The sequence below is a fragment of the Perna viridis genome, chromosome 8 (genome assembly GCF_037379345.1).
Source record: "Perna viridis isolate PV_CMFRI_1.1 ecotype Kerala chromosome 8, ASM3737934v1, whole genome shotgun sequence".
Lineage (NCBI taxonomy): Eukaryota > Metazoa > Mollusca > Bivalvia > Mytilida > Mytilidae > Perna > Perna viridis.
In genome coordinates this window covers 9,154,465-9,284,828 of record NC_142452.1, presented here as the reverse complement: position 1 = coordinate 9,284,828, position 130,364 = coordinate 9,154,465, and the positions used below count along the sequence as shown (strand labels likewise).

The 130,364-nt window shown below is 34.4% G+C and overlaps 8 protein-coding genes, 1 long non-coding RNA gene and 2 pseudogenes across 13 annotated transcripts; 3 read left to right on the top strand and 8 right to left on the bottom strand.

The window, feature by feature from the left end:
* Nucleotides 1-9,089: 9,089 nt before the first annotated feature.
* LOC148609226 (tetraspanin-7-like) lies at nt 9,090-16,258 on the bottom strand. Its single transcript, XM_088542007.1, has 7 exons — nt 15,978-16,258; nt 14,288-14,479; nt 13,500-13,574; nt 12,981-13,079; nt 11,974-12,156; nt 10,460-10,543; nt 9,090-9,721 (listed from the first exon to the last, which is right to left on the bottom strand). The coding sequence occupies exons 1-7, from the start codon at nt 16,041-16,043 to the stop codon at nt 9,656-9,658; spliced, it is 765 nt and encodes a 254-aa protein (XP_088398133.1). The 5' UTR covers nt 16,044-16,258; the 3' UTR covers nt 9,090-9,655.
* Nucleotides 16,259-17,908: 1,650 nt separating this feature from the next.
* Nucleotides 17,909-24,998, bottom strand: LOC148609225 (CD151 antigen-like). The gene is made up of 8 exons (XM_088542005.1): nt 24,915-24,998; nt 22,156-22,227; nt 21,200-21,391; nt 20,699-20,773; nt 20,262-20,366; nt 19,488-19,628; nt 19,078-19,161; nt 17,909-18,075 (listed from the first exon to the last, which is right to left on the bottom strand). Exons 1-8 carry the CDS (start codon nt 24,963-24,965, stop codon nt 18,013-18,015), a joined length of 783 nt encoding a protein of 260 aa, XP_088398131.1. The 5' UTR covers nt 24,966-24,998; the 3' UTR covers nt 17,909-18,012.
* An 8,324-nt stretch (nt 24,999-33,322) lies between these two features.
* Nucleotides 33,323-39,473, bottom strand: LOC148609224 (perlucin-like protein). 2 transcript variants are annotated; one of them, XM_088540815.1, is made up of 6 exons: nt 39,317-39,473; nt 36,950-37,044; nt 34,484-34,589; nt 34,038-34,133; nt 33,709-33,820; nt 33,323-33,386 (listed from the first exon to the last, which is right to left on the bottom strand). In XM_088540815.1, the coding sequence occupies exons 1-6, from the start codon at nt 39,366-39,368 to the stop codon at nt 33,347-33,349; spliced, it is 501 nt and encodes a 166-aa protein (XP_088396941.1). In that variant the 5' UTR covers nt 39,369-39,473; the 3' UTR covers nt 33,323-33,346. The 2 variants fall into 2 exon arrangements, with proteins under 2 accessions (XP_088396941.1, XP_088396940.1); XM_088540814.1 differs by lacking the exons at nt 36,950-37,044; nt 39,317-39,473 and adding exons at nt 36,171-36,264; nt 36,829-36,943 and having other exon boundaries at nt 34,484-34,569.
* Nucleotides 39,474-42,939: 3,466 nt separating this feature from the next.
* LOC148609223 (perlucin-like protein) lies at nt 42,940-46,914 on the bottom strand. Its single transcript, XM_088540816.1, has 5 exons — nt 46,145-46,914; nt 45,778-45,872; nt 44,395-44,491; nt 43,829-44,030; nt 42,940-43,001 (listed from the first exon to the last, which is right to left on the bottom strand). The coding sequence occupies exons 1-5, from the start codon at nt 46,173-46,175 to the stop codon at nt 42,989-42,991; spliced, it is 438 nt and encodes a 145-aa protein (XP_088396942.1). The 5' UTR covers nt 46,176-46,914; the 3' UTR covers nt 42,940-42,988.
* Nucleotides 46,915-47,375: 461 nt separating this feature from the next.
* LOC148609222 (uncharacterized) lies at nt 47,376-50,796 on the bottom strand. The gene is made up of 3 exons (XR_015914487.1): nt 50,604-50,796; nt 48,290-48,338; nt 47,376-47,481 (listed from the first exon to the last, which is right to left on the bottom strand). It is a non-coding gene; the product is annotated as an uncharacterized LOC148609222 (long non-coding RNA).
* A 9,048-nt stretch (nt 50,797-59,844) lies between these two features.
* LOC148609221 (uncharacterized) lies at nt 59,845-61,624 on the top strand. The gene is made up of 3 exons (XM_088541266.1): nt 59,845-59,964; nt 60,865-60,949; nt 61,101-61,624. The coding sequence occupies exons 1-3, from the start codon at nt 59,845-59,847 to the stop codon at nt 61,622-61,624; spliced, it is 729 nt and encodes a 242-aa protein (XP_088397392.1).
* Nucleotides 61,625-64,908: 3,284 nt separating this feature from the next.
* On the bottom strand, nt 64,909-65,835 carry LOC148609220 (uncharacterized protein F54H12.2-like). Its single transcript, XM_088541265.1, has one exon. The coding sequence runs from the start codon at nt 65,833-65,835 to the stop codon at nt 64,909-64,911; it is 927 nt and encodes a 308-aa protein (XP_088397391.1).
* A 22,467-nt stretch (nt 65,836-88,302) lies between these two features.
* LOC148609219 (uncharacterized) lies at nt 88,303-97,035 on the bottom strand. 4 transcript variants are annotated; one of them, XM_088541018.1, is made up of 3 exons: nt 96,874-97,027; nt 95,441-95,545; nt 88,303-92,309 (listed from the first exon to the last, which is right to left on the bottom strand). In XM_088541018.1, the coding sequence occupies exons 2-3, from the start codon at nt 95,489-95,491 to the stop codon at nt 91,539-91,541; spliced, it is 822 nt and encodes a 273-aa protein (XP_088397144.1). In that variant the 5' UTR covers nt 95,492-95,545; nt 96,874-97,027; the 3' UTR covers nt 88,303-91,538. The 4 variants fall into 4 exon arrangements, with proteins under 4 accessions (XP_088397144.1, XP_088397147.1, XP_088397145.1 ...); XM_088541021.1 differs by lacking the exon at nt 96,874-97,027 and adding an exon at nt 96,833-96,854; XM_088541019.1 differs by lacking the exon at nt 96,874-97,027 and adding an exon at nt 96,392-96,657.
* Nucleotides 97,036-101,449: 4,414 nt separating this feature from the next.
* On the bottom strand, nt 101,450-103,021 carry LOC148609218 (uncharacterized; annotated as a pseudogene).
* A 2,153-nt stretch (nt 103,022-105,174) lies between these two features.
* On the top strand, nt 105,175-106,544 carry LOC148609217 (uncharacterized; annotated as a pseudogene).
* A 6,974-nt stretch (nt 106,545-113,518) lies between these two features.
* Nucleotides 113,519-115,968, top strand: LOC148609216 (lewis-type alpha-(1,3)-fucosyltransferase-like). Its single transcript, XM_088540868.1, has 2 exons — nt 113,519-113,887; nt 114,540-115,968. The coding sequence occupies exons 1-2, from the start codon at nt 113,866-113,868 to the stop codon at nt 115,622-115,624; spliced, it is 1,107 nt and encodes a 368-aa protein (XP_088396994.1). The 5' UTR covers nt 113,519-113,865; the 3' UTR covers nt 115,625-115,968.
* The last annotated feature ends 14,396 nt before the right edge of the window (nt 115,969-130,364 follow it).

The window sequence follows — 130,364 nt, the reverse complement described above, 5'->3', positions numbered from 1 at the left end:
TCTTGACAATTATTTTAGCTATAAGATATAATAAGCTGTACAAATATTGCAAAAAATATATTTTTGATTTTTTTTTCAAACTGGACAAAAGCAAAAAAAAATGATTATTCTGGTGTGGCCCTTATAATTCGAAAACCGTAAGAGATATCCGAAATCTGATTGAAAAATGGAGGTAGGATTATTAATGAGGAATCCACTAAAGAATCCAAAGACAAAAAATTCGAAAACGGACTTTTTTGCTTGTAGATTTGTTGGCTTTCTGTTTTAGTGAGGATGTTTTACTTTTTTTAACGCATCACGAAATTTGTTTTCATAATCCCTAACATTTTTCTCATAGGATAAAATTTCCTTCAAATAGTTTTTAAATGATTGATGCCAAACTATTTACCATATCGGGATGTAATCTGATCATTTCAATTGACCAAAACGTACGAAAATTAATCGAATCGGATAATTAAATAATTAAACAATGTCGTGTGTTTTATTTTATGTCAAAAAATAAATAAAGCATGCTTCTTTTTACATGTAACAATTATATAACGATGTACGTCGCAATACAAAAAAGACACCAACACCGTACGTTACGTTAGTCCAAATTTTAATGTAATTCCTTTAAGATCATTCGATACATCTTTTATAACCTGTAAATAGTTTCTGGCGATTATTCAGCTCAATTATATTCTATTATTTCTGCAAATAATCTAACATCTAGTCTTCAATGAACTGAAGATTTGAAGGACTCCTTTTTGGATGATTAATAATAAATTAGCATAAAGGGAATGAAATTCTTGCAGTAATGTGTCAAGTAGCATTAAATGTGTTAAGCATGTTCCACTTAATACAATTATCAGTTAAAATCAATATGTTATTATAATTAATAAACAAGAAGTGATGAGAAATAATTTTAACCGAGTAAAATTGGCGGGAAAATTCAAAATGATAAAAAGTGTCTAGTTGTGAAAATCTTATATTCACCAAGAAAATTATTTTCTGAAGCTGAAATCAGTTTACTTTGCGTTAAATTACAGTGTAAGATAATACTCTAATGAGAACTTTTGAATGTGATTGCAAATTAAGTTTAGGACAGGTTTAAAAAATGGGTAAAAAACGTGAAACAGAACAAAATTTGTAAATATGTGTGAAGTTGGATACTGTTTTATCATCGATTACAGTTTTAAATTTAGAAATCAGTTGTACTAAATAAGTTTATACATGATAGAAAAAAAATACTTAAAAATGATATGGAAAATGCAAATGGATGATTATAGTTTTATTTTACGTCATGTGTAATCTTTCAAATTTTGTTCGTGCTACAACTTTCACAAGAATAAAAAATACCCAGTGCTAACAGCACCTTGATTATACGAACGCAAACAAAGTGTTGTCGTATATTGCCATGGTAAGGCGCTGTCGTTGTTCGTTGACACCTGGGTTTTGTGTCAAAACTTTATTTGTGGTTGATAGATTGTTATGAAAGTTAATAGGTTTTACTAACCACTAAAGGAAGGTTCTTATTTGATTTGGAGTTTGTGGTACCTACCTTTTTTAGACTAAAGGGCTAAAAAGTGTAAAATCCCTTTTTTGATCGTGTACCTCATTTAATTCTGGTAAACAAAAGTATCAGCAGATTTGATACGTTTTCACCGGTTTCGAGTTATAAGGGATCAAAGGGACCACACCTGAAAAAGCCGACTTTTTATTTTTTGGTCCGATTTGAAAAAAAAATATTAATATTATTAGATTCCTTATGAAAATCCTTGCCTGCATTTTCCAATTAGATCTCAGAGATTCGCTTTTAAACTCACCTGGACTAATGGTTCCAGTGAGCTTTTGCAATTACTTTGCGTCCGTCGTCTATGGTCCGTCAACTTTTCACATTTTGCTCAATTACATGAAAACCCTTTTATCAATTTTAACCATTGTTAGCAGAAATTATGTTCGCAAGCACGTTCACAAAGATCCACTTTTGGTTCCGCTTGATTAAACAAGACGGTCGCCAGAGCTTCTGATTCGCCAAATTTCAAAAGCTCACCTTCTCTATAACTACAGGTGCCAATGTTTTGAAACTTGGTGGGGTTAATATGGAAGGGGATATCCGCCATAATTATGTTCACGCGTTTCTTTTAACTTTGTTACTTGCTCATTTATTCTCTGTATTTTCTCTCTTTGTTAATCGAAGATTGTTTAAATTTTAATTCGTGAAATGTATTTTTAGCGCTGTAACTTGCAGTTTGTACGTATCTTTCTTTGCTTAATGTCGTTTCGTTTTCTGTAACATCTTTCTTTTACATTTCTACATTATTATTAATTTGTAAAATACTTCTTGTAACCCTGAAAGTCGTAGTTTTCCAATATATTTCTTTGTTGAAAGTCTTAAATCAGTGATTTATACAGGTTATATAGAAATTAAGATACGTTTCTTTTAAAATCGACACGATCGACACGTTTACAAAGAATGCACTAACATTTGACGGATGAAAAATACACACGTTGCTCATGAGTGATTTTAACCGGAAGATCGGGGGGGTTGGTATAAAAACCGGACGGGCATTTTCCGATACGTTTTTGTATATAACTTTTGTTTTATTTAATAACATTAAAAAATTAAAAGGATTTCTAAAGAAGAATAAAAGTGCTTTTAAATGATTTAAAGTTTTTTTTTTGAATTTTGGAAAATATCGAAAAATAAAGCGAAAATCTTGATAGAACGAACTTTTGCTGACAAAAAAATCGCGATGAAAAGGGGGACATGTTGATGAATAAAGTTAATTATTCATAAAATGTGTCATTTAAGTCAAATAATGTTTTCTTTTTCTTGAAGCTTATACTAATAGGTACATTTTGATGTATCAATTATTTCATTTTAGCCAGTTAAAGTGGAAAAATAGGACAGACTTGTTCTGACACATGATTTGTGTTGTTTTTTTTACGGGGATACGGTAAGAAAACATCAAATAATTAGATTTTAACTCATGTCTGTCACAAATCCTTAACATATTCTTAAAGCTTAAACTTTTTGGTATATTTTGTTGTACGGAGTATATGTTTTTGAAACATGTTCAGAAATCAATTCAAAATCTCACAGGACGAACTTTTTTAACAGGAAATTTTCAATTTGGTATCGGATGTGGGAACAAACAATGTTATTTTTCTCTAAGTGATAAATGTCTGTCAAAAAAGTTTTATATATTCGTAAAGCCTGCATTAAACGGTATATTTTGATATAAAAATATTTAATTTTGAGAAAGTTAAAGGAAAAATATCTTGGCAGAACCAACTTTTTTCAGGGTGAAACATCTTCATTTATCGACATAATTAGACCTATAACATTAATATACAGATAGGCATTCCTTTCTGTTATGGAGCTAATTTGTGTTACCAGTTAATCAAAGTGACATCATGTTATAAAAGATTAACCGAACATAAACAGTGTCTGTTAATGTATTTTGACGTATTTGTTACTTAGGTATCCCACACAACATGACTGTTGGTGCTTTTAATCCGTGAAAAAAAATGGCCGCCGTTACTATAAATAGAACATAGGAGTCAGAAGGCAGTTTTTGCAAATAACTTAAAATTTGTAGGGGTTATATTGTTCAGCATCATAAGACAGACCAATTCCAAAATTTTCGAAATGATTCGCATACTAATATAAGAGTTATGGTTTCTGAAACAATTTTTTTTTCAAATGTATATATACAATCTTCTTCCCTAAAACCATTTAAGATCATTTAATGGAAATAAAGCATATTAGTTCTTTCGTGTATTTGTGATCGAAATGGCTTGCGATTTTTAATCCTTAAATATTTATAGCTGCTTATACTAAAAAAGAACGGAACATAGGGGTCGGAAGGCAGTTTTTTTTTTAAATAATTCGAAAACTTGCCTTCAGCAAAATTCTGGTTCAGGTCATAAAAAGCTACTAAAAGCATTTCCTGCATTTGAATATTCAGTTGATTTTAACTTAGCCTGTCTCATTGTCAATATTTTCTAATAAGCAAATTAAAAGCAGATAAGCGATTCAGTCTCTCTTGGGCCGATAGTTATCCATTTATAATATTTCTGTAACATAGTTTTAAATATTGAATTTCCAATTGTTCTTATCTAAATTTCTGCCACCAAATGCCATGTTGAGTAAGTCACAGTATTGTGACATTATGTTTAAACAACACAATTATAAAACATTTTGAAATGTTCTATACAAAAAGAATCTACATGTCCATATTTTTCTCAGGAATCAAGGGAACCAAGATTCTAGCGGAAATCAAAAGAATGTAATCCTGGGACATTTTGGTAAGGAGATGTGCATTTCAGTAAAACATGGGCTCAAAAAATGGAAATGGGATATCATGTCAAGAGAAGATCAACAAAAACAAGAAATATTATCCTGGGGTCTAATTGAATTATCTCAACATACAGAAATTAATAAAAAAAATAGTATCGATCATGTGACATTCGTCCTCATTAACACTAAGTCAAAATTTGGTATGTTCTTGGTCCATGAGGTCAAAGGTTAAGTTCAAATGTCAACCACTCTAGTACATGACGCCTCGCCTTAATGAAATATAGCCCCACACCAAATATCAGATGTCTAAGTAAAAAGACAAAATAATTATGGCCCAGACAAAATTTTGTATGGTATTTGGCCAAACTTTTGTATGTCATTTGACCTTGGAGTCAGAGGTCAAGGTCAAAGGTCTTCCTATCTAGAACATTACACTCTACCTCAATAAGATTTACTTACATACTAAATATCATATATCTGGGTAAAAAGACAAAAAAACGTTATTGCCAAGACAAACTTTTGTATGGTATTTTGCCATAATTTTTATGTTATTTGACCTTTGGGTCAGATGTCAAGGTCGAAGGTCATCTACCTAAAACATTACTCTCTGCCTTGGTGTGATATACTTAAATGCCGAAGATCAGATATCAAAGTAAAAGACCAAAAAATTATTGGCACAGAGAAAATTATGTATTGTATTTTGCCAAAATTTGTATGTGATTTGACCTTGAGGATTGTAAAAAGAGGTAACCGAGAACAAGCATGTTAACAGGAAAGTTCCTGCCATTCATTCTCTTGTTTCAGAACAACATTATAGATCTCTGATAATTTTTTGTTATACCATAGCATGGATCATAGAGTCCATCAAATTGGTCCAAAATCCATTTACCTGCATGATTAATTATGAAACAAGGTGTGAAAGTTGTAAGAGCCAGTTAATCCAATTCAGGCAGATTACAAAGAACATTTATATGTAGTTCGACCTGACAAGATTTCTGCTCATAAAACTACTGTTGTGAGACTGATTAAGATTCTATATAGAAAAATACCTCCAAATTCTATTTTATCTACATTAATTTTCATAAAATATATATATTAAAGTTCTAAGCCTAATTATGTCGATAAATGAAGATTTAGTCCTGTCAAGATTTTGGATTTAACTCTAAATCAATTTATAATACCAAAAAGCACTTTTATTCTTCTTTAGAGATCATTTCAAATTTTTGAATGCCATGAAATAAAACAAAAGTTATAGCCAAAAATGTATCGGAAAATGCCCGTCCTGTTTTTATACCAACCCCCTCGACCTTCCGGTGAAAAATCACTCATGAGTAACATGTTTCTTCGTCAAATGTTAGTGCGTTCTTTGTAACTGTGTCGACCGTGTCGATTTTATATGAAACTTGTTTTAATTTCTGTATAACCTGTATAAATCACTGATTTAAGACTTTTAACAAAGAAAGATAGTGAAAAACTACGACTTTCAGGGTTAGAAGAAGTATTTTACAAATAAATAATTGTTGAAATGTACAAGAAAGACGTGACAGAAAATGAAACGACATTAAGCAAAGAAAGATACGTACAAACTGCAAGTTACAGTTTAAAAAAATGCATTTCACGAATTAACATTTAAACAATCTTCGATTATCAAAAAAAAAAAAAGAAAATACAAAGAACGAATAAGCTAGTAACATTGTTAAAAGAAACGCGTGAACATATTTATGGCGGATTTCCCCTTCCATAGGTTAATGACCTCAATGCCCTCAACAGTCCATTTTTGGGTGGCATAGCGGATGGCTGCTCACACTCAAAGTTGCCATTTAAATCCTATAGGGAAACACATTTCAGCCTATATATCTTTGCATTTACTGAGCCAATGGTGATCAAATTTGACAGAAATAATAAAGGGACAGCTTAAACATCGGTACAAAATTTGGTTTTGCTTGATTAAACTAGATGGTCGCCAGAGACCAATTAAGCTTCTGATAGGCCAATTTTCAAAGATCAACACTGCAGAAACCACACGTAAAATGTTTTGAAACTTGACGGGATTAATAACCTCAATGCCTTTTACAAACGATCCACTTCTCGTGTTGCTCAAGTGGCCCAGCGGATGGCTGTGAATACTCAGTTTTCATTGAAACTTTATGTACTAGTATCTTGCTTTTTTCTGTAGCCAATGGTGAAAAAATTGGCAGAAATAATAATACCGTAGTCATCTTTAACATCTGATACAATATCGATCCCGCTTGATTAAATAAAATGGCCGGCAGAGGCTATTTAAGTTGTAAATGATCAAATGATATTACCACATTATTTCAAGTTCAGACTCTCTAGGGCCTCTAGTTTACTTTTTGTCTTAAATTGTATCTCATATTTTTATTGCATCTCTTATTAAAATTCCTGCCTGCATTTTTGCAATCAGATTTCAGGTATCTTTTATTATGTCTTCTTTAGTTATAAGGGGTAAAAGGGACCACAACCCCTAAAATCGATATAGCTCACCTGGCCGGTGGCCATGTGAGTTATTGCCATCAATTGGCGTCTGTCGTCAACAATTTTTTCAAAATTCCTCCTCTGACACTACTTTACCAATGGGATTAAACTTGGTATGAATGTTCCATGTTTTTTTTGCTATTTTTCATGTTATTTCTTTCAAAATTCTTCTCCCCGGACACTATACCAGACCAATTGGAACCAAATTTGGTATGAATGATCCATAGGGTATTTTTCTTAGAACTGATGTAGGAGGTTTTGAGCCATGGAAAACATGGCTGCTGTTACTAAAAATAGAACTAAGGGGTCGTTCAGAAGTTTTTCTCATACATCTCCAAAACCATTAGATTTAGCCAAATTCTTTCAATTGCTGAAAGGATCCTTACAAGGCCCACAAAAGTCTCCAAGGGATCAAAATTGTCAGACGACTTCACATAAGCGTTATTGCCCTTGAAAGGTGGAAAATCGTGTTTTTTAGTTTTTAGCCAATATCTTGAGAACTATGATAGATAGAATGAAACTTTCAATTGCTGGAATGATCCTTAGGATAAGGCCTACAGAAGTTAGTGGGGATCAAAGTTTTTGGACGACTCCTTGTTAGAGTTATTGCTATTGAAAGGCAAACATTATTTTTATTAAGCAGTTTTCAGCCAATATCTTGAAAACTTTAATAGAAAGAAGAAAATTTTCAGTAGATAAAATGATCCTTATGACAAGTCTTACCAGAGTCTTGTAAGTCCCTATACATGAATGTTTCAAAAACTAATATTGTGTCCACACTTGCCCTTGTTCAGGGTTCGACCACTGCAGTCGTATCATACTAAGCTCTGCGAAGCTTTTTATTTATGATTCAGATTTAAATGTGTTCCTTTTGATATTTTTACAGGGTAGATTTATCTTTAACTGGTTTGGAGTTTTTTCACATTTAATTGAATCTCAAATGTTGTGATATATTGTGTCCAAATCAAGTTGCTGTGTCCATAATGAACAAGTCCATATGCTTAATTTAAGCGTGTCAAAAATTAATATTGTGTACACACTTTCTTATAGTGAACAGAGTTCATCATGCCGTGTTCATATCATACTGCCATCCGCGAAGCTCTTTATTATTGCTTTCGACCGTAGAGAATCCAGATCAAATCGAGGGAAACTTACAAACGCTGTAGAATATAAATTTGGGTCATGTACGATGAGAAATGTTCAACATCGATTCCGAGTCTTTCTCGGCATCTTAAACGACCATCATACCGGTTAAGCGTGATCGGCCTCACAGTATATCATTTTCATATTTAAAAAAAATCCAAATCAGACAAGGTCAGGCATAAAATATGCGTAGGAATTGAACTAGTTTAATAGTGTCCAAATCTTGCCCTGGTTGCTCTAGCAAATGCAGACATTAGAACACAATGAAACACGATAAAGCTCAAGAAGCAAATGTCCAATGTTAAAGCGGGGAACACAAGAAACAAAAAAAAACAATCAGTTTCCAACATGCCAGCTATATACCTCGATTCCACTGATCGAGTGATCATGCCTTACCAGTTAGCACATCAATAACATTTTCTTATATTGTATCAAATCCGATATCATTGTATAAGATCAAAGCAGCATGCTCAGTTTCGATGTTAGTGACATGCAGAAAAAAATATCTCACCACGACGAGTTACCTATCTCGCGGCGAGTTGTTATATTTAGCCATATATGATGTCATGTTGACTTTGAAAGTCTATTCATGTATCTCTGATCACTTAATTTCAAAAATAAACAGATGAATCAAGGGATTCTGGAAGAATTTGTTACCTTTGGTTTCCTATAGAAAATGAATACTGGAGTATAATAAAACAGGATATGCCACATGAGCGACATAATTGAAGATAAAATCAAAACACCGAAATCTATATTTAAAGGTGATCAAGCTTTTCTGGTAAATTTACACCTTCATTGTAATAGTACTGATTCAAGTTAGGGAAGGACTTTATTTAATATCTTGTTGATTTCAATGGCTAACAATACTAACACGACTGCGCAATGAATAAGATTATTTTGGTAAGCAACTATTTCAGGAATAACTTTGCCAAAACAGCTAAAAACAGAATATTAACACGTCATAGGCTTTCTAAGTTCACAGTACCTCTTCATATGCGAAGTATCAACTCGCTGTGGCAAGACATTTTTTTCTGTATGTCTCTAATGCATTTCCGTACGGTACAAAGCCCATAGGTGGGAATTTGTATGCATTATATATCACCAAGCCCTCTTTAATGGCTCGATTGCGATAACTGTGGTTACTATAACCCTCGTGTATATGCCAATTACTGTTTTTACACCCGTTTGCATTGTCAGAAAGACGTGAACTTCAGGTAATATTACCGAACAAGTTCCAGACTTCGTTGTAACGCAGGAGTAGTACACATTCTACTCCAGTGACATAACAGGTAAAAATATGAAAAATGGTTTAATTCATCATAAAGAGTGTTGATTTTTCAACTTCTACGTAAAGTTCAACAAACAAGCCACAAAATATTTTACTTGGTACACAACGGTGTATCATACTACATGTATACATAAAGGTCCCTCTAAAACATTGTACAATTGAGTCACTTATTATTTGCGAAAAAATCACAATAGTTTTCAGCATGCACAAACATGACTTTTTTTTTAATCCTTACATAATTGATTTGTGAAGCTAGTTTTAGCACTTTTTTTCTAGTATTCTATGGTATTATCAATGAAACACATAGAACAAAACGATGAGATCAAGAAATGATAAAGGAAAGTTTATATTCGCCAGACAATACGTCTAAGACCAATTTGTACGACCTTCTGTCTGATGCCAGTTTGTGATAGCACTCTAATGGTCGTACCAATGTACATCTATACTATCTCATTAGATTCCTTCATTGCCCGACAGAAACAGCAACATAGCACTAATCCAATAATCTGAAATAAGAAAATAATAAACTCTTCCACATGCGTATTTAGATATGATCAAAGCTTTTAATTTTTTAATTGACAATATTTATACTATTTATATTACTATATACAGACAGATTGCTGGTATTCCAATGGGACTTTATATAAGTGTGCTCATTAGCCGATTAAAGATTCTCCAAAACACGTTCTGCTGCAAGAATTTAGGAATACTTTGAAACATCTTGATATTTTGGCCGTAAATAATTCTAACTTCGTAAAGTATGTTCAAGATGTCTAGTTACCAAAGAAAGAACTTAAGAATAATTATAGTACTCGTACAACTTTTTTTTAATTTATACTTCACTAGAAAACTGCAACCTTCAGACTTAAATATATGACAAAAGAGATGATTCTCTGATTTTCCTATTGTTATAATTTTCCATTCCTTGATAGTGATATTCATGAAGCACCCTCATGGTAAGTACATTCCCCACTTGTCCGTTTTGCTCGTATTTGTAATAATGTGTCCGATTTTAAAGAACGTAATATAATCCTAATAAAAAGAAGTTTTTGCGCCTGGGTTGTCGATGTCACAAACTTTTAACAAGTTTTTTCGTCTTGTCAACACGCCTAAGTCCTCAAAACACATACTAATTATTAGTTTCTTATTAGCCTCCATGACTTTAAATTACATTTTCTCCTAATTCAAAAAATACTCATGATCCGAAATTTTCTCAAAGCAATTATCCTGACTTTTTATTATACCTGTAATACTGCCATTGCGAAACACGTCCAACCAAATATTTTCATATTCTTCTTCACCCAGTTGGATAACATGTCATTGCATCCCTGTAATATTTTGTGACTGACTTTATAATTAGTAGAGCAATGCGTTATAGTGTTTCAAAAAGAGAGAGCTAACTTAAATGTTAATGTAGGCAACCCGGCCCAGCACCCCCAAACTTGAATAAAATGCTTTGCAGGGCACAGCTTGATAAGAGCGTCATTTAAATGTACCATTTAAGCTTAATACAGCCTTTAATTTTGATTGCAATTAGATAACAATTAGACCAGAATCAAATACGTTCCTTTTTGGTCCTTAATTTCCAAATAGTTCCAATTACAACCTCTTGCGATTATAATCTTCCTTTCGGGGTATGGCACTTTGTGATACAATTTCAAAGAGTTCCATTCCCTTTTACTCGTTACCATAAAAACATTAAGAAATTGCTTGTTTCTGCTCCCTTTTGACATCTACTTTCTAAATGGCTCAAGTCACAACTCCCAAAATTAATCCCAGCCTACATTTGATAAGTGACACCTCGTGATATAATTTCATATCCATTTACTTTTAGTCATGTCTCCCATATGGTCCATATGATAGTATGGAACAATACCATAAAAATCCATATTATGCTCTTAGGGAGAAATCATTTGATTTCTATGTGGGGCTACGATCAAATTTGATTTCCTGGATATTGTTTTTGAGATAATTTCTGGCCTCACTTTTTAATTCTTACTTTAGCCCGTCTTGGATTTTTCTAAAACCAGATCCTGATTTTTTTCTACAACTTCCATCCTGCTGTTTTATTTTTTTCCAAATTGTTCATCCAAGATTCTTTAAACTATACATCATCGGTCTGCCTTTTTTGCATATTTTTGCGGTCGTATAGGTAGAACGGTACTATTTATTTCCCATAGGCGACCATAGTGAAACTTTTGAAAAAATTACACCTTTAAAACAATGACGGAGCTATAAACTGACCTTTTTCCAGTGATCTTCATTTCCCTAACTAAAATTGCGATCAAAGTCATAGCAAAACCGTCTCGATTCTTTGGTATTTTAAGCAGATGATGTTTGGGGGGTCAAATTCCCCCCTTTTCTGCGAATGGCACATCAATTTTAAAAATTCATAATATTTATATAAAATGATTTTTAAAAAAATATAAGCCAATTTTTAAAAGTATAATAATGTTAGAGCCCGGAATTAATAAAACATTTTGGGTATCAGCACAATTTGTCCAATCACAGTGTCCGGGAGTATTTACTTAAGTAGGATACACAAAAGGCCAACCTAAAATAATGAGAAATAATACCGTCACAAGAACTATGAAAATTTGATTCGATCAAGGATTTATATACAGCATGTATATTTACATGTAACTCCTTGATTCGATGTACAAGCAGAGTTAAGCATATTCTCAGACTGTTTTTTATATATAGTAAACTACTTGTTATGTGACACCAAAAAGTCTGCGTGCTTTAGCCGACACTTTACCTTATTGAATATTTTAGATGTATTACGTGGCACTTTGGTTCCATGGTTACAGAGCGTGTCACCATTATCTATACAACAGGTATGTGGTACAGTTTCCCGCCCTCTGGTCTCCGCCTGGCTGAGGTCATTATAGTATCTATAATGTTGCCAGTCAGTGTAGTTATTTCTTCCACAACATTGTAGCTGTAAATAATATATAATATTAGGGATTACATACTGCAGACATAAAGAACGTGTTGTATTTTCAAATAGACAGGAAAAAATAAGGTCGGAAACAAATAAAATGATGAAACTAGAAAAAAAAATTGAGCAATGCTCATAAACACCACACCCACGCTTTTTGGCGTCCAAATTGATTTGAATCAAAATCGAAAACAGATCCAGATGCACAATTGGAATATGTAATAACGATTCTGTAAAGTTTCATTGAATTCCATTCAGTGGTGTTGGGAGAGTTACGGATAAGCGATATCCCTTTGCATGACACTGACGGACTCCCCCATCGACCTACACATGTATGTCCCCGTTATCACTACAGTGAATGTAAAATTACGCCGTCAACACGAGAGACACTTCAGACACTTTTAAAGTAATGTCTAAACATCGGGTAATTAGCTCTAAAGAATGAGAACAAGTTGTATACACATTGCAATTTAGTATTCATCCACATTCCATTGATTTCTGGAAGTATCAGGCAGGCATGGAAGCTGTCTCTATACAGTTTGGGTAATAGTAATTGTATCATGAAATTGGGTTGGTTTCGGGGGTTGATATATCCCCATTTTGTAAGAAAAATGGACAATGGTAGCCTGAATCCTCATATAAATTTCAAAATTGAAAACCCCCTTTAGACTTCTGGACCCCCATTTGCATCACTGTATGCATGACAGTTACATAAATTAGTGTGTCACAATTTTTTTGACACATTGAATTCAAGTCCTAATGCTACATTTTTTCTCCTGTCCGTTAATAACCCCTCGTTTTCTGTAGTATGTGTTTTAACTTACCTCTTCCTGTATAGAGTTAATGACCTCTGTATCCACTGTTGTGTAGTGGTAGGAATACTTCATACTTTTCTCTAATCTCATTGCAATGGACGGTGATACCTATTAAGTACAAAGTTTTCAGTACTTTTCCCTGTATTGAGAAGGCTTTTTGTTGGTTCTGATCTTGCAGGGCAAAAATGAATTCAGATTTTCCCTTTCACAAACAAGAAAGAATTTTTACGGATGCATTTGGTAAGAGTAAAGGTATTTTGATTTTGATCCATCTAAATCTCATTTGTAAACGCATTAAAGTGTAGTATATAATGGTTGTATTTTCCCAATGATAGATAAATATCCTAATCAATGCAGTATCAGGAAGCTTTATAAGGTTACACCCTCTTACGAAATTGACTTTTTAATTGTGTTTTACTGTGACTTGCGTACATGCGGTTGACTAAGTTAATTTCTCTGAAATGATTCGGATGTTTGCCTGCGTAATGATGCTCTGTAAGCTAGATGTATATCCGGTACTAAACTAACCGTTTCATAAACCAGAAATGATTTGACGGTAGCAAATACTTCACACCCAAACGCTAGCAGTACACAGGTAAAGAACTGAAATAATAAAAAAAACTTCTATATTACATAGAATTGTCAGTTTTGATAATGAACAAATTTAATTTCTTATTAAAATGAGGCATATGATAGTTTAAATTCATTCTCTGCATGTAGGATCTGACAACAAGTACTCCATTCTACTTTCTGTCCAGATGATATTTTACAAACTATGATTATCTCCACCAATTTATGCTTTTACTATCACGAAAATTTACATCTGAAGTAGGTCTCAATGAAATTACACTGTACTTGTCTACATAGTTGCTGAGTATCATTTTCTTGCTTTGGTGATATATTTAATGTGTTATTTCTTCGGTAATTTTATATGGTGTCTTTGTTTTCTTTGCCCGTTGAATTGGACATTTGAAGAACACTCCATTTTTTAAGTGTTAATAAAATTATTCAAATTTTGTATAGAAACTTTGTAGTTTCACAAGAAGGTGTGCCAGGTTTGAAATTCATCATTACCTTTCAACAAATAGGGCCTCAATTTCACCACTAACTTCCCTCTGACTACAGACAAACCTGTGTATGTAGAAAGAATTTAAGGCATTGAATCCCCTAGATATGAGAAATTATTTGCATTTATTTTATGTAAAATTTTATATAAACTTGATGTAACTTTTTCATATCTAGGGGATGATATGCCTTAAAATTCTTCAAGAAAGGTAATGAGGAATTTTAATGCAATTAATGTCATATGTACTTACAAAAGACATGTAGCATTTATTATCGTTCATAGCTCCCATACAACCAACGATACCAAAGATAGTTATTGCTATGCCACCGGCCATTATAGTGTATGCCGGAAAGATGAGACTGTTCTGATCCACAATTGGAGAGTATAACTGGATATTAACCATATACCATGTACCCAGACTGAATATGCTTGGTCCGGTGAACTGTAACGAATTTGAAATTAAAACCATGTGGCTCATACTATGACTTCTATCTAACTGTCACAATGCTACTAATATTAATTTCTTAGAACAAAACATACAAATAGATATATCAAAAGAACTAATAATGTGGACAATTTTAGAGAAAAAAATACATAATCCACCATGATAATAGTCCCTATTTCACTGATTTTTTAAGGATACCAAAAACAAACAAAAGTATTTTGTTAATATTTTGATTTAATTCTTCCCAAGAAGCATAGACAGTGCTGAATTACCAATTACGTACTTGATAAATAGCTAAAATAAACTGGCAAATTTAATTTGAAAGGGACAGTTCAGTACGTATTAGTGAGATAACTAGTTAATGTAATATTGAACCTTCTCAAAAACAGATGATATCATACTTTATGCATTATATCCAACAAATTAGTATAATGTTAACTGAAATTTTTATTACTATATAATAAAAGGATTATTGCATGAATACTGGTGAATATTGTCCCGAGCAGAATATTCACCAGTATTCATGCAATAACCAAGCTCGTGCAATATAATATTCTGCTCGGGACAATATTCACCAGTATTCATGCAATAACCCTATAATACTAACTTTGAAAAGGTAAAATAAAATGATATTGAAGAAAAAAATCTTCGCGTCAACTTCAGGGATTGTTTAGCGACTGTTAGCCCTTAACTTTACTGTTATTGATTTGACTTTAAACTGTTTGACTTGCAGTAATAAAGATATCAAGTAGTCCCGTGTCTTTTCCACTGAAAGGTAGAGAATTTGTCTGCTCATCAAGTATAAATCATGTCCGTATATTAAATGACCTAATTTAGTATATATAAATATATACGTCCGGAGTTGTCATGATGGAAGATTGTTTTAATACGGCTTTGTCTATATCTAAAACCTTAGTTTATGATCACCTCTATCAAACCGGTGGATAAATATTTTGACATGTTTGTAGCCCTTTCATCTAAGTTAGGATGTAAACATCTGTATGTTACCCGTTTAAGTTAACTCTATTCATGTTGTCGGGCGTATTCACGAAGCTGTTTTGTAATTTGACAATTGTAACAACTAAAACTAACTAACATAATTTCTCCCTGTCCATGTTTTCACGACGTATATATTCGCAAATCTAACTTTGGTGTGGACAGAGGGTTGCTGAACTATCAAATGATGTATTTGTATCAAATTCAATGAAAACCTTCAGAAATTGAAATGCTCTTATTTTTTATGTTGTTCTTGGGTGAAAAATATCAACCGATCAAATATCTATTTTTACTGGTTTATTGGTTGATTATTGGTTGTAGTTGTGTCGGCTAATAATAAAAGTTAATTCAAAATAAGGACTGTATGGAATGCATGACCTATAGAAGTTAACTGCAGATGATGTTATACTACTGAAAACAGAAAGCTTAAAAATCAATTTTTATTTGCATAAACGTGCTAGTTTCCTATATAATTTAACAGGATAAAAAAATCACTTACCCAGAAAAAGACATTGAATACAACTACAGCTCTTTTTATGCACAGATAGTCACATGAAGACTCCATGGTATTACATTGCGGACTTATTGTACACTGAGAAAATCGATTACAATATTCCTTGTCAAAACAAAGGAAAAAATAACATCACAAAGATCTCAAAATCGGCGACACTATCTGGAAATACATTATGATTGTTGGTAATGTTGTAATGAATTTGCAGCCCTGTCGATGAGGACTACTTTAAAAATAACTATAGATGAATCAGTCCTAATCAACTCTTACGTTATCTACAACGACAGAAAGTGAAAGATTTGATAAAATGGACTATAGGCCAATCAAATTAGTATCAAGATGATGGATCATTGACAGTAGCCTTGTTACATTGAAGTCACAAGCGCTTTAATACAAAATAAAAACATAAAGAATTATTGGATATTTCTTAAGTTTGACGTCTAATATAAGCTGTTTCACTTGCAGCATATGGGATAACAACTTAGTCTTAGCAAATTATGGAAAATGTATGTGTCCTAGCATGATTCAGCATTTTCTGACGTGAACAACTTTGCCGAAACAAAATCTCGTCTGTAAAACTGTAATATTTCGAATAGTTTTTTCCTGATGTTTTCTCTCACAAGAATCGACACGACAATACGTTATTTTTTTAATGAAAATATATTTTTAATAAAAACTAATTTCTTTGGCCTGACAGACGTTAAATTCAACTTTTAAGTGATTGTTAATGAATTGTTTGCATCAATTATTGAAAGAGAGGGCTTAGTATGACTTAAGTCAGATAAAGTCAGGATTTATAGAGATAGCGATTCACTGTATTTGTTATGATTGACCGTTGTAAATATTGATAGTGACATCATCGGATGGGAGGAGTGAAGGATAGGAAATTTGTAGTTGGTCTTGGCTGTAGTAAGGTACATAGTACATACATGTATATGCACGAAGAATTGAAATAATCATATGGCAATGATGTATGTCTCATCGTAAATTGTCATAAATCTCATGAAAAAATTGATATCACGCAAATATTCTCTAGCCTAAATTTGAATGCACTTCAAGGCAGACGAAGATTTTACCCTTCCGCATTTCATCGCTTTCAAAAAAGTACGGAAAGCTGTAGGCATTCGGTTGTGATCTTGTCCATGAAGGTTGTCAACTTTTTTTTTGGGGGGGTGGTTAATATCAAGTTTTTTTGTTTTTGTTTTTGTTTGTTTGTTTGTTTGTTTTTTTTTTTTTTTGGGGGGGGGGGCACATACTCAACTATAATAGCATGGAAGCCCTCTCCACAATAGGTTTTTTCGGGGGGTTAATACCATTTGGATATCGGGCCCAATAGAACGACTAATGATTATAATACACTTCAAGATTCATTATGCCTTGAAGGCAGGAAGATGATATCCCTACTGCAAAGCGAGTATCGTTTTGTACATTTAAAGGCGTTTTTGACTCTCAAAATATTAGGAGAAATATTTGGCCTTTGTGAGCGATTGAGCTTAACCTAATGAAATATTACTGTTACAGCCGGATTTTCACGGACTATACGTATGTATACGATATTAAATCGGTCAAGAACTCAATATGCAATAATGTTATTGTTTGTTTCTTGTGAGGAGTGAAACTTTCCGAAGCATTTTAGATACTATATATAAGCAAGCTAATGATTTAATGACTTGAAATACGACAATTTCAAATATATTACCATATAATATCAGCACTGTATCTTTGTGACTGTGTACATACATGTCATTATATCTGTAATGATATTTATTTACTTGATTGTTTGAAAGTAAAATGCAATTAACATTATATTTTTAAGTCCGGTTGAATAGCCTGTCCATAATACATGTAGATCGGCTATTCGACCGGATCCGTTTTTTATTTTATCTCAATGCAAGTAATACAAGAATATAAAAAATACAAAAAATGAATACATTTTATTACTGTTGCACTTCGTATTTTATTTATACAAATTACAATTTCAGATTTATAAAAAAAAGACTGTTCATGTATCGCTCTTCATTTCTCACACAAAACTGTCATCTCCTGCCTGTTTACACAAGCAAATGGATAATATCATACCAAGTAACTAAAAAAAAAATACAGGTATTTAGTTATTTACTTTTGAGTGTAGTTTAATGAATGTATATTCATATACAAGTATTATTATTTGACGTTTGAATTAATTTTACAGATGGGGTGGACACCATTACCAAATTAGTAGGGTGGATGCATGGCTACAGTAAATTTAAGGTAGATTTGTGGTTGGGGTAAGTAACTATTAACTTCGCCAGACGACTTTCTCAGTCACAGCTTGCAATCAACTTACAGAGAAGTTTTTATTAAATTTGCTGCAATGTCCTTAACTTACTTATTGTTCACCAGAACTCCACCAGAATGTTTACTAGCAAATTGAACATGTTTATCATAGAATATTTTTTTAAACATTACAGTGTATTTTATTCTAGTATTACTACTGCGTGTACGTCATAGTAAGGATTACATGTATGCATGTCTTGAAATACAACTTAAGATAAAAGATTTATACTACTTCAGTTTTGTTATTTTTATACATGATTTTAAATATATGCATACATGCATATACTGCTGAACACATACTAACATCTAAAATTTTCAGCAAATAGAAAGTCTCTAATTTTTTACAGTAACAAATCATAATGCATGATAAATTTTAATTTATAAATATTTTAAGTTATAATCTGTTGGATGCAAGTTTAAAGCAAAAATATGTAGCCAGTTTATTACAAAGGCCCCCGAAGTTCATTTGAACATTATATTTGAAAGTTTGCTTTAGGCCAAATAAAATTATTCGCGTTTCCTGTCACATGTCAGAAAAAAAGTGGGTCGGTAGGTCAGGATTTAAAAAAAAATATTTACTTATTTTTCCCAAATTCATAATAAACAACTTCGAAAACATCTTATTAACCACCGTACTTTGTGGAAACCGAAAATGTTGGGTCGTTTGGTGGTACTTTTTTGTTGTACGTTAACTTGAAAATATTAAGCCAAGGCACGAGTCGGTCATGTAGCAGGAAACAGAGGTATAATTTTACGCTGCAATGTGCATCACCTGTGATAATGCAACTGCTATAGCTACTGCTAAGAGATAAATCAAGTTAGCACTAATCCAATTCACCATACCCTCCATACAACCCTGAAACAGATAAAACACTTTCATTACTCAGTACCCATTTACCTTAAGGACGGTCTCAAGCTCGTTTAAATAGGGAAGTTTATGCATAGGACTAGCAACTCAATCAGTGAAAAGACCTAGGCTTTGAAAACTGAAGTGATAAATACTCACAAAATATGACTCACTCAGTCTAGACTGTAAATAACATTTATTTTTATTTAGTGTGTTGAAAATAATTCATATTATATCGAGGCTAAGATCCATTGCATTCCCCTGCGAACAGTAAGTAGGCTTAGGAAAATGGAAAGTTTGTTTTGTCTATAGAAAAATATCTGGATACCACTTACATCATCATAAATAAAGGTGGAATTAAAGGCACTATTACAGTTTGGCTGATTCTGTTCTCTACAGCAGGATATTGGAACTGTAGCCACAGAGAAAGTAGCATTCTCCCAGTCATGTGGGTCATCAAATCCACAACACTCAAACTGTTAAATGACATAAAACTGTACATTAAGAACTTAAGCAGTGATTTTGTTCATTATGCATCAGTATAATTTATAAATACATATCTGGAATCCTTTAAATACTAGTACATCAAGTTTTCATATGCAATCAATCAATCAATCATCTTACAGTTGAATGATTTTACAAATGACACATAGATTTTTTTTCATACATGAAAACTCAGTTTCCCCCCTAACTTTTTCATTCGCTTTTCAAGTAGCACTCCAGATTAGAATCATGCAAAATGTGATTCATGGTTGGAATGACAACATATTTTTATTTTTGACATTTTGTTTGAAATTTTATAGTAAAGTAAATTAACATGTGGCTTTACATATAACCTTCGCTCTTGGGATATTATAAAGAATGTACTGTATAATTCAAATAATGTGAAATAGCTCTGTAAATGACAATAAAATACAATAGAAACTTTTGGATTTACAATGTAGGTGATCTCCTAAGAGTAGAAAGATTGGAATTATACATTTCATCAAATAGACCTTTAAAGCAACGTAGTAACAACAATGAAAATGTGTAGCCTTTTTTGGGGTGTATCACATATTACAGAATTTGCATGATTCTTACAAAGACTACCATTTAAAATTTGATCCTACCTTTTGCTGAAGAACATCAACAGCTCTAGTGACAAGTTGGTAGTTAGGATCACCATACTTGTTTAGAATGGCTGATTCAACATGGGTAGATAAAAAGGGTTTGACCTGCCAAAATAGTTGTAAAGTGAATTAGTTAGGTATACTTCATATTTACATAAACAGGTATTTTACTTAAGTTTTTCTAAAACATCATTGTAAGTTGACAGGATGCAAAAGTTTTCAATCCCTTAAACTTAAGAGCAGACAGCATATAAAGAAGAGACAGGTTGGTTACGGATTTTATTTTGTTAAGACTGCATGAGTAATCGCTTTTTCATAAATGTACAATATATATATTTACATATATAATGTGTAATATACATTTTTATAATGTGACAATGAAGCAGTGTGTTCCCACATACCATAGTACAAATGTAAAGCTTTTAAGTTTCAGTCACCTGATCGTAAAATAAAGCACCAAGTACAGCCGCTGCCGTCTCCAATAGGAATATCAACAACATAAAACTAAAATACTACAAAAAAAGAATAATACTGGTCATATTTTAATCTGTTAGATTCAAACAGAACTGTAACAAATCAAAAGTTCCTCCGAATCATTGGCAAAAAGAAGAAATATTATGTATTTTTTAAACAGTATTTGGCCTTGAATAGATACCATTCCAGTTGAATGTTGGTTATGGATCTGTTTGTAATAAAGTTCCTAAAGCCAGTAAAGGGATAACTGTTATATCAAACATTGACAAAGCAACTATGAAATCAAGTTCATACAAAAATATTGACCTCTGAAGGACTGTGACGGGAAGAGTTTGGACATAAAATTTATTTTGGAACTTAGTTATATTTTCCTTGAGATTCTACCTAGCTTTACAATATGTGAATTCATGCTTAAGGCTCTTTAGGGTGAAAGAAATTAACAATAAGATTAAATAAATTGATACCAGCCCAAGAAGTGATTTGTTCTCTTTCAAAGCACCCAAACATCCAGCAAGGGAAATCAGCATGACCACACCCCCAGCAGCTATCAACACGTACGCTGCTATGGGCACCATTGATGTTCCCAGTAAAGCATCAAACTGCATCATATCCACTCTTACCCATATCCCAATCCCAAGAATACCCATTCCACAGAGCTACAATATCAACACATTTAATAAATAATGGATGAAAATGATGACAATTTTAGGTGTTTGTTCTACATGTATTTCAAGCTTGTTAATTCAATTCAAAGTACGCCTGCCCATCAGTAAATATCAAAGCAGTACTTCTAAGCAGCAGCATGCATATTATTGTAAGGAGTAAAGGTTGTGTTGTTTGATTATTTGTTAAAAAAAGAATATATAAACTACAAAATAATGCTAAAATTCAAATTATTCACTAAACAGTGATTAGTAATGCAATTATGAGAATGAGTCGTTTTGACATTTAGAATTTTAATGGGCAATTCTTTCACACTCTTTGAAAAAAAATAATGGGTCATTTTCAAGTTGAATATAATAAATGGCCATTGGCCCTCTCTAATCCCAATCATAGGTATAAATACTACAACTGAAATAATTGGTAACTTACTCGGTTGCAGACAATGCATTTTCACTCATTTAACTAAGTAAGTATTTACGAAAAACTATAGAAATGTAGGATACCCCTGCTCTTTAACCAAGTGACCATATATTATCATATGGACAAATATAATCAGACACCCAACCGGAGCAGTTTTCAGCATACATGTATAAAGCTTCTGTCAATTATGAAATGGATGTGATAAGTGGTTGTAGAGAAACTGGAACAAAAAATGGATGGACGGCAACAATGATTAATATATTGAATTCAAAGCGGGGATATAAATATAGATGGTAAAAGTATTGGGAAAATACTGAGGTCCGTTGATCATACTTACCAGGAAAAAAACATTGAATATCAACACAGTGTTCCTTATACAATTATACATGTTTTGTTGTTTGATGGTGACCTGAAACAATAGAAAATTCTGAAAGAACATATTATGAATTTGATAGTAACACATCAGGCAATGCTTGCCACATGAATATAATTGTTTTAATGAATTTATGCTGTTTAATCTATATCTCAAACAACTCCTCATGTCTGGACAATGATTAGATATTTATTCTTAAGAATCTAGATTTTATTTGATACATCATGCATTTGCATAGACCGTAACTGATTGATTGTTGGGGTTTAACGCCCGAGCAGCAATATTTCAGCTATATCCAGGCGATGAACATGAAGTGATGATGAAATGAAAAATGGGATAGGATATAAGGGCAATAAGGTCGACAGGTTTCCGATGATTGCCACTAGAAATAGAGAGAGATGGGTAGGATCGGGCAATAATAGCCTGTGGTGGAGCGCAAAGGTTCCTACTCGGAGAAAATGCAATAGCAGGGTTCTTTAACGTGCAAGGAACGTGGCATCTTTCCCAACACGTTGCACAACTATGGTTTGCGGTCAGGTTTTCTGTACTATGGCCTGACGTCGACCCAAGCATGTAGCATGCCAGGGGAATCCCATTCCACCACCTGGGGCACACAATCCAATTGCTCAGTTGGCAGACCGCCTTAGCCCCCGGCTATGTTTCTGAACACTATTAAGTCGCCTTTTACGACCAGCTTAGTGCTGCTGCGGGCCTATTCTTTTGACATCCGAATCAGCACGGGGCGCACGGAACGTGATAAAATATATCATAAGACAAAACTTGTAGGTAGCCGGCTTTCAGAATACCTAGTTTAACTTTATTTCCTCTTTTTTTTTAAATAAAGATTACAATATTAGTTTTACGTATTGATGCTGTTATTCATGAGAAAAAAAGGAGTGACCTGCACAAAACGACGTCCACCTCGCATTACAGACTTGGCTGAAAATTTTGATCTGTCAGACCAAATGGTATATTTTGACATTTTTCCCTTTATGTTAAACAAGAAATGTGAAAATTTTAAACGAAGACGTTTGTCTTGGTTAAACACATATCGCCACGACTACACTAAAATCCAATGATATAGGCTGAAAGTGAAATTGAAATGATCTATATATCCGCCAAATAAATTAAAGTTGACTATACCAAAAACATACATGATGTATACCAAAGTTAATGTTTTGGGAAATGAAGTCCTAATTTACACGAATGATAATACTAGATCGGTTTTTTATATCATGTGCCTGGGCTCGAATAGCTCCAATCCTATTCAGAATCAACTGTTGGGAAATATATGCCTAAGTATACACTGGAATCTCACTCTATTACAGTAATTAATTGTTTTCTAGACTCAAGATACACAGTGCCTTTGTGCTTTTAATCTAAATGATAATAATTTAATTTTGATTTGCTTTGTGCTTGCATGCTTCATCATTCATGTACTGATGACAAGTGATGTAGCTTTAGTAGCTCTTGTTTATCCTCCCGCTTTTTATGTATTGTATGGGTATGTATGGCAAGCCAAATTGGACAAAAATCAACATTTTGTAATATTAGAAAATGAATTTTTAATATTACAAAATCATTTTTTAATATTAGAAATTCAATATTACAAAAATTAATTTTCTAATATTACAAATTCCTGATTTAGTAATATTATAAATATCACGCATTTTGTAATATACAAATTGAATTTGTAATATAAGAAAATGAATTTGTAATATAAGAAAATGAATTTGTAATATTAGAAAATTAGTCACATTTTTTAATTTTACAAAATGATTTTCTAATATTAAAAAATCGTAACTGAATAGACAAGTTCATTTTCTAATATTGAAAAATCAATTTCTTATATTAAAAAAATGTTTTTTAATGTTAGAAATTCAACTGAATTTTTAATATTAAAAAAGTGTTTTGTGATATTAGAATCTAATTGTGTAGTATTAGAAAATGAATTTGTAATATTAAAATAATCATTTTTTTAATAGTACAAATTCATTTTCTAATATTACAAATTCCTGATTTAGTAATATTATAAAATATAATACATTTCGTAATATTACAAATTGAATTTTTTATATTAGAAAATGAATTTGTAATATTATAAAATCAGTCATATTTTTTAATATTACATTATCAATTTCTAATATTCAAAAACAGTTTTTTTTTATATTAGAAATCCAATTGAATTTTTAAAATTAAAAAATGATTTTTTAATATTAAAAAGGTGTTTTGTGATATAAGAAATCCAATTCGTAATTCGTAAATAAATTTGTAACGTTAAAAAATCATTTTTTAATAATAGAAAATGCTCATTTTTGTCCACTTTGGCTTGTCATATGTATGTCTGTATGTTTTTAATGTGTTATTATTATTAAAGTCGGTAAAAAGCTCTACAGGGTTTGTGAGTTGTGTTTGTATTTATATACCACCGACTTTAAAATACAATTTCTGTTACATGACTCGAAGTTGGATTTCTATTTTGTCTTAGGTAAGTACAACATTATATTTTACGCGTTTTTTTTTCTGGTGCAGCATATTTTACATTCAGTAATTGTTTGCCAAAAGGGAACATTTCATATGCTTAAAAATTTCCCCTTTGTAATGCAGAAACTAAACTTATTATAACCCAATTATTATTCGGCAGAATAATATTTCTGTTTGTTCTATGAATGATCCTGTTAGTTTTCGAGTATGTTAAATAAATAATTATACTTTCTACCAACCCCTTGTATTAAAACTCCTCCATATAGTGCAGAAAACAATTTTTTTTTCATGCAGACGACGCTGATATCTCACCGGAAATAGTTATTGAATTATAATTTTGAATCTGAATTGGGTGATAGAAACAGTTCCGCATTATGAGATACATAATGACATGAAACTCAATAAGATTTTAACACGTAGATCTAGTGGAAACTATAAGTCAAAGAAATGTTTTCTTTTTATTTAATTAACCTAAGTTCAAATTACATCGGTCCATTTGGCAAGCCAAAGTGGACAAAAATGAGCATTTTCTAACATTAAAGAATGATTTTTTAATATTACAAATTCATTTTCTAATATTACAAATTGGATTTTTTTATATCACAAAACACTTTTTTTATATTAAAAAATCACTTTTAACATTAAAAATTCAATTGATTTTCTAATATTAGAAAATGGATTTGTCGTATTCAGATACGATTTTTTAATATTAGAAAATCATTTTGTAATATTAAAAAATGTGACTGATTTCTAATATTACAAATTCATTTTCTAATATTTTAATTCATTTTATAATTTTACAAATTCATTTGTAATATTACAAAATAAGTGATATTTTATAATATTACTAAATCAGAAATTTGTAATATTAGAAAATGTATTTTTAATATTACAAATTGAGTTTCTAATATTAAAAAATCTTTTCTAATATTAAAAAAAAATATTTTGTAATGTTAGAAATTCATTTTCTAGTTTTACAAAATATTGATTTTTGTCCACATTAGCTTGCCATAAACATCTCAATTATTGTGGTAAGAGTGACTACTTCATTCCATGGCTCTGTACTGGGTCCGCTATTTCCTTTTGCCCTTTCCTTCAATGTATAATATTTCTTCTTGACTACCATTCTAATGAAACGTCCAATTAGAAGTAGATGAAAACGCTGCCTTAAATGAACACATTTCCGGGAACATAAACAGACGAAGACGGAAACACTACCTAAAGTGAACACGTTGCTGGGAACATACGCAAAGACAATAGACGTAGATGAAAACACTACCGTAAATGAACACATGCGTACATTGCCAGGAACACACACAAAGAAAACATACTTAGATGAAAACACTTTCTTAAATGAACATATTGCCGGGAATATACACGGACAAGAGACGTAGATGCAAACACTACTGTAAATGAACACATTGGCGGGAACACACATGCACAAAGACAACAGACCTTAGGTGAAAACACTAAGTCTTCCTTAAATGAACACACATCGTCTGAATATAGCTCAAATATTGCTGCTCGGACGTTAAACCCAAACAATCAATCAATCAATTATATGAACACTTTGCCGGGAACATGTACAATGACAACAGACGTAGATGAAAACACTTCCTTAAATGAACACATTGCCGGGAACATACACAAAGGCAAGAGATGAAAGCAAAACTATAAATAGCACAAATGAACCAATAGAACGCAAATCTCAAAAAAAGAATAAGAAAAACAAAAACAAAAACAAAAACAAAAACAAAACAAATCAAAGGGAGAACTTATGTGCTCCAACAGGGTGAATTATTTCACATAGATATGGTACCAGTATCGTATTGCATATCCCTGAGCGGGTGTACGTCAAAACATGGATGCTATAAAAATATAGTGCATTTTCTTTTTGCCTCTCTACAAACTAATGTTTTGTCAAAAGACATGAACAATGACTTAAAAAATAGAGCAAACATCACACTGTAAGATGAAGAACTTTTTTGAAAGAAAATCTAACATAATATCATAAAAATGTTCCACTGAAAAGGTTGGTTTGGTGAGTGCAAAATGAAAGTGAAAGTAGGGAAAATGGCTATTTATAGTTCAAGACTACTTTTCTGTCCAATCTTCGTGGACTCACCCTATTTTCTTTGCGGGAAATTACTTTTTCACATGTCCTTAGAAATGCTACATAAGTGAAAGTTTTATTGAATCAATTTACATATTTATTAAACAATCCTAAAAATATGCACTTCACTATAGAAGTCCATGGGAAAATTAATACGATACTGAGGCCATATATACTGTGCTGCTCAATGGAGGTAATGACCGTTGAAGGAATTATTGCTGAAACAGATGGTGGTATTTATAGTTTCTGGTGTTGTATAATGAGGATCAATTTTATCAAATCAAAATTGCAAGCTTCATGTACCTTTGCTTAGTCTTTTATAAAACTATATAAAAAATAAGGCAAATTTTGAAAAAAAGATATTTTATATAAAAATATCTGAAATGGGACTTTTCAAAGGTACCAATTGATATGCTCATTTATTTCACGTGAGCATTAACGTGTTTGTAAGTACATGCAAATATGCGCACATCTGACCTGTTACCTTTCACAATATTAATTTACGCAAGGGTGTTAATCATTTATTTAAAAAAAAATCTGTTAATTAAGTTATGTCGTTTAGACCTATAATAAGGTTAATTGAAATTTTGGTTATGCATTACAAATTAAACGAATTAAAAGATTTTTTTATATTTAAATGAGAGATTAGTTGGAATTAGAACATCAGAGTAAAGAAATAACGTTTTAATTTTTTATTTTCATAATTTGTCAATTCAGTGGTATTTCATATTTGATTTCTGTGGTAAATATAAGATTTTGATATGATGAAAATTATGATGTTTATTGACAAAAGTGATAGTTAATAAAAAGCGATAATTTGGATCAGAATACTCATCGGAAATGCTTTAAAGATGACCTCCGGGTATACAGAATAAGCATTGCGAGAAGTATTTGTTTTATTGACGTAAATAAAATACTTGTTGGAAATTTTCAATACGGATATTCAATATTTCGGACAATGTACACTTTTGCTTAAGGCACCTTAAACTGTTCGTTATTTAAGTTCGACGAAAAGTACTCTTGTCACTTAGCTGCTGACAAGAGTGAAGATTGAACTGAAAGAGAATTTGGTTTGCAGTTTAAGGTAAGTCTTTATTTTGGATGATTTTTGTATAAACTATATTTAGGATAAAAGTGTTTCCTTTAAATAAGATAATTTAAACCAAGACATAGTTGTATTTAATTCAGTAACTTATATTTGGAAATAAATATTTAAAATAATAAAAGGCTGTTCAAGATTTTAGTGTCCTTATTAATATTTATATTTGTTTAATGTTTTAATCATATTAAATTGATTTATATTTTAATTTTTATTAATCATGATTATTGTGTACATAGCTGGTGACAAGAGTAAAGATGTAAACTAAAAGTGAATTTGGTTAGTTTAAGGTCCCTCCCGCCGAGTCCCTATCCCTCGCAAAGTAACACCTGCAAAATTGAGTTCCCCAACAGAAAACAAACATGAGAGCAAGATACAGAAACAATAAAATAACGTAAATTATTCTGTAAGACCTGAAACACAGTATTATTACCTTTCTCACTGTTGTAACAGGCTATAAAAATAGTTTGTTGAACTACTAGGCCATCACTTTGTGATAGAGCAAGTATTTGATTGAAGTGTCATTTTTTTAAATAAAAACAAGAATATTATAATATTATATCCCCACTCAAACGAGCTGTATTGCACCTTGTATCTCAGTTCGTCAGTTCGCCTGTCCGTTACTCTTTTCTGTAACAGATTTCTCAGCTTTCACTGTAGGGAATGTATATATATATTTGGTATATATCGCTCTTACTTGATGACTTGTACTGTGTCTTTCCTTTTCAAGGTTTTCGCTAATCTACTTTTTGTTTACCAATCTAAATAATTAGTAGCTTTTGGGTGATGTTTAATGACAATTTTCATACAAGATTTTTTAGCATCTATGGGAGATAGTATTTAAATATTTAGTATATTGCTGTTGCATGATGATTTGTCTCCACTTTTCAGATTTGTAGCTCATATACTTCCTTTTTGCAGTATGGCTTCGTAATTATTTTTAGGCGAGCGCCAATTGGAAAAAGACCAGATTGGTCGTAAAAGTTTCCCATCGTCACGTTTCTTAAAAATCTCGAGAGATCAAAGACATTTCGAAAATATACAGTGAGACTCCACCCGATGTATTTTATAACTTTTGGTGCTAACTTGTTTCCCTGCTTAATAAAAAATGGAACCTTGTCATAAAAAGTAGAAAATCTTAAAAAAAACAATATCAAAACATAAATTATCAATCGCAACGACGTTATTGCCGACCCCCCTTAAAACAGCCCGACAACATTATATTGTTTTAGATTTCTTATTAAAAAATAATTAGTTGAACTTTCATTAGTCTTTTTTTAATCATATTTCGAATACATTTAAGCGATTTATTCAATAAATGAAGATCAATGATGTGAATTTATATTGTAGCAAGCCTTTAAAATAAATGGCAGTGGTGCTGTCTTCCGGATTGTTTTTCATGTTTGTCCCTGCCTCGTTTTATTCATTGTGCAAATTAATGGGAATATACCTTAAAAATGCAAATAATGATTTAGATTCAGTTCGGTTGAATGTATCCGTCCGCCTTCGAAATATATTGGCATCGTTGTATTATATCCCAAATTGTCACACAACAGAAACTAACCGCGCATCAATTGCTAAAATACTCACCACTTTTATAAGCGCTTTAAGGCACGCGCAGATGATGTATGTAGAAGGTTACATATTGAATTTGATGCATTCGATGACATTTCTTCAAACAAAATTAGGTATCACAGAAGTTATTACAGGACTCATACAAGTAAATGGAACCTTCAATCTCAATCAAGTTTTTCATAAGCAGAAGTGAAAAAAAAATAAAACACACTCAAAGAGAAACTACTTAGTTTAAACATATTTATTAAAGTACATAAGCACAAGCAAATACAGTATACACATTTACATACAAACTCATGGTAGGATTCGGAAAGAAGCTAAATAGCTAACACAAAGATCCGTGTCATTAAGAGTAAACTTGCAAGAATATTCTTATAAATACTTATGCCTGTGGAATGATTTTCTTAACTGACTAGTAAATAAGAAAAACCAATGAAAAACAAAAATGGAATTACAAAAGTAGTGAAGAGATGCAGTACATGGAAGTCAAGCATTTATAAATCTTTTACTTTTGATAATAAACTTCTGAACTTTAAGAAAAAACTTCTACATTTTGTTCAGCATTTAGAATATTTGAGCCATACAATACATTTACAGTAATAGGTACATCAAGTGCCATAGAAAATATGATTTCATTTCGTAATAAAGTATATTTGGGACAAAAGAGTAAAAAATGGGAAGTTGATTCGACATGACCACAGGTGCAATTAGGGGACTTTACAAGGTTACGATGGAACAGATATTCGTTGAGTGAAGCACTGTTCATTCGCAATATGACACGTAATATTTGCCCTAGTCATGTACCAATAAAGTAAAGATTCGGAAATCCTATTTCTAAAACTGTTAGTGGAGCTAGAAATCCTGGTGTTCTCAAGAAGTTTGTTCCACAGTTTAACTGTTGCTGGCAGAAAGTATTGAGAGTAGAAGTTAGTTCTCTGCGAATTTCTAAAATAGTTAGTGATTGTCTGGTACAATGTCCATGTAAGGAATCAACCGAGTTTGGAATTAACGATTGCAAAAATTATGGAGTTTCCTGGTTAATAATCTTATTTAATAAGATGAGTCTATGTTTTCCCTTCTGTCCGAAAGTTTTTCCCATGCCGTTTTCTCATAAAGTTTATTGGTAGATGTTAATTTGGTCCCTCCCGTCATAATTCGCATAGCTTCCATCTGAACATTTTCAAGCTTGTTAACTAAGGACATTGTAGAGTTGTCCCACATTACATCACCACATTCTAAAATTGGCCGAATAGAAGAAAAATACATTTTCTCTAAGGTGATTCCATCAAGAATGAAACGCATCTTTCGTAAAATATTAATCTACTAAAAGCCTTTTTACAGTGTAATCAATGTGGTCATGCCAATAACCATTGAAAAAATGATACCGAGATGTTTATGGGAGTCAACTTTGATATATTTCCAAACCAATTGGCTCTATCTAAGACTTTACACAATTGGTTGTCTTGCATTTTATGTAAAGAAAACCTTCAGAAAGATTCGAAACTCCATCGTATTCATTTGCATTTCAAAATACAGTGTACCTTTAGCGTGACACGTGTAGAATCGAAAAAAAGAATATCAAATGAGAATATATTTGTGTACCATTCACGTGAGTGGAAAAATGCAAATCATTTATGCAAGTAGACACATTATTTAAATACGTTTATTGCGCTATGAATACTGATTTGTTCATAGTGTCATAGTTTTCCTTTCCTCTTTCGACTACCCCGGACTTGACTTTTTATGAGCAAATCGGCGGGTGTTTCTAGAAAAGCCGAGGACGCTTACCCTACCGGTGCACCTGGTTCATGCTCCCAGTTTTTAGTGGAGTCTGAGTTATTCATTAGCTTTTGTTACTTTGTATGTATGATTAAGTTACTTTATGTTCTTTGTTGTGTATGTATGTTTTCCATGTCTGGTCTTTGTCCATGGATTACAAGACATGCCGCATACAACGTTTGAAAGTTTTATGAGTCGTTCTTTCACACTGGGCTATCATCAAAATTAAAATCGTCAAGAAGCCATAAAAGCAACATTGGGTAAAGAATGAAGATTTTTAATAATGAGTATTTATAATTGGCCTCTAGTTTCTTGAAGCATTAGATTTTTGCTAATTAATATCCGAGTGAAGATAAAAAGATACATGGCCTACATTTGCATTAATTATTCTAAAGGTTGCCTTACTTTTCTATTTATGCCACACCTGCCCCCGATGGACCTTTGTCCTCTTGCACGCCATGCTTAATCTGCCCGCTGAGGTTGCAAGTGACCCTAGACCCTTTTTTCTGTGTCTGTTTAGCTTCCGACAAAGATATTCGTATTTGAGTGTTTGTTTAACTAAAGGGGGGCCGTCTTAACTACGCTCACAATACCCAATAGACTTTAGAAAAAAATATATTGCCCGTTGACCTATGTATTTGAAAAAAAAATCTAAGATATTATTGCTAGTTCGGAGGCACGGACAGACGGATGGACGGACGACGGAACGGACGTAAGAACCGACACTTTAACGGATAAAAAACACCAAAGCTCTGCAACTTTGCGTTGGATATAATAAACACGTTTCTTCAATTGTAATACGCAAAGGCTAACGCTTTAATACCTTTTCCCCGCGCTTTTTCCGTTTCAAAAACATGATTGATTGATTGTTGAGGTTTAACGCCCGACCAGCAATATTTCAGCTATATTTAGGCAATCAACAAGAAATGGATGATAAAATATACATGAAATGATGATGATGAAATTAAAAAAGGGATGGGATTCAAGGATAATAGGGTCGACAAATTTTGAGAACCACTGGAAAAAGGGAGGGATTGATTGGGTCGGCAATTTAGCCTCCTGTGGCGGAGCGCAAAGGTTCCTACTCCTATAGAATACAACAGCAGGGTTCTTTAACGTGCGAGGAACGTGGCATCTTTTCCCAACACGGTGCAAGAATATGGTTTGCGGTCAGGTTTTCCGTATTATAGCCTGGCAACCCCAGCATGTAACACACCAGGGGTACCCCATTTCACCACCTGGGGTACACAACCCAGTTGCTCTGTTGGCCCTCGGTTAGGGTTCTGGGCACTATTTAGTCGCCTTTCACGACAAGCTTAGCGCTGCTACGGACCTATTTAGACACCGGACGGAAACAACAAATTTTTGCGTTTTTTTCTTAAATTCTAGAGGACTTTTGGAAGATAAATTTAAAATTGAATTAAGGTAAGACTGTACTTGAATAAATGATATTTTTGATATAATTTTAAAGTATGGTTTATTTTTAAACGAGTTTTTTTCTTCAAATATTATATGATTTTGAAATACTCATTTTTTGTAGTTTGCATTTTAAAAAAAATTGTGACCACTTCCCATTTTTACGACCAAGCAATTCTGAAAGTATGATAAAAGACCTTTTCAAAGATACATGTTATAGCCGTGTGTTAGGTAGGTGCATTAAAAACCTCAAATTCCATTGTTTGGTACTCGCCTAATGGGTGATGTGTAATAGACATTTTTTAAAAAGATTTCTCAGCTTCTATTGGAGAACATTTCTGAAATTTTGGTATATTGTCTTTACGTGATAACTTGTGTCGTGTCTTCCCTGTCCAGTTTGGTCGCTTTTCTACTTCCTGTTTACCATAGATGGTTGAGTGGGGATAAATTTAGCACAACGTAGCGTGCACCATCATGTTATGGCTTAGTTTATATACAATCGCGTTGCATATGGTAGTGGGATAGGAGTATGTCACTGTTATATATACGTGTGCTATAGTCTTTGTCATCCTTATTGAATTGTTCTACAGAAGACAATTGAAAGTTTATCAGTAAAATACTGACTGTATAACTTGGTAACATGCCATAGAAATAATGAAAAAAACTTTATACTTGTAGATTATTTATTTTCAGCCAATTACCACAGCGCCCGGCAGGGATGATGTCACACTGAAAGCGAAAGGTAAATTATTTGGTTATTCATGCGTGAGAAACTGGTCATTTTCTCAATAATCGATTGTTTCACCAGTGTTTCCTTACTGAATTCACTTTAAACCAAATAATCTTCTATTCATATGAATATAATCAAACAATAATGTATCTGATCACCTTATTCAGGGAAACAATAGTTAAACAATAATTATTTTCGATCTCTGAAGTCATGACAGCAGAAACTAAAGAAAACAGAAAGAACAGACAGCTACTTAAAGCAGACACACCACAGAAACAACAATTAAGCATATTGTGTGTGTATACAACTCATTTGACGTACTTCATTTCGCAGATATAATGCTGAGGGTGGGTGCATCCAAAATCATTCCAGTGATAACCTTTTCCGCGGTCTAGTTGTGCACAATCTTCATTGTTCTGATTATTTGGTTCACCTGCAAATAAGTAATGACATAATTGTTATGAAAAGCAAGAATAAATAGGTTAACTTCACGTATACTTACACACCTAAAGATTTAGTAATTGGTGACTGCAGAAAGATTTGTCTAAAAGAATAAAACAAACGACTTAGCAGTGGCAGTTATGCGCAACAAAACCAAACTATGCATTGTACTCTACAAATACATTATTTTACTATCCCATTATACAAACCTGGAGCCCAGTCTGTATAGGTGTTCGAAAATGGTATACCACTGGTTTGCCATACCCATACACCTTCTGCTTCATCAAGACCGTCCAACCAAAATCCTGAGGGAAAAATGGTATTATTATATTTTAGATCACTCGGTAGGGTTCGTACATGTCTTGAAATTTAACAAAATTGTCGAAGCTTCGGGCATGTCAGATCATAAGAGGAAAACATCGCGGGGCAAAAATGACTGTGTGCCACTCTACAAGCATGCTAAAGATAATAATCGTGCCCCGACATATTTCTCCCATTTTCTTGAATAAGTCAAAATTTTGCTTTTTGTTTCCTATCCCATGGCTCCCAATTTTCATTTTATATATTTTTTGAATTCTTGTTCAATTAGTTCTCGTTTTGATTATACATGAAATATTTGCGAGACAACAATCAATGAATCAATTGAATTACTTACCATGAATAGACGAAGTCAAGGTCCTCGCGATCGCCTCTAAATAGTCCCCCTCGGCCTTGGTGGTGACATCTGCTAAGTGACCTCCACTAAAAGTAAAACACTTGTCCTAAAATGAAATTTTTCTATATAATGAAAGGTGCAACACACACATACACACACACACACACACACACATGGACATATACCAAGTCAATAACTATAGCCTGTGGGGAAACTCTAATATCTTACTTAAAATACATCACTTTTTGGACATATAATATGTACGATATATAATATATATATAATCAAGACTCATTTTGTAGGTACAAAGGTAGACCTCCTCGCTGTAGAACCGATGTATATACATCTATATATTCTCTAAACACCAATATCTTCGACCATCTTTGACTTCGTAGTTTCATTTGCTTTCCGGGTGACAATATAATTGTGATATCACACCACGGACGATGTATTTCGAACAAGTGATATAAAAATCGCCATTTTGGCTGGTAATTATGAGGTTTTATAATTTTCTGTTTTCTGATTGACATTAAAACTACTTTCACCTTGCATGGTGACATGCTAAACTAAAGATCAACAGAAATTGTTGAATTCATATGATTAAACAACAGATGGCTGAATTTATTCTGTAGTATTAATAAATATGTTTTTCCATAATGGACCAGTTATATGTCCAAGGCCTGTAATCGTGGCCAAAGGAAGACTGTAATGGTCAAGAGCAATGTCTTCCAAGGACCATTATTACTGAACGAGGACAAAGAACCTTGTCTATTATAAAGAAAAACACATTTCTTAATATATTTATTTACCAGTTTTAAAAATTTGATTTTTTAACCCATACATGGAATTTTACTAACAATACATTTCCTTAAAGCTGCATTAGCTGCCAAATTTGTTAAGTTTTTATTTTACTCAATTTTGCTGATCCAATGAAGTAAGATTGTAGTAATACAATTGAAGCAATTAATGACAATAATACCTACAGAATATTATGAAAACAACGTTTTTTTCAGTCAGAGAATATCGATAGATCTAACCTAATTATTTTTTTGCCATTTCTTCCGAAGATTGCCGACAGAACATTCCCCTGGGTTAAAAATACTTTACCATGACAAATGAAAATAACAACAATGGATACACAGATAAGCACGTGTCTTGTTTTCATTTCATTTCATCTATATCTTGATTAGTTTTCAAATAAATAATGACCATAATTGAGCCGCATTATATCACAATACGTTAATTTCAAAATGATCCTTGCGTTATATTTACGGCTTGAGTCCGTCGGTCTTCCTTGCCGTTGAAAAACCGCTTTCGCTTTGTTTTTAAAGAAGCGACCCTTACAGCACATACGCGGATTAAGGTCAATACGAACATATGTAGGTCGATTTATTGTCTTGCAAGACAATACATATGTAGACACCTATTTCATGTATTTAATGCATTTTATTTGTGGATATCAAATGAAATTATACAGAAAAAAACAATTTAGTAGAAATAATTCAAAGATAAGGTATATTTGAAAAGAAACAAAAATTTACGAAAATGGCAGCTAATGCAGCTTTAATACATGTTCTCAGTTCAAAATTAAAATATTTTTTTTAGTTTATTTCCGTATCACGTTAAACGAGATTACATTTATAATCTGAAATTGAAATCACTACACTTGTTATTGTTTTTTATTTACCTTATGATGTAACATGGCCTATTTTTGAAATGTTCGAAATGGACCGGTCCGAGAAGCCATAATAACTCATAATAACCGGTTGAACCTATATGAACTGGCAATGAAAATACTGCACAGTATATTGTTATAATAACCAAGCATTTTTAAAGTACGATAATGTAATTGACTGGTTAATAAATGAAGTAAAACAATTAATGACTTCGATACAAGCCGCTATCATGATTTATATTTGTATGTATGATTTTTAGGTACTTCGTGTTCTTTTTGTGTATATATGTCTATTTTCCATGTCTGGTCTTTGTCCCTGGATAACATTTTTTTGATTACCTCCGTAACCTTGGTTCCCTTGATTATTCCTTCTTCAACCATCCAGAATGTTATATTCATTTCATCAATGGCTTGGAAAATATATAATTTTCTCGGGTTGAAAAATGATAGTGACTTAAATCAGTGGTTAGCTTATGTTTTCATTTTGTTCATCTTCTAATTTATAAGATTTATACTTTTGTTCAGTGGGCCAGTGTACAGAATATGAATTTCAAAGTTTCATGTGCACATGGTCCATGCTCCCAGTTTTTAATGGAGTTTCTCATTTACCTTTGTTGATTTGTAGGTACTACTATATATAATTATATATTATAGTATTTTGGTTATTTACTGTTCTTCGTTGTGTGTCTGTTTCCATCCCTGGTCTTTGTCCCTAGACTACATTCTTTTAATTTACGCAAAACTCTTCGTTGCCTTGATAACTCTTTCATAGAAAGTTATATTGGCTTTACCCTTGCTGATGACCAATCTAGCTTGTCTGAACTGAACAAGTAGCAAGAATCTCCATGTACTAGCCAGTTAGTAGGACACGACGTCAATGCATGATCTGAAATGTCAGGAAATACAGATACTATAGATCAGACAAATGAAATCCATCAAACAAAATACAAATAATATACAACAAATAGCGTCTTAAATACCTTCAACAATTTGGTTTTTTTTAATTTCCCAAAATCAAAGGTATGTATCCTTTATAACAAATGTAAAAACATCGATACACTCTGTTAAAGAAACCCGAAACACTTAAGGAATAATATAGGATCAAGGTTTTTAGTTAAGGAAAAGGGCATTAACCTTCAGCAACTATTTAAGTCTTAAAAGTACTCCCAGTAATTCCATTCCGACTAACGTAGTTGTTGTGTGTAACCGAATCGACTATTTCTTAGTTAAGATTACAGAAAGGCCAAATATTATCCATTCTGTATTTATACAACCGAACATAGAACAACAAGGATCGACAAAAAAAGAGTTTTTCATTCATCAACAATCCGACGTAAAATTTATCTACCCGACAGGTTTTGTTATCCTCTTCATCCCTGCTGGTATATAAGGCACCATATGTATTTGTGTAGTTTATTGAGAGTTGGATTTATATCGTGCAAGGTTGGAGGACTAAGTCATCAGGTTCTGCAGATGATAATACATTAGCTTTGTCTAATGGATTAGGATAATTCAGAATTATTTTGAATAGATCCAGTTTTTTTGCAAAGTCAACATCTTAAGTAAAAAAGCTCCCTGTTTATTTTTAATTTTACTTATTTTTTTCTGCTTTGGTGTTCTTTTTAGTCTGAAACTAGTGCTCATCACATCATAAGTGGCTGCTGATTTGTTCCTTCTTTGGTACATAACTTTTGAACCTCACTTCTGTCATTCTTCTTCGTTTTATTATCATTTCTTTTGTAACTCACCTGTAACTTTTCTTGCAATCTCTGTGATGTTTTAACACTATTCCATTTGCATTGAATTGAATATCACCTTCTAGTATAATGAGTCCATTTCAAATAACAATTATTACTGATTATATTCTCGTCAATCTGCCATCTAAAATGACCTTTTTTTAATTTTGTGTTAATCATTAATCAATACATAGACTTTTTCGATTAGCTTATCTTCTAACCGGTGATTTCTACGTAAGTTTGTGTATATTTGGATGGGGAAAATATAAAGTAGTTATTTGAACAGAAGCCGGCAAATGCAAACTGCACAGAACTCTACAAGTTGCTACTTGCACAGAAATATACTAGCATTATTTGCAAAGAAGTCCACTAGCTGCATCTTGCACAGACGTTTTCTAATTGCTACTTGCACTTAAATCTACTAGTTGTTACATGCACAGATATAAACTAGTTGTTATTTGAACAGAAGTGAACTAGTCGATACTTGCACAGACCTCTACTAATTGCTACTTGCACAGACGTCTCCTTGTTGATACTCACACAGAAATTTATAACTGTTACTTGTTGTTTTTGTTTAAACCACACCTGTGATTTCAAATGGCTTCTTCTTTCAAATCTTTGTGTTGGAAGAACCTACTTATACATTCAGGTAGCAGTTATAAGTAATACAATAAAGTAATGTGTTAGGAAAGAGTATTTTGGAGTTGCTCATATAATTTTTTTAATTTTTTTTATTTTTTATTTTTAAATCTTTTTTAATGAAATCGATGACTCCAGACATCCTATAATTATCAACAGAGTTATTTTGTATATGTGTTCGTTGACAATTCTGTAAAATCTTCTTTTTCTATGGTAATAGTTACCCCACGCCAAACCTCAACTCTAGTAGAATAAGTTTTTTTTTTAATTCTGGGTTCTTTCTCGTAATCATATTTCCAATGTTGATGAGTCATCTGCCTCAAATTTCTGTCATTTGATCTTCTGGTACCTTCAGCGGGAACATATTGCTATTTAATCCACGGTTGGAATAAACGACGTGAGAAAAAGGGCGTGATCATACACTCTGTACCTCTTGGGTTGTTAGTACTTTGAGATGCATATGTAGATCCTGTCGGTTATATTAGGCCAAAGCCAATTTGCCGCATGAGAAGGCTTGACAGTGTAGATGTTATTTACTACCGGAGAAGACTTGCATATTTGGCTACATAAATGAATAAACCAGCAACACACAATAGGTCAAAATAATAGTGTAAGGGTCTATGTGACAGTGAGTCGGCAAAATAGTTTGTTGTATGTACCAGATATAGGATCAGCATCGTAGTCTGCAGAATCTACAAAGATTCGTCATATTAAGTTCAGATGGAGGGTCGAAATACTTTAATGTTTTGTCTGCCAGATACTGAAAAAAGTCATACTACATACCTGACAAAAGAACAACAAGAAATCCTGTTATGGTTGAACATAAGTTAAGCATCTTGAACAATAATAGCGAACTGTTCAATTCTTAAGTTTATATCTTATCAGATTAAGATCTCGGTTCCAAACCAAATTCTACTTATTGAATAATACTCTATTTAATATGTTAAATAGTCTATTGACGACAAATACATACATACAGTCTAACATATACTAAGCAGATTTATTTCAAATTGCATATTTTGTTTTCAAGGGCATTTATAGTAACTTTCACATGTACAATATAAAAAATAAAACCATGCTTTGCTGATTACTGGGCATGTCGTGCGAGTTAACATCAGATATCTTTCAAAAATTATTTTGTGATATACGTGTAAATTTAAACATATTTTACAGAATAACAGTTCAAATAAACAAACAAAAAAAAACGTAACAAATATCCTTATTTAAAAGAAATATTTTTCATATTTGTCACTGACCCACATTCGACTCGATATAGATAAGGATAACAACAACATTACCGAACCCTAATCCGATCAATAATCAAGTCAAGTCCTAAACAAATATGGCAAAATAGGTATTTTTACCACCGTTGCAGCTGATAGCGCAATGGTCCTGACTTCGTTCACGCATTTCAAATGAAACGGTTGGTTAAATCTAGGTTTTACAGCGCACTAAACCCACCCTCTTCCGTTGCGGCATATATATACAAGTAATAAATTCTTTCCATCGTCCTGAACATTGGCACTCTGGCTGCTATTCAGACCCATTAGCATAACCGAAAATGAACAGGATGTTTTCTACCTTGGTATATCTTGGACCATTAAACTATTACATCAGAGGTTTCGTCATATTTTGAGGACTAATCAGTTCAACTCATATCCATAACCTGCACCAAACAAATTGCAGTCACAATCATAAACAGGTATTGCCCGACTTCCCAGTTGCAAACCACCTGCTTGTAACCGTCTTTCATCGGCACTTAATTATGTATCTGTTGGATATATCTTCTCTGGGGACTTTAGTATCTTTGATAATGCTTCTATGCAAAATGTCCTTAATACATCGAATCCTAGCATATCAACTAGAAAAATTACATCAAATTTTTGATGGATGCAGTTATTGGAGAACTTCAATTAAGTCCCAGAACGTCTATGAGTTTCAAACCCAACTCTTTGACATATTCACCATTTCCACTATATTGTCTGATTCAGGAAAATGGTCATGACAATTCTCTTAGCAACCCAACAGACTCGTTTAGAACTATACCCACGGAAGACATAATTAAAAATCAAAATGTCCATGCTAATGATATTTCTGTAGGTGATGATAATACGACTCTCCCTACTATCGTTTGGATACCGATACTTCAAATGTGTCCTTAAAACAAAGGTATATTGTTGGGTATGCCAAATGCATGACTAGAACCTTTTAAAACTCCTTAAAACTTTACTTGCGGAGGCTAGAGATGGCTAGAATCAGATGTAAATTTAACAGACATACAAAGACATACAAGTAGCCTTACACTTTGTAACAGTATACAAACTTTTGATTGTATAAACCTCTACAACACACTACCCCCTGCCTAGCTTTTTTTTTGGATACTTGTCTTCGAGCAGATCTAGACCACCAGATTACGTATTGGAACGAATTATGCGTCACCTTTGGCAGTTCTGTTCTTGGAGACTGCCAATGTAGAAATAGGCTGTACATTTATCTCTGAACTTCTATCTATCTCTAGAACGCTCCTAACTATGAATTTGGTGAATATCAATATGTAGATAATTCAACAGCTTAATACTGAACGGTAAAAAGTATTCCGAATAAAGCCTGTTCTTGTAAGTATTTCACCCATACAGGGAAGTAGATCAGATATCATACCTGGCAACGAATTCCATAGATATTTGGGATGACCTTATTTGCCAATTTATACATACATAGCTCGATCTATATAAAAAGAAAAAAAAACAGCTTCTATTGGGATATTTACTTCCATACTGACAGCTACATGTCAAACAATGTCCTGTCTTCAGTATACTGTCACGACGCTTGTTACTCTCGCAGGTGCATCAATTCAATATGGATCATGGAAAATTCGAAAGATCTTTTGTTAACCCCAAATGCTAGATTATTATCGGAATATAATATAATCAAGATTTATGAATTTTCAACTTAAATACTTCTTTAGAAGTTTTATGGTCGTCATCATGAACTCGTAGATCGTTACGGTGTATCCATCTGCGCCATGAAAACTGATTTTTTCAACGTGTCATAGTTTTCCTTTTCTCTTTCTTCTACCCTCGACTTGACTTTTATGAGCAACTCGGCGAGTGTTTCTATAAAAGCAGAGGACGCTTACCCTACCGGTGCACCTGGTCCATTTGCCCGGTGCAGGTCCGGGTGTCGAAAGAATAGGCCTGCAGTAGCCCAAAGCTTGTCGTAAAAGGCGACTAAATAGTGTTCAGAAAATTAGACGGGGGCTAGGCTAGAGCTACTGGGATGTGTGCACCAGGTGGTGGAATGGGGTACCCATGGCGTGTTACATGCTGGGTTTGTCAGGCTATAATACGGAAAACCTGAACACAAACCATAGTGGTGCAACGTGTTGGGAAAGATGCCACGTTCCTCGCGCGTTAAGGAACCCTGTTGTGGTATTCGATAGGATAGAAGTAGGAACCTTTTGCTCCGCCATAGGAGGCTAAATTGCCTGACCCTACCCATCCTTCCCTTTTATCTTGTGGCAATCAAAATTTGTCGTCCCTATTATCCTTGTGTTCCAACCCTTTTTTCATCATTTCATGTTCATTTGATCATCCCTTTCATGTTCATCACCTGAATATAACTTAAAAATATTGCTGCTCGGGCGTTAAACCCCAACAATCAATCAATTAATCACCTGGTCCAGGCTCACAGTTTTTAGTGGATTCCGAGTTGTTTATGTGCTTATGTTGCTTTGTGTGTATGATTTTAGTTACTTTGTGTTCTTTGTTGTGTATGTCTGTTTTCCATGTCTGGTTTTTGTCCCTGGATTGCATTCTTTTGATTACCGCTATAACCTTGGTTCCCTTGATATTCTTTCAGGACCATTATGGTGATTTTCGGTTTAAACCTGATTTTTCGATCTGCAATACGGACTTTCCTTTTAGACTTTTGACTACTGCCTAGGTTTTATCAGTTCGGTAGCTAGGCACCTGGACACGTAGTACTTGTTAGATATTTTCCATTCTTTTTAAAAACGATTCCAAATCCTCTTTCAAATATTCCGAAGAAGATATTGTCAAAATGAAGGAATTTTTATATCGAAAACACATGTGCCGGTGTGGTGGATGTTTTTTTCACCACACGTTTGGCATTTGAAAGGGAACAAATTGTGCTTTGCGACACGAATCTCGGTTCCCTTGATTACTCGTTTTTTTTTCTCTTTGATCTCCAATCTTTTCCAACCCGGTCTTGGCACATAGGATTTTAATCGAAGTAAATGAAGTCCCAGCCTTATCAATTTTCACGGCTTCTATCTGAACACTCTCGATTATATTTTATAATTACTCTATATGTATATGTTCCCTATAAATTGTTTTAATGCTTAAGGTAAATATGTTCTGAGTAACGGCAAATTAGACTAGAATTAATGTGTTTTACATTTAATTCACTGACAAGAATGTGTATGTTCCAAAAACATCAGGAAGTATAGCTGAAAAATTAAGATATCGTGTTGAATGAAATGGACACATGTCAAGGTACAATTGTACTCAGTTAAAAACAATGTAAAAAAGCAACAATTTTGACGATTAATTAAATTAGCATTGAATCAAAAATCAAAAAATTTAATTATTTAAAAAACTCTATTTTAAAGATATATCATCATTGTCTCAGTTAAGAAGATGTAAAGATTTGTCATCGTAAATCTTGGTTCTGACGGGGCAAACAGATAAATCTAAATGACAAGTAATTAAACGCAATGCAGTTATCCCCTTCATAGTGAAAATATGGAAATAGCAATTAAAAATCATTAAACAACTGTGCATGCATACCCAATTTGAGAAATGTCATCCTGCAACCTTTAGTATAGATAGATTATACGACTCTACATTATTTCGAAAAAGTAACGAAGTACAATTTAAAATCATATTTTATATTCTATTATTATGTTTTCGACTGGAGCTATTTTTACATGTGTGATTCTGGAAAGCCTCTTGATTGATGTGTGAAGGGAAATGATGGAGACAGCATTGGTCTCTCTGGTTGCTGTGTGATGCATATGCAGTAACAACATCACATGTCATCTTCTTTGTGAATGATGTTGTAATTAAAGTCATAAGTTAATTCAATTTGTTTCACCAAATTTTCGCTCTTACAAAGATCCCTGATCCTTAGGTAAATAATGTTTTGAATACATTTTTTAAAAATTTTTTTTAATAAAAGACAAATATTTATGTTTATTTTGTCACTCATTAACTGCATATTGTATGACTCTTTTACCTCGACCTTACATACTGTACAATCAGAACAGTTGTTTACCTTGTCTCGCAGATATAATTTTGTTTATGGTCACATAGAAAGTCATTCCAATGCTGTTGATGGGAAGTGAATAAATGCAGACAGTCTTCGTCGCCCGAGTTATTAGGTTCACCAGGGTACCAGTCTGTATAGGTGAAATTTTTACCACTGTAGACCCAGGCCCACTTTCCCTCTGCTTCATCAAATCCACCTAGCCAGTAACCTATCAATGTATATATTATTCAAATAATTGTATACATATCACAAAGGAATATTTTTATGAAGTTTACTGTGTCCCATGGAAATTTGTTTTATTTTATCGTGTTTAATCAATTGTAAATTATGTGTTTAAATCGATTTATGCAGCTATACGACTATATAATAAGATACAGTATAACTACATATTTTCATATTTAATTAATATCTACAAGAATGACGATAGTGAACCATACCGAAAACTTACCACCTGTGTCAATATTTCTAAAGTGATATATTTTGTGTTTGTTTTGTATAACGTACTTTTGTGCTTTGGTCTTGTAATCGTCTCTAGATAATCTGATTCTGCCTGTTTGTTTTGTATAACGTACTTTTATGCTTTGGTCTTGTAATCGCCTCTAGGTAATCTGATTCCGCCTTTGTTTCAAGTTCCGCCAAATGGCCACCAGAAAAAGTAAAACATTTATCCTATGAAAACAATGAAAGTCTTTTACAAAAATGATCAGATTTGAAGGCGCAAGATTTTAATAAGATAAATTACAATTTAGAGATTTTGAAAAATGTTATTTATCGGTGAAGCCGAGTCTAGTAATTGACTGAAAAATAACTTTATGTTGCATGAAACATGCAGCATTCTTTCTTCAAAAGTTGTCTTATTCAGGGTTTGAATACTTAATTAGTTTTTAAGGCAGTACTGATTTCGTTTTCGAAAACTTAATTACAAAAACACATTGCTATGAAGTCTCGTTATAACAGGATAAAAAACAAATAAATTATATCCAAGCAAAAGAAAAACAACACAGAAGTAAAAAACACACACACAAAACAAAATGAAATTGGCTTTGATGAGGTATATAATCTCCGAAATAAATTTGACGTAGTTATAATCTTCAGTTTAGTTACAGATATTCCATACTTTTTATTCGGTTCGCATCGTAAATATTAATTACCACTGAATATTCCTGGCAAAAACTTCACAAGACGTAGTCGAGGAGGTTTAATGCTATGACCTGATGAAACATTTTTACCAAATATTTGCTCGAAATTGAAGTAATTTTCTACCAAAAAGTTTTTGCGCGCCATTGCTTTCATTGGCAACATTCTCTCGCCCTTAATTTTATAATTTACTCTTATACTCTAATTGTTGTAATAACTTTGATTACTTTGGAATCGAAAATATTGGGATTGGGACTCAAGTCCTGTACGTTTCTGAAAAAAAAAGCATAAATGGTTACATTATACACAGCCAAATGTGCCACATATGATAATCATATGGTGCTCGATTCATATGATTATCATATGGTAATCATATGACAATCATATGATACTGAACATATGACAATCATATGATACTGAACATATGACAATCATATGATACTGAACATATGATAGTCATATGATTATCATATGATTCTTATATGGTATTTTGGCTTAAAAACATACGACAATTATATGTTTGTGAAAAACAAATGATTATCGTATGATAGCATGCGATAATTATATGTATACCGAAACATATGGTTATCATATGGTGCTCGATTTTTATGATAATTATATGATGCAAACCACATGATTCTCTTGTGCGACACATTTGCCTGTGTACCATAGTTTTACGTGGCGTAATTTCGGTTATTGGGAATTATACACAAGTGAAGGTTCCATTGATAATATTACAAAGGCATTAGTTAACATATGTTTACGTTTTGATACACAATGGTCAATCAAATATTGTTGCTAATTTGAAAAAGTCTTACCCTTGCAGAAAACCAATCCAGTTCGTCTGAACTGATGTAATAACAAGACGCACCGAAATGTAACCATCCCCCAGGGCATGCCCCTAGCGTGTAACCTACAAGATAAGTCTAAACTATAAGCTCAAAAGACACATCAATTATATTGTTATTTGTTTACTTTATTTCTTTCGACTGTTGCGTGTGTTTGTTTTTTTTCTAAATTTGTTCGAAATGTCCACAATATGAATGACAGCAAGCACCAACACTGCTAGATGCTAATTACCTTATCTCGTTATTATTTTATACAGCAGTTTATTCTTAGTATTCAACATGCTATATCGAGAGAACTAACATGTTACTTATATATATTTTAAAATTATCAACTTACCAGTTAAAAGCAGAATTAAAAGACTTTGCATTTGTATGGCTCTGGATCCAACTGGATAGTCAAATAATTCAAAAGGTCATAAGTGTCTTATCTTCAGGTCCATTTATAAACGACAACATGACATAGTTTAATAAAAAGAGATTACGTTCGTATGTAAGCATTCGTAGAAAATACGTAACTGATATCATCACATAATTGAAATGTCATTCTCTTTTGATTCATTTTGTTTGCCTATATTTATTACGCAAATACATTGTTTTCGAAACATTGCTAAACATCATTTTTTATATGACGTAAACGTCATGAACCATAACCCATAACAGCCACCACATTTAGTGAGAATAGAATTCACAAAAACGCATGCGGAAATTTTTTTTCTTCTGTAATTTGATTTTGTTTTACCTCTGCATTCATTAAAGTGTTACTTTATATTCAACTATATCCGACGTCATTTCAGTACAATTATTCTTAAAAAAGTCGTACTTTCGAGTCGGTGTTATCCTTCTTGTTACTTCTCTACAACCACCAAAGATAAAAGAACTTCTGGACCAGAATTCAACACTGAATCAATCATTAATAAACTTGAAGAAAGAGAATACAATGGTTCAGCAATAGGAAAAAAATACATTGACCAATATTTAGTGACTGTGGATTGGCGCCTGTAAAATATAAGATCGACTCTGATACTCTTACTAAAAAGTGATTGTGGTGGAAAGAGATAAAACAAATGTATTTTTTGTTCATACACTTTAGGTGTAGTTTGCTGCTGCTGATGTGATCCTTATATGTTGTAACTTGTGTAACAATATTTATTTATTTATTTATTTATTTATTTATTAAGTATGAAAAGCAGATTTAGTATCCTCACGGTTAATTTGTATTTATCTAAAATATCAATCAAGCAAAATAAAGTTTAAAAACAAAAAAAAATCATTTTCATCAATTTGTTCAATCAACATCCCATATTTATGTCTGATCTGCCTTTCATGACGGATGTTAAAGAAAGAAGTCTGTGTCATTGAAAGACAGTCAGCTAATTCTGCTAACGTTATGAAAGAAGAATGAAAACGCTCTAGAGGACTATCTGAATCAAATTGTATTTTGGTTTGTACTTCACATCAAAGTTTGATTAACATAATTATTAAACGCACCCATATCCACAGATTATCATCCAACCTTACACCACCTAACCAATAACCTGAAACAACGATAAACAAAATCTGCAAAGATCAGATCTTTAATGATTCTGGACGCACCTCGCTTCGTGATTTGTTCACATCATTTGGACATTTTGTCTTTCCCCTTGGAACAAAAGTCGTTTTGCTCTTATTTTCGTCCTGTTTTGATAAAATATTACGAACAGTGAAACTCGTGTGTATGTAAAATGTTTTATGATGAGAAATGAGTATGCAACGCATAAACGCAGTCTCGTTGGCATGAAGATCAACAGATACGACATGTAGATGGACGCGAAAATCACAACCATAAAATAAAAAGTGTGTCCATCTCAATCAAATTAACAATTTTCCTTTCGAGGGTTTTAATAAAAGTTAAGAACGCTTACCCTTAACGAATCGTTTGGTTTATGTTCCACGGTTGTTTATTTTATTTGGATGCTCATGAACGTTTATTTTTCTGTATTTGTTTTAAAAATCTGCTGCAATATAGTGTTGATTTTTTTTTCTGTCTTATTGTTTTTTATTACTCTGTCCCTACAACTGTTTGATATTTTGGAAGTAGTATAAGATTTCAATTCCACATACAGAGATTTGTCAGATATCAAATATATTAGCAATATTATTTAACAAAAATGAATAAGTTTTTAAAAAAATGATGTTTTAGCATTATACGTTATAAAATTAGAAAATTAGTATGAAACATAATAGAACAAAATGGTAAAACATTCTACGATACTGTAAGATCGAGACCAACCATTATGTAGACGTTTTTTAAATGACTCCAAATAATCAGATTCAGCTATAGTCTCAACCTCAGCAAGATAGCTGTTTTGGAACATGTTACATTTCTCCTATCCAAACAATAACAATTTGTCATCTAATTTCAACTGACATTATGAGACAGTTGTTGTCTTCTTGTTTACCTCACAAAAATGATTCATTTTATTACCACATTACACGCATTTACCTTTGCTTTATCCCAGGTCAATGCGTCAGTACTAAAGAAATAACAGGAGCTAAAAGACAACAATATCTACTAAACACATATTAAGTAAGTTGAATGGATTCGATGTACATATAAGTTACAATAGTTCCAGTCAATTTATTACACAAACACTTCCAAACTCTTTCGTAGATAATGAAAACGTATCATAACCACATATTTAACTGTGAGAAGTTAATAGTGCTATCTTTGTTATTGTTACTAGTATCATATTTGATATCATTCCTATAATTTCTGGAAGAAATTAATAATATAAACATCAGCAAGGAAATATGGAATCATTTAAAAAAGAACAATATTCAGAGAACCAAAATCTTAGAAAATGACCGAAACATAAAGCAGAAAACAGATACGATCTGTACGTGTATATGAATTGTAAACAACAGACAAACAAAATACAATTAGATTTAAAAAAAAACTATTTGAAAATCAAGATACCCTTGCCATAGAAACTTATACGTCAGTATACTCCCTCTAGTAAAAGGTCAGCATACACATCACTTGCATGACAGTAACAGGTCTACTGTGAAATTTATATTTTAGAGGTTGGAATTGTTTGCCTATGAAAGAGGTGTTAACAATTGGGAAGTCCAATCAACAATTGTGTCATAAAGTTTCGACTTAAAACGCCCTGTACCATGTATGTATAGAATAAAAGTCTAGATATGGACCAGAAGATGATGTACCAATTATCTCTTTATTTTAAAATGAAGTTCGAAAGTGGAAAGACATTCTTGAAGTTGGCATTATTCAGAGATTTTATTTACATCATCTCAGGCTTGATTCGTTGCACTAAGATGGGGAGACAAGAATGTAGCTCCTTTGATAATACTTAGGATAAACTTCGTAGTGCTAGAATTTACATCATATTTCTATCGTTTTGGTTTTGGGAAGTTTTATATACACATTATATTTAAATCTTGGACGTTATAAGTCTTTACTTCTAATGCTACTGATGAGAGGTTATTACTTCAAACACTCGATCGTCTCTGAGAATATTCCTCATCATATTTATCAGATCTGAGCTACTGGTATATTTATCCTATATTTGCCGAAAATTCGCAGTAGCACTAAATTCTTATATCAAAAAGACTGAGGCTTATATTGAACATGGGCTATAGTATTGTGGCTTCTTGGACAAACATGCATTGTAGGTAGATCTTGGTGCTGTATAATTAGGCTTTTTTTTTCGATATTTTTGGTTTAGAATACATTTGTACTTTTTCTAACTAGTAGTTTCTAGTTATTTGGTTTGTATGCTGTTTTCTGAAAGATTACTCTTTTAAACTCGTATACAGCATACCGACATTTGAAATATTTTCAATTGTTTTTTTTGTATCTATATGACGGAATCTGAAATAAAAGACTTGGCTAGTGGTTTCTTTCTTTGTTCAATCCTTGCAAAATTGTCTCTTCATGCAAATATAGAAGCAGATCGGTTAAGAATAGGTCATGTAAATAGTCTAATAGTCTGTTGGATCACATATCCTTCTAATTTGACAGAATATTGTCAGTATTTGTGAAACAAATGTCAATAAAAAGGTGGATAATGGATTGGCTTTCCAATGGCAAAAACACTTTTGAAAAACAAAACACAATCTGAAAACGACAAGCAACAGGAAAGACACACGCTTAAAATCATCGCAAGGACAAGAAGCACGAACCAAGCCGAAATACCGGGGGAAAATTCCAGTGCTCCGTAATGTTTAGCAGTAAATGTATTTTGTCCATGGATTTCTCTTTTTGGTATCCTTTTTTCTTAGGTCTTTCCACTTTTTAAAAGCGATTTGAAAGGTAAGCATAGTATATAAAAAAATTGAAAATGTCCCAAAAAAGTTTGCTCATACGCTATCCTTACGTACCAGTATTCGCTCATGCGCTATCCTTACGTACTACTATTTGCTCCTTAGATCATTTTACATTATAAAGCCAAAATGATCTCTGCCTTATAGACGGATCATAAATGAAAAGTATACTTTAAAAAAATAAATAAATAAATTGCAAGGTTATGTACTCGATATAAAGAGGGTTTTATACACTTCTGTGCGTTTTCACATGGTTAAATCCTATTTGTAACCTTCATGTAACTACGGTTTCTAAGACATGAACAGTTTTGACTGCTATCTGTAAATGTAACAAAGTAATCTCGTCGATTATCTGAGAAGGTTGGAACATATACAACATACATGTACCTAATCCCTACCAACAGCAAGTTAATGATTGACAGTTTCTAATGCTGAGTGTATATTTTTGTCTATTTAATCAGAATAAAACTTACCTATCAATATCAAAAGTAGAATGAAAACTACAATATCTCGTTCCATTTTGTTACGTGAATGTGAACTTTATGTTAAGAGGTCATCTAGTAATCTTGTAGTCGTCCATGGAAGAAAAATACCATGATATACTGATACATACTCTACAGAAAATCAGAAAATCATCATCTCTCCTAAACGTGTATGAATCGTTTCAACGTAAACAGCAACAAAACGTGCAAAGAAAGACAAAAAGTCAGTGATAAACTTGTTTGGGTACTGCTGGCGGAGTAGTACATGCTTACCTTTCCGGTGCACGTGATGTCACTCCCAGTTTTTTTTGTGGGAGTTCATATAGCTAGTATTTTAGTGTTTTGTTTTATATATGTAATCTATTTTATTCGGTTTGCTATATTGTGTATGTAGACCGTCTTTGTTTCCTGGTTTCATGTTCATAACATGTTTTTGGATTTTGATATACTTATATTATCACATAGCTGATGCTTCTGTATTTTGCCGATATTTTGGAATTCTACAGAAGATAATGCAGATTTTTTAATATAAATACATGTACTTCATAACTATTGATATAAACATAATTTCATATTTAGATTCTGCCAAATGTACCACCAGACTCCTTTCGAAGTTGCTCACTTTGATCCCGCAAAGAAAACTAGTTCTCAAACTTGCCAGCTAAGTACGGATTTGATCAAATGTCGAATCTCTGAAACAAATTGCATAGAATTGTACATCTACATACTTTTTTCTGAACAGCGATAAAAAAATCTTTACCTTCTATACTATAATTAATCATACAAAACTAAAGAACGGTTAAATATTTTAATTTAAAGTTTTCCCCCGAATGACATAATAATCTAGGTCGATATTAAACAAACTTTGTTCAAAAATACACTTGTGATAAAATTACCACTGCTTTTTTATAGGTACATTTAGTAACCTACTTATTCGGTTTTATGGATTTCATTTTTCAATGAACACTTAGAATACCGAATATAAATGTTCACCTCTTCTGGCCAGTCCGTTTCTACATTTCTACTACATCTTGGGTTGATTACTTTAACAAAAAGAACAGAGGTTATCTTGGTTTTTCGCTCTAAAACTAAAACAAACTTCAACTAAACAAACCTAATCATCTTATCGGTGACTACCGCCATTTGATCTATCAAGAAAATATCAAATTATACCGAGATCAAGTACGTTTGATATTCGATGTTCGATATTCAACATTCAAACTTTTCAATATCAAACTGAATATCAAAGGGTGAAATTGTACCGTTTGAAAGTTGTTTGGTATTCATTTCTGGTAAATTTTAAATACGTAAGCTATAAATGAAGATCAAATGAATATCAAACAGTTGTCCTATTCTGTTCGATATTCGTTTGACATTCGTTTCCGGGTTATATATTGAATATAGAATGGATATGAATATCGAATTGAATATCAAACAGGATTTTTTTCTGTTCCATATTGATTTGATATCCGTTTCCTGGTTATACATTAAATATAGAACGGATTTGAATATCAAACAGGATTTCTTTTCTGTTTGATATTCGTTTGACATTCGTTTCCGATTTATATATATAATAATATGACGAAGGTGAAACCTTTTAATGCTCCCCAAGAAACATTGATAAAAAAACAACTTAGTTTGATAATTTTTGTCAGCTCTGATTTGATGATTTAAACAAATTTTATTCAATAAATAAATTGAATAGGATTGGCAAGGCCTATATATATCCTCTCCATATATGGCAACAAATACAACATGCAGATAGAAGATATTTATATATATAAAAGAGTACATTGATTGATAATGATTATATTAAAGCACTTTGTATTTAAATTAACATTTTACTCTAAAACAATTGTAATAGTAATTCTTTGTGCAATTTAAATTATAATGCATAACTTTTCCATTATCTTCAAATAAACTCTTTTTTATTTTTTTTAAATTTTATAATATTATCAAAATGCATTTTTTGTAAACATTGATGGATAAAGTTCAAAGATTGAAAATTATTAACTCGATCTTGATAAAAGATGTATTTTCTGCGTATTTCATGTTTACTAGACATCATGCACCGATCCCTTCATTAAGGAAGATGGAATTGATTTGAAATGAATTTTTAATATCTAGCAATAATTCAATTAAAGTGCATGATAAATATATCATTTATTATGTTGATTAATAGATCAATAAATTAGTATTTTTTTATTAAATCAATATTTTATGAAAAATTAAATGTCTGTCAGCAATATAATGTTAAGGTCTAAACAGACAGACTGCATTGACCTCCTGTGGTGAGCATAATTATTACAAGATAACAAATAATGATGATAATCTTCAATGTGGTCCCTACAGTGTGGACAGTTTTGGTTATCAGTCAAGTGATGAAGAAAAGATTTCTTTATTGCATTTAGTTTCGTTTCATATTGTTTCATTTTGTACAGTTAAATCATGTTTTTATAACGAATTGATTCATTTTTTTTTTAATTGATTCGTTTCGATTCTTTCTTTTATCGATTATTTTCGTTTCGTTTTGATTCATTTTCGTTTCGCAATTTTTATGACCCGATAATTATGGGTAATATTGATTACGTAATTTTCGTAAACATCTGGGCGCCATATTGCAGACTATAAGGCCAACCCTATCTTGGAAAAGCTATGATTCGAGATTTGTATTTAATCATCGAAGCTAGCAAATATTTTCCGAGACTGGTTTGGTTCTCAATCGCACACATACAAGTATACGCAAATGAAGCTGCTATTATGCTGTTTTTCAGCTACTGAAAATGCAGGTACAAACCGGATATTGGTGTTTATTCTTGCCATAAGTATACAGAACCAAGTTGATAATACAACCATAAACGCTCCCTCTAACTCAAAAACGTATTTATATACGTTATTGCGCGAGTTACGTTAATCGGTACGATTGTCGTGGTCCGAAATATCTTTGGGTCGTTTTGTGAATCGCATGGAATTATGGGTAATGGTACTTTCGTAAACATTGGAGCACCTTCTGTTGACTGTTTTGACAATCCATTTCTTCGAAAAAATATGATATGTTTTGAACTTAATCAAAAACCCTACTGAGACTGGTTCTGTTCTCAATCACATTTTACGAAGCTGCCATTATACTGTTTTTAAGTTCCTAAATTTACAGGCACAAACCGGATATTGATGCCTTTTCTGCCCATAAGTATACATGACCCTGTTGATAATACAGCCATTTACGCTCCCTTTGGGAGTGTATAAGACGGATTTGAATATCAAATTGGATATCAAACAGGATGTTGGTCTGTTCGATATTTGTTTGACATTCGTTTCGGGTAACATTAAATATGGAACGGATTTGAATATCGAATTGAATATCAAAGAGAATTTTTTTCTATTCGATATTCATTTGACATTCGTTACCGGTTTATATATTGAACGGTTATGAATATCGAATTGAATATGAAACAGGATTGTTTTTCTGTTCCATATTCGTTTGATATTCGTTTTCGAGTTATATATTGAATATAGACGTGATTTGAATATCAAACTGAATATCAAACGGCATTTCTTTTCTCTTTGATATTCGTTTGACATTCGTTTCCGGGAAATATATTGAATATAAAAGAAATTTGAATATCGAATTGAAATAAAACATGATTATTTTCTTTTCAGTATTTGTGGGTTATATATTGACCATAGAACAGCTTTGAATATCGAACAGGATTTTTTTTTCTGTTCGATATTGGATATAGAACGGATTTGAATATTAAACTTCAATATTCGTTTGACATTCGTTACCGGTTTATATGTTGAACATAGAACTGATTTGAATATTAAACTGAATATTAAACAGGATTTTTGTTCTGTTCGATATTAGTTTGACATTCGTTTCAGGGTAGTATTTAGAATATAGAACCGATTTGCAAATTGAATATAAAACTGGTTTTGTAGTCAGTTTGAATTGAAATGACCTACGTTTAACAGCTGATCATGGCATATCAATGTGAACGGGTTTAAGTCACGACCAAGTGTTAAATAAAGGTCACTTCAAAACCGTGACTGAATTTAAACAAATTTTAAGAAATGATCAATCACAATCAAATGAAACAGCGAAGTGATGGTATTTTTTTCTGTCACTAGATAAATCATAACCTGAAATAATGGGTCTTCACAGAACAGAATAGTTAAAAAAAATTCAACTAGAGAGTGTTGTCGCTGCGACGAAGCCAGTTTTGCTATTATGTTGCTGTCGCTACCAGAGTATAAACTTGCCTTTATTCATACTAATGAAAACTATATATCTGGTGAAACAAAATAATGTACCAGTTGATTTTTATTTCTTGATTTTTCTTGATATTCCCGAAAACTAATATATATTTGTCATTTTGTAGATTTTCATTGGTGGTTGCAAGTATTTACCAGTATATGGTACCCATACATATGCACTTTACCAATGACACTGTTGGATTGTGTTTGTCGAATCCTATCTGTGAACCGTGGAATGATGTGACAGTATTACTTATGGGAACAGGAGAGATACTTAGGATATTAATATTCATATCAGATGATACATGTGCATAAAATGAATATGCCCATAGAAATTGTCTTTATTTAGTATATATTGCATTTTTAATAATTTTTAAATTTCCTGTGTGCGAACAAGGATTTCTTACAAATCTATCTATTGTAAAATCAGAAAATATTCAATGTAGTGTAAAATATAAGTGAAAGTTAAAGTATAAGTTAAAGTATTTTATATATCAGAATAAAAGTGTATGTGTGATCTGATAATCAAATACATGTAAATGTACTTCTTTATATGTACAAATGTACACTGGATTGCTAATATGAGAACTGTAAGAATGGAATTCTTCAAGATATATTAAATGTAGTGCAAGTTGACACAAGTATAACTATGTCATGTATGTAAATTGACATGTGATAAATTTTCTACATTACCAAATTACTTTTTCTCTGTACATGAATATGTACTGGCACAAGTAAGAGCTGTAATTACAGAATATCCTTCCAAGCACAACCTATGAAAATATTTATTTGAATATAAAACCATAAATGTATGGTATTTTTTCGTATTCAAAGTAGTGCAACATGTCATACTATCTACATTTATGTTGAAGCTTTAAAATTTCTTATTTTATAATTGATAGATGTCCATGATACAATGTGATCATATTTCTCACTTGGAACAGACATTTTCTGTTTGAATGTATTTGAATTGACATCATTTAACATGAAAAGTTTTGAAAAGGTCCAATATTGAGTAAAATATTGTTTAATACAAGTATGTATTACAAACCTGAGACTATAATGTTCATTAACACCTCTCAACCCAAAGTGGACTGTATTATTTAGTCATGGTGTGTTAATCATAATTTATCTGATGTTAGCTATTTCATGGCAAAAAACAGTCTTTGGTATATTGTATGTCCCTTTGATTTTAATTGTCGTAGATTGTTCATCAATTTGCAATTAATAGCTTAAGACCATTTCTGTTAAACCTTTCACGGATTTAAACAAAAATGTAAGAAGAGCAGCTTGCAACATTTCAGTTTTGGTCGCGTTTTCGGGCAATCTTATGTTAATGTCCAAATTAATCAACGCGTTGATGTATTTTGGTAGATGATCACAGTCTTTATCAATCTATTCCTGACTTGAGGACCAACATTTTGTCAAAATTTATCTCCCTTTGAAGCAGGTGTCTATTCGGAACACGTAAGGTTTTCCATCCGCTATCGACGATACTTTAGAAAATCTCGAAAGTCAAAAGGGAATTTCTCGTTCTACTGACCCCCCCATAAATTTTCTTTACCTGGGATACAAATGAAAACCATCCTTATGTAACCTACCGACAAAATGAAACACCCTGTAAATTTTAGAAACACCGTTGTGTTTGTCTGCAGGGGATTCCATTTCCATTCGAGTTACCTCTTTTTTCTGCACCAGAATCCGAACATCGATTAGAGAGACTTCGAAATTACACCTGCTCTTACGGGAGGTAACTCTGCCAAAACAGGATAAAATATGGCTGCATCCCGAGCTTTGCAAGTAGAGAATAAACTAATATACATGATAATTACTATCAGTAAGACTTATTACAAAGAGTTCTTGAAAAAATGGAGAATGGAGGTAAATACTTGATAGAAAAATGCTTGATTTATGTTCACCCAGTGCCTAACACCATACGATGTACCTTGTTGGCGTTACAAATTTAAGAATAATCAAGGGAACCAGACATGGAAAACAGACATACACAACAAAGAATATGAAGTAACTAAAATCATACATACAAAGTAATAAAGCAAATGAGCAACTCGGACTCCACTAAAAACTGGGAGCATGAGTATGAGTTGTGATATGAACACTCCATACGCAGGTGCCGAAGGGATGTTGCCACAGATAAAAGGAAAGTTGACAATTCTGAATGAAAAGTCATCACGTTTGTCGTAAAGTTTGGTCAATAGTTTTCCTTTACCATCGATTTCTAAGTGTAGGTCAAGATATGAGGCTGACTTCACAGTGTCTAGTATCCTTTATCTCAAGTTCTTTTGGGTAGATGCGATGTAAGTAACTTATCTTACTTTGTGATCTTGTGTTTACCCGGCTCTCATCGTGTGTACATGTACAATCCAGGTATCTCTTAATTATGGGTATCGGAATTGAACAATACCGTATGAGAGTGGGTCTTTTCAATTTTATCAACGAAACACAATAGACATAGGCCTTTGACATTGCTTGATGTAATCTGTATATATCTGTTCGCCATATACATGTATAAGATTAACACCCTACCATATATTTGTTTGTTACTGTAAATTATCAAATCATAATGTATTCATTTTAATAACTCTGTGCAAAATGAGAAACGTCTTTTTTTCGAAGAACCATCATGATTATATTCAAGACAACAATTTTGTAATTTATAATTGAGATGTTGCTCCTTATATCTGGATTCAATCCAGGCCCTCCTGTTAACGTTGATAATAATTTATCTGAGGACGGAAGTTCAATTTCTGATAGTGACTTCTCAGGATTTTCATATATTTAAGATTTGTTGACAAATTCGGTTTCGTTTCTACATTTAAATATACAGAGTTTATTACCCAAGATAGACCTAATATTAGCCGAATATAGTGAGATAGATATATTGTCGTTTACTGAAACATAGTTGAAACCATCTGATGCGGATGACTCTACAGAATTAATTAATTATCAAAAACCATTTCGTAGGGACAGGGAGGGGAGTCGTAGAGGGGATGGGGTCATAGTTTAATTCAAGGACAATGTCAATGCAACCAGAATTACCTGACCTAAGGTAATATGGATACAACTAACGATAGTGATAAAAAAAGGTTTTATATGGAACTTTTATATCCCACCTCAAAGTAATAATGAGGTATGGAGTAGGATAGAAAGTTCTGTGGAGTCTGCCGTAAATTATTATGATTTATTGTGATAATTATCGTCAATTATTATCCAATATCGATTGGCATCGAGTATTCTTTTCAGATGATATTGAATTTTTCTGACGTCATCTTGGATTCGGCCGCCGAATCGATCCCAAATAAATTGGTAACGGTGCGGAGGCGGATCCCAGATGGTTGACGAATGATCTACGGAGACTGATCCGAAAAAGAGGCGTATGCACCCAAAAGCGCGACGTACGAATAGTGAAGGTGGCTGGGCCAAGTTTAGATGTATAAGAAACGTTGTTGCTTTACAAGTACAGAAAGCTCAACAGAGCTACCAAGCTCAGCTAGTAGATAAGCTAAAACATAACCACCCGTCTACGAAGTCTTGGTGGCAGATACGTAACCAAATTTCAGGTATATGAAACAACGCAAAGTTGGTAAACCTCCATTGCAAATAAATGGTAATCTTATCACCGGTGATACTGCCAAAGCGGGTGAACTTAATGAGTTTTTCGGAACTAGACGACTCTTAACACTCATCTTCCTCATCCTATCATAGGTAAAAATGAGATTAACGAATGTGTAATCAGTGAATCCGAGGTCGAAGATGTGTTGAAAAGCCTTAACACGGGTAAGGCTTCCGATCCTTACCTTATAACCCTAGACTTCATACGACCGCATACTCCGAACTGAAGAGTCTCTTAGGTAGACATTTCAACCTTTCTCTCTCGACAGCGAACGTGACGCCAGTTTTTAAGAGCGGAAATGCGCGAAAAGTTAAAAATTATCGGCCTATGTCGCTACTGAGTATTATTTCAAAATGCATGGAACGTTGGGTTTATAAGCACGTACATAATTTTCTGAGAGTGATCGGATTATTACTCAACACCAATCTGGATTTACGCATGTTGACTCAGCTATCGACTAACTACTAGATATTTCAAATTCATTCGGTCAAGCTTTGGATAAGGTAAGGAAATTGGCGTTGTGTTCTCCGATATCTCGAAGGCCTTTGATCGTGTTTGCCATAGAGGCTTACTATACAAATTACAACAGTACGGTAAAACAGGACGTCTTTTGCGATGGTTTAGTAGTTATATGTCGGACCGACATCAGCGAGTTGTTTTAAACGGTTGCTTTTCTAGTTGGAAACCAGTGAGAGCTTGAGTTCCGTAAGGATCTGTACTCGGCCCCTTATTATTTCTTGTTATTATTAACGACATCGATGTTTGTATTTAATTATTCGCCGACAACACTTGTCTTTATGCCATAGTAGAGACGCCAGATATTGCAACTCGAACATTAAATAGTAATATGGAAAAAATCCACCAATGGGCTAAGCGATGGTTGGTGCGATTTAATCCTCATACAACGGAAGCGATGTTGATAACACGTAAACATGCAAGACAAAACCACCCTCTTTTAAAGATGAATAATTCTGTTCTTCAAGAGGTCACCAGTCACAAACATCTCGGTATCTATTTCTCCGACGACGGTTCCTGCCATGATCATGCTGATTATATCATAAAAGGCATACAATAGGATTAATAGTCTACGACATGTGCGATTGGTTCTTGATCGTTTTACTCTAGAAAAAATAAATAAGTGGTTTATCAGACCGATCTTAGAATACGGAGACGTTGTGTGGGATAACGATTTACAAATCTCAATTAACAAGATCGAAGGAGTCCAAGTAGAAGCCATGCGAATTGTTACAGGTTTAATTAATATCGCTGGACAAGCTATATCGCGAAACCAATTGGGGAAAAACTCTCCGATAGGATGAAAAAAACAAATATGTGATGATGTATAGGATGGCGAATGGTGATATCCCTGAGTATTTGAGTACCCTGGTGCCAAATGCGCGGGCTAACATATATGACCACTTTACTCGCCAATCACATAACTTAACCGAGTTTCGTACTAGGACGTCAGTATACTCCAATTATTTTCTGCCGTCCACTATCAAAATGTGGAACGACCTTCCAAGTCACCACTCGTGATTCTAGGTCCTTGAATATATTCAAAACGCGTATTAATATTTCGAATAATCGTAAAATTCCAATGTACTATAATATTGGTAGTTGATCCGGTCAGGTCTTGCACGCCAGATTGCGCATGGACAACAACTCTCTCAATGAGCATTTGTACAGGCGAGGTCTGGTGGCTAGTTCAAACTGTATCTGCGGACAAAGACAAACAAACAGCCACTTTTTACTTGAATGTAACAGTTACTCAGAGATTCGACGTAACACAATACATACTTTGAATTTCCATATCGATATTGACATTCTTCTCAAAAGGTCTGATGTTCTAACTTTAGAACTAAATTCAGATTTATTCTTAACGTTGCAAATTTACATTTAAAAAAGTAAACGATTTGTCAATGCTTAATTGTGTATATAATATATCTCTTTTTATTGTGTATTATCTTCAGTGCATTTTAACTCCTCAATACCCTTTTTATATATTTTCCTATCTATCCCTCTTCAATTTCGATACATATATTTTATTCAACCATTACATCTCCAATAGATAGTTACATCAAAGATTATATAAGATCATGCTATTATTGTCTTAGATAGTTCGTTGTTTATTATGAAATGGATTAACATAAGCTTCAGTTTGTTTCCGAATCATTGTGTTGTATTATAATATCGTCATATCATGTATTGATGTAATCTTTGAAATAAAATATGTTTAAACTAAAACGTCTCGTAGTCTGGGCAACGCCTCCGTTTTTTAACAATTTACTTCACACTGACCCGACGATGGGCCATGTAACAGTAGAATGTCCTTTTAGTGAATTATTATCTTCTGACTGTATATTTCAGGGAGAAAACGAAAGACAAAGTAGAATTCTTGATATAGAGAAATTAGTAAGAGAGAGAGCATGGAAAGTGCACAATAAAGGACGCTGTAAGTGGTGTACATCGCAATGTCGACAAAAGAATAAGGTTACTCTAGAACTGGATTGGTCTGATACCGGAGACTCCTAAGTATGCCGAAGAAGATGAAGATGAATCGATTCTTCCTACCTATACAGATACACATATCGTATTCACAACAGTTTTTGAAAACAACAGTGAGTCTGCACAAGAACAAACTCTGAAAGCTGAACGTTCGACAACAGCTACATGTACAAGTTCAATAACAAAAGGTTACAGTATCAACGGGAACATCAATCTTACGCTGAAAGCGCCACAAGTTGTCGAAAAGGCTTCGGTTGGATTTTCAAAAGGATTCACGATCCAAAATGTCATTCAAAACCAAGAGCAACATACTCTTACTTGGTCAACTGAGGGAAAACTTGTCGTCTCAAAGAACTCCAAGGTAACTGCCAAGCTACAAGTAAAAGAAACGCGTTGTAACTATAGGTTTAATTGTAGAGTAGTCGTACAGGGGAAAGTGAATGGAACATTTTATGACTACAAAAGGAAAACTGTGGGTCAATACACAGGAAGCATGAGAACGATCTTACTCGAGGAAATGGATGCCCAAGACGCAAGAGAATTCGATAATGCAGTGTATCTCAATATTGAGGGCAAAGGTGGATTCCAATATGGAATTGAACAAAATATTGTTATTGATTGAGACATTCGCAGTTTTATCTTAAATTGTTTTTTTTTTATAAGTAGCTGTATTTAACAATCAGATTTGTTTCTTTACATGATTAAATGTGGGTATTGCTAATGGAGTCGAAGTGAGTGGACGTGTGCAGCTATTTAGTCAAACTGATGTCCATGACAGTCCTTGATGATAATTTAGTCATTAAATTAATCAAGTTTACTTATAATGCCGTTTGAATTGGTAGGAAAATAAAACGAAAACCGATCACTTGCGAAACGATGTAAGTAACGGCTCATCTGAGCTATCTCATGTAATTGCATGTGAAAATAGACAATTTACGGTCAACAAATACAAGTTCTGACCATAAATCTCAATCCGCAATACCAAAACAATATGCACTTTCAACAAAGCACGCCTATGACTATGGTCTCAAAGGATCGTCCCACCATCAACAAGACTCCTGTCATCCCTGCAGCAAGTGCTCCAGCCCTACAGGGTTCTGAGCACTATTTAGTCGTCTTTTACGAGAAGAATAGTGCTGCTGTAGGCGTATTATTTTGACACCCGGACCTGCTCGGGGCCAGTAAAGTAGGGGATGAAAATGAAAAGAGAGAGAGAGTTATGTATGAAAAAATTCAATTAAACAAAAAAATTCTGCAAATGAAAGCCCAACTCCATCAAATACAATCGTGAAGTCAAAAAAATATTAGTACTAATCTGAATATTGATCCAGAAAATGTAGAAGTTAGTAATGTTCATAGACTAAGGCATCGGAATGACGGAAAACCGCAAAATATAATTGCCAAATTCGCAAAATATAATGACTATCAAAAAGTTAAGGCTACAGCAATTGAAAAACTCAAGGACAGGCATGACGTGTCAGTCTATCAGCAATACCCTGCTGAAATAAATGACCGGAGAAAGGAATTTATCCCAAAACTAATATATTTGAAGCGTTTTCGGTATAATAATGCACGTGTTGTTCTCGATAAACTTAATATCGGAAATCGTGAAATACATCCATCAGAGGTGTTTAACGTAATTGGGCAACAATATCCAGGCCCAGGTTTCGATGGACCACTAGGCTTCCATAATCCACACTTTCAAGGACATATGCTTATTGAAGACCACCAAGACCGCAAGGCCCGCCAAAATGGGCCTTCAGGTTTATTTCGCCCCTCAACGAGTCAATGATCCGGGACCAAGTCGAGGACCCCCTTTGCTTTCTTAAAATGACACCTTATCTGATGATTTAAACAAAGATATATATAAATTAGTCCAACAATTCATCAAACAAACAAATCGTTTTGACAAACAATTTTAACGTCATCTTGTTAATATTTCCCTTGTTTTCATTCTTTTATACTTTTTTTTAAAATTCAGTTTCAGATAACAATACTGAAATGACAAGTTCATTATATATAATAACATATATACTGTTCTTGATTCAGTTTTTGTCACAATTAATTGTTTATGTTGTATATAATGTTTTATTGCTGATTAATTATGTGGAAAGGACCCTTGTAAGCTGGTATAACTTATGTCCAATCCAATAAGGAATAAAATGTGTTTAAACTGCACCGCCACCAAATGGTTATTTTCCACCACCACCACTACATACCCATAATAGCTACATGTAGGACCACGCGCAAAAGAAACGAACAGTTCCGTTACTACTTAGGGGGGTTCTTGGGTACCCATTATGACGTCATATTACATACCCTGAATCATTCTGACGTCATACAATATATGCTAGTCTTCTGAATGATGCTGACGTCACATAATATATGCTGAGTCATCATGAATCAGTCACACATATCCAGAATCATGCTGACGTCACATAATATATGCTGAGTCATCATGAGTCAGACTCCTTAGTATCCAATTGGCCGTCACACAATATATGCTGCATCATAATTGATGGGTTATCATGACACTAACACGATATAAATATGACCCCTAAGCATTAATTAAAAAGCCTCGGTGTAAAAATAGGGTGCTAAAAGGTATGTATTTTTATTTTTTAATATATGCCGACTCATCATGACACCAATACAATATAAATATAACCCTTAAACATTAATCAACATAAATGGAATGCTAAAAGGCATGTTTTTTATGTTTGTTTGTTTGTTGGGGTTTAACGTCCGAGCAGCAATATTTCAGCTATATTCAGACGATGAACATGAAATGGATGATTAAATGAACATGAAATGAAAAAAATGATGGGACACAAGGATAATAGGGTCGACAAATTTTGATTGCCACTAGAAAAAGGGGTGATGGGTAAGGTCGGGCAATTTAGCCTCCTGTGGCGGAGCGCAAAGGTTCCTACTCCTATCGAATACCACAGCAGGGTTCTTTTACGTGCGAGGAATGTGGCATCTTTCCAAACACGGTGCACAACTATGGTTTGCGGTCAGGTTTTCCGTATTATAGCCTGACAACCCCAGCATGTAACACGCCAGGGGTACCCCATTCCACCACCTGGGGCACACATCCCAGTTGCTCTGTGTGCAGAGCGCCTACCCCCTGGCTAGGTTTCAGAGCACTATTTAGTCGCCTTTTACGACAAGCTTAGCGCTGCTGCAGGCCTATTATTTTAATACCCGGACCTGCACGGGGCCATGTTTTTTTTTTAATATATGCTGAGTCATCATAGCGCCAACACAGTATAAATATGACCCTTAAACATTAATCAAAACGTCGATGTAAATGGGATGCTACGAGGTATGTATTTATGTTTCGTATTAATTCTTCAATATTATAAAGTAACAGATACACATTTGGTTCCCTTTGTCTCACTTTTAAAGAAGAAAAACACACAAACAATTTGATAATGTTTTATTGGAGATTGTTAAAGTACGATTTGACGAAGTCATCATTTACATAAGCATTTTCAGAAAAAAAAAACAAATGATATATATCATGAATAGACAGATGAAAACATATCTTCATTAATGCAAAAAATACAACATAAAGTCCACAAATGTCAGACGAATTAGATTGAACTTGTTTCGGTATGAATGTCCATTCGTAACAATTTTCTTCTATTAATTTCCTTAAGTTCCGACTGTAAGATCCAGGGTCTTTACCGAGACTGTCAAAGTAATACGCCTTTGATAGTTCGTAGAAAATCACACATACCCGATGCTTTCCTGGATTGGGAAACGGATCCGTATTTATGATGTACAGTTAAGGAAAATGTTTAGTGATTGCAGAGGGAAGGACATTAATAGCTGTGATGTGACATACGGTTTCTTTCAAACACTTGATTTGTCCTAATAGCTTTGACAACTGTTCTGTATTCATGGTTCAACTATCTTGATGTCTCTTGTTTCGTCACAAGTAAGAATGGTTTGAGATTGATAATAAAAGAGACAATTTATAATATCTGGTGTAGCCGATCCAAATCTGATTTCTAAGCGAGCATTACCATTTTTCACTAATTTCAGATATTCTTTCTGGAAATCGCACGGATCCAATGAGAACACAATAAATGTATATCCTTTACTGAAGTCTGCTAACGATATGGTTAATCCCATGTCTTTAAACCATTTGTCACTAACTTCAAAAAGTCTAACGTATGCGGCTGCATAATTTCTGTTGGTTCCGAAATCCAAAGTCAGCGGTGACCCATACACCTCTGCCCCGTTTACTTTCATTGTAACATTAGTCATGTGAAAATGTTGAAAATTAAATAGATTAGCAGTGTAATCACCATTAGCTGCTTTCTGTGGAATAAGTCCAATTACTATCTTTGACGGAAGAGCTTTCGGAAACATTGCATCCCAAAAGAATTCTGTTGATCCTTTAGGAATTACATTCTGTAGAACATGACTTTTATTTATCACGTATTGGGCCGGTGATTTCTGCAGTTCGTTTCGATGGTTCAATATCACCCCCGGATCCACTTTGACTCTGGTTGTCCTATAAAATACATCTAATATCTTTACTTGGTAACTTGGCTCTGTTTCCTCAGACATGAGTAGAAAAGAAACGCTGGATCTGAAGAGCTTCATGTAGATGTCTACACCGTTAACTAAATATTTATCTAATTGAAGGGCATCTCCCAATAAGTTCCCTTCTAACTCGAATATTCTAGATTCTTTCGTAAATTCATATATATTAACTATCCCAGCATTAAGTGTCGCATATTCCATGGGGTTGTCGTCCTTGTAGAAGAGCTGACTCTGAAGTTGTGAATTCTGTTCATCGTTTCGAGATGACAGCATCACCTTGAAATAGGCTTTCCATGGATATTTGTTGGAATTACTTGAAATCAGCTTATTGTTCATGTAAACGTCGATGTGAGAAGACATACTCTGTCTGCAAAGGCAAATTAATGATACCAGTTTTCTCTTTAGTTATTAATGCAGATCCGTCAGATTTTAGAATCTGCATTCTGATATAGAGGCGACTTTTTCTTAAATCTATGTAATCATTTCCTGCCCCAGAAATGACTATTTCTATGGGGGTGGAATCGTTAATTAAGTTCGAGATAGGTCTTTCTTCTGTGCATGTTACTTTTTCAACAGCCACTTGATTAGGAGGAGATGCAAATATAGACAATTCTTGAGGTTGTCCAATGTCTTTATTTTCTTCACTCAAAAAGGACATGATTATTTTTTTGTTTTCTTGATTTTCCACACACTATCAGAATAATCGGTACTTAATTTCCTTTTTCCAGATTTATTTTTTTTTCTCTTTAAATGTTGATCGTTTGTTAGATTTTGCTCTCTCAGCTTCAGATGTCGATCGTATGTTTGATTTTTTCCTACTAATCTTTTTCTTCCTTTTTTTCCTTTTTATAGTTTTCCTCACTTTAACGTGTGGTTTCTCCGTCTTCATTTCTGATAAAGCTCTCTCTTCTGCAGCGGCAACCGGTGACATCAAGGTTGTAGGCTCAAGATTTGTCTCAGCATCAGTAGCATTAAAGTTTACCGGAATCATATAGGAATCCCTATATCTACCGTTCAAGCCACGCCCTGTCTGATTAATTCTCCTACGTTTTCTGTACTTGTACGGATCAAATTCTTATCGGTTATATATACATGGATATGTTCAACTGGTCCTGTTCGAGCAGGAATATAATAAGGATTATTAAAAATTATATTTTATTGATTTACTGTGTCAGACTATATTCTTCTTAGTAAGGGTTGCTCCGTATTTCCTATAAAACTATTTTGACAGGTATTGGAAAAAACAAATATTGGCTTCTCTACATCGAGTTCCGCACATGTAAACTCTAAGTGCAACAATCCAATATCCTTCTAACTGTATTGTTCTATTTAGTTTAACTCTAAAATTGAAAGGTTGATTGTCGGAGAATAAGTCTCTCCCGTCTGCTGAAGAGACTACGATTCTCAAGCTCATCTCGAATACACAATGAAAACTTACCAACGAAACCATCTATTTAACTTTTTTCAATTCACCCCTTGATACCCACGAGTTAAATTTAGAAGGCCAACCCAACCATTTAACTAAAACTTCCTCTTTCTTTTTTTTTGATAATTCTTTCAATTTTATACAGCTCTGTATCTGATTTTTCTATTTTCTGTAGTTCATGTCGGTAAAATGTTCCCTTAATCTCATCGCCTAATACATCCTGTAAGGTATAAATATCTAGATTGTCTCTTTTATATCTTTTAGTAATCTTAAAATACTATAATGTCCAATTTTCTTGATAACCCTTCTCGAACAATCTCTTAAGTTAAGAAACTCTGACGAAGGCACCCACTTTAAATTTGTAGAAAGGTCTTCTTTTCTTTGTTTTCCTCTTCTTGCTTGTTTTGTTTTCTTTTTTTTCTTACTAGATATTGCACGTATCTAATTTCGTCTTCGTTTTGTTTTGTTACCGAGGCCGGTGTTGCACCTCCTAACGATTGGTGCGGAGTGTTATTATAACTGTTTACCATATCCTGAAGTACGTCTATGCATTTGTAGGTTTGGTTTTGCATGAAATAAGAATATATTTTATTTTTCAATGTTCTGATAACTCTTTCCGCATAATTACTTTTGACCTGCGAGTTATGTGTGTAAAACACGTGGATACCAATTTTTGTAAGATACTGTTTTACACTCGATTTAAATTCCCCTCCCAAAACGTTTGTGGCTTTCTACTGCTTCTTTGACTGAAAATAGTTTTCAATGCATTTATCACAGTATCACTCTTTTTATCCTTTAACAGTTTGACTATCAGGTATCTGGAGAATATATCTATCAGAATCAATAAAAAATTCATCCCACTATTGTATTTCGATACATTTTCCATAGAGGCAAAGTCAAAGGCTTTGAAAAGGTCAATGTTACGGGTATTCAACAACGACCATCTTTGCTTGGTCACAGCCGTAGGGCGATGTTTTTTAAAACTTTGCGAAATGGTACAGAGCGACAGATGGAAGCAAGTCACCAAAAACGATCCGAAATACATGAACACATTCATGAAAGTCGTTAAACACAGAATGACGACCAAGAGCTACTACAAACATGTCAGTGGTGGGAAGTCATACAGTAAAACAATGGCGTTGACCTTGTGTAGGGAGGCCAACCTTTCAACGAATAAACCATTAACAATCAGAGATATCGGTGCTCTAGAAGAGGTACTTGATGTCAAAATTTTGGTCTTGTCTGCCAAGCTCGGTAACAAGTTTTGTCGAGTAGCAAATGATCCTGAATGTAAAAACATATACCTTTACCTGACCGAAAATCCTTCCGGTGACGGAGGACATTTCGATGGTATAGGAAGCATACACGTTTTTTTTTCGGTTACGGTTACTTCTGTACCAGTTGCCTGAAACCTTACAAAAAAAGGGAAACACTCTTGTATAAATACCTGCGACGTTTGTGGCAGTCGGAATTGCAGCTCGATGCCAGATCAAAAACAATGTAATGAATGCAATCGAACGTGTCGCAGTGAAGAAGTTACAACAGACACGCCTCAAGGAAATACGTCGGGGTAAAGATACAGAAAAATCTATTTGCGAGCGATTCTATCAATGCAATTCCTGCAAAAAAGTAATGGAAAGACGGAAGAGAAAACCCAAACCCGAGGATTACAGGTGTGGCGAATGGAAATGCCATAATTGTTTCCAAAACCAATTCGGAAACCACTTGCGTTATCAACGCAGACAAATTAGAGATTCGGATAGAAAAGAACCCAGAAAATATTTTTTTTACGATTTCGAAACGACCCAAAATGAACTCATGACTTGTACGGATGGTTACCTAGCTCGTGGTCCCTGTGACAAACAATGCACAACGCATGCAAGATGTAATACGTGTACAAGTAAGACAAGACAGAGACCCTGTGGTGCAAAGGTCTGTAAGGACGATGCCATGTGCGATAAATGTAGGCTTTGTAAGAACTGTGATCAATCCTGGTGCGGATTAGAAGAGCACAAAGTAACTTTTGCCGTCTTGCAGTCTTCTTGCAAAAAATGCGAGAATGAAGAAATGACCGAACACTCGAAGTGTGACGTTTGTGGAAGCCGTTGCGATGAATGCAGGTTTGTTAAAAAGAATGTAAAAGTGCTACCATGTCTGGACCATTGCGATTTAGACAACGGGTCTTTAGGGGGAACAATGTGCCTACACAATTTTGTACTCACATCATGACTCCTCATTATAAAAACTCTGTGCTGATAGCGCACAATGCCAAGGGATTCGATAACTACCCTATATTAAACAGCCTCATCGATAACCAGGGCACCAAACCTGACAAAATCATTTTCGACGGTTCCAAGATAAGCTACATGCACGTTTCTAAAGGACTGGACCTGACTTTTCTAGATTCATTAAATTTCATTCAAATGAAACTCTCAGAGATACCCGAATGTTTTGATTTACAAGAGTTGGCTAAAGGCTATTTTCCGCATTTCTTTAACACGAAAGAAAACCAAAATTATCGCGGACCCTATCCCAGTAAACAATATTATGGAATAGATTACATGCCCGTCGAAGAGACCGACAAATTCCAAAAATGGTACGCGTCTAAACGCGGCGTGGTTGCATAAAATTTCGTAAGTTGATGATGGAAGTCACGTCTGTCAGACAACCTAACACCTCTGGCGAAATTGTAACCCTTAAGAAAGGCATAGATCCTTTTGATCATGTGACAATATCTTCCGCGTGCCAGACTATCTACAGGGAATTGTTTTTGGATGAGGAGTACGAAACTTACCTGTTAGACAGAAGAAGCAATGAGACCGTGAGCTGTCGGACGAAGTTTGAAAACGGTACAACGCTAATCCGAATACCGGATGGTGACTGGGTGGCCAAGAAAACTACAGATTCCGAAAATTACGGCATCCTGAAAACTGTTTTCGTCAAAAGTCCAATCGCGTTGGTCCCTTCACAAGGTAACGTTTCCAATGCGTCGATTCAGCGGTTAGAATGGAAAATGGAACTGGCCAGACGCGTCAAGGACGATCCGTTCGTATAGTACACGCGCTGAATGGGAATTACAGATTAGACGGATATGTAGAACAGGGAGCAACAAAGATCGCATACGAATTCTTAGGTGAGTGTTAAAAAAAACACTTTGGGGCGGCGGCGGCGGCGCGGGTCTCGTGGTCATGGCGCGCGTGGACCCGGCTCGGCTTCCTGAGGCTAAGCGGTGATATATATATGTATATATATATATATATTTAGGATGTCGTTTTCATGGCTGTCCATCCTGTTTTTCACACGAAAGAATACGTACCACTGATCCAATGACTGGACGTTCTCTCAACGAACTATATTACTTGACGAGAAAGAAGGAAAGCTACTTAAAATGCCATTGGTACGAAAACATCAGTGTCTGGGAACACGAATTTCGACATCAATTAAAGAACGATATGGACATGAGAGCCTACTTGTCTTCCATAGATGTAACGGATCGCCTGGACCCTAGAGACAGCTTCTTTGGTGGGAGGACAAATGCCATAAAATTGTACCACAAATGTACCGATCCGGGAGAGACCATTGAATATTATGATTTTACCAGGTAGCTTTTTTTTCACTTACGGATACTCATCCTCCTGTTTTTTAGTTTTAATAATCGATACAAAAATGTTTCCCTTGTTTTTACTTATATCACACACACACACACACACACCAGGTGAGTACTTCAACATTTCCTGATGTCCAAGCTTTAAAGTGATACTAATGCAAAAGGGACAAAAACCTACAAGCATGAATTCAACTTCTAGAATAAATGTGTCAGCCACTATGTAAACTAGGAAACTGAAGTATTGATTAAATGTTTCAAATGCGTACATTTGAGGAAAATATCTTTCATTAGGTCAGAAAATGTTTGAATTGACCTTATCTATTCCATACAAAGATTCCTTTACATAAAATATGTGTAATATAAACTAAATACCATGAATGAGACAGAACGACTAACTAATAAATTAGCCAGTTTTATAACTCCTTCACCTTATATAGTAGCATATATTATGTAGTTTCAACAAATAACTCTTTCTGGCATTTAACTGTGTCCATCACATGAATTTGTCAAATCATACAGAAAATAAATAATTGTGGGACATTATCTTGCGTCATTTTGTACTCGGGAATTAATTTTAGTTATCATAATTGATACATGTAATAGTTAACCTTTATATTAAAAAACCTTACACAATTTCAGCCATTAATTAGACTGGTAAGACATTTTACCAATGATGAACGTCAAGATCATTTAAACACTAAAGCAATCTACACGGTAAACATTCCTTAAACTTTGTTTTAGACATAAATAGTCCAGATACATGTAATACCATGTTAATGCGAAAATTGAATTATAGATTTTTTTTTTTTTTTTTTTTTGTTTTTTTTTTTTTTTACATAATAATCCTGTTTAAGTTAATTTATCTTGATATTCTGTTGTTCACCTTATAAATAAATCTCACAGACTAACCTTTTTTTAAATGAATTTGACTTCATATTCAATTGTTTATCTAAATAGTCTGTAAAAATTACCATAAAATACCAGATATGGTATGATATATACAGTTTGGACAGTGGTTCAGATGGATAAATTTTGAGTCCCTTATGTTCAAAATCTACACGTTGAAAATTCTTACAAAATTGTTCAAAAACAACCTGCAGTTATTGTAATATATATTATTGTGTAGAATAGAGAATCAAATTAATGATGCATGTCACAACAAATCAATATTATACAAACGTCTCAGAATATGACGACTCTATTCATTCCACAACCAGGGGTGCACAACCCAGTTGCTCTGTGGGCAGAACGCGTAGCAACGCTATTTTTCTGAGCACTATTTAGTCGCCTTTTACGTCAAGCTTACCGCTGCTGCAGGCCTAATCTTTTGACACCCGCACCGGCTATAATACAGTAAAACAAATAAATCTCATGGGCACAAATTACTGGCTGATATCCTTATTAATATTTTCTATTTCAATGCATACGGTCTGAGATTTGTTTGTTATAATATAGTAAAACAAAACTCAGGCCGTATACATTAGAATAGAAAATATTAAGGATATCAGCCAGTAATTTGTGCCCATGAGATGAATCTTGTGTCTATCAGTTTGCCGGTCTAATTAACAGAACAATTAACAAAGGTTTGATGTGGTTTAAGTCACTAATAAACGAACTAAGTTATGTGACTTGTGGGTGTAAATGAACTAATAAACCTCTTAAATACAAAGTAAAAAAAGCATAGTATGATTTTTCCTTTTTTCCTCCTGTGTACATTGTAACTTGTTTTATAAGCATCTATAATTATGAAAATCCAAGTAGGGCATCCATACCAGTTGATCATTGTTTAAGCTGTCAAATTTCTATATCTAAATTAGAAAACCATACCCATATTTTTGCACATCCCCGTATTGTAATATACAGGAAGTTACCCCCCTCCCCCATTTCCGCCAGGCCGTACAGTGAAATACAAAAAAAATTGATATGCTTACACGTGTTTCAAGGAATATCCGTTATACACTCTGTAAGTGTGTGCAAAATATTGGGGTGGTACAGCAACAATTTCAGATCGTTTAATTTTTACTTGTACATTAAATGTTTCTATTTATGAGAATTCACAAAATAAACCAAATAAAAACAGAACAAAAACAAAGAAAAATGGTGACATAGGTTATGAAAAACAATAGTGTACAAAACTGATATAACACTAATATTATCCTTATAGACATGTTTTCAAACTGACTATTGTTATTGCAAATGTTATTTGAGGGAAACAGGATGCTCGCGGCATACAACAAGAAATTGCTGAAATTTATACAAGCCTTATTGAAATGGTCCACAATGAAATGAGTGAAAAACTACATTATAAATCAACTAAATCTGCAAAAACAAGAAATTTATTGTGTTTAAGCTGTAGGACCGTACAATATCTTTTGAGCATGATTTAATACCAAAGAAATGGAAATAGGACTTCTCATGTCTGTTCAATGACACAGACTCCAATCAGATTAGTGATGAATTTCTTGAAAATATGTCAAAACTTACTCAAAAACAAATGGAACCTGAGAATTTGAATATCAATGAGCAACTGAGAAATGAGATTGATTTGTAATTCAACTCAACATACATTGTATCACCTTAGGAGGTAAAACATGTTTTTAAAAAGGCAAAGTGTACAAAGGCAACTGCCGTAGAAAATATAACAAACGAAGCACTAATAAGCGAAAAACCTAATGAGATCCTACTGAAACTATTTCAACTATGTTTTGATTAAAACATTCCTCCAAGTAAATGGGACTATAACATTATTTAACCTATTTTGAAAAAAGAAAAGATTATAAGATACCACTAAGCTATCGTTCAATTAAAATGATGTCAACAATTACGAAATTGTTTAACTCTATCATAAGCAAAAGGGTCACAGAATTCTTAGATAAAAACAACTTATTATGATTATAACCTTGCACTACTTTTATATGCTGATGACATTGTTTTAATTTCAGACAGTGATGAAAACCTGCAGAAAATGCTGGAAACGTTACACAAAGGGTCAGAAGAGTGACAACTGAAAGTCTGCATAGATAAGACTAGCATTATGCACTTAAGTCTTAAAAGATGCATGAAGTAGAGCGCTTGGAGCAATTTTGGTTTCAAAGGGTTGAGTTTCCCAGTCTTTGAAAAACTGTATTTTAACACGGTTGTTCCAGTGACAGATTATGCCTCAGAAATTTGTGGATTCAAAAAACATGACTGTCTTAATAAATTACAATCTCGGACAGCAAGGACTTTCTCAGGTGAATATAAAATAGCTCCATTATCTGTTTAACCGGAGAAACAGGATGTTGTAAATTACATGTGGGGTACCATCTGAATATGATATGTGAATGGATCAGAATAATTGATATGACAGACAACCGACTGCCTAAAATTGCTTTTCTGGCAGATGAAGAAATAAACAAGAAAAACTCCTGAGCAACGGAAGAGAAATCAAATCTGAAAAATGTTACTTATAAGATAATTACAACCAAAATAGCCCTTTGAAATGAATATTGAAGGTTTCCTAGAACTAATGAGACAAAGACTTACAAAGTTGGCCGCAGATAAATGGCAATCAGAATGTTGAGCAATGCCAAAATTAAGAACATATGTAAAGCTGAAAACTGAATACTGCAAAGAGCAAACCTTAAATAAGACACTTACAACAAAGAACCAAGTTCTGATATTAAAATAAGGATGATACAGACAAGTTTCATTACATCATAGAATATGCAGACTTTGTGAAAACAAATTAGTTGAAGATGAGATGCAAATGAAATGTCCAACCTACACAAATGAGATGCAAGCTGTGCTAGGTTTTGTAGACATGTAAAACAGACATACACAACAAATAACACAAAGTAACTAAAATAATACATTCAAAGCAACAAAAGCAAATGAGCAAATTGGACTCCACTAAAAACTGGGAGCTTTTACTTACCTAAGAAGAACATGCAATTCAAATATTTTGCCCCAGAGACTTAAACATTAAACTTTAAAAAAAAACTATGAAATATGCATTTTTATTACAAACCCCTTCCAGTGTGTATAATGACACTCTTTGGTTATTCTTTGGACTATAAATTGTCTATATCAAAAGATTCATTGATTGTTGGGGTTTAGCGTCCGAGCAGCACTATTTCAGCTATATTCAGACGATGCACATGAACTGGATGACAAAATGAAAATGAAATGATGAAATGAAAAAAAGGATGGGGCACAAGGATAATAAGGTCGGCAAATTTTGATTGCCACAAGATCAGAGGGAGGGATGGGTAGGGTCGGGCAATGAAGCCTCCTGTGGCGGAGCGCAAAGGTTCCTATTCCTATCGAATACCACAGCAGGGTTCTTTAACGTGCAAGGAACGTGACATATTTCCCAACACGGTGCACCACTATGGTTTGCGATCAGGTTTTCCGTATTATAGCATGACAACCCCAGCATGTAAGACGCCAGGGGTACCCCATTCCGACACCTGGGGCACACATCCCAGTTGCTCTGTGGGCAGAGCGCCTAGCCCCTGGCTAGGTTTCTGAGCTCTATTTAGTCGCCTTTTTACGACAAGCTTAACGCTCTGCATGCCTGTTCTTTTAACACCTCGACCTACAATAAGGTTAATTTAAGTACATTGTAATATAATATTTAGACCTTCATTTTCATTATATTACGACAAAATAGAAAGTGTAAAAAGTTCTGATTATTGAATTTCAATAAAAGGGATAATTGGGAAAAGTTTTATCTTTCCAATGTATACAATTAGATAAATGTTAACTTAAGTCAGATTATAAGGAATATTTGAAGTTATTGTGTATAAGTTCATTCGGTTCTTTACAATGTAAGTCAAACATTGGTTCTTTTGTGTATGTTATGAGCGTCACTTTTCACATAAAGTAATTTATATAACAATGTTATTTAAATTTCTTTTTCAACCATTAAAACATTATTTCAAAACATCTTATTTTATATTTTTTTTAAGTTTACCCTGGAAGTTCAAACTTATTTGAAGATATGATTTTTTAGATTCATATGAAATATTTTATTTGAATATAACAACATTGCTTTGAGTAATCAAGGAACTCTAACTCGAATTGTTATATATTCCTGTTTGTTAGTATTGTAGTACTCTTTTTAGTGTATTCCCGGAATTGCACGTGGTTATCAAAAGAAACCTGTTTCCTATTTCACCGGTGTGAGTTGTAGTTAATCCCAAGCATGGAAGACGGACGTCTCTTAGATTGCAAAGGACTGCCGACGACTACTAAGGTAACCTGCCAGTTCACGCCGTACTGATAGTTTCCACTGACTACCTCCTGTCTAATGCTGGAAGTTATGATTATTTACGTTTTATTTGTTTGAGTACAACATTGGAGTCAGAAGTGGTTTGGATACCGGATTGTGAGTAGCTTTCACCATACCATATTGAATAAAAAAATTTCGGTAAAGAATTAACGCTTACCATTCTGAGATTAATTTCTCAAGTTGGACATATATTTTGTTGGTTTTACTGACATTGTTTTGATCAAGTGTTTCTACATTTGTTAGTTTAAACATAGGTGAAATTGTCCTCTTATAAAAAAAGTTATTGTGAAAGTACTTTAATTCATGGATACGAATTAGGGAAGAAACACAAGTTCGTGGTTCTTGAATTTGTGGTTTTGAGATTTTCAGTAGACCCATCAATGAAAATTTCCTTTTCGTTGGGAACCAAATTTCAAACTACGAAAGCCACAAAAATTGGTACCCCACAAACAATAGTACTTTCACAGTTATTAGTCCTGGAATTATTAGATTGATTATTTGTCAGTTTCACCGACAGGTTTTAGTTGATTACCTTGATTATTTGCCAGTTTCAATGACATATTTTTTTGTTTATATTCCCTTTAAAAGATAGTTATGGCGGATGCTCCGATTGATATATATAAAGCTTCTCTAACAGATTTTTAACAGGTATTAGGAGAATTGGTGAAGTAAAGGCAACGGTCATAGTTAGGTTAAGAACAGAGAAGGGCAGATGAAGTCTTGATTAGTTGAAAAATAGTCCTGAAATCTCAAAGACTACATTAGAATCATTGTCACGGGAAAATGTTATTACTATAGAATCTGTAGAGATTTTACAGAGTACTGTCCAAACATTAAGGAAGAAAGCTGCCCAAACACAGAAGGACAATGCAGCCGTGACTGGGATGTATCAGTAGGAGATGGATAATTTGAAGAGACAAAGGGAGTTGATGATGATTGATTATAAAGAGAAGAGGATTGAACAAGATGCAGAGAAAGAAATAGCTAGGTATTATTTCTAGACTTGATCATAAAGAGAGTACACCTAAGTTAGAAAAGGTGATTGCTGAAAGGGAAGTGAGGGGTATGATTCAAACCATGGGGAAAATAATGGATAAAGATAGATCTTCCTCATTGGGTAAAAATCTTGGGGCATATGTCTAACCCTTTGGCTCAAAAATTGGCACTTTTTGATGGGAAAGGCAGTTGGTTGGCAAATCATTTGCAATTTGATACAATAGTAGGTCAATACCAGTGGAAAGATGAAGAAAAAATTATGAATGAATCGAATGCCTTCGAGACAAAGAGTAATCAAGGGAACCAAGGCTATAGCGGCAACAAAAAGAATGCAACCCAGGGACAACACCAGACATGGAAAACAGACATAAACAACAAAGAACATAAAGAAACTAAAATCATACACACAAAGTAACAAAATCACCGGGAGCATGGACCAAGTGCACCGGCAGGTCAAGCGTCCAAGAGTCTGGGGTAGATTAACGAGGAAAGGGAACTATGACCAGTTGAATAAATCAGTTTTCATGGTGCAAACGGATACACCATAACAATCCACGAGTTCATGATGACGACCAAAACATTTCTGTAGTGATGACTTCAATCTTGTTACAACATAACCCTGTTCCACAAGCCTATTTGTTAGAGTTTTAGCGCGGTACAAAAAGTCTGCACAGTTTCGGCAAGCTCTGGCATAACGTATGAGTTGTGATATGAACACTCCATACGCAAGTGCTGAAGGGATGTTGCCATAGATGAAAGGAAAGTTGACAATTCTGAATGAAAAGTCATCACGTTTGTCGTAAAGTTTGGTCAATAGTTTTCCTTTACCATCGATTTCTAAGTGTAGGTCAAGATATGAGTTCTTTGTGGTAGATGCGATGAATCAAATTAGAAATTAGAATTGTTTAAAGAAAATATGTCATCTATATAGCGGAAACTGAGATTAAAGGATCTAGCCAAACGATATTCTTTATATAGTGAAGGAATAGGTCAGCAAGTAAAGGAGCACAATTTGTTCCCATTGGAATGCCGCCCGTTTGCTTAAAAGCACGTCCATCACACTAGACAAATATGTTGTCGATTAATAATTGCAGCATTTTGTAAACATCTTCTTTTGGAAAATGATTTGGATTTATTTCTTACAAAGTGTGAGGAATCTCTATATATTTGTATCTAGATGTACCATCTTTTTTTGGAAAAAAAAAAACGATGTATAATGTTTTTAAGTCGGGATTTTAACCGAGTATGGGGAATAGAAGTATACAGTGTTGACAAATCATATGTTTTAATGCTATTATATTCATGCCCCGTGCAGGTCCGGGTGTTAGAAGAATAGGCCGGCATCAGCGCTAAGCTTGTCGTAAAAGGCGACTAAATAGTGCTCAGAACCCTAGCCGGTGGCTAGGGCGCTCTGCCCACAGAGCAACTGGGATGTGTGCCCCAGACGGTGGAATGGGGTACCCATGGTGTGCTACATGCTTGGGTTGTCGGGCTATAATACTAAAAACCTGACCGCAAACCATAGTGGTGCACCGTGTTGGGAAAGATGCTACGTTCCTCGCACGCTAAAGAACCCTACTGTGGTATTCTCCCGGAGTAGGAACCATAGGGCTCCGCCACAGGAGGTTAAATTGCCCGACCCTACCCACCTCTCCCTATTTCCAGTGGCAATCAAAATTTGTCGACCCCATTGTCCTTGTGTCCCATCCCTTTTTCATTTCATCTTCATTTCATTTTCGTTTTATCATCAATTTTATGTTCATCGTCTGAATATAGCTGAAATATTGCTGCTCGGACGCTAAACCCCAACAAACAGTCTTGAATTAGTCTTGAACTGATAGTCTCCAAAAGATCTTTCGAATTTTTTCAGGATCCACATTGAATTAATACCACTACGGGAGTAACAGGTGTTGTGGTAGGACTGCAGACCCTCTTTGACAGTTCTGAGTATAGAATTAAAAGTTTTGAAATAGGTTTGGTGGTACATTTTGCAGATCCAGCTATGAAACGTTGTTCGTATGGACTCTTGTGGAGTTTAGGAATCCAACACATAGACAGTAAATCTCAATCATCGTCCTTGGTAGAGAGACCAAAAGAGGATAGCACAGATTTATGATTTTCCACAATCTCTTCTTTGGAGAGTATGGTAGCAGTATATGTCTTATCACTGCTATTATTTTCTACGTCGTCTACCTCTGATGATAAACATTTGATGTAAAACGTTTTGCAGACAAAAACAACGTTGTTTACCTGCTGGTACGACAACGTATTTGTCATGTATAGTAGACAATGTTTTTGCTACGTCGGGGTACTTAAGTTTTATAGTATTTGCCATACTTCAGTTCAAAACAATTATAAAAATTTGTGTTAAAAAAATAGAAGAAAGATTAGGAAAAAAAGTTACATCATATCCTTTGTACGCTTTTGAATGATATTTGTCAGGAAGCGGAGGAATCATTAGAGTATTTTGCATACAGGCCTCAAGAATTGACTGCAGATCATAACCTGGATGAACCAGATTCTCCAAAGGAGACACTAGCAACAAATGCTTTCTGGAACGGTGGTCTAGGTAAGAGGGCGGCGCTGGTTGCGTTGAATAAAGTACCTGAGACCCTAGAACAGGCGGTACAGTATATTCGCAGTGCTATTGCAAATAAAAATGTGATAATGGGTGGTATAAAGTCTGACGTTAAAAGAGTAACATTTAGTGAGGCTATAGAAAAGGAGAGTGGGAAAGCTGACCCGGGTAATTGGCAAGGAAGAAGGAAAAAATCCATGTTTAGTGAATTTGAGAAAAGGCTAAGGCGTACTGAAGATGACTTGTCCCAGACAAAATTGATGGTGAAAAAGATTATGTCCGTGTAATCTGCAGAATAGACACAGAGGTCAAGATCCCCTGTTAGGGAGCGTTTCGGTAGTCCTGGACGGTCAGGGAATGGGTGTTTTCGCTGTGGGGAAATTGGCCATTTTGCCAGAACTGTCATAATATTGGTTCTCCTAATAGAAATTTTAGCCAGTCTGGTCTCCCTCATCTAGTCAGTTAAACTCCAACGGGTCAAAGATGATGGTCAATGGTTGACCTCCTCTCGATGTTCTGGCCAAAAACTGGATAACTTAATAGTACAGAATGTTATTCGTAACCAACACAAGACTGAGGGGAAAACATTGTATATTCAAATTATTCTTTCAAGCAATGGTTGACAGTGCTGCTCAGGTATCAGTGATAAATACGCCACTTCTTGAACAACTTGGCTCCAGTGTTAAATTGCGAAATGTTATCAATTTAAGAGGGGCTGATAGAGATTATGAGTTACCAGCTCTCCATACTGAGGATATTAATATTACTGTGGGCAAGCTGAAAACTAAGAGGAAATTTGTTGCTACAAATATATCTGACAAAGAAATTCTACGTATAGATTTTCTGTCTCACATTAAAGCTTTAATTGACTAGCCAACTTATTCTATTGTTATTCAACATGAATCTATTCCAGCTACCTTACTCAAGGACAGCAATTGATCTGCAACAGCTGTCTACATGGTTCTCACAAGTCACCAAGTAGTTGTGCCCCCTAATTCATTAAAAGTTTTGAATTTGGAGTCTGATCGGTCCACTGAGCAAGAGTTGTTAGTACCTCCGACTCAGCATCTTAAAGGTTTGTTGGAAACAAGGATATGAAAACTGTTGCCAGAAATGTTACTTAGAATTTTATTACATTAAAGAAATGTCATCTAATTGGGGTAGCTACTGAGTTTGAAAGTATTGTTCCACTCCCACTAGTTGATATTGGTTTTGGTACTGACAACTTGGAAGTAAAGATAATCAAGGATGATAATTCTTACTCAGTACAGAATAAGCCGGATAAGCCGGAAAATCACCATCCAGTTCCGTTTGATAGATTCATGACTACTAAGAGACGTCAGATTTTCTTAGGTCTCTTATGGTTAGGGCTTACCTGAACATTTGAGGGATTTATTAGACAGAAACGTTAAAGGTATTTCTACCGAACAGAAAGATCAAGTCTTCAAATTGTTGACAGACTTTCAGGGTATATTTGCTAAAAATGACTTAGATCAGGGTTTGCGGGGGACATCAAGCATTGGATTACCACTGGAAATGCTAAACTAGTAAAACACACCCTTGAGAGGACACCATTGAAATTTGAATGTGAGGAAGAGAAACATCTACAGAAGATGCTGAATAAAGGTGTTGTCCAACCATCAGTTTCGGAGTGGACCCGTTGTCCAGTTCTAGTGCGGAAAAAAGATGGGAGTATTCGGTACTGCTTAGAATATCGTTGCCTCAATAACGTAGAATATCGTTGCCTCAATAACGTTACCATTAAAGATGAATTCCAATTGCCAACATAGAGTGATGTCTGGATACGCTGAGGGGGGGCGTCTGGATGGCAATAGACATGACAGCAGGATGCTGGCAACTAGAAATTGATCCAGAAGATAAAAAACGTCATAAAACGGCATTTGTAACGCGGTATGGTCTGATTTAGCATTTACGCCTTTCTTTCGGTCTTTGTAATTCTCCGGCAACCTTTCGCAGGGTGTTGCAGTTAGTTCTACAGGGTCTTTCCTGGAAGGTTTGACCTACCTGGATGATGCTATCATAATAGGGAGGAGGTTTGAAGATCATATTCACAAACTTAGAAATGTCCTGAGACTCTTCCATAGTTATAATGTCAAACTGAAACCGTCAACATTCAATCTTTTTCAAAAACAAGTCAAGTTTCTTGGTAAGATAGTCAACCAGGATGTAATTTAAGTTGACCCAAAAATGTCGAAATAGTACATAACTGGCCTGCACCGAAAAACAGAAAGGAGATTGAATCCTCTTTCCTTGTGTTTACCAATTATCACCGAGATCACGTACCAAAATATGCCTAGCTGTCAACATCTTTGCATTCATTGACTGGTCCAAAAGTGATTTTTAAGTGGGAACCTTGTCATCAGGCTGCTTTTGAGAGATTAAAGAAAGCTTCTCCATTTTCAGCGTATTCAGAGCCTAATGGTACTTTCATTTTGGATGTAGATGCTTCAGAGAATTTCAGCAGAAATAAGTCAGACACAGCATGGGAGGTTAGTGGTTATTGGGTTTGCCAGCTACGTTTTAACACCGAACCCAGAGAAAATATTATACCACGAGAAAGAGCTTCTAGAGTGTAAGGCTGATGCTAATGCCCTGCTACGTGGTGGCTGTAAGTATTGTACCAGGGCGAGAAACCAGTGGGAGACTTTTGAGGTTGAAGTAGAAGATGAGCAAGCACTCTTTCAACTGCATATACATGATCATTCTCTGCTAACTATTATAGCCTAGTTAAGATCCTCATGCAATCCAACTTCTCAGGAGATGCAGCTAGCTTACACTGTGATTAGATATGTTTGGCTTTGAAAGGTGCAACTGAGATTGAAAGATAATCTCTTATTCCATTTTTCGGAGGATACTTTAATCCCAAGGCTGTTGTTTGTGATACATGATAAGATGAAGCAGAAAGTTTAAAGGTACTTTCATGATTTACGTTCCAGCGGACATCTTGGACAAGACAAAACATTAATCAAAACTGAAGAAAAGGTTGTATTGGTATTACAAGTCCACTGATTATTAATTATATGTTTCCTTATGCTCAGTGTGTTATCATCAGGAGAAATCCAGTTTGTAAGCTAGGGCAGAACTAGGTTAATATCATGCTGGAATTCCTTTTGAGAGGCTACATCTTGACATCCTAGGTTCCCTGCCTGTAAAACCAAAGGAAACCAATATGATTGATTGATTGATTTATTGTTGGGGTTTAACGTCCAAGCAGCAATATTTCAGCTATATTCAGACGATGAACATGAAAGTGATGATAAAATGAACATGAAATGATGAAATGAAAAATGGATGGGACACAAGGACAGTAGGGTCGACAAATTTTAATTGCCACTAGAAAAAGGAAGGGATGGGTAAGGTCGGGCAATTTAGCCTCCTGAGGCGGAGCGCAAAGGTTCCTACTCTTATCGAATACCACAGCAGGGTTCTTTAACCACTATGGTTTGCGGTCAGGTTTTCCGTATTACAGCCTGACAACCCCAGCATGTAACACACCAAGGGTACCCCATTCCACCACCTGGGGCACACATCCCAGTTACTCTGTGGGCAGAGCGCCTAGCCCCCGGCTAGGTTTCTGGGCACTATTTAGTCGCCTTATACGACAAGCTTAGCGCTGCTGCAGGCCTATTCTTTTAACACCCGCACCTGCACGGGGCGAAACAAATATGTGATACGGTTGCCCGAGCTCTGATGGATAGTACAATTTCACGATTTAGTCGTTCCCTAGAGTTACATACGGATCAGGGTAATAGTGTAGATGGTTCTCTCCTTCGTCAACTCTGTGACTTGTTATAAATTGAAAAAAAAGAAAAACAACATATCATCCGGCATCAAAGGGGCTAGTAGAAAGGTATAACAGAGTTCTCAGTCAGACCTTAAAATGTTACATTAAGATGCAAGAAAGCAACTTGGATTCGCATCTTCAGCAACCGACAGATGTTATTCGCTCTACAGAAAATCGGCTGAGAGGATTAACTACACACCTTATGGTTCTTGGAAGGGAAAACAGGCAGCCACTTAGTCTTACGCCAGGGATTTAAGTTTACGATAGACAGGATTCGGTGTCTCTTTACGCGAAAGAGTTGCGAGATTGGATTGTCTCATTCACAGCCATCAATTTGCCCGTGATAACCTGAACATAGCGAAATGGCACCAGAGAACGGATAACAGCATTAAATTAAATGAACTTTTTTAAGGTTGGAGATGTGGTGTACAAGACAGATTCTGCAAGGATTTGTTTGTTTGTTTGTTTGTTTGTTTGTTTGTTGGGGTTTAACGTCCGAGCAGCAATATTTCAGCTATATTCAGACGATGAACATGATAAAATGAAAATGAAATGATGAAGAAATGAAAAAGAGATGGGACACAAGGACAATGGGGTCGACAAATTTTGATTGCCACTGGAAATAGGGAGAGGTGGGTAAGGTCGGGCAATTTAGCCTCCTGTGGCGGAGCCTTATGGTTCCTACTCCGGGAGAATACCACAGTAGGGTTCTTTAACGTGCAAGGAACGTGGAATCCTTCCCAACACGGTGCGCTACTGTGGTTTGCGGTCAGGTTTTCCGTATTATAGCCTGACAACCCCAGCATGTAACACGCCAGGGGTACCCCATTCAACCACCTGGGGCACACATCACAGTTGCTCTGTGGGCAAAGCGCCCTAGCCCCCGGCTATGGTTCTGAGCACTATTTAGTCGCCTTTTACGACAAGCTTAGCGCTGCTGCAGGCCTATTCTTTTAACACCCGGACCTGCACGGGGCGATTTTGCGAGGAAAGTAGGTATTTGTCAAAAATTGATAAATTTACGGGGGTTAAATCTGCAGTCCTGTACACAATTAAGAATAGACCAAATGAAGACGTTATCCACCATGATAGGTTGAAGATCTGTTTCGATATAGAGGTTCCTACTTGCGATTTCAATTTGAATTGGTTGTTCTCTGAGAAACCGGATTATTAGTCAGACTTTCTAGCTGATCTAGATTTTACACAGCTGGACTCCCAGGCAGACATAGAAATTTCAGTAGGAAATTCTAATTTTGATAATTTAGGTTTAGAGTGGGATCAGACACAGACATGTTTCACCAAAGAGGACTGGGACACTCTGTTCACTTTGTCTAAACACTCAGGTGATGAAACATTGTCTTATAGTATTTAAGAATCACAAGAATATGATTCAGACTCTCTCAAATCTCTGGGAGACTCAGATTCTGGACAGAAGAGCACCAGAACTAGAAGGAAGCCGGTGTACCTTCATGATTATATTTTGCAAATATTTGTATGAGTTAGATGTACATTTGTTCATAGCTTTGCTTTGAGTGATGTAAAATTTTTCTTTTTTTATTTTATATTTCAAACATGGAAGAGAAGGGAACAGAGGATGGGGATTGTGAGGAGGAGGGTATGCCTAAAGAGTTTGTTTCACCAAAGATCAGCAGCAGCAGCAGCAGCAGCAGCAGTACAAACAGAAAGACATCTAGACCGCGTTGTATTTGTACTGGTAGGTTACCAATGTAAGGAGACATGTGTTGGTAGCTCATCTACTTTGGATTACAGCACCTCTGACAACATGCTTGTCTCACCAGATTCAGTTTGGAAAACTTGGAGCCTTTCGAATACATCAAGAAAATTTACATAATGGAGATGACTCACATGGCTATAATTCTTCTCAGCTAAAGAGTGGGTACAACAAATGTGTGGATTACTTTTGGAATTATGCTCAGGTTAGGTATGTAATATATTGAATGATTTACTACAATTAGTTCGAAAATCCTTTGATTATAGTCACGTTCTACAGGAGGCTAAATTACACGATCCTACCCACATCTTCCTATTTCCAGTGGCAATTAAATTTTGTCAACCATACTATCCTTGCATCCCATCCCAATTTTCATTTCATCATAATTTCATATTCATTTTATTACCCAGTTCATCGCCTTGTTATAGCTGGCATATTGCTGCTTGTGCGTTAAACCCTAACAGTCAATCAATTAATCTGATTTTAGTCAATGCTCAAAAACATTATTTCATCCAAATGATATTCCGTTTGTACACACTCCGTTTATATCCGCCTTCAACAAATGCAATGAGCTCCAAACAGAAGGCGAGCACTCAGCATAACGAACTAATTTTATTCATTCGTTACTGCACAGGAAGATTTTGGCACTCCTTATTTAAAAGACAGGGGACTCAGAGAACTTTATTCATTTTAAATAAAAAGCATCTCTATTATTATGTGTTTCATGCCGACTTGTCATCTAGTAAAACTACTTTATTATATTTATCTATTTATAAGGCTTATATCAAGTCTTAATTATTTCGGACTTAATTATCATAGTTTCCTTTCAAATCTTGTTTGTAATATCCCAATATTTGGAGGTAATACTTCTGAAAAATAAAGATATTATGCTTATACAAAATCCTTTTTTTCACATTTCAGGGAGAGGGGCGTAAACCCGGCAGGCCCGACCTTGGATTCCTGTTTGCAGTCTGAGCTCTTTTCCAAAGTGTATCGCCGAAGAGATTATGTCGAAAGAAATCTAATTAACATGATTAAAATATAATAACAAAATCATCATTTTTAAGTAATATACTCCAATCTTATCTATAGGCAATGTATCTAAATATACTAAACAAACTACAGGGTTTTCAGTAAAATATTTCCCTAGATCGTTTAAATAAAAAGCAAATAGACAGGGAGACAATTTTTCTCCCTACCGAACACCAATTTCACAAGGGAAATAACCTGTTTTTATTCCCCCAAATTGAAAGAGCAACCAAGGGAACCAACGCTACAGGGCAATCAAAAGTATGCAATCCAGGGACAAAGACCAGACATGGAAAACAGACATACACAACCAAGAACATAAAGTAACTAAAATCATACATATAAAGTAACAAAAGCAAATGAGCAACTCGGACTCCACTAAAAACTGGGAGCATGGACCAGGTGCACCGGTAGGGTAAGCGTCCTCTGCTTTTCTAGAAACACCCGCCAAGCTACTCATAAAAAGTCAAGTCCGGGGTAGACAAACGAGGATAGGAAAACTATAACCCGTTGAATAAATTAGTTGTCATGGTGCTGATGGATACACCATAACGATCCACGAGTTCATGATGACGACCATTAAACTTCTGTAGTGACGACTTCAATCTTGTAGCAACCCTGTTGCAGAAGACTATTTGTTAGAGTTTTAGCGCGATACAAAATGTCTGCGTACTCTGGCATAACGTATGAGTTGTGATATGAACACTCCATACGCAGGAGCCGAAGGGATGTTGCCACAGATGAAAGGAAAGTTGACAATTCTGAATGTAAAGTCATCACGTTTGTCGTAAAGTTTGGTCAATAGTTTTCCTTTACCATCGATTTCTAAGTATAGATCAAGATATAAGGCTGACTTCACAGTGTCTGTAGTATCCTTTATCTCAAGTTCTTTTGGGTAGATGCAACGTATCAAATCCCCGAAATAAGGATTGATTAAAGATAATACGTCATCTATATAGCGGAACCTGAGATTGAAGGATCTAGCCAAACGATATTCTTTCTTTCTGATCAGATCAGACATAAAGCTGATGAACACATGACTTGATATCATTATACATATTATAGACCAATCTGAAGTGTTTTCCATCAATGACTGATTTTAGAACTTTTTGATAAAGTCCCGCGCGCCAAACTGGCAAAAGCCTTCCTGTCTATAAATGCACAACAAAATCTGCCTGAGGATAAGTAGAACGAAATAAGGGAATGTACTATAAAAATATTGCCCTGAACAGATTAACCTCTCCGAAAACAACCCTAGGAATTCGAGATAAATCAGATATAATTGGAAAAGTTGTTAAGTCTAGTGTTCAATATAGAGGTAAAAACTTTACCGAGATTAGAAATAAGACAAATAGCTCTATTATCATTCAAATTACTTTGATACCCTTAGTTTTAATAAACAGGTTCGATAATCCCCCTAAACCAGACATATGGGATTATATCACTATACAATACATTGTTAAACAATTTAAGATATATAGGCATAATTAAATTAATTTTACTTTTAATATACTCATTGACAATACCATCTTCAGCAGCCGCCTTGCAATTGTTCGAGCCCTTTAAAGCTTTTAATACTTCATCTACATTTGTATCATAGTCTAATATATCAACTGAATTTGGATCATAGATAAGATCAAAGTCTGGGTTGTCATCATTAACTGTATCATTGTCAGCGTTTAAAGATTTGAAGTAATTGTAAAGCTGATCAGCCGAGATTTATGCATCGTCACATCCACCTTTTTTATTACTGTAAACGTGTTAATTTTCGCGGATTCTGTCAAGTGAACATATTCGCGGGTATCAATTGACAAATTGATTTTTAAAAAATGATTAGGGCTGTATAGTGTTAAAAAGCAATTTCGCGGTAACCATATTTCACTCTTTTGTGTCCACCGCGAAAATAACGAAAATTAATACGTTTACAGTAAGTCGATTTAAAAGTTCCATAATTCCTTTGGCTTTGTTTTGGCTGTTTGTCTCAGACTATTTTCCATTTTATGTTGATAGTTTGTGTAGCTTATATTCATCTGTTGTTTATATCCACTACTTACATTTTTCAGTTCGTCTCTATTAACTGTGTCTATTTTTAACGAAACTGAATCTATTTCGTGCTTTATGGAATGGTGTCCTTGTTTCATTACACTACCCGTCGAACCAAACTTGAGATTTGTTTTACTGTTTATTATTATTATTATTATTATTATTATTATTATTATTATTATTGCGCGGGGGGGGGGCGTCCATTACTGAATGCTTGGGTTGCTGAGCTCTTAAAAGGACTGCCTATAGTGGTTTAAGTTCAGTAGTTTATTTGGTTCTCACCACATTCATGAAATATAATAATCATTTAAAACAACATGTAATAAAAACAATAAAATTTATGTATGTGCCATTCTTAAAAGAATTATGAAAGATTTTTAAAGAATACTAATTCAAACATACAACTTAAAAAGTGTTACAAATTACTTATAAATGTTCATAATATATACAACTGTTAACAATATAAAATGAAATATTGTGGCAGGTTTTGGCAACTACATTATAAACAGTATCCTCATTTAACAAATACATCTTTTTTTCTTCATCAGTTAATGTTGAAATATTAATATCAAAACTTAATATGTCGTTGATCATAGACTGTCTTAGATCCTTATATAACTGGTAAAAAACCTTGTATCGACAATCAAATGAAAAGTGTAGAGCATTGTGAACATAAGAAAATAGATGGTAAAACTGACATACATTTAACATCTTAAATGACACATGTTGACAAGTTTTTGACTAATTACTTAGTCACTACCTTTAAAACAACCATTATCAATATAAAGATAGTTTCTCGTGCAAAAATTAATGAGATTATATCCAAAAGTATAAGGGGGATGTATCTAAAGATTTTTTTTTTCAAAATTTAAAAATCATAAATATATTTCCTAGATTCATTATCACCTCCAAAATCCGCAAAAAATTCACAAATAGAGGCATCGGGAAAGACTCATAATAAGTGTTTGCATAACACTAAAATCTCCAACATTACAAACACATCTGTTAGTATTGGTAGCAAGATCTAACATTTCGTATTCAATTTCATTGATTGCTTCATTCGAGACATATTTTTAGTTTTCGGGGACAAATAAGTACTACCTAAAAGTAGGTTTTTTCTAACTGTAAGAGTTCTGGGTTAATATCAACCCATTGTTAATAATCACAATTTGAGTTGTGGAATTTAAAAAAAAAATTTTTTTCTAAATTCAAGATGCAATATCCATCAAGTTTTTACTGAGCGAAAAAGCAGTATCTTTTGAAGTAATAAATTCTTGAAATTTTGGATATTCCTGTTTCGATTATAGTCCACAAACATTGAGAAAAAGAAAGGTAATACATTCGTTCACTAATAACGGCCCCGTGTAGGTCCGGTTGTTAAAAGAATAGGCCTGCAGCAGCGCTAAGCTTGTCGTAGAAGGCGACTAAATAGTGCTTGGAACCCTAGCCGGGGATGTGTGCCCCAGGTGGTGGAATGGGGTACCCCTGGCGTGTTACATGCTGGGGTTGTCAGGCTATAATACGGAAAACCAGAACGCAAACAATAATGGTGCACCATGTTGGGAAAGATTCCACGTTCCTCGCACGTTAAAAAACCCTAGTGTGGTATTCTCCGGGAGTAGGAACCATAGGGTTCCGCCACAGGAGGTTAAATTGCCCGACCCTACCCACCTCTCCCTATTTCCAGTGGCAATCAAAATTTGTCGACCCTATTATCTTTGTGTCCCATCCTTATTTCATTTCATGTTCATTTTGTCATCCATTTCATGTTCATCGTCTGAATATAGCTGAAATATTGCTGCTCGGACGTTAAACTCCAACAATCAATCAATCAATCACTAATAACGGAACTGTTCGTTTCTTTTGCGCGTGGTCCTACATGTAGCTATTATGGGTATGTGGTGGTGGTGGTGGAAATTAACCATTTGGTGGCGGTGCAGTTTAAACACATTTTATTCCTAATTGGATTGGACATAAGTTATACCAGCTTACAAGAGTCCTTTCAACATAATTAATCAGCAATAAAACACTATATACAACATAAACAACTAATTGTGACAAAAACTGAATCAAGAACAGTATATATGTTATTATATATGATGAACTTGTCATTTCAATATCGTTATCTGAAACTAAAATTTAAAAAAAAGTATAAAAGAATGAAAAAAGGGGAAATATTAACAAGATGACGTTAAAATTGCTTGTCAAAACGCTTTGATTATTTGATGAATTATTGGGCTAATTTATATATATCTTTGTTTAAATCATCAGATAAGGTGTCATTTGAAGAAAGCAAAGGGTGGTCCTCGACTTGGTCCCGGATCATTGACTTGTTGAGGGGCGAAAGAAACCTGAAGGCCCATTTTTGCGGGCCTTGCGGTCTTGGTGGTCTCCAATAGGCATATGTCCTTGAAAGTGTGGATTATGGAAGCCTAGTGGTCCATCAAAACCTGGGCCTGGATATTGTTGCCCAATTAAGTTAAACACTTCTAATGGATGTATTTCACGATTTCCGATATTAAGTTTATCGAGAACAACACGTGCATTCTTGTACCGACAACGCTTCAAATATATTAGTTTTGGGATAAATTCCTTTCTCCGGTCATTTTTTCAGCAGGGTATTGCTGATGGACTGACACGTCACGCCTGTCCTTGAGTTTTTCAATTGCTGCAGCCCTAACTTTTTGATGGTCATTATATTTTGCGAATTTGGCAATTATATTCCGTCATTCCGATGCCTTAGTCTATGAACATTACTAACTTCTACATTTTCTTGATCAGTATTCAGATTAGTACTAATAATTTTTTTGACTTTACGGTTGTATTTGATAGAGTTGGGCTTTCATTTGCAGAAATTTTTGTTTTAATTGATTTTTTTCATACATAACTCTCTCTTTTCATTTTCATCTTCTACTTTACTGGCCCCGAGCAGGTCCGGGTGTCAAAATAATACGCCTACAGCAGCACTATGCTTCTCATAAAAGGCGACTAAATAGTGCTCAGAACCCTGTAGGGCTGGAACACTTGCTGCAGGGATGACAGGAGTCATGTTGATGGTGGGACGATCCTATGAGACCATAGTCATAGGCGTGCTTTGTTGAAAGTGCATATTGTTTTGGTACTGCGGATCGAGATTTATGGTCAGAACTTGTATTTGTTGACCGTAAATTGTCTATTTTCACATGTAATTACATGAGATAGCTCAAGTGAGCCGTTGTTTACATCGTTTCGCAAGTGATCGGTTTTCGTTTTATTTTCCTACGAATTCAAACGGCATTATAAGTAAATTTGATTAATTTAATGACTATATGATCATCAAGGACTGTCATGGACATCAGTTTGACTAAATAGCTGTGATATGAATGCACACGTCCACTCACTTCGACTCCATTAGCAGTACCCACATTTAATCATGTAAAGAAACAAATCTGATTGTTAAATACAGCTACTTATAATAAAAAATTTAAGATAAAACTGCGAATGTCTCAATCAATAACAATATTTTGTTCAATTCCATATTGGAATCCACATTTGCCCTCAATATTGAGATACACTGCATTATCGAATTCTTTTGCGTCTTGGGCATCCATTTCCTCTAGTAAGATCGTTCTCATGCTTCCTGTGTATTGACCCACGGTTTTCCTTTTGTAGTCATAAAATGTTCCCTTCACTTTCCCCTGTACGACTACTCTACAATTAAACCTATAGTTACAACGCGTTTCTTTTACTTGTAGCTTGGCAGTTACCTTAGAGTTCTTTGAGACGACAAGTTTTCCCTCAGTTGACCAAGTAAGAGTATGTTGCTCTTGGTTTTGAATGACATTTTGGATCGTGAATCCTTTTGAAAATCCAACCGAAGCCTTTTCGACAACTTGTGGCGCTTTCAGCGTAAGGTTGATGTTCCCGTTGATACTGTAACCTTTTGTTATTGAACTTGTACATGTAGCTGTTGTCGAACGTTCAGCTTTCAGAGTTTGTTCTTGTGCAGACTCACTGTTGTTTTCAAAAACTGTTGTGAATACGATATGTGTATCTGTATCGGTAGGAAGAATCGTTTCATCGTCATCTTCTTCATCATACTTAGGAGTCTCGGGTATAAACTTGACATCAGACCAATCCAGTTCTAGAGTAACCTTATTCTTCTGTCGACATTGCGATGTACACCACTTACGGCGTCCTTTATTGTGCACTTTCCATGCTCTCTCTCTTACTAATTTCTCTATATCAAGAACTCTACTTTGTCTTTCGTTTTCTCCCTGAAATATACAGTCGAAAGATAATAATTCACTTAAAGGACATTCTACTGTTACATGGCCCATCGTCGGGTCAGTGTGAAGTAAATTGTTAAAAAACGGAGGCGTTGCCCAGACTACGAGACGTTTTAGTTTAAAGATATTTTATTTCAAAGATTACATCAATACATGATATGACGATATTATAATACAACACAATGATTCGGAAACAAACTGAAACTTATGTTAATCCATTTCATAATAAAAATATATGTATCGAAATTGAAGAGGGATAGATAGGAAAATATATAAAAAGGGTATTGAGGAGTTAAAATGCACTGAAGATAACACACAATAAAAAGAGATATATTATATACACAATTAAGCATTGACAAATCGTTTACTTTTTTAAATGTAAGTTTGCAACTTTCAGAATAAATCTGTATTTAGTTCTAAAGTTAAAGCATCAGACTTTTTGAGAACAATGTCAATATCGATATGGAAATTCAAAGTATGTATTGTGTTACGTCGAATCTCTGAGTAATTGTTACATTCAAGTAAAAAGTGGCTGTTTGTTTGTCTTTGTCCGCAGATACAGTTTGAACTAGCCACCAGACCTCGCCTGTACAAATGCTCATTGAGAGAGCTGTTGTCCATGCGCAATCTGGCGTGCAAGACCTGAACGGATCAACTACCAATATTATAGTACATTGAAATTTTACGATTATTCGAAATATTAATACGCGTTTTGAATATATTCAAGGACCTAGAATCACGAGTGGTGACTTGGAAGGTCGTTCCACATTTTGATAGTGGACGGCAGAAAATAATTGGAGTATAATGACGTCCTAGTACGAAACTCGGTTAAGTTATGTGATTGGCGGGTAAAGTGGTCATATATGTTAGCCCGCGCATTTGGCACCAGGGTACTCAAACACTCGGGGATATCACCATTCACCATCCTATACATCATCACATGTTTATGTTTTTTCATCCTATCGGAGAGTTTTCCCCCAATTGGTTTCGCGATATAGCTCGTCCAGCGATATTAATTAAACCTGTAACAATTCGCATGGCTTCTACTTGGACTCTCTCGATCTTGTTAATTAAGATTTGTAAATCGTTATCCCACACAACGTCTCCGTATTCTAAGATCGGTCTGATAAACCACATATATATTTTTTCTAGAGTAAAACGATCAAGAACCAATCGCACTTGTCATAGAATATTAATCCTATTGTATGCCTTTCATGATATAATCAACATGATCATGGCAGGAACCGTCGTCGGAGAAATAGATACCGAGATGCTTGTGACTGGTGACCTCTTGAAGAACAGAATTATTCATCTTTAAAAGAGGGTGGTTTTGTCTTGCATGTTTACATGTTATCAACATCGCTTCCGTTGTATGAGGATTAAATCGCACCAACCATCGCTTAGCCCATTGGTGGATTTTTTCCATATCACTATTTAATGTTCGAGTTGCAATATCTTGCGTCTCTACTATGGCATAAAGACTAGTGTCGTCGGCGAATGATTAAATACAAGCATCGATGTCGTTAATAATAACAAGAAATAATATGGAGCCGAGTACAGATCCTTGCGGAACTCAAGCTCTCACTGGTTTCCAACTAGAAAAGCAACCGTTTGAAACAACTCGCTGATGTTGGTCCGACATATAACTACTAAACCATCGCAAAAGACGTCCTGTTTTACCGTACTGTTGTAATTTGTATAGTAAGCCTCTATGGCAAACACGATCAAAGGCCTTCGCAGAACCCAACGTCAATTTCCTTACCGTTATCCAAAGCTTGACCGAATGAATTTGAAATATCTAGTAGTTAGTTGATAGCTGAGTCAACATGAGTAAATCCAGATTGGTGTTGAGTAATAATCCGATCACTCTCAGAAAATTATGTACGTGCTTATAAACCCAACGTTCCATGCATTTTGAAATAATACTCAGTAGCGAAATAGGCCGATAATGTTTAACTTCTCGCGCATTTCCGCCCCCGTGCAGGTCCGGGTGTTAAAAGAATAGGCCTGCAGCAGCGCTAAGCTTGTCGTAAAAGGCGACTAAATAGTGCTCAGAACCATAGCCGGGGGCTAGGGTGCTCTGCCCACAGAGCAACTGGGATGTGTGCCCCAGGTGGTGGAATGGGGTACCCCTGGCATGTTACATGCTGGGGTTGTCAGGCTATAATACGGAAAACCTGACCGCAAACCATAGTGGTGCACCGTGTTGGGAAAGATTCCACGTTCCTCGCACGTTAAAGAACCCTGCTGTGCTATTTGATGGGAGTAGGGACCTTTGTGCTCCGCCACAGGAGGCTAAATTGCCTGAACCTACCCATCTCTCCCTTTTCTTATGGCAATCAAAATTGACGACCCTTTTTTCCTTGTGTCCCATCCCATTTTTCATGTCATGTTCATTTTATCACCCACTTCATGTTCATTGTCTGAATATAGCTGAAATATTGCTGCTCGGGCGTTAATCCCCAACAATCAATCAATCAATCAACCGATAATGAGATGTATTCTATTGACACTTACTAAATGCTTATCTGCAAGGGATTGATTGATTATTTGGTGTTTAAACGCTTAAAGAGCAATATTTCAGCTATATTCAGGCATTGAACATAAAATGGAAGATAAAATGAACATGAAAATGATGATGGAATTAGAAATTGGATAGGACACAAGGAAAATGATACAAGGGTATAATCCAGTGTACACAACCCAGTTGCTCTGTTGGTAAAGTGCCCAATGGTACCGAGCACTACTGAGTCGCCTTTTACTACAAACTTAGAGCTGCTGTAGTCTTATTTTTTTTTCACATCCGCACCTGTACGGGACATCTTCAAGGGGAACTAATGTATGGGGCCTAAGTAAGTACAATTGTTACTAACGCATTCTTCTCTGTGACCGACGCAGAAAGAAAACCAACTATGTAATAATGATGATGATAATATAGATATATAATCTTAACGAACTAGGGTAACTGAAGACAAAATAGATAAAAATGAAATAAGGTGGATATCTTATATGAAATAAACCATTTAGTGATAGAATTATTTGTGCGTTTTATATTCTATGTACTTTTGGTTCTTTTTGGTTTTTATTTTACGTTATAATTAAAGATTTATGTAACTTACAAAGTCCACAAAGTCAGGTCTTGCACAACATATTAGTTCTAAGAGTGACATCGTTGGTGGTCTTTAGGACAATCTAAGAGTTCCACTGGTAGGTGGACCTGAAGACTAAAAAAATAAATCAAACCATAAACAACAATGACGTATCTGTTTATGTATGAATTTCAAGTTTTTTAGACTTAAACTTTGGACTTTTTAGTTCACTTCACATTGTACCTGGTTTAAAACTACATAGATGAAGCAAATGTAGTACAAATTATCAATTGTCGTATGTTTTCGATTGTTATGAAGAACATATTTCTCCTTGAAAATGAATTTAATGATTGATTGATTGTTGGGGTCTAACGCCCGAGCAGCAATATTTCAGCTATATTCAGGCGATGAATATGAAAGGGATGATAAAATTGAACATGATATGATGATGATGATGAAATGAAAAAGGGGTGGGACACAAGGATAATAGGGTCGGCAAATTTTGATTGCTACAAGATAAAACGGAGGGATGGGTAGGGTCGGGCAATTTAGCCTCCTGTGGCGGTGCATAAAGGTTCCTACCCCTATCGAATACCACAGCAGAGTTCTTTAACGTGCGAGGAGCGTGGCATCTTTCCCAACACGTGCATCGCTATGGTCCGTATTATAGCCGGACAACCCCAGCATAGAACACGCCAGGGGTACTCCATTCCACCACCTGGGGCACACATATCCCAGTTGCTCTGTGGGCAGAGCGCCTGGCCCCCGGCTAGTTTTCTGAGTACTATTTTTACTTATTTTGTAGTTATACAGATGGACAGATAATAAACATTTGATATTAATGGTATCAATTCAAATGAACATAAACATAGACTTGAAATAAGTCTACATACGAGGCGAAAACGTTATCACGAGACCATTTATCGAGTGGTTGCAATGACGGAAGTAAGTTAAAGCGAAAACTAAACCCGAAAGACTTACGTATATCTTATTGATTTAAGCTGACTGATGGTATTCTAAATGAAACATCAATCAATACAGATTTCTTAACTCAGAAACATCCAAATGTTCACTTGCTTCGATGCCCAATTCAGATAGGTGATGTTGAAATAAAACACATGGCTAAATTGTTAGAAAAAAAATACAGCCAGACATTACATCAATGATCGACCGTATTCCTGAAATAGCCGATATTATTAAATGAAGACGTCACGGATGAATGTAAAATACTATAATCGATAGATATAATAATACGACAAAGAGACCAATGAAATATAAAATCAATTGTATCTTTTATTGTATCTCAATTTACATGATCAAATTACGTTATTATTCCACTTAATGCATGTATGCGTATCAAATAAATTTGTACTTATCAGGATTAATTCTTTTACAGACCACGATAATCATAAATATATTTACAATACACAAGACAATCTTTCAAAATAGCAAGAAGAACCTACCTTGAATTTCCCCAACAAATTCAGCGTCAGCATTTATAAACAACATCGATCAGGATGGCGGTAACGAGAAACCGGAAATACACGCTCATGTCGGAAATTACAAATTAAAAGTGAAGATTATCTCCTGAATAACTGATGCGGAAGTAATTTTACTCGGTCCTAAATAAGTATATTTTTAGAAAATAGTCATTTAGTGCTTAATTGTTATACTCTGGTAAATAAAAATCACATTTTAAATATAAGAAAATCCCATTTTATAATTGTAAAAAAACTAGATACCCGAATATTACAAGAATGAAATGATATCATTTTTCATTAACATTCAGGTTCAGTGCATTTTGGCCGTTTCAGTAAATATATGTCCTACTAGTGTCTCAACCTAGAAGATCAAAATATTTATTTTCGACTAAGTCAGGATTAGATTCATATGAAAAATCGTCCAAGCATGAGCATGCAACTGAGGTGGTAGATCAGGGTCAAAGCAAAAATATATGTAGGTCAGTTGTTATAGGTTCTGGATGGGGTTAATTTTTTTTCCACTTATTTTTTAATTACATGATTGATTTATTTTAATTATCAGAGACATACTTAGATTAAGAATTGGAGGTCAAATGTTGAGCGTATTGCGGGGCGCTCCAAAAGGGGGGAGGGGCAATTTTAATTTCTTGGCTAGTTTCCAAATTTTTGTTCCCTGACCTGAGCGATTAAGAGTTGGGGTCAAATGTTGGTTTTGATTCTGCATATAGGAAATAATTTCAATCATTTCTTGTCACTATTTTAATAATTTTGTGCTAAGTCAACCAATTTTTATCGATTGAGATTATGCCCCCTTTCAGACCCAGTGGAAAATTAAACCAGACATGGTAGAAGTTTTCCATTGCTTTCTAAAAACACTTTTTAGGCAATTGCAGCAAGTCTTAAGGATGAATAAAAACATCTTAAATCTCCACTTTTACCTTGTTTTATGCCTGACATATACTTAGACTATCCAAAATTTCCTGCATGTATTAAAGGCAATTGACTTTCCATATTGGTCCCTAAATGAACATGAAGCGCTCGGCGAAGCGTTTTATTATATTTCGAAATTAAACTCGTTGACATAATTAGGGACGAGGCCAAACTTTGAACTATAGTTTATTACTTGTTTTATTATGGAATTATGTGCATTTGAATTATAAGGATAATATATTCAATTGAAAGGGTATCACATGTTCAGCATAGCAACAGACGTTCTTGTTATTGCACATTCATGTCATACACATGCATGAAAGCACACATGTAATTCTTTTAAAAAAGTATTCAAGGGAACCAAGGTTATAGCGGTAATCAAAAGAATGTAATCCAGGAACAAAGACCAGACATGGAAAACAGACATACACAACAAAGAACATAAAGTAACTAAAATCATACATACAAAGTAACAAAAGTGAATGAGCAACTCAGACTCCACTAAAAACTGGGAGCATGGACCAGGTGCACCGGTATGGTAAGCGTCCTCTGCTTTTTCTAGAAACACCCACCGAGTTGCTCATAAAAAGTCAAGTCTGGGGTAGACAAACGAGGGCTGTGTTGTAGGTTACAAGAGAAAATTGTAGTTTCCACAGACCAGGAAATGTCACTGGATGACATGGCAATGAAATAAATAAAAGCTCTAAAATGGACAAACACGCAATTGTTAGAGCAGTGACAAAGGTATGTCCAGACCTAAATGTAAAAAGGAGAAGGAACAAGACAAACCATATCAATTGTATACAATGTACGATGGAATATCCTGGCGAACAAATGCACCTTTTCATACTAAAAGCACTTTAGCCTTTGATAGTATTCCGCATTTTGACGAAAAGTTCTTAAGAAAAGTTAAAATAGCACCACTCTTGATCATATATTAAAGTTCACTAAAATCGTAATCGAGTTATCATGGAAATGGTTTTCCAAAATGACTTGGACTATTATTGTAATATGTGTGGAATGAAGATTTAACCTGATGTGCTTGGAATGAACAGTTATGTTTTGGAAAGAAACAATGTTTTAGGAATTTTGGATGGAATTGTCATGGTGTACAAAATATCAACACTAAAGATCATGAAAATGTCATAAAAGAAACATTTACCATTACTAATGATGAAAACTCTAAGCACCCTGTGTATACATGTCTGTTAACTGTGGTCTCGTCTTAAAGGTCAGGACTCATCATAGTGTCAAGATCTGTGCTGCATGCAATGGTTTGCTAAAATCAAGAAAAAAATAGTGATAATATACTTGAAAGAAAACCTTTTCAGAATATTACCAATAAATGTGGCAATGTGAAAAATGCAACAATATCACCATCAAAGGTCTTTTCAGAGCATAACTATGTACTATATGATAACATCAATAAAAAAAAACTGACCGTGATGATCATGGTTATTCTAGATAAAAATCCTTAAAAGTGTAAATCAACAGAAAAACTGAATTCAGGGGGTCTAAATCCAGATTTGCCCGCGCCAAAAGTCAGTCAGAATGACACAATAGCATTGAATGAATCAGACAGTCATGATATTAACCTTATCATTAATGAAGTAGCAAAGGAGTGAAAATACTCTCATTTTTAGTTTCTCAGATATAGGCAATATCAGCACATCCAAACGGTAGGCTATGAAATCCTATTGTGATCAGATTATGTCTCACATAGTGGTGAAGAAGTCCAAAATGTTTCACCTATTTAAGAAATAGTGGATTTGTTATATTAACCTCCCTGAAATTGCCTTAGATCTGTAAAAACTAAATATAGCTGAAATATTGCTGCTCGGACGTTAAACCCCAACAAACAAACAAACAAACTATAAAAACTAATTTAAACATACAGCTGGTCGTAATAAGGAGCTTGTTCTGGTCATTGGATGAAAAATGAGGCATTACACCAAAATTTACCAGAAGACGGGGATGAAGGTGGTCTTATTTTAGAGGAAACGTCAGTCCAAAGTGACTTACAATTTTACAGTGAAAATTGAAAAAAAAATATTTAGTTGGATTTACAAAAGCTCTAGATGAATCTAAATCAATGAACAGCATCTATTGTGGTACAAAAGAGGCAAACAAATAAGCAACACTTACTATTTGTCTTTTTGGGATTTACCGGCTTTAGGTTTCCCCGTTTCATTTTTCGACAACAACGGCATGAGCAGCGGAACTAAATTTGTTATTCTGGAATATTGTTAATCTTCTCATGACATTTGGTTTTAGAATAAGATGTATCAGTTTGGATGGCACACAAACAAATCATGATTTAGGAAAACTGTTACTTGGGGATGATTTCAAATCATCTACAGTCAAAACTATGAAAGATAAGACTATGTTTTTCCTCTCATCACAATATATCTATGTAATAATTGATTATTCTCAAATTATGAAGAAAACTCGCAACACTATTTCTGAGAGTGGCAGGCAACGTGCATTCAAAAGACATCTTTTATGTAATGGACATTTCATTTATTGGGAACATTTCAGAAATGCATATTTATTGGATATATCAAACAATCCGTTTCCTGTATGCCAGAAACTGTCACATGAACATTTCAATTTAAACAGTGAATCAAAGATGAGAAATGCTTTAGCCTAAGATGTGCTTAACGTAGAAATGCTGCACTTGATGAAGTGCTATCCAGAAATTTTGGAGAAAAAAATGTGAAACTGACATCATCTATCGAACTGCTTCAACAAACCCGTGTAATTGGTTATTCTCGAATTATGAAGAAAATTCGCAACAGGATTTCTTAGAGTGGCAAGCAAAGTACATTTAAAATACATCTTCTGTGTAATGAACATTTCATTTATTGGGAACATTACAGAAATGCATATATATATGAGATATATAAAAAAAAATCTGCTTCCTGTGCACCAGAACCTGTCACATTAACATTTCAATTTAAGTAGTGAATCTAAGATGAGAAATGTTTTAGCCTAAGATGTACTTCACGTAGAAATGCTGCACTTGATGAAGTGCGATGCAGAAAGTTTGGGAGATGAAAAAGTGGAACTGGCATCATCTATCGAACTGCTGGAACAAACCCGTGTTAACGTTTTTAGAGATCCCCGTCCAATACATGACATTGGAGATATTAGATTAGATTAGAATAGAACCGAAAAGTGGTACAGTGGCTCAGGGACTGGGAGTTATCAGTATTGTCAAACTCAGAAATCAAAGATAATGAGAATCATCTAATATCACACCGAACTGGATCTGATATTTGATGAAATGTGTAAGGACAAATTAAAACTTAATTCATCTTCAATTATTCCGAATCGTATAAACTCTGATGTCATAGAATTTTTTTTTTTTTTGCCAACAGAGAGGGATGTACAATGGCAACAGTTCTAACTCAACTTACCTGAGTTATTGCAGTACAATGAATGTTGCCATTCTTGGTCAGTGAGCAATTTCCAGAAAGTCCAATATCGGAGGTACTACGCCAGGAGCAGAGCCATTTAGCAAAAGCCAGTTTAATAGGTTATATTTACATTTTTAAATTTAATGCTTCTTAATCCATCTGTACGTGTTTTAAATTCATTGTTAGGACGTCACTGAAACATTTGTCAATTATTCGGACATTGGACAAGCATACTTTATAGCTTCAGATGAATAATTTGCCCAAACAGTCTCATTCTCTAAACCAATACAACCTCTGTGGTACCAACCACTACATTTGTCACAACATATCCAATCTTCTCCCTCCTTTTATGGCTTTTTGCAAATTCCACATAAATCATCACTTTCAGTTTCAGAAATTTGGTTTTTTTTACCTTTTCCTTTGCCTTTTCGTCTTTTCTTGCATTTTGGTTTTCCTTTTCCTTTAACACTTGTTTTCTTGTTAATTTTTTTTAGGCACATGGCTTACCTACATCTAGTTCTACATTCTCTTGAACAAAATAACATTTTGTACTATGAACTGTATTTGATTTGAGAGCATACCCTGAAATAAGAATTCCATTATCACATTGTTCATTTTGATCATCATAATTTAATTCTGTATTAGAAGTACTGGATTGAAGATCATGTTGTAATTGAATGCCAGAAGTTTTAACTAAGCACCAAAGGTGCTAGGAAGAGCATGTTTATATTGAGAATTGTTCAAAGCTAATATTTTATCTGTCTCTTGCATTAACTCTCCAACATAGAGGTCTTGTTGATTATCAGGCATAACTATTTAAGTCACAGATAACGTTTTCATATTTCATGTAATCTCATTCAATTTTTGTTGGTGTGGAACTGCATCGCAAGCTAATACTTTTTGAGTGCGTTGGAGATAATAATAAGATCAGCCTTAATAAATTTCTCTAATATCTTATTGTTCTGAACTAGTTCACTTTTGAGTCTAAGATGAAACTCTTGCTTATTTTCTGTAGGATCTTGTTTCATGACATTCATACCAAAAGGTTTGATTTCTGATTTAAGTTTGTTCGTGGCCTTCTTTCTTAAAGCTTTACCCCCGTGCAGGTCCGGGTGTGAAAAGAATAGGCCTGCAGCAGCGCTAAGCTTGTCGTAAAAGGCGACTAAATAGTGCTCAGAAACCTAGCCGGGGGCTAAGCGCTCTGCCCACAAAGCAACTCGAATGTGTGCCCCAGGTGGTGGAATGGGGTACCCTAGCATTTTATATGCTGGGATTGTCAGGCTATAATACGGAAAATCTGACCGCAAACCATAGTGGTGCACCGTGTTGGGAAAGATGGTACATTTCTCGCACGTTAAAAAACCCTGCTGTGGTATTCGATAGGAGTAGGAACCTTTGCGCTCCGCCACAGGAGGCTAAATTGCCCGACCTTACCCATCCCTCCTTTTTTCTAGTGGCAATCTAAATTTGTCGACTTTTTGCCCTTGTGTCCCATCCCTTATTTATTTTATCATCATTTCATGTTCATTTTATCACCCATTTCATGTTCATCGTCTGAATATAGCTGAAATAGTGCTGCTCGGACGTTAAACCCCAACAATCAATCAATAAATCCTTCAAGCCTTACTTTTTTCATCTGATAGTGCTGATAAAAAATCGCTCCTAAATTGACATACTGACACTTTTAAGAAGAGTGATACCACGCCTTCAAATATTTGTTTACATAAAACACAAGCATCACAGTTACAAAATGTGACATCATCTTCATACGTATCATCCATTCCATGTGCTTCATAGAGACATCTTGCAATGACATTGATAAACGTTTTGACAATGTTTTGGTAATTAAGTAATATGTTTAGAACACAGTTGTACATTTCACCTCTTTGGTCATCTGAATTGCATGTCAGTAATATCCTACAATATTCTTACAAAAAAAAGTTTTGTTTGGCCTTGGAATGAAGCCGATAAATCCAATAAATCAATGCACGCAACTGATACAGACATTTTGAAAGGTGGTTCTAGGATGAAAGCGGCTTAAAACTTATAACTGGTGCATTTTTACATATAGTACCGTCAAACGGTATTAAATACTTTAACTTTATATATGGTGCATCAGACAAGGACACACTAGTTTATTTCTTTTACATGTATGAGGCCGGAAACTGTGTTTCCGAAAATGGGTTTTCAGCTCTGGAACCAGGGGTTCATATAATTAATGATAACTGTCCTACTCATCGCTTGTGTCAGTATTTAGATGTGTGTTGGCTACATTTTTCTTCGCTTCAGTCTTGAACTAAACATTGCTGAAGACCATTTCTTAAAAATTAAAATTGGTATAACAAAAGGAGAGGTTTGACTTCGTTTGGGCAAACTTGAAAGTTGCTATTGGACAGGCTGCAAAAGAAAGAATGTAGTACGCTAAGGCCCCTTTTTGCCAACTACCCCCCCCCCCCCAATTTCAGAAAAAAAATCATTTTTGACAAACTTACCAATTAAAAAAGAAGAAAAAGATGGCCAAACATCTCAATTTCATTATATGCCTAGTATTTTAATCGTAGTTCAACCTAGTGCATCTTTTAAGACTTCAATACAACATAGAGACGGAAAACGAGGGGAAAATGCGATTTTCGTCACAAACTACTTTTTTAATTCCTCCGCCCACGTGACCCACAGAAAACTAAATTGCTTTGGACACTTGTCGTAAAGCAGAATCATATTCAAAAGACATAATCGTGGGTCACATTGGCGAAGACCCTCAAAAACTAAAAAAAAAAACGTAGCTTAAAAATGGATTTTGTTTACCATCTCAATAATATCGGAACGTAACCGGTGACGGGACGGCACTTTTCTGAAGCGATGTCAACATGTTCGTCTGATTGGTAAGTGGCTATAATATTAACTGGTAACGTTTTTTCACCGCCAGAATTGATTAATATTTTATGGAATCGATAATCAGCATTTTATATTCAAACACGACATAGAAATGGGGTCAAAGGATATTTTTATGGGGAAATTATATGGGGGAAAATCAAGGTCTTTCGTTTTTATCTTGCAAGATCTTAATATTTCCTGATCTATTAGTTAGCTTCTTTGAACATTTTGTGGAGGTTAAGACCTTTTATTTGTTAGGGGGGTCTATTTTGCAGACGACAAAGTTGCGATCGGAATCATGAATGCAACTTGTTCGTCTCTTGGGTGTAGTGTGTCCGAGATGTTCGCTTAATATTATTTCCTACAAGCGGCCGTAGTTTTAATATACATATAAAATATTACGAAATGTTTATATTTACCGAAAGTATAAATAGTAGATATATCGTCATGAATTGTAAATGGGATGCAATGGCGTAATGGTTAGCATGCCGGTTTATCAATAAAGATTAAAAAAAAAAGCGCGCCGGACTATAAAGAAGACGATGCCGATTCGATTCTCAGCACTTGCAAATATTTTTTCCCCTTTTTACTACATATTTACTAATTATATGTATTTTGATGTAAAATAACATCTATTTACATTTTCCCTGGAATAATTGCAGCAGTGACTCGGTGATTACAGTGTTAAAATACTTTTGGCTTTTAATATATGATGGTTGTAAATATTCTGTCTTGCAAAATACAAAAATGCAACTAGATTCAATAATGCATTTTCTTTTCGTCCCTAGGGTGTACGTGAAATCTGATCTAAATTATTTATTTTCGCAAACGACCCAGGTTCAAAGATTACAAAAGATGTTTATGTACCGAAAGTATGAATAAATACATATTTTTCACTTATGTTGGATAGTTCGTCGTGGCGTGGCCAACTACAGATCAAGCGATAGCGGTTGGAATCTCGACGACGGGATTTTTTGTCATATTCAACTGTGGACATGTCTTTACAATTTAAACATTGTATTATAGATTATACAAATTTTAGTGGATTCAACATGGTGAAATGAAGAGTTCAATATTTGCCATTGTTCTGTTTGAGGCTGTCTGCTTTACCTTATATAACATCAATGGTAACTAATTAATACAAGATGCTTTTCGTATAGGGAGTGACCATTTGTATATTTGAGGGATGTAGAGGGGGAACCCGGGAACCAGGAGGAATGGAAACCGGGAATATGAGAGTATGGAAACCGGGAGCGACATTGTGAGTTTTCAATATTGTGACATATGTAACTAATCTTAAACAATTTCTAGTTATGTAGTTTGGTTTTGAAAAATCAAATACTGTATTAAAAATACTGTTTTGATAGTGCTTTGTTTCTTTACAGTTCATCCGGACGTGCCAACTCAACAAAATTATATCTGTGTCATATGTTTAAAAACACATCTAAAGGAAAATGATCGACGCGCTATATCAACTTCTAATCTTGAGATCGCATATACAGACAATTCTGAGTAGACGTGTTTATGATTGTTCCAAATGCAGAACTAGAGTTTGTCGCGAAACCAAAGCACATTCGGTCGAAGAATTGATTGTTGCGAATGGTAATTTTGTAAATGAAGATTCGGAAACTGAATCAGCAGAATCTAATATAAGTCCTAAAACGATTCAACTTCAGATAGCCTCAACAGCAAAATCACATCGCAGATGTATAGTGTGCAAAAAGTAAAATACCAGCAGACACTGTTTGATTGTGGTCAAACGAGGCTAGAACCCAAGCGTTTATTAATAAAGGATATGTTATTGCCACAAATAGCAGATGTTGCTGGAATCTTTTAAAAGGAAACTATTTTAAGCAAGATGCTTTAAATGTCTTGACGAAAACATCACAGACAACATTTCTGAATAGAACTGACATAAATGCTTTGCTCACAAGAACACGCTCCATGTTAAAAGATGTTGGAAAGTTGAATTTTGACGTCCAAATATCATTATCGGATGACGATTTTGTCAATTTAATTGGTTTAACTAGAAGTAAGTTTGACGTTGTTGCCTTGCATGTCAAAGCCTTGAGGAATTCCGATGTACATTCTGTGCGTACGTGATTCGGCATTTTGTTGGTGAAGCCCCAAATTGGCTTATCTATTGTGATCTTGAGAACTTTCTTCAGCCTGAAGTCATATAAGAATCGTAGATATGTTCATTATGCACGGGAATCTCTTATCAAAAACTGTGTGCCATTATTTATAGTATTTAACTACACTGACCATTCTGAGTTTGTTGTAACACCCACAGCAAAAACATTATATGCTGGTAATCAAGATGATTTTGCTGTATTGGTCCTAGACGGAACTTGCATATATATACAAAAAGTTCATATCACCAGTTCCAGAAACGCACATAGTTTGCATAAGAACAGACCTCTGCACTAGTATGCCGTACATTTACTGAAACGGCCAAAATGCACTGAACATACACTGAATTTACTGAACATGAAATTGTCCAGTAAAATGCAGAGCGTTTAACCCGGGTCGTGTTCAGTGTATTAAGTATATTCAATAACTGAGTCAAGTACTAAACAAGAGTCTTTTGGTACCAGTATCGTATTGCATATCCCTGAGCAGGTGTACGTTAAAACATGGATGCTATAAAAATATAGTGCATTTTCTTTTTGCCTCTCTACAAACTAATATTTTGTCAAAAGATATGAACAATGACTTATAAAATAGAGCAAACATCACACTGTAAGATGAAGAACTTTTTAAAAAGAAAATCTAACATAATATAATAAAAATGTTCCACTGAAAAGGTTGGTTTGGTGAGTACAAAACGAAAGTGAAAGTAGGGAAAATGGCTATTTATAGTTCGAGACTACTTTTCTGTCCGATCTTCGTGGACTCACCCTATTTTCTTTGCGGGAAATTATTTTTTCACATGTCCTTAGAAATGCTACATAAGTGAAAGTTTTATTGAATCAATTTACATATTTTTTTTAAAAATCCTAAAAATATGCACTTCACTATAGACGTCTATAGGAAAATTAATACGATACTGAGACCTACAGTGTGATTCAGTATAGAAAGATAGTATCTTTGTTACCTCCCTTTGACCTCCAATTAAATAGTACATAATGTACATGCATGCAAAGTTACATATGCCAGCTACACAAACATCTTGTTTGTTAATAGTTAGTTCTTGTTTGTTTTTGTTTTGTTACTTTGTTTGTTTTGTCTTGTTTTTGTTTTGTATTTTTTATTATTTTTTTTTTGGGGTTTAATTTAAGTTTAATTGTAATGCCGAATAATCTTTAAAATATTCCGCGTGTAGTCATTTAAGATATAGTTAATGTATTGTTTTATTATCACTATACAATATTCATAAATCGCTCATCTAATAAAAAATTACTCTAAGCGCTGTACAATATGAAAACATGCAGGAAATACTACATTGATAAATAAAACGTATAATAATACAAAAACCTACGGGAAAAATTTAAAATTTAAAAACCAATTAATTCATCGTTAAAATTTTTTAACAAGAGATGAATGCATTGAATATATGACACTATGAAAATATCATTTATTAAAAGTATGTACCAAAAAAGGGAAAATATGAGGCAAGCAGGCTTAAAATTTACTGAAAAAGAAATAAGAATATCAAAATAAAGTTGAGAAAATCATCTACATTTTAACAAAAAGTTAAAAATTATGATAAAAAGAGCAAAAATAGATAAAAATGGAAAAAGCACATTATTTACATTAATTGTATAGTAAAAAGCTAATTGAGAAACAAGAAGACACAATATGTACACTCAGATACTGTCACCATACGCTAGTCTAAAAAGATAAGTCTTGACAAGTTTCTTAAAAATATCTTTAGATTGTACATGCCGAATATTATCTGGAAGACTGTTCCATAATGTTGCTGATGCTTTGTCAAACCTGCGTTCGCCGTACATTTTTCTTCGAGTTCTTCAGTGTTATTGATTGATTGATTGTTGGGGTTTAACGCCCGAGCAGCAATATTTGAGCTATATTCAGGCGATGAACATGAAATGGATGATAAAATGAACATGAAATGATGATGAAAAATGGGAAGGGACAGAAGGAAGGGTAATCAAGGGAACCAAGGTTACAGCGGTAATCAAAAGAATGGAATGCAGGGACAAAAACCAGACATGGAAAACAGACACACACCCACAACTGGGATCATGGACCAGGTGCACCGGTAGGGTAAGCGTCCTCTGCTTTTCTAGAAACACCCGCCGAGTTGCTCATAAAAAGTCAAGTCCGAGGTAGACAAACGAGGAAAGAAAAACTATGAACTTTTGAATAAATCAGTTTTCATGGTGCAGATAGATACACCATAACGATCCACGAGTTCATGATGACGACCATAAAACTTCTGTATTGACGACTTCAATCTTGTAGCAACATAACCACGACTATAGAGTTCTCAGAACCCTCGACGGGGCCTAGGGCGCTCTGCCCAGAGAGCAACTGGATTACGTGCCCTAGGTGATGGAGTCGGATACTCCTGGCATGCTGGGGTTGTCAGGCCATAATACGGAAATCCTGACTGCGAGTGGTGCAACGTGTTGGGAAAGATTCCACGTTCCTCGCACGTTGAAGAACCCTGCTGTATTATTTGATAGGAATAGAAACCTTGGCTCTCCGACACATGAGGCTAAATTACCCGACCTTATCCCTCTCCTTTTTTTACAAATTTTGTCGACTCTACTATCCTTGTATCCCATCCCAATTTCATTTCATTATCATTTCAAATTCATTGCTCGGACATAGCTGACATATTGGCGTTTGAACGTTAAAAACCATTCAATCAACTGTATCATAAAGTGTCTCATCAAATGATCTAGAGATGGTTCTGAACACGGGCCACGTGTAGGTCCGGGTATCAAACGAATAGGTCTGCAGCAGCGCTAAGCTTGTCGTAAAAGGCGACTAAGTAGTGCTCAGAAACCTAGCCAGGGGCTAGCCGCTCTGCCTACAGAGCAACTGGGTTGTGTGCCCAAGGTGGTGGAATGGGATACCCCTGGCGTGTTACATGCTAGAGTTGTCAGGCCATAGTACGGAAAACCTGACCGCAAACCATAGTGGTGCACCGTGTTGGGAAAGATGCCATGTTCTTCGCACGTTAAAGAACCCTGCTGTGGTGTTCGATGGGAGTAGGGACCTTTGCGCTAACCCTAAGGAGGCTAAATTGCCAGACCCTACCCATCCCTTCCTTTTTCCAGTGGCAATCTAAATTTTATCGACCCTGCTGCTCTTGTATCCCGTCCCTTTTTCATTTCATCACCATCATCATCATCATTTCATGTTCATTTTATCATCAATTTCATGTTCATCGCCTGAATATAGCTGAAATATTGCTGCTCGGGCTTTAAAGTCGAACAATAAATCAATCTGAGCACGGATTTCAATTTTTTCTTAATAATCGAGACCCATTTCGAAGTAGGATCGTATATGCTCATTCATGGCGTTTAATACTGACTTGAAACATTTCACTTCAGTTCATAATATTATCTTTGTTATTGAAATACTATAAAAATATTATACAATACCTGTATACATGTAGTTATCATGTGTGCACGAAATAATTAAATATGTGCTTAAAATAGTTGATGTGCACACTATATATTTATTTCTTCGATATGGACCTATTGGGGCTCCGTAGTTTTCCGATAGTTGTACATTCAAATTCAAATAAGCTTTATTTTAAGTCGGCAAGACATTATAACAGGTAAAAAAAACATAAGCTCTTGTTAACTTTTGAACCGACTAAACAATAAAACAGCATGAAAACAAATACACATACATGCATATATAATTATATACATACATTCAAACATAGACAAACATTGCTACACAAAAACAATTGACAGAAACACTTTGACAGTATAATAAGCAGATAAGGATAATCACAACATAAGCAAGCAAACAGTCATGCATAAGCTTACAATCAAACTAAAAATAAGAAGCACAAAATAAAGACAAAAAGAAGAATTAAACTACATAATAAAAGATACTAGCACTACTAACCTGCAGCAAAAAAAAAGCATAAAAACATAAAAAAATAGAGATTCATCCATGCAGCTACCATTTTAAGATTTGCAAATAACACATTTACAGTCTTTGCCAGAATAATTTCATATATAAGTTGCTTGAAATGGTTAAAGTTATTACATGTCCTAAAGTTTTCGGATAGAGAGTTCCAGAGAACTGGAGCTGCATAGCTGAATGAGTTCTTACCATACTTTGTGGTTCGAATTTGAGGTACCTGTAAAATATTTGTATAGCGAAAATTATAATGACTTTCTCTTTTATGTCATAAATTACTCAATACAGTTGGAGCAATACCATTAATAATTTTAAAAGTTTCAATTGCCATTAATCTTGTTCTGCGAATATCTAAATTAGGTAATTTAACTTTAGCTAAAAATTCATCATAAGTAGAAGTGTTATCAAAATAAACAAATCTCAAGGCTCTTTCTTGTATCTTTTCAATTTTAATTGTATTTTTTTCAGAACAAAAATGCCATGAAATAGGACATAAATTGAAATTCGACAAGATAAATGTGTAAAAAAATCGTTAATCTATTGAGTTTGCTAAGATTTTTAGCAATGCGTTTTAATATATTTAATTGCGGCACTGTTTTTTTGCATATGTTGGCAATATGATAATCAAAATTCAGTCTGAAATCAATATCTACACCAAGTAGTTTAACAACATCATCACAACTTATGTTTGCTTCACCAATATTAAATACAGGCTTTTTATCAAATGTTTTCTTTCCTACAGCAATTGCCTGAAACTTAATAAAGTAAAAAATGTCATTAATAAAAACATTAAAAAGTAACGTCCAAATATTGATCCTTGTGGAACCCCTTTTTGAATTTTTTCCCACATGCTAACAGTGCTGCCAATTTTAATATTTGCTGTTTTATATCCGAAAGGTGATATAAGTAGTTTAGTGGAGTTATTAATCAAACCATAAGCTGATAATTTATTGAGGAGAATGTCATGTGGAAGACAGTCAAAGGCCTTGGATAGGTTCATTAATATGCAGCTAGCTATTCGGTATTATCCAAGGCCCTTTTCCAGTCTTCCAAAAGTTTTAATAAAGTTGTTTGGCAACCATGACCTTTGCCAAATGCACATAGGAACATATCAAAAATATTTTCAAAATAAGAGGACAGTTGTTCAGATAAAACTTTTTCAAACATTTTTGAAGGAACAGGCAACTGATACTGACAGGTCTATAATTTGATATAGATCTTTTTTCTTGAAAAGAGGAACAACTTGAGCCTCTTTCAGTCTGTTTGGGAAATAACAAAAGTCAATTGAACAGTTGATCAACCTGGTGAAAGGATTAACTAGAAATGGTTTAGCCAGCTTCAGTAATTTCACTGATGTCTTGTCCACTTCTGTTGCCTTTTTAATATTAAATTTATCTATCACTTTGGATACAAAGATTTCATTTGTATGAACAAATTTAAAAGCATTTTTTTCAATTTTTTTCTCTTCAATTTTTTATAAGCTGGGATGATTTTTTTCATTAAAAATATAGTCCTTGCCACTATCTTTGGTAACATTTACAAAATATTCATTGAAAACTCTTGGTTGTCAGATATTATAGTATCGCCTTCCTGTATAATAATTTTGTTCTTAGAACTGTATGATTTTTTTTGACAAGTAAGGTTTCATAGTATTCCAGAAGTCGCTAGATTTACTTCCACCCAAACATCGCTCTTGAACATAATTATTTTCAGACTTTCTTTTAAGTTTGTTAACCAAATTGCCTTGTTTCCTATATCTTTCCCAATTTCCAGAGTTTTTGTTTTTTAAATATTTTGTATAGTACATTTTCGTATCAAAATAGCTTTTCTCAGTTGACGATTCATGTATGGTAATTGATTTTTAGTGGAACAATATTTTTCTTTAATTGGGACATGTTGGTCAAAAATACCATTTATATTGGGTTCAAATTGATTGTACATATTTTCAATATCATTTTCATTATCAATAGTTGATGTTTTAACATTTACTTTTGAAAGATCTTCATTTAAAGCAACAACATCTAGATTCTTGAAACTCCTATATTTAATTTTATTCTTTTCATTTCTTGTTGATGTATTATTAATGATGGTACTAATCATGTTATGACAATCACTGATTCCTGTTGCAAAATTTAGTGTTTTTATACATAGTTTTTTGTTATTTGTTAATATTACATCTAAAAGTGACTCTTTGCAGTCTTTCATAAAACAAGTTGCATTTTTCACTAAGTTGGTTTAATCAAAAAGTTTCATCAGTTCTATTAATGTTTTACCTCTATTATCACATAATAAATCATTGTTTAAGTCCCCAATTACCATATAATTATCATAATAAGTCATACATTTATGTATTAGTAACGTGAAAACTCTACTAAATTCATCATTTGATATATTTGGTTGTCTATATATATATATATATATATATATATATATATATATATATATATACCCAAAATACACCATTTCGTCTTATGAAGTGTAATTTCATATATAATGTTTTCAATGTTGTCAGATTCTACATCAGATCGTCTTCTAGCTGGTATGTCGGATCTTATATAAGATACAAGTCTTCCCCCATGAATGTTACGGTCACGTCTTTCCATTTTGAATCCAGGTACATTGTAAAGATTGTCTCTATATGTGGAGTCTAATATGGTCTCTGATATGAAAAATAAGTCTACAATCCTGTCATTTAATAGGTCATATATTTCAGAGACTTTGGATTTGAGACTGTTTATATTTAAATGGGATACCATAACTTTGTTCAAATGATTTTTTCGCACAGTTTTTATTTCGTCAAAGATACATATGTTGTTGGTGTAACTAGAGATCGAGTCGTCTGTGTTCAAGTCTAGTGAATGATGTTCAAAGAACGAGTCTGAAAATTGAAAGCTCATACAGATTTTACATAACCAAGGATCTTCGCTACCGCTGAGTTGTCCGACTGCTTAGGTGTAATGTCAGCACATTTCATATGCCACCAGTAGAAACATGATTCACAAATAACTGCCCGGTGATTTTTAGCAACTGTTGTACGACAATCAGTGTAACCACACAGATGCTTGGAAGGACCTGGGTTTACAGGCACGTAACCGCTGATTAATAATAATATCAGATATCTGTGACTGTCGAAGTTTCACTGGGACTGTAGAGGCTGTAACCTAGAGTATTTGAGGTGGTAGAAAAGCGAGATGGAAAGTTCAATATTTAGATCGTTAGCAAAAGTCATATTTAAGTAGATGTTTTATATGTCTACCTGTTTTTAAAGTCTAGTTTGTATTTCCTGCAGCAGTTGATAGTTTATTGCATGTGTTGCGGGATCACCAGATAGTTGTAGTACATGTTTATTTCTGGAAGTGGCGTTAGTGGCGAGTAACAACAGCTTATTCTGAATATAATTCAGCAAATCGTTGAATTTATGACCCAAAGATGATTGTATGGGTTAGCGGTCATAGGAACGATGGTCTGGTGGTATAAAATTTAAATGTAAGTGTTACTAGATGTAGAGGACACACTTATTTCCGATATATTTTCCTCTGTTCAAAATAAATGCGGCCATCTTCCTGCACATGCGCAGATTCCATCAAAGGAGTATTTTAAGCAGTGTTATTAAATAGCTTCACTCTAGTTGACTACACACACAAGTGATAAATTGTGCATTATAACAGTCGTGGAAATGGGCTCCCCTTCCAAGAAAGGTGAGAAAGTAATGATTATGTAGTTTTGTATTTCTATAAAAATACAATACAAGGAATAAAACAGCAATATTTATTAGTATATTATCTTAATTCATGTTGACTATAAGATTCTTATCTCCCATGAATAGCTATAATTTAAAGAAAAAGAGTCATGAAGATTTGGTCTTGGTCAAATGATTTTTGTTAAAAAAATAAAGTAAAATGTCCTTTTTTTTCAATTTCTTTTATCGCAAAAGGCGTAAATATCCTGGGTAGTAGCATTGTTTTAATTACTCAAGCGAAAGATATAATACAACTGCAGGTTGTGTGTATTTAAAACGAGTTTATGGGGTTTTTATTAGCACCTATGTTTGCACAAAGGCTATAATAAAATAAGGTTACACTTTCTATTTAATAAAATTCATTTTTTATGACATTCCAAGAGCAGCTTGCTCTGGTCTATATGTTCAAGGTTTAAAATATGAAAACTACGTAGCCTGATAGGGACATACAAAGAATGAAAAAAAACATTGTGCGAACAAAATAATTAAATCATGTTTTTCTTATGTATGGAAAATTTATCCTTCCAAAACTGGATTTTTTCACTATAAAGACATATTTTCAAACATGTTTGCAATATCTAGGTAATGTCTGTTTTGTTTTGTCGTTTCAGAGAAGTCAAATATTCCATCGGTCCAAACAGTTTATGTCTTTCTATTGATTTGTATTTGTACTGTTATTATTCTATTAAGTTCAGACATAAATAATTTACATAAGATACAAAGGGGCTTGCAAGGTGTATTTGGAAATCTTTGGATTAAACGTAACAAAACGTACCTTATACTTTTATATGCAAAACCTCCGTGGATGAAGGTGAATAATATTCTAAAAGGAAAATATAGTTGTGAGTTTCAAAATTGTCAAATGTCCGTAAACAAGGACGATTATAATAAAAGTGATGTCGTTTTATTTCACCATAATAATATGGGAATAAAGCCTCCTAAAAAAATTCCTAGTCAAATTTGGATCTTTGCTTCTATGGAATCACCAGTGTATACTCGCAGACATTATAGGAGGAAAGAGTGGCAAGGAATTTTCGATTGGACTTTCAGTTACAGAAATGACTCTGAAATACATTCAGCATATGGAAAACTAGTGAGAGTAAATGACAACTGTCTTGAACCTAAAAATTATTCCGAAATATTTAATAGAAAGACAAATGATGTTGCATGGGTAGTCAGTCATTGTGGACCACAATCAAGAAGGGATGTTTACGTCAAGAAAATGAGCGAAGTTATCAATGTCACTATATTTGGTCATTGTGGTCGTAAGCGTTGTCTTGGTAACTGTTTCGGAGAACTTAGTAAAACTTATAAGTTTTATATATCTTTTGAAAATTCGCTATGTTTAGATTACATGACTGAAAAGATATTCCGGTTTTATGATGAAAAATATGATATAGTACCAGTAGTTCGAGGTGCTCCTAATGCAAAAGAATTACTTCCAATTGGAACGTTTATTCCTGCTATAGATTTTAATTCTCCGCAAGAATTAGCAAATTACTTAAAGCAAGTCGGAGAAAACGAAACACTGTACACACAATATTTATCAGAAAAGGATAAGTACAATCGTACAGCTGGCGGAAATATGTACTGTTCTATCTGTTCAAACCTTAATAATCATGTACCTAGACAACTGAATTTATCCATTCCAAAGTGGATATCACATCGGGGTTGTATTGGACCTAAAGATTTATAGCATTATTCTTAGAGATATATGACGGAGAATTCGATCGTTCATGAATTCCACTGCCAAAATGGTCATTATATCATTCAAAGAATTAGCAAATGCTATAATAACGTAAAGATTTCTTAAAATATTTTAATTTGTCATAATATAATTATTATTATAATTGCGATTTACAATGCTGGCAGAATTTTATTTATTATCAATGTATTACTGTGGTGAGAAAATGTGGAGAATATTATCATAAAATCGAGACAGAGACATACATTTGTTCATGCCAAAGCGATTGTTAATTGCCAACTGTTAACATGTTAAAATTTTAGTTTCGTTGAACTTATTGAAAAAATGCTCAACATTTTTTTTGTTATTATTTGTATCATTTTACTATTGACAAGTTGAAAGGAAAGGAAAATGATTTACATAGCGACATTGACAAAAAATAATAAATTACACAAATTTTATTGGTTTTCGGGGCGGATGATGAACGACGAATAACGTTAATATAAACAAAAATAAAGAACATGAAAAAATCAAAATGACATGCACATAGAAACTTAAGTAATGAAATGGATAACTCAGATTCCACTAAGTTACTGGACCATGGACTAGGTACACCAATGGAGGGGTGTAAAACTAAATATTAAAACTAAATATTTAAAAATAAATATTTTTTTTATTCTTCATTATTTTAGTGTATTAACATCTTGATCGGTTTCGTTGTACAATCATTTAGACTTATATAATTTTGTGTATATATATATATGGCTTTTTTTTTTACTAAGGTTCATTCGAGAGGAATATTTCTAAAAAAGATTTCAAAACTAAGTATTATTAATGAAAATTGATGTGAGTATATCACTTCATCGTCATACATAGCTGAATAGAGCATGGAGCTAATTTGACATTGGGGGTCATGCCAAAACATGAACAACAGACCATTATATTAGTTTCTTTTGTCACAAGAACCAATATTAAACAACGCGACTTGAAATATATACTTACAAAGAATATTTTTTCTCCTTGATTTAACATTTACATGATTTATACACGTTGGCTTTTTATTTCATATGCGATAAATTTCAGTAAAGAATGAGCAGTCTAAAATATTAACATGCGATAGTAAAGAAATGTATTTATTCCAAACGAGCTCCTTGTGTAAAGATACTAGCAATTTTCAATCAGATTTTTGAAATCGTACCTTTTTAGTTCACCTGGCCATGTGAGCTATTGCCATTAGAACCAACCTTGGCATGAATGTTCCTTGGGGTATCCTGCATAAAACTTTTGTTGGGATTTTTGATTCGTCGAAAAAACATGGCCGCCGTTACTAAAAATAGAACATAGGGGTCAGACAGAAGTTTTTCATATATATCTCCTAAATCAATAGGTTTAGCTAAATTTTGACTAAATTAAAGTGTTCAGCATGACGAGATCTATTTCTAGTCAAATTTTGGTTTTAATCCGTGAAGCCATGTTGAAGTTATTGCCTTTTTCAACGATTTTTGCTATTTTTAATGTTATTTCTTTCAAAAATCTTCGCTTCTGACACTACTTGACCAATTGAAACCAAACTTGGTATGAATGTTCCTTGGGGTATACTGCATAGAACTGATGTGGGATGTGTGATTTGTCGAAAAACATTGCCGCCGTTACTAAAAATAGAACATAGGGGTCAGACAGTAGTTTTTCATATATATCTCCAAAACCGTTAGGTTTATCCAAGTTCTTTCAATAGCAGAAATGATCCACATTATTAGGACTACAAAAGTCTTCAGACTCCTTGTAAGTGTCATTGCCCTTGAAAGAGGAAAACTGACTTGTTTTAGTGGTTTTCAGTCAATATCTTGAAAACTATGATAGATTAAAAGAAACTTTCAATTGTTGAGAAGATCTTGTGACAGTCCTACCAAAGATTTCTTGAGTCAAAATTGTTGGACAACTTCTTGTTTAATTTATTGCCTTTGAAAGGCAAAATTCAACAACAGCGATTCAGGCTCCTGGGAGCCTCTTGTTTTACAAAATCTATCTTATCATATCTTTCGATATTCACTACTGAATTTGTATAGGTGAAAACGTCGTACCATATGCCAAAAACTATTCTTAATGGTTAAAGAGTAATCCAAGGAACCAAGATTCTAGCGGAAATAAAAAGAAGATGGTCCAGGGACAAAGACCATATATGAAAAACAAATAAGCACAACAAAGAATATTAAATAACCAAAATATTACTTACATTGTACAAAGCAACTGCAGTAAATAATTACCTGGACTTCACTAAAAGCTCGGGGCATGGACCAAGTTTTTGTTTGTTTGTTTGTTGGGGTTTAACGTCCGAGCAGCAATGGTTTAGCTATATTCAGACGATGAACATGAAATTGATGATAAAATGATGATGAAATGAAAAAGGGATTGGCCACAAGGACAATGGGGTCGACAAATTTTGATTGCAACTGAAAATAGGGAGAGGTGGGTAGGGTCGGGCAATTTAGCCTCCTGTGGCGGAGCCCTATGGCTCCTACTCCGGGAGAATACCACAGTAGGGTTCTTTAACGTGCGAGGAACGAGGCATCTTTCCCAACACGGTGCACCACTATGGTTTGCGGTCAGGTTTTCCGTATTATAGCCTGGCAACCCCAGCATGTAACACGCCAGGGGTACCCCATTCCACCACCTGGGGCACACATCCCAGTTGCTTTGTGGGCAAAGCGCCCTAGCCCCGGCTACGGTTCTGAGCACTATTTAGTCGTCTTTTACGACAAGCTTAGCGCTGCTGCAGGCCTATTCTTTTAACACCCGGACCTGCACGGGGCCCATGGACCAAGTGCATCGGTAGGATAAGCGTCCTCTGCTATTCTAGAAACACCCGTGAAATCATAACATAAATAGCATTTCATGGACAGTTAGCAGGGGTATAAATCCGTTATCGACACAAAATTTACAATTAAATGTTCCAGTCATTGTAAGAAATCTACAAAATTGTTATTTTGGTTCAAGCTGTTACACCATACAAACACTTTTGACACACAACTGTTGCTTTGATATTTTGGGGACTTCCTTCAAACTCTTCACACAAAATCTTGATATACATCACAAACCAAAATATTAAAACCCAGTTGTTGATACTTTTTTATTTGTATTTACAATTTCTGAATTTTTGTGGTCTTCCAGGATAAGGAATATTTTTACAATTAAAAAGACGAAATATAAATTTCGACTATTTTACACTTTTACCTTGGTCAAACAACTTTGTTTAAATTTCGTCAAATTAGGTCAAACGGTTTAAAGGAAATTGACAAAAATGTACAAAGTTTGTAGTTTTAAGGAGCCTTTGATGTTGAGTTTGACATCAAGATGTCGAAAATTATTCATCACTGAACTTCCATTACAGACCCAAATCGAAGCGCCTTTTCAACACACTTTCAAAATGATATCAAATTCAGAAGTATGATACTTTGGGTCATTGATTTTTTTTTAAATTTACCCATTTGTTCACGTACTATAAGCAGTGTAATTAAATAGCTTCATTTTAGTTGACTACCTGTGTTATTACGAGAGTCTTCATTACAGCCGTTGAAATGGATTCTCCTTCAAAGAAAGATGAGAAAATATTGATACTGTAATTTTGCTTTTCTAAGACTTTGCAATGTACCTATGGAATAAAGATAGCAACATTTGTTTTGAGTACAACTTTCAATTTTTTTCAAACATTATCAAATTTTTTTATATGAATCCTATGTTGAGGTTTTCTCAGTTTTTTTTTTTTTTTTTTTGTTTTTTGTTTGTTTTTTTTCTAGTCAATTGTTAAATTTCTTTCATGTCCTTTGAAGCCTGCTGTTGATACACACTTCATCAACTCTTAATATATACCATCTATTTTTCCGCTCTCAAGTTTGCATACTATGCAACTTGTTCCTAATCGTAAATAAAGGGTAGCAACAATATTACCGAACACTAATCCGACTCATAATCAAGTCCAAAACAATTCTGGCGAAATGGTATGTTAATCTATTATAGCGCTTATCTCCCCTTATCCATTGGAGTGTGATTATACTGGTTGTGATTAAATAGCATTTGTATGCTATTCTGTCATAATCGGCAAATCAGCGGTCACATCAGCACAAAGAACAATTTACAAACAAAATAATCATTACTCATTATTTCAGAAGAAGTTGAGTATTTTTAACCTAGGACTGATATATAAAAAGAATTTGGTAAGAAATCCTTTAAGACGCATTTCCTCAATTTATACAAAAGATATATTCACACACACACACACGTCTCAGAATGTGACGACTCTATGCGTACTCTGCTCTATCGTATCAAATTGATATTGGGAAGAAAACGTAAGCATAAACGGGTCTGAAAAATTCGCAACGATGTAAGAACTGTCAAACTTGCAAAGCAAATGTTCTCGTCGTTCTCTCCGCGGGATTCGAACTCGTACCGATGCGACATCTGTGTAATTAGCAACACCGCCTGCACAAAGTGACGACTCTATTCGTTACACTGCTCCGTCGGATCAAATTGATACATGAAAGATAATGTAAACATAAACGGGTCTGAAAAATTCCCAACGATGTTAGAACTGTCAAATTTGCGAAGCAAATTTTTTATCATTCCCTTCGCGGGACTCGAAGTCGAACCGCTGTGACATCTATATAAATGTATAAGGCGTAATGCCTGCAAAGTACTTGATTTGAACTAAGTAGAAGTTCAGTACATTACGTATACATTATTTTATCACCTTGATGAGCCATTACAACAATATTAACAAATATACAAGAGTAATCAAGCGAACCAAGGTTATAGCAGTAATCAATAGAATGTAATCCAGGGACAACAGACATGGAAAATAGACATACACAACAAAGAACATAAAGTAACTAAAATCATACATACAAAGTAACAAAAGCAAACGAGCAACTTGGACTCCACTACAAATACTACAAAACTACACGAATTTGTAATACAACATAAGCCAAACAGGTAAAAACTACTCAAAATGGCTCAATTTAAAGATTGAAAAACATACTTGACGAAGAAAACAAATAGAGCGGGTTAAACATATCTGATCCTGTTCTAAAAAGTTACTAAACGGCATATTGCAGTCATGGAACCTGCAAGTTATGATGGTACTCTAGTGTAACAGAATATGTAAGTACGTGTACAACTCGTACACAAAGCAATCCATTGTGTAGATAGTCAAAATCTAATCTTAAGAAGGGATTCTCTTCAATTATAAATTCATCTAAAATGGGCGGATTTAATTTATTCATGACAAGAAACGGAAAATAACATTTTAATCTTTCAAACCTGCTTGGGGACTTTAATTCGAAAGTTATTGGAAGTAAAGATAATTAATGAGCGGGAATTTATGTACATGTTTATTCTGCATTTCCCATGATATATATACGAATAAATATTGTGAACAAGTTAATCTCTCTTATATATGTCACGAATTGTGTGAGAAAAGACTTATTTTCTCGACTTAGAATCAAAATAAAAACTGAAGTCATTACTATTGAATAATAATGAGTTTGCAATACTTTCAAATTAAAGGCGATGCTAAAATAAGATAACACTTCTATACATGTACTTCCTACTCTATAAAATCGGTTATAGATTTTTTTATGACTTTCTAACAGAAGCTCATTTGGGTATATAGGTTTAAGGTATAAAATATGAAAACAGATGAATCTTTATTGAAAATTCTGGATAATGGTAAAAGTTAAATTCTTCTTTGTTGTCAGTAGTTTATCCTTTCAACACTGTATTGTATTGAACGTATAGTCATTTGCAATATCTATGTTACATCTGTTTTGTTTTGTCTTTTCAGAGAAGTCAGACATTCCATCGTTCCAAAGATTTTATGTCTTTCTATTGATTTGTATTGGAGCTGTAACATTTTTGTTAAAGTCAGACATAAGTTATTTACTTAAAATTTGGAGGGCTTTGCAAGGTGCATTTGGAAATCTTTTGATTAAACATAACAGAACGTACTTTATACTTTTATATGCAAAACCTTCGTGGATGAAGGTGAATACTATTATGAAGGGAAAATATAGATGTGAGTTCCAAAATTGTCAAATATCCGCACACAAGGTCTATAAGGATTATAATAAAAGTGATGTCATTTTATTTTACCATGATAATATGGGAATAAAGCCTCCTAAAAAATTCTTAGTCAATTTGGATTTTTGCTTTTATAGAATCACCAGTGTATACCAGCAGACATTATAGAAGGAAAGAGCGGCAATGAGTTTTCGATTGGACTCTCAGTTACAGAAATAACTCTGAAATACATTCAGCATATGGAAAACTAGTGAGAGTAAATGACTGCTTTATTGAACCCAAACATTATTCCGAAATATTTAATAGAAAGACGAAGGATGTTGCATGGGTAGTCAGTCATTGTAGACCACAATCAAGAAGGAATGTTTACGTCAAGAAAATGCGTGAAGTTATCAATATCACTATATTTGGTTATTTTTTATATATCTTTTGAAAATTCGCTATATTTAGACTACATGATTGAAAAGATATTCCGGTTTTATGATGAAAAATTGGATGTAGTACCAGTAGTTCGAAGGGCTCCTAATGCAAAAGAATTACCTCCAAATGGAACGTTTATTCCTACTATAGATTTTAATTCTCCACAAGAATTAGCAAACTACATAAAGAAAGTCGGAGAGAACGAAACACTGTACAAATAATATTTATCAGAAAAGGATAAGTACAATCGTACAGCTGGTGGAAATATGTACTTTTCTATCTGTTCCAACCTTAATAATCATGTACCTAGACAACTGAATTTATCCATTCCAAAGTGGATATCACATCGACGTTGTATTGAACCTAAAGATTTATAGCATTATTCTTAGAGATATATGTTACAGAGAATTCGATAGCAATGACAGTGGAAATTCACTTATGCTCAGTTAGATTAAGTTATAAGACATTTTTTTGTCTTCATCGGAAACAATAATCGCGGTGGTTAGCAAAGAAAATAATCCATTTTTCGCGGACTTTTTTTGAAAGTCTGTCGTATAAAGTATAAACAATATGCATTTGTTTCTCCTTATATAGTATTGAGCTGAATTCATTGTTTCTTTTATTATTAGAGGAAGGAAATGCATGTAATTGAATTTTATATTTGTCAATAGTTCCCCAGCGTTATTTCTGTTTGTAAAAAGTACAGATGTAGCTTTTATATGTTTTCAACTATGCCGTTTTAAGTTTTGATTTATCAGGAAAGGTAATATAAGACGTTACCGTCTGATCATCAATTCAAAGATTTGTATATGTGCAGGTGATTTAACTTTAATATTTGTTTGGTTGGTTTTGTCTTACTTACCTTTGAAGTTTTGTGTTTCCTCCGTTTGTTTCATGTTTTGTTTTATTGGTAGCCGTTTGTATCGTAATAAATCTAATCTGCACTGACACTTGGCTATTTGATTTTCATTTTTTTCTTAATGAATTTAACATGTAGCCATTTTAATCGACCACATATGGATTTATCTAAGTCAAGATCGTCTTAAGATTGTCATAAGATGCTTCTTTAAGTCTAGTAAAATATGTACAATAGCATAAACAAATAAATATCAAATATAGCATCAATGTTAGAGAAAAAAAGAATACATGAATTGTACTAAGGAGTGAATTCTTGGCGTTTTAGGTTTATCCTATCTATTTCACGCACCATCCATTTCAGTGCTCTTGCTAAAACATAGTCATTTATCGTGTATTTTCAATAAATGAAATATTTGTTATAATGTAAAATGCTTTCTCTAGAATACAAACAAAATATTTTGCATAAAAGTACATATGGTGAAATACCGAATTTGTCACATGTACATTTTTATTTAAAGCTGTCAATCGGCCTTTAAATATAATAACAAATCATCATTTAAGGCTATGCTACTCATTGATTTCAATATAATTTGAAAGATAGATTTCTAACCTGTATAAATAAAGTCGTATTTGATTCACGCAGACATAATTGTGAACGTGGAGAATAGTATATATCGCAAATTTGGTGAATACATATGAATATTACCAAAATGATCAACGTATCAGTTTAAGGACAACGACGAATGACACCAATAGAAACACACAATAAAGAACATGAAAAACAAATAAAATGACATGGACTTAGGAAATTAAATTAAATTAATAACTGGGTCATGGACTAGATACACCCGAAGAGTAAACGTCAACTGTGTTTTCTAAAATAAATCACCCACCGACTAGGGAAGACGTAAGAGGGGTTGAAAACTATGACACGGTGAACAAATCGATTATCATGATGTAGATGGATGTATAGCCCATAACGATCCACGAGTACATGATGACGACCATTAAACTTTCGTAGTGATAAGTATGTGGCGTCCCCAGATGGGAATCGTAGCACACTCACATCTGATATGGAAAGTGCCCCGATCAATTCAACTAAAAGTACCCAATCACACGTTCAGTCTGCAGACCATCTATTCCAGTACAAAAATTCTGACTATTTCAAAATTATCAAACCATGTTCCATCACATTAAACGATATATTTGACTACAACGGTGACGAACCACATTGTACCATATCAAAATGTGGTATTAAAAATTGCAAAACATGCAACATTCTTATAACCGACCCTTACTTCTCCAGTTCCCTTACAAACAAAACCTTCCATACAAGAAGTCACGATGACTTAAGATGCAAATCAACAAACTTAATATATGGATTAGAATGCAACTTGTGTGGTTTAATATATGTCGGAGAAACGCAAGAACGATTAAATAAAAGAATGTGCGGTCATCGTTCGGGAATTAACACCACCAAATTCCCGACAATTTATCAACACTTTAATCAACAAGATCATTCAATCCTCTACATGAAAGTTCGTATTTTAGAAAACATTTACCATCCTACGAACAGTCCCGTTCTAAGTAAAAACTATCGTAGGGAAAGAGAGGAGTACTGAATACGCAGACTAGGTACTGCAATACCTTACGGATGCAATGACAACATTAAAAGTATAGGAAACCTTTCAAGCCAATATAACAATAACATAAATGTGATGAATTTATTTGACAAAATTCCAAGACGGGAAAGGAGTCGTGGCCATCGCCACTATACGTCACGTAAGTTACATGTCTCCATAGATGGTCTCCTTCCTTTCATACAAAAACCTCTTGGACTTCATCACATTAGAACCCAACCTTATTCTATACCTCTCACTCTACTACACTCCCTTTATAAAACAAGTCTTGACACTCCTGTTTCTGACCCCACCTAATCATTATACAGACTTGTTGCCATCATTTTGGATATTGGTTTCCACAGACTCTTTAAAGCAGTTTGTGTGAAAAGTCAAGATGAAGAAAAACGATCATTTCTTCCACTACCGTTTGTCAACAAAGGTATTGATGCAATTAATTTGGCTAACATCCTCCATCACAAAAACGTTACCAACAAAATTCCCCCATATTTCAAAGACAAATCCATACCAATTATTTCATATTCCTATACTTCACCCATCGCATCCAAAATTTTCAGTTATAAAAGGCTATTGCAGAACCTCGAGATTGAGGACTTCAAGGCTAAACCACCTGACTGTTCTTGCAAAACCTCTCCATTCAAATATGGTCCTTCTGGTCACGTCGTTACGGGAGATTTAACCATTATCGAAAATGAATCTCTGCGTAATATCCTTTCTAAAGGTCCCAAGTACCGTGAACCACGCTCCATAAATTGGAATTATAACTTTAAAGTTCTTATGGATGCCGTCGAGGACTATGCAAGAAAATGGATAAAACGAGAACATTGAAGACATTGATTCTCTGTCAGAGTGGTTGAAGGCCGTGAGGTCTTTAATTTTGAAACGAATAAAAGTTTTAAGTAGGTCAATGAGTGCCAAGGCTAGATCAGTTTTCAAAGACCCCGATGTAGCAAAAACATTGTCCACTATACATGACAAATATGTTGTCGTACCAGAAGACAAAGCCCAAAACAACATTGTTTTTGTCTGCAAAACGTTTTATATCCATTTTTTATTATCAGAGGTAGACGTAGAAAATAATAGCAGTGATAAGACCTACACTGCTACCACTCTTTCCAAAGAAGAGATTGTGGAAAACCATAAATCTGTGCTATCCTCTTTTGGTCTACCAAGGACGATGATTGTGATTTACCGTCTATGTACTGGATTCCTAAACTGGATCTGCAAAATGTACCACCAAACCTCTTCAAAACTTTTAACTTCTATACTCACAACTGTCAAAGAGGGTCTACAGTCCTACCACAACACTTGTTACTCCCGTAGTGGTATTAATTCAATGTGGATCCTGAAAAATTCGAAAGATCTTTTGGAGACAATCAGTTCAAGACTATTATCTGAATATAATAGCATTACAACACTGTATACTTCTATTCCCCATACTCAGTTAAAATCCCGACTTAAAAACATTATACATCGTTGTTTTTCAAAAAAAAACATGGTACACCTAGATACAAATATATAGTTCTTGGTAGAGATTCCTCATACTTTGTAAGAAATAATTCCAAATCATCTTCCAAATATACAGGGGTAGATGTTTACAAAATGCTGGAATTTTTAATCGACAACATATTTGTCCAGTGTGGTGTTCAACAAACGGTCGGCATTCCAATGGAAACAAATTGTGCTCCTTTACTTGCTGACCTGTTCCTTCACTCTTATGAGGCTGACTTTATAGCTGATCTGATCAGAAAGAAAGACCCCCGTGCAGGTCCGGGTGTTACAAGAATAGGCCTGCAGCAGCGCTAAGCTTGTCGTAAAAGGCGAATAAATAGTGCTCAGAATCCTAGCCGGGGGTTAGGGCGCTCTGGCCACAGAGCAACTGGGATATGTGCCCCAGGTGGTGGAATGGGGTACCCCTGACGTGTTACATGCTGGGGTTGTCAGGCTATAATACGGAAAACTTGACAGCAAACCATAGTGGTGCACCGTGTCGGGAAAGATGCCACGTTCATCGCACGTTAAAGAACCCTACTGTAGTATTCTCCCGGAGTAGGAACCATAGGGCTCCGCCACAGGAGGCTAAATTGCCCGACCCTACCCACCTCTCCCCATTTCCAGTGGCAATCAAAATTTGTCGACCCCTTTGTCCTTGTGTCCCATCACTTTTTCATTTCATCATTTCATGTTCATTTTATCATCAATTTCATGTTCATCGTCTGAATATAGCTGAAATATTGCTGCTCGGACGTTAAACCCCAACAAACAAACAAACAATCTCAGTTTCCGCTATATAGAGGACATATTATCTTTAAACAATCCTAATTTCGGGGATTTGATACATCGCATCTACCCAAAAGAACTTGAGATAAAGGATACTACAGACACTGTGAAGTCAGCCTCATATCTTGACCTACACTTAGAAATCGATGGTAAAGGAAAACTATTGACCAAACTTTACGACAAACGTGATGACTTTTCATTCGGAATCGTCAACTTTCCTTTCATCTGTGGCAACATCCCTTCGGCTCCTGCGTATGAAGTGTTCATATCACAACTCATACGTTATGCCAGAGCTTGCCCAAACTATGCAAACTTTTTGTATCGCGCTAGAACTCTATCAAATATGCTTTTGGAACAGGGTTATGTTGCTACAAGATTGACGTCATCACTACAGAGGTTTTATGGTCGTCATCATGAACTCGTGGATCGTTATGGTGTATCCATCAGCACCATGAAAACTGATTTATTCAACGGGTCATAGTTCTCCTTTCCTCGTTTGTCTACCCCGGACTTGACTGTTTATGAGCAACTCGGTGGGTGTTTCTAGAAAAGCAGAGGACGCTTACCCTACCGGTGCACCTGGTCCTTGCTCCCAGTTTTTAGTGGAGTCCGAGTTGCTCATTTACTTTTGTTACTTTGTATGTATAATTTTAGTTACTTTATGTTCTTTGTTGTGTATGTCTGTTTTCCATGTCTGGTCTTGGTCCCTGGATTACATTCTTTTGATTATCCTATAATCTTGGTTCCCTTGATTACTCCTTCAATCTTGTAGCAATATAACCCTGCCCAAGAGGTCTAATTGTAAGAAGTCTAGCAATATACAAATAGTCTATTTAGTTTTGGCAAGCTCTGGAATTCCATACACAGGTGGGAAGGAATGCTGCATTATTTCAGAAAAATTTTGTATTCATATTTTGTAAACCGCGTGAGGAACAATTCCAGTAAACATAAATCGTTTTCAGAACTTTGCATAAAAATACACAGACACAGACGCTTCATTTTTTGTATCATTTATGATAGAGTTTCTAGGTACTTGAATTGGCAAATTAACTCGATTTGTTATGAGTATATATACGTTATTTTTTTTTCGGATCTCTATCTTCTGATAATTTCGTATTAAATGACGCTGATAAGAGATTATTCCTTGAAACACGTGTATACCACACCCAAATTCTCAATACTAATATTTAATTTGTATTTTTGCATTAAAAACCATTCGGTCGATGCAATATCAGTAGCCAGACTAAGTTGATTTTTTTCTTACATCGTTTACCGTAATTTGTAATAGAACAGTTTAATAGGAAAACGGAAAATGAAAACACTGTGGCTTCATTCAATGTACTGCTGTAGAATATTTCGGTTCTTGACTTATTACGATAGTCCACAGTGTTAGAATGATTTTTTTTAATTATATCTGTGGTTCAATTTTATTTAATAAACACACTATTCTATCTTTAAATATATATTGTTTCACTTTTATACATCTGAAATACAAACCTCAACCAAGGTGCATATCCAAGCGTGTTTTCTACAATTGCATAAAGCAAACATTTGACACGTTGTTCGTTATGGTCCTTAAAGGTATTCCGCACTTACATCCTGAGGGGGTGCAGGAGTTTGGCACCCCATCTTTATTAAACCATTGTCATTTTCATGTGTGAAATTGATAAAAAATGACAAATAATGTCCTAGCATTTCCCCTTTTATGAGGAACCTCGGCTGGCACTCCTCCTTTTCAAGATGACAGGATCCGGTTGTTCCGCCCCAGCTTCCGTACATTCAAGGGAGTTAATTCGTAAAACTTGTTACCTTTGTGAACTTCCGCTCATTATTAATTTCATAATTCTATGGATTTTTGGAATATAACAACTGACCACAGTGTGAGCAATATTACCGTTATTATTAATGACATCGTTGATAACATTTAGCCAATTGCGAACATCTCATTTCGTACATTAATAACATCAATCGATAATTATGTGTTGACGTCAGTAATGTTTGTTTACATGTACTGGAGTTGAAAATAACTTTCATAGAACTAATTTACACAACTTTTTTATACTTATGAATTTTAATGATTTGTCCGCCACTATAAACACAGCATAAGGTTCAGAAATAACATTGATCATATAAAGACAATAAATGTATTTTATGATCAATGTAATTTCTGATCCTTATGCTGTGTTTCTTTTATGTTACAGCTTTTTACCATCACTATCAAGAATAAAGAAGTCAAAAACATTCTTAATATTGGTTTATCTGGCTGTTATTCACATCTGTCTGGTAGACAGCACAGTAAAAAGACTTCGAACAGTTGACCGAATTTCGAAAGGAGCACCAGCATCGTCGACGTCAAATATTGAAGTACACGGACATCGCTACAGCTATTCGAAATGTCAGAGGTTGCAAGTGAAGAGCGTGATGAACGATTACTTACGTCTAGGACACTTTCGGAGAAGGGCGCTGATCTTCATACTGAGAAAATGAGTGACTATTTAACACACATATCGAAAAAACGTGAACAGATAGAAGCTACAGTACAATCAGTAGAAGCCAACAAAATGCTCCGGGAGTTAAAACAAACTTTAGAATATCAACTAGATGAATATAACGAATATCATCAAGAAGTTGTGGAATTTATTACTCGCGCTAACACTCAGGAAACTGGTGAAGAAAAGACTAGTCTCGAATTTTCACATAACTCATTCTATACATCTGTGTTAGGCGCCATACAAAGCTTGAAAAGGCACTTGGATAAATTGACTGTATCAGATACACAATCACGTGCGTCGTCAAAAACATCTTGTGGAAGTAGTAAAACTGCACGAACAAATGTCAGTTCTGTTATTGCCAGGAAAAGGGCAAAGGTTGAAGCCGCACGAGTGAGCATTGCATTTGCTTAACAAAAAGCCGAGTTGAAAAAGCAAACACAGAACTTCAGAAAGTTGAAATAACAAACACTCTGGAAGTATTAACACTCGAAAGGGAGTTTGCCGTAGCAGAGGCAGAGGTTAATGTTCTGAAATCATTTGATGGAGATTCGCATGCGTCACTTCACAGGGATCCGAGCCGAAAGCCGATAAAATGACTCTCACCAAACAGTATGTTGATCAACATAGAAATCCAGTGGTGATGAGAGATCACTATGATACTGTGGGTTCGGGCCTTCAGCCTAACATCGCACCAAGTGGAAGAGTGGAATCAAACTTAGATCCTACAGCACGAGTGTTCTCACCGACCGTGCACACCTCTGAAAATCAAAACGCATCGTCGGATTTCACAAAATTTCTCCTAAAAAGGGATCTCTTGTTAACTCGCTTGGTAAATTACAACGATAAACCTGCAGCATACGCATCGTGGAAGTACAGTTTTCAGACTGTTATGAGAGAACTGGGTGTGAATAGCATAGATGAAACCGACTTGCTCATAAAATGGCTGGGCAAAGAGTCTCAGAAGATTGCTCAGACTTTAAGAATGTCAAA

Excerpts from the sequence above, each read along its gene's own strand:
- LOC148609226 (XM_088542007.1), bottom strand. The coding sequence starts at position 16,043 with ATGGAGTCTTCATGTGACTATCTGTGCATAAAAAGAGCTGTAGTTGTA. Across the intron at positions 14,480-15,977 it reads TATTCAATGTCTTTTTCTGG|TTCACCGGACCAAGCATATT; the intron begins GTAAGTGATTTT and ends AATTCGTTACAG. Across the intron at positions 9,722-10,459 it reads TCGCAATGGCAGTATTACAG|ATTATTGGATTAGTGCTATG; the intron begins GTATAATAAAAA and ends TTCTTATTTCAG.
- LOC148609225 (XM_088542005.1), bottom strand. The coding sequence starts at position 24,965 with ATGAAAAAAAAATTGTTTTCTGCACTATATGGAGGAGTTTTAATACAA. Across the intron at positions 20,774-21,199 it reads ACAAATCACTTCTTGGGCTG|TATTTTAGTTTTATGTTGTT; the intron begins GTATCAATTTAT and ends CTTTTTTTGTAG. Across the intron at positions 20,367-20,698 it reads GTGCTTTATTTTACGATCAG|GTCAAACCCTTTTTATCTAC; the intron begins GTGACTGAAACT and ends CTATTTTGGCAG.
- LOC148609224 (XM_088540814.1), bottom strand. The coding sequence starts at position 36,928 with ATGAAAGAGTTATCAAGGCAACGAAGAGTTTTGCGTAAATTAAAAGAA. Across the intron at positions 36,265-36,828 it reads CAGACACACAACGAAGAACA|TTCATATAGGTTCAACCGGT; the intron begins GTAAATAACCAA and ends TTTCATTGCCAG. Across the intron at positions 33,821-34,037 it reads CTATACAGACTGGGCTCCAG|GTGAACCAAATAATCAGAAC; the intron begins GTTTGTATAATG and ends ACTTATTTGCAG.
- LOC148609223 (XM_088540816.1), bottom strand. The coding sequence starts at position 46,175 with ATGCAAAGTCTTTTAATTCTGCTTTTAACTG. Across the intron at positions 44,492-45,777 it reads TGGATTGGTTTTCTGCAAGG|GATAAATGTTTTACTTTTTC; the intron begins GTAAGACTTTTT and ends TTGTTTTCATAG. Across the intron at positions 44,031-44,394 it reads TACAAGACCAAAGCATAAAA|GTTACTGGCTAGGTGGATTT; the intron begins GTACGTTATACA and ends ATACATTGATAG.
- LOC148609221 (XM_088541266.1), top strand. The coding sequence starts at position 59,845 with ATGGCGAATGGTGATATCCCTGAGTATTTGAGTACCCTGGTGCCAAAT. Across the intron at positions 59,965-60,864 it reads AGTTTCGTACTAGGACGTCA|GGAGAAAACGAAAGACAAAG; the intron begins GTATACTCCAAT and ends TGTATATTTCAG. Across the intron at positions 60,950-61,100 it reads AGTGCACAATAAAGGACGCT|TTTTTGAAAACAACAGTGAG; the intron begins GTAAGTGGTGTA and ends TATTCACAACAG.
- LOC148609220 (XM_088541265.1), bottom strand. The coding sequence starts at position 65,835 with ATGCTGTCATCTCGAAACGATGAACAGAATTCACAACTTCAGAGTCAG.
- LOC148609219 (XM_088541018.1), bottom strand. The coding sequence starts at position 95,491 with ATGTCACTCTTAGAACTAATATGTTGTGCAAGACCTGACTTTGTGGAC. Across the intron at positions 92,310-95,440 it reads GACCTGACTTTGTGGACTTT|GGAGAAAACGAAAGACAAAG; the intron begins GTAAGTTACATA and ends TGTATATTTCAG.
- LOC148609216 (XM_088540868.1), top strand. The coding sequence starts at position 113,866 with ATGGGCTCCCCTTCCAAGAAAG. Across the intron at positions 113,888-114,539 it reads GGGCTCCCCTTCCAAGAAAG|AGAAGTCAAATATTCCATCG; the intron begins GTGAGAAAGTAA and ends TTGTCGTTTCAG.